The 144179-nt window shown below is 40.1% G+C and overlaps 2 protein-coding genes across 3 annotated transcripts; both read left to right on the top strand.

The window, feature by feature from the left end:
* The first annotated feature begins 19917 nt into the window (after positions 1-19917).
* On the top strand, positions 19918-90108 carry Mrps6 (mitochondrial ribosomal protein S6). The gene is made up of 7 exons (XM_063225273.1): positions 19918-19953; positions 23233-23493; positions 23588-23712; positions 23856-24045; positions 73719-73784; positions 73968-74107; positions 89521-90108. The coding sequence occupies exons 1-7, from the start codon at positions 19918-19920 to the stop codon at positions 89708-89710; spliced, it is 1008 nt and encodes a 335-aa protein (XP_063081343.1). The 3' UTR covers positions 89711-90108.
* On the top strand, positions 23469-55199 carry Slc5a3 (solute carrier family 5 member 3). Of its 2 annotated transcripts, none has more exons than XM_063224446.1 (2): positions 23469-23583; positions 43869-55199. In XM_063224446.1, exon 2 carries the CDS (start codon positions 44197-44199, stop codon positions 46351-46353), a length of 2157 nt encoding a protein of 718 aa, XP_063080516.1. In that variant the 5' UTR covers positions 23469-23583; positions 43869-44196; the 3' UTR covers positions 46354-55199. The 2 variants fall into 2 exon arrangements, with proteins under 2 accessions (XP_063080516.1, XP_063080515.1); XM_063224445.1 differs by lacking the exon at positions 23469-23583 and adding an exon at positions 23878-24045.
* Positions 90109-144179: the final 54071 nt, after the last annotated feature.

The following is a 144179-nucleotide window of genomic DNA, read 5'->3' on the forward strand; positions in this document are numbered from 1 at the left end:
CTAAGAACTGGGAGCTAAATAAACCTTTTTCCCTTTAACTTTGAGTGTTGAGTATTTTGTCTGAGCAATGAGAAAAAAAGTAACTAATACACCTGGTGAAACTAAATTTGTGTAAAATTCAACTCTTTCAGTAACTAGTCTGACAGTCATTTTTGTAATGTCTAACACTGCCTGAGTATAACCAAGTAACCACATGTGACTTGCATATCATCTCATTACACTTAGAGTAATTTATAGGAAGCCATCCAAATCTCATTATGTGGCCCACAGTAGAAAGTTCTGTTTCAGCAAAGCTATATTAGGTGGAAGGCAGGGCCAGTGCACCTAAAGCACTAAGTTTTTTTTTATGTGTCCAATTTATTTTACTTATAAGTGAGGTCTCAAGGTGTATCTGTTTACCCAGAAATGTCTCAAGTTTATCCTTCTTTATGACTGAGTAGTACTCCATTATATATATATATATATATATATTTTTTTTTTTATTTAAGAGGAAAAAGAGAAAAACACAAAACAAAACAAAGCAGTGTAAGGTTACACATAATACAGAACTACAAAAAAAATAACAGTAAGAAATCACCTGTTAATAGATTACATATTATCATCTTGGAAATAGTTGCTCAAATCACAGTATCAAAGAATACAAAGTAGACATTCAAACAGAGAGACTGTAAACAGCTGTGTTCAATGATCCAAAAACATTAATATAGTCAGCTATTTAACACCCCTAAACACACTTGCTGTTATATCCGTTAGAGCTCTTTTTTTTTTCCTTCCTTTCTTTTTTACAACAAAATTTACACATTTTGGATTTTATTACTCCTTAGTTCTTATTACTTTTTGGGGGGGAGAGAATAAAGTCAAATATGGCAAAACAAATCTGTCAGTCAAAACCAAGGATAGACATAGAACATGATGTAGAACAGAGTACAAGGTTATTAACAATGGTTATCAACGTTGTCTCTTGTTTCCTTAAAAAGATTTGTCTATCTCATTAGATATTATAAAGTTGGACAAAACAGTAGAGAACAAGACCAATAAAATTTAGGCATTGTAAACATTACAGGACTTCCAAAGGAGACAAACCAGAATGGGCATCTTAGTGAATCTTATTGCCTTCAAAGTAGTTGCCTATACCCTCAGACTTGATACTATCGCACAGAATGGAACAGAGTCTAATCAGTCAAAACAAGATCAAAGCACTAAGTTTTGAGTCATAGAATGTAAGTATAAGTGACATAGGTAATTTCTGGGCCAATTCCCTAAAAGAAATAATCCAAGAACTTCCTGCTCTTGGGATATGAACTTGGTGCTAAGGGTATTAACAACCATGCTAGACCCCAAGACAAAATCCATATATTGTAAATACAGAGTGACAAAACAGGCTTGCACTACTTACATTCAGACCTTTTCATGAAAAATAAACTATCTTGTTTATGATACTGTCATTCTGATTTTTGTTTCACTTTCTAAACCAGTAGCTAATGTTGTCTTTCTATGAAAACAAAAAAAGAAATGAATAGTCTGATAAAAGGCATTGCAGTCAAAAGCAAGATGCTAAATTGGTGGGACTAGTTTGATCAGAGTGCTTACTAAGTCATGGAGGTCTGGATGTCCAGCAGACATCCACTGGCACTTGGAAAAAGTGCCAGTCTGATGAAGATATCCAGCCCATGTGAGATGAGCTGTGCCCAAAGGAATATGGGAACATACAACCAAAGGAGAGAGGCTCAGTACAGGCCAGAAAGTTGTCTTCAGAAAGGAAAATCTCATGTGGAAGAGGGAATGGACTTGCTTTCTGAGGTGCTAAAGGCCTAAACTAAAGGCCAATAAGTTACTGAAACAGGGAACCAAAGCACTAAGACCCAAAGAGCTGTGCCAACCAAAGTTCTTGGCTCAGGCATTAGCAACAGATTCTGTCTTGAGAAAAAATGAAATTTTTGGGAATGATATTTGGGGAATGGCAGAATTAACTAGAGACCAGAGGACTGGCAAGGAATCAAGAGAACTCTGCATCTGGCTACTGAGAAGTATAGCTGCAACAAACCCCACCCCCTACCATGTGCTGGTATATTCCAGTCTCTTATTTGCCCAGGTAATAGTTCCTGTTCCAGTTTTTGGTTGCTTCTGTCTGTTAGAAAAGGATGGTCACTGTAATGCATAGCTGGTCTCTATGATGCATATTGTAAGAACCAATCCTCCATTGACAAGCCATTCTATATCTTTACTTCATGCTTGCTTACCCCATATTGTCCTTGACCACCAGAGCTCAGGACCTGATATTCTGGGAATGACCCTGATCAGCACCCATCAATATAAATAAATCTGCTTCCACATCTTGGGTGACATTTAGGTGTTTCTGCTTGCAATTGCATCTGCTGAGTCAGCCAGGAAGACTGACTGTGCTGACCCTTTGGTTACCAGGAGTGGCCCTCACAGATGGAGCAAGGACCTGTCCAGGTCCCAATGGGAAGGTGCGCCTTTGAGATTTCTGAAGTCCCCTTGGAGAGCTGGAGGAGGATTCCTGGCTCCCTACTTGTGTGGTTCACATTAGACCCCAGAGGGAGAAGGATGCAGTCTGTCTGTCTGTTTGCCTGCCTACCTGTCTGATTCTGGTAAGACCCCTGGGGACACCCCTGTTAGTCTGCCTGTTAGTCCTCCTCAGCTTGAATAAAAGGGGGAGTCTTATCAATTGCTATTAATCAGGAACATCCTCAAGGGACAGGGATTAGAATATTTAGCCACTGAATGCCTGCTGAATGAATGTGTGAATGAGTGGAATGGACAGTGTAAGCAACAGGCTGCTCTGTTTGTGCATCAAGAAAGGGAAGCACTGGTCAAGGTGGCTGATTGGGCCCTCACCTATGGTTCAGTGGCAGTAGTCATAAGGCATAATGGAGACCTTGCACCTTCCTTAGCTAAGTTGCACCTAAGTCCCCACAAGGGACTTGGTTGGGTGGGCATCCGAATGATTTCTATCTGAGGGATACCTACTTTGTCTGTTGTACTATCATTCAAGGGTACAGAACACACACATAGGAAGTCAGAGATGGAAATTTGTCAAAACCCAGTTTCTGACTGCAGGAAAAGGGGATTTTACAGAACTAAAAATAAAACCAAACTGCTCCCTGAAGAAGAAGAAGAAGAAGAAGAAGAAGAAGAAGAAGAAGAAGAAAAAGAAGAAGAAGAAGAGGAGGGCCAGTCTTCCTCAGAATTCTGCCTTGGCACCTTCTTTAGCCACTGCAGTTGCTGCCAACACCTATAGCTTCAGTTCTCATTCCCAACTCATAAACTTTCAGCCAACTGAACTGGTTCCAGCAAGCCACTGCCTGTATTCAGCCACAGAGGCCCTAACCTGGAGATGTTCCTGTCCTGGTCAGATGGCATCATCTAACATCCACCCGAAATGACTGTCAACAATCCCTTCTAAGTTTTATATTTTGACTGAGAAAAGTTTGACTGTCAGCCCTGATGAATGAGTTTCCAAAGTTCACCTCTTTTAGAAACAACCCAGTCAAGTGCTTCTTGAAGACATCAAAGAGGGGGGCAAAAGGCCAAACAATATGTCAAAAGTTATTACTGTTACCAAAACATGGAATAAGCACTATGGACACTAAAAAATAAATGTCCGTTGAGATTAAAAGAAAAAAAATTTCAAAAGTTTTAAACTGGATCAGATTACAACTGTTTCATTGGTCTGACAGGCTCAGACTGGGCCAGGCTCCCTTCTTCAGCTGGGCCACTGGGAGCCCATAGCACCATCATGAGGGCAACTAGGATTCTTGTCTCTCACGCCTACCAGGCACAACCTTGCAACCTGGGAGGACATCTCCTGTGTAAGCCAGTGCCCATACCACTTCCAAGAAGAAACTCCTCTTCAAGTTAGAAGCGACTGTCTCATTTACACCAAGTCAGTCAACCTCCCTCTCATTTAACCCTGAGCTTTCAATTTTGACCATTCTCCAAGAGGAATATTGCACTTGCATCAGCTTAAGACAGACAAGCACAATCCTGAAATTCTGAAAACTCTCTTCCCACTTCCTGCCCTTGCCATCAACCATGCCACTTCGCTGTGACCCCTGTTGCTGTCAGATGTCATGGGAAGCAAAAAGGCATCAAACCAATAGACTGTTAGTCATCTTGGGCAAGAGCTCCTTCAATAATGGAGCTGTTACCTTGCATTCTGTGGTTCCTGACTCATACAACCTTTTTGGACTGTTAATTGTCATAAGGGTTTGGGACTTCTTCCACTGTTTTCAGGGAGGCCCTAGCAAGAGATTTGGCTCCAGTACAACTATTTTTCTATCCTTTCCAACTCTATCATTATCTCCCTACAAAGAAAAAAGTGAGACTTCAAAACTGTAAAATGTCTAACTGCTAAAATACACCTCCCTTGCCTGTAAAGGCAGTTCAATATCTCTGAGCTGCCAATGCCACTGTGATTGCCCTCCATACATACCCTCCTCTACCACTACAGCCTACTGGTACATCTTCCTGGACTTAAAGAATGCTCTCTTCTGCTTTCAGTTCACTCCTGTCATTTAGTCCCTCTTTTTAAAGACCAAGGTTCTGGACTCAAAGGTTAATTGACCTGTTCTCAACTTCCCAGAGGTTCAAAAACTTGTTTAATCTCTTTGGAGAAGATCACCGGACTTCTGATTAATGACACTCAGTCTGCCTGCTGAAAAGGCACAATATCCGCTACAATATCGACAGAAACTAGTTATAAGAAGAAATCCTGCAAATTTCTCGGGGCTGCTGGCTTCTATAGAATCTGTATCCTTGGGTTCACAAAAACAGTGGTGCTCACTCAGACTGTCAGATCCTGGAAGCTTCCAGTGACCTTCTTGTGCAAATACTTGCATCCAGTCACTAAGGGCTGCCTTTGCTGTCATGCTCTAACAGCCATTGTCCTTCTTATCAAGAAAGTTGACAAGTTTACCTCCAGCCAGACCTAACTGTCCAGGTGCCACATGCTGTAGTAGACCTCCTGAATAACTGTGAGCCATTCAGTCCCGCCACATATCTGCCCGCCAGGCTGGGCCCACCAGACCATGACTGAAAAATAAATTTCCTGACAGATGCTGAATATACCCTATTTATGGATAGAAGTATTTCCTACTAGAAATAGAGTCCAATAGGCTAGATATGCTGTGGTCACCCTGGACAAAAATATTTTGGCCAAAGCTCTCCTGCTATTGCTTCCTGCTGCTGTTTAGAAACCTGCCACCAATGATGCAAAATAATCTGGTCCAAAGGCCTAAGATCCCTTGAAGGATCCAACTGACCCAAACATCAACCATGGCCATAAGATCTGCACCTATTACATGTTTTGTAAGCTCAAGCCACTGTGCTGGCACCCATACTCCTGAGCCCAACTCAGGCTTCAGTATCTGTATCACTGACCCCAAACTCCCATTCCCTACTCATCTGACAAGACAGTAAGAGTCTGTAGGGTCCCACTATAAAAAATCATCCCTTGGTATGGCTTACCTTTGATCACTGGCAGCAACAATGGACCTGCGTCTGTAGCAGAAATAACTCAAAATCAGGTTAAATAAAAAAACTACACACAGCACACAGGCCACAAAGCCCTAGAAAAGTTAAAAAAAGAAAACAGCTTATAACCAGTTAAAAGACCAACTACATTTGTAGATATTCTTGTACACACATATAGCCCAGGTATATATTAACTACCTCGACAAGTGTCAGAAATTCAGCCTTAGATCTGCTGGAAAATTTACCTAGACAGCTCCTCTGAGGCTCACTCTGAAGACACAATGCAGTCAAAGCCCAGCTCTGGTCACTCTGGACACTGACCAGTCCAAGCACAGACTGAAGTATTAATTTGAATTTTAACTATTTGATTTCTAACTATTCATATTAATACTGAAGCCTGAAGATATCATTCACAGGATTGCTCTGTACCCATTCCCCTGGATTTTTGTGTCTTTTCAGGCTACTCACCCCATTCCTTTCTTCCCCACCCTCTACTAGCTGTGTTTTTTATCTTAGACTCTGATGAAGTTTGCCCAAGAGAATAGAACAATCTATCAAACATTTGATCAAGATTTGAAGAGCATCCAAGACACATTGGACGCTCTCCTGTATCAGACTGACTCCCTCATTCCTTTGCCAGAGTAACGTTGCAAACACACAGGCCTAAAACAATTTAGGAAAAAAAACTCTTGTAATAGAGCAATCTTGGGGAGCTTGGCTAGGGTCCATCCCTAGCCAAGGATTCAGGATCACTGAATACCCTAATGCTACTGCTATTAGTTGGGCTTTGTTTCAGAAGAGCACATGTAACATGCTCAGCACAGATTTTCCAGGAAAATCAAAAGAAGAGGAAAATGTTACAGAGAATGCACTCCTCTCTTGTCAGTATACTTCAGTTTCTTAGCCACCCAGGTAATAGTTCCTGCTCCAGTTCTGGTTGCTTCTGTATCATAGAATCGACTGGTCACTGTGATGCATAGTTGGTCACTGTGATACACATGGTATAAACCAATCCCCAGTCCACAAGCCACTCTGCCTCCATACTTCCTGCTTGCTTATCCTATATAAGCCCTAGACCATCTGAGATTAGGGATTTATGTTCTGGGAATGACCCCGATCAGTGCCCGTTGACATAAATCAACCCACCTTCAAATCCTGGGTATTGCTTTGGTGTTACTGCTTGCTGTTGCACAGCTACCGTGATGGAATATGAAGAATTTAGCTAACATGATGAATGATTTCTAACCATTCATATTAATACTGTGTTCACTCAGGATTTAAGAAATCATAGACAGAGTCTGACTGGTTGCTCCTGGGTTGTCTTTTCCAGTGTGTTAGGGAAAAATCTAGTCCAGTTGATTCTGGCATGAGAGTTCAGCACCACCTTCAAGGGGAAGCAAGCCATTTCAGCAAATACCTTAGGCAAGTTCCAGTGATGCTTTCAAAGTCCATGAATCTGCAACCAGCATCTCAAGAATGGAAAAGTCATCTATTCAGGAAGTTATCTTCTTTCCACATTCTTCACATAAGTTCGTATAATCTTTGCTGAATGATTCCAGTGATGAAAGTTTCACTGTCTCCTGAGTACCTTATGTTAAAAAGAAATCAAGGCTGGGGAGTTTAGACCCTCCCCTGCCACTCAAGACCCTCCAACTTTGATCTCACTGTTGTAGTCTTGTGACTGTCCTGTAGAAATTTCCTCATATCAAATCTATTCACTCAGTGTCACCATCATCTGACCCACCAAATTATCCGGTGCTTAACTTCCTTTCTCCTACCTACCCAAATGTTTGAATTCTTCACCTTTTAGCTCAAGTAGTGCTGTCATCGTTAACTGTTGTGCCAATCTGAATAAGAAATGCTCCACTGATTGACTTAGAATAGCTCCACGTGTGGCTGAATGAGGGACTTCCGGAAGAGGGAAGGCCCACCCTGGGTGTAGCCGGCACCAACCAATGGGCTTGTAGCCTGAATAGAATAAAAAGGGAAAGAAGGAAGGATGACTTCTGCTTCTTTGGACGAATTTCAGTTTTTGCTGTTGCCTTTGGTCATGTTCCTCAGGCTTCCATTATGGGTTCTTCTGTCTTTTAGTGCAGACTCTTCAGCCTTTCAGCAACAGCTTTCAGCTTCCCAATAAAGAGTGCAACGGGACTGTGCAGTGAGCTCCAGGCCTTCAACCCTTCAGTGGATCCTGTGATTCTCCAGTATGCAGATGGCCCTGTTGCCTTCTTCCACACCCAACTCTGTGGATGGCCGGGATCAGACCACCTTGTAAATCGTACACATAAATCTGTTACTCTAGTGAACTTTAGCTGATGCATCGACATTGCACGTGAAATATTCCCAAACCTCCCAACCCAAAATAATCTCTCTTTAGAAAATTTTGCTTATGTTCTCATCAGGCAATTAATCACTCACTTTTTGTGTACTTTCAGTTTTTAGAATTGGTGCTTAAGTCTTGTTAGGCAATTTAACTTTAAACATATTTATGTCTTCTTTTGCTACCCAGGCTGTAATTTCTTGAGGACATGGACTATTTCTGATACGTATTTTGCCTCATCTATAGGACGACAAAATTCACTCCATGTGGTCTTTCTTTTTGCTGTGGCTGAATTGAATTGAGTTTCAGATGTGAGTTATAATCTCTACCTCTATTCAAAATTTGAGGAAGAGAAAATAGGAGCTAATGAGGATAAAAATTGCAATTCTCTAAAATTACTTTCTTTGGAGAATAATACTTCTCAGTGAATAATTTCTATTTTTATACTTTTGCAGTACATATGATAAGCAGTAAATATAATAAGCAGTACGTATTTAAAGTATGCACTTTGATGTTTCAACATATGCCCACGTCTATGAAACTACTGCCCTAATAAAAATAATAAATATATCCATCATGTCCCAAAATTTGCTTCATGCCTCTATGAAATCTGTTTCAGTCTCACACTAAGTGACTCATTTTATGTCATTACAAGTTTGTGTTTTCCAGAAGTTGTTCTAGTTTTTAGGGTACTGGGGATTGAACCTAGGGTCTATACACTGAGGTGTACCCCCAGCTCCCTATTACTTTTTATTTTAGATAGCATCTTGCTAAGTCTCTAAGTACTCAAGCTTGACTGGAACTTGGCGATCCTCCTACCTCAGCCTGCAATTTTATATAAGTGAAATTACTCACTACGTACTCTTTTTTTGCCTGGTTTCTTTCACTTAGCATAACTGAGTGTCATGTGTGGTGTTGCATATACCAATAGTTCATTCTTTTGTTTTTTACTGCTGAGTAGCATTGCATACATGAGTTTGTTTATCTATTTCCTGTTGATGGTATTTGAATTCGTTTCTAGTTTCTTTTTTCTTTTTTATTAGTGTCTATTAATTTTATAAAATATTGGGTTTCAATTTGTATATTTTGATCAGTTCATCTTCTCATTACTGTTCTTTATACCACTTTCTCCTGCCCCTACTTCATACTTCCTTATGTTTAATAATATTTCTTCTATTTTGTATTTGTGTGGCTTTTTTTTTTGGTTCCACACTGCATTAATTAGGATCTCCTAGAGGAACAGAATCAATAGAAAATATAGGAGCTGGGGATTTAGCTCAGCAGCATAAGCCTCTGCCTTGTAAGTAGGCAGTCGTGAGTTTGATCTCCGGTACCAATAAAAAGGAAAGACAAAAGAAAAGAAAATATATGTGTGTATGTATGTATATGCAAAGGAGTTTTTTAGTGGGCTGACAGGATCAGAGGAGGGAGCGTTTGTGTTGGATGAGGAAACTGGGGACCTGTGGCCAATGTCCAATGGCAATGGCAGCAAAGGCCAGGAATTCTCTGGAAGTCTGGTGCCTATCAGGGTAGGGCTACTTCCATCTTCCACTTTTCATTCTTTACCAGGATCCAAGCCTATTGGATGGTGCCATCCATATCCAGGGAGTGCTTCCCCCTGCAGTTTGTTGGCCTAAATCTAAATCATCAGCAGACACACACAGAGTTGTGCTTTACTAATCCACTAGGCATTTATTATTCCATTTAACACATCATGATTAACAATTGTACACATGGGGAAATGATGAGACATTTGTCTTTCGGAGTCTTGCTTGTTTTACTTAGCAAGATGAGCTGCTAAGTACATGATTTTGTTTTTTGTGGCATATATACATATATCTCACATATTTTTTATTCATTCATATGATGGGCATCTAGGCTGGTTTCATATCTTGACTACTGTGAATTGCACTGCAATAAACAGGGATATGCTGTTATCTCTATAATATGTTGACTTTAATTCCTTTGGGTATATACTGAGGAATAGTTTACCTGGATCAGCTGGTACTTCTATTTTTAGTTTTTTGAGGAACCATTGTACTGATTTCTACAATGGCTGCACTAATTTATATTCCCACAAGCAGTGTGGAAGAGGTCCTTTCCCCTACATCCTCATCAGCATTTATTTTTTATATAACCATTCTTTTTTAAAATTTTTATTTAAAGAAAGACTAAACAAAACAGAAAATAGGTAGAAATAGTACATACGTTCAGAGAAAAAAATAAACAGTAAGAAATCACTAGTTGATGTTGTAGTTTTACAAATAGTTGCTCAAGGTACAAAAATGGAACATGTAAAGGGGGAATTCAAACAGAGAGACTGCAAAAAGTTCTGTTCAACTATCCAACAAAAACCTAGTAACATGGTTGTCAATCCTATACATGCAGTAATCCATATCTTCATTTATGTTTAGAGTAAACAAACTAACGCAGGTTAAAATCATTCTGAACAAAGAATAATAGTATTGCTGGATTTCATATCATGACACTCTGTGATCAGCACTGGGTACTGTAGTGTCTTCTTTTTAAAATTGAATTTAAAGAAAGACTAAACAAAACAGAAAATGGATAGAAATAATACATAATTTCAAAGAAAAAAAACAGTAAGAAATCACTAGTTGATGATTACAGATTGTCCTCTTACAAATAGTTATTCAACATACTAAAGTAGAGCATATAAAGTGGGGATTCAAACAGTGAGACTGCAACCAGTTCTGTTCAACTATCCAACAAAAGCTTAGAAACATGGTTATCAATCCTATACACTTAAACATACATGCAGCTATCCATATATTCAATTATGTTGAGACTGAACAAATCTAAGCAGGCTAATATCACTCTGAACAAAGAATAATACTATTGCTGGGTGTCACATTATGATATTCCAGGATCAGCACTGGGTACGATAGTGTCTCTTTTCCTTCAAAGTATTTGTTTGTTTCATCATGTGACATAAGATCAGTTCTCATAAACTGTTTATAGGTTCTACACATGCATGAGTCTTAACATGTATTTCTATCCTTTCTATATCAAAGGGAGAAACAAAACAAAGCAAGACAAAACAAAATATATTCCTATAAACACATGAAACAAAAAAGACATATAAGACCGTTGTACAAGGAGTTCTACCAAAGTTCCTGTGTTGTCTCTTTTTATCTTCAATAGAATTTGCTATATCATCAGACATAGTATAATTGAATGTATCAGTACATAGCAATATTAATAAAACACAACTTTGTATATAGTATAAAAACAGATGGTAATCAAACCAGAATGTGTACCATAGTGAGTCTTGTCATCTTCAGTGTAGTTGCCTATACTCTGAGACTTGATACTATCAATTATATCAGTTTTGAATAAAATCTGTCGATAACAAACCAGATTTAACTAAGATCAGTCATGATAAAATAGTATAAGACATACAGGGCTCCAGAGTAAGTTAACAGGAAATTAAAGATGATTACTGGGCTATATCCTGATGTTTTTGGGATAGCTGTCTGTGCCCTCAAATCTAACACAAGTAGACAAACTGGGACAGAATAAAATCTATCTAGGCAGAATGGTGCAAGTAATGTGGGTTTTAAATCCTGATACACTATTAACAATATATTCTGCCATCTTTTTAAAGACTCTCCCTCCCCTTTCACTTCCCCAGGGTACACTATGCATTTTTGGGTCTCACTAAGACCATTGGTTTTAATTGGTGGTGGGGGGAAGCAACCTGCTATTTACCTAAGTGGTTCTGAACCTTCTCTCTCCTGGACTTGATCTCTAATTGTATTCCTTTACCCATTAAAGCCTGTCTTTCCAACCTATCCACAAATACTGGTCTAGTTGCCCCTATTACTCTCTGGTTCTCTGTCACATAGAGCACTGTTTTCTCATATTTGATTTTCAGTCCATGTACTCTTTTTCATGTTAATTTCATTTCCTAAAAATAGCATCTCTGTGGACCCTGCCTCCTGATCTACTCCACCTGTGCTTCTTTTTTTTAAATTTAGTGTATCAAGGTCATCTGTATTAGAGATTATAACCAACCTTCTCTGTCTCATTTTTTTTATGCTTTTTTTTTTGCCATCAGTTGTCTGCTTGTCTTCTTCATTCTGTTTTCTGCTCCATTCATTGAGGCCTCTCTGCCACTGTTCCTGGAATACTAGTACTTTTCTCTCTCTAGAATGCCCTGCAGTATTCTCTGTATAGCTGGATTGGTGGTCATGAATTTCCCAACTTTTTCTTTGTATTGGAAGCATCACGTATCTCCATTAATTTCTAGAGACAGTTTAGCAGGGTATATCAATCTGGGATGGAGGTCACGTTTCTTTCAGGGCTTGAAATATTTCATTCCAGGCTCTTCTTGACTTGGTGGTTTGTGTTGAGAAGTCTGTTGCTATTCTGATGGGCCTACCTTTATAGGTGATCTGTCTCTTGTCTCAGCTTTTAATATTCTGTTCTTATATTGAATTTCTGGGATCTTGATTATTATACTCCTGGGTGTGGCTCTCTTTTGGTTGTAGGTGGCTGCAGTTCTGTATGCCTCATACATCAGGATATCATTTCCTTTTCCCATGTTTGGGAAGTTTTCCTTAATTATTTCTGTGAATAGCCTTCATAGTTACTTTGTTTGTACCCCAGCTTCTTCATTCACATTCTTTATTCTCAAGTTATAGTTCTCTTGTCATCTTCTAGCCTTTGTATTGTTACTGCTTGTTTCCTTGTTATTTTAAACAAGTTTTTCCTTTCATAATCCCACATTGCAAACTTGTCTTCCAGTTTGGATAATCTATCCCTAGTTTACCTTTTCAAGCAGTTTTGCCATCTTTCCATAGAGTTTTTAATTTCCTGGTAATCTCTTTGAATCTGCTTCATATATTCTATATTTTCTTTATATTCTTCATCAAATAGTTCTCTCCTTTGTTTGAGTTCCTCCATTCTTCTGTCTGTGTCTTCTTGAGGGGTGCTTAGTATCTCCTTTATTACTCTTCTTTTTAAAAAAAAGTTTTTATATTACTCTTCTTATATCTTGCTTTACTTGGCTAAATATTTCCCTTTTGAACTCATCTATGAGGTCCCAAAGATATTTCTTTATGTCCACTGGTGCCATGTCTGATATTGCATGTTTGCTGTCCTCATTCTCCTTTGTATTTACCTGTCCTGGGTCAGTGTTCTCCGGGTTGGGACCTGGGAATTTTTGTTGTTGCCTTCTTTTCTTATCTTTTTTGCTTCTTCCAGGAGGCCCCAGTTTATTTCTTTGTTGGTTACAATTCTTCTGATGCACGCTGGCTAGGTGGCCCTTTCCACTGCAGTGTACTAGTGAGTTGCAAACAGAGGCGCTGTATGCTGGAATCTCTCTCTTCTGGATCAGTCAACCTGTTGAGGCCTTCACTGCATTAGTGTGTGCTGCTGCCATAGGGAATTGATTTCGGATACCCTATTGGGTTGCAGCCAGGTTGCATGACCCAGGCCAAGCTCATTCCACCAATCCCATTTGGGAAGGGAACAACTGACTGAAGTCACTGCTGCTCCTTGTTCCTGCCAGTCCTGCCCAGTCCCAGAATGTTGTTGTTGGAGTCCCCTTCTCTGTGGAATTGTTTTATTCCTGTCACTTACCACAGGTTGATGCAGGTTCCCTGTTAGCTCTGCTCTCCTCGCCGACCCTTGACCTCTGTGTGACTGCGTTTCCAGTGAGTGGAAGTGGGGCAGGATTTCTGATGGCTCAGTAAGTCGCCACCGTGCGAGTTTGGGTGCTGCAGCGGAAGCATTGAATCTTTAGCTGTTCCAATAGTAGCACTGGGACTGTATGTTTGATTGGTTCTTCTCACCTTAGTTTCTTCTTGAGATGAGAGAATTCCTCTCCCTCTGTTTGGGATTCCCCATGCTGTATGATGTTGAATTCTTAGTTGACTATCTCAGGGAGACTCTGTAGCCTGCTGTTATCTATCTGCCATCTTTGCTCCTCACTATGTTAGTAGTTAGTAGTTAGTCCTTTGCCTTGTAAAACTTAATTTAATATAGTCCCTTTTGTTGATTCATGCTATTATCTCCTGAGCTATTAGAATTCTGTTCAGGACATTTCTGCCTGTGCCTATGGCTTCAACTGCTTCTTGTATTTAATTTTAGTAGTTTTAAACTTTTAGGTGTCTTTGATTTTTATGTCTTTGATCCATTTTGAATTGATTTTTGTACAGAGTAAAGGATAAGGATCAAGTTTCAATCTTCTAAAAGTGAATATCCAGTTATCCCAGCACCCTTGTTACAGAGGCTGGCTTTCATTCAATGTATACTTTTGGCTCCTTTGTCAAGAATGAGATGACCATACTTGTGTGAATTTATTTCTGTGTTCTTTACTGTATTCAGTTGGCCTATTTTCTTTTTCTTTTTTTTTTTTTTTCAGTTGGTCTATTTTCATACCACTACCATGCTGCTTTTGTTACTATGGCTTTGTAGTATAATTTAAAATTGAGTATTGTGATGTGTGTAGCCTTTCTCTTTTCACCTAGAATTGCTTTGGCTACCCTGGGTCTCTTGTGTTTCCATATAAATTTTAGACTTGTTTCTTCTAGTGCTATGAACAATGTCATTGGTAATTTAATGGGCATTGTATTAAATGTGTAGATTAGTTTTGATAAAATGGTCACTCCAACAATATTAATTTTGTGATCCATAAACATGAGAAGTGTTTTCATCTTTCAGTGTATTTAATTTCTTTCTTTACTGTTCTTTAATTTTCACTATAGAGAACTTTCACCTTTTGAGTAGGTTGATCCTTAGGTATTTATTTGTCACAATTACTTTCCTCATTGCTGAGACACCAATACCTAACACTCATAATTTAAAGGAAGGAAGGTTTGCTTTGGCTCACATTTCAGTCTATAGTTGGCTGGCTCCAATGCAGGAGGGCAGAGGTACACGGTAGAGGAAAGCTAAAGACAGTGCTCACAGCACAGCAGAGAGGAAGCCAAGAGTGACGTGAGGAGCTGGGGATTTAAACCTTTCCAGGCCATGATTCCAGTGGCCCACCTCTTCTGACCAGACCTGCAACCTGCAACCTGACAGTGGGCTATAAATCTTCAAAATCCAATTCTCTTTGAAAAGCCCTACCTGTAAGTGTATGAAGCTCTTGAGGAGACATTTAGTTATAAATCATAATAGTATTTTATTTTTTTGGAAGCTGTTAATGGGATTGTTTTCCTGATTTCATTATTGGTTAATTCATTATTGGTTTATAGAAAAGCTATGCATTTTTTAAAGTTGATTTTGTATACTATGTTTCCAGTTTTTGACTACTACAAATAAAGTTTCTATGAACATTGCATGGGCACATGCTTCATTTTATGTAAATTTGTAAGTGTGGAATGGTCAGACCATATGGTATACATAGATATGTCATTTATGAAATTGATACAATGACTACATCATTTAACACTCTCAACAGCAGTGAATGTGAATGTTCCAGTTGCTACATCTGTCTAAAACTTGTTCTTTTGACCTGTTGAGTCTTTTTAGTGTCAACCACGCTAAAATGCCTGTAGTGGTATCTCATTATAGTTTTAATTTTCTTTTCTTTTTGTTTGTTTTTTGAGACAGGGTCTTGCTATGTAGTCCAGGCTAGCCTTGAACTCACTGTGCAGCTTAGCCTGCTCTCAAACTGATGGATGGGAGATCCTCCTGCCCCAGCCTCCTGAGTGCTGTGATTATAAGAGTACACTACCACGCCTGGCTTTTTTTTTTTTGCATTTTCTTAAAACCAGTGATGTTAAGCACCTTTTCAAGTGATTGTCTGCCATCCATAGCTGACTTACTTGTGACATGTCTGTTCAGATTTTTTGCCCATTTTCTGCTTTCCTATTGTTAAGCTGTGTGTTACCCTATTACAGGGTAATCTTGTGTATAATAGAAAAAAGCCTGATTCATTATGTTCAGTCACTGACTGGGAGCACCCTGAGGGATATGTGGCCTCAACTTTAATAAGTTATTTTGTGTCTAGAGGAACAGCAACTGTGGACCTGGGCAGCATCTTTTCACATCTACTGTGTGCATGCAACAAGGTATGATCAGTGCAGTGATGGAGGAGGTACAGATGCTAATGGAAAACAGATGAGCCAGTCTTGGGTAGACCTCTAAGGCATCGTGGGTGAAACCTAAGAATTAGAAAAGTCATATACATTGTTAGTGAAAGTACAAAACAGTGCCGCTACCTTGGGAAATCATTTGGAATTACATGGAAAATCCAACGTTTTGCATTCCATGGATGATAGCATTCCATTCCTGTGTTCAGGCCTTAGAGACCTTCATGCACACACATCTAGACAGAAGTCTACATGTACAAGGATGGTCCAAGTGGTATTTGTAATAACTGACTCCCAAATAAACAACCCATATCCATCAACAGTAGAAATGATAGTAGCATAGTTGTATGATAGAATGGTATCAGAAACAAAAATAAGCTGTACTTAATATCTAGATGAATCTCATAATTTGAAAGGAGAAAGCAAGACAGACATCACTTAAAAAACAAGCAGGAATTGCATCTATATAAGATAAGACTATATAAAGAAAAGCAAAGACAAGAAAAGGGAGGGGAGAGATTGTGTTTCTACAAAAGCATGGAAAGGAAGTCTGGGTTGTCTGCTAAATAATTATGTTTCACACATATCTCTATGTGTTTCATGCAGTATCTGTTTGTATGATATAGCTTATAATAAAAAAGGAGAACATAGGAGTAGGCTAGGAGAAGGGCAGGGCATGTGCTCCTTGCAAGGGGCAAAGGCCAGAGAGGGATAGTGCACCTGAAGCCCTGGGATGTACAAACACTGTGCAATGATGTGGTCAGAAGCAGCCAAAGAATGGAGATGGGAAGGGGCCTCTACAGAAGTAAAGGCCTTTGGAGAAGGGGCATAGGGAGTCCATGAGTTACTTAAGCTGGGGAGACCTTGAACTGGGATTGGATTATCAGGAGATCCTTTGTTCACAGCATGGGAAATATGCCTCACAGTAACTAGGTAAGTAGCAGTGAAGCAGGAACCAGAAGGAAGTGTTCTTGATCTTAGGGTGTTTCTACTTCCTTGGCACTTTCCCAGACCGAATCCAAAGAGAGCTGTGCACCCACAGCTGGAATCAAATTTACAGACCATCCCCAAAGCCAGAGGCTGGGTTTCCTTACCTTCAGATGCATGGCCCTGCTCTGTTGCCAGATAGTGCACTGGCCTTGCATTTAGGGACATGTCACTTCTAAATCATTGATTATTAGCAACAACAGGAGATTGTCTTGTCTGGTTGCTCTCCAGTATCAACCAAGCTAATATGTGGTTGAAGAGAAATATCGTCCCCGATTCTAGAAGCCTAGAGCAAAGAAGAAAGGGGTGGGGGAGATTGGAGCATTTGCAAGTGACTATTACAGAAAGTTAACCCATGGTAGGACTCATTTCATAGTAGCATTATATGTAATGATGTTTATGTCTAAAGTGACTTTTCCTGTTTGCAGTAATATTGTAGAGGAGCATCTGGTTAACATGGTTATTTAAAGTTTCCTTGGTGATGTGAACTTTATTCAAGTTGGAAACTAAATTCCCAAGATAGTCCCTGCGTATTCTCCTAAGATTTCCATAAACTTAGCCTGAAACTTCGAGATGATTTATTGTGTGAGGTATCATCTGATAGCTTCCAATTATCTTGTAATTTTAATTGCTCCTAAGGGACTTTTTTCAGACAGCATAGATATCTGTTATTATTGTCACTATGAGGTTTATCTTTTAAAAAATGTAAGCAACTTGGAAAGAATATATGCTATATAATATTAAAATATCACATACTGACCTAATACATTTAAATTGTACAATGTATATAAACCTTCCTCAGAGTGTCTTTCGAAGGGTTTATTTTACAGGAGATGATTTCTCCACTGTAAATGATCATCTATTTCCTGGATTTGTTCTTTATGGAATTCTGCCTCTTCCAAAATATTCTTATGATCTGTTGTCTTGTTCCTTAATAAAAGAATAGTCCAAAGTAGTTCAGACCAAGGACACTATTTTGTTTTGTCAAGGCAAAGTTGACCCTGAGCCACTGTGTACTGCAAAATTATGTATGTAATTTGACTCTTAAAGGATTTGCTCCTTATAATATCTATTCTAGCCTGACTGTGAGGTCATTCTCTCCTATTGGACAACAAGGCCAGGTCCAATCATCCTGAGCAACAGGAGACTGGATGAATCTAAACCAAGGGGCTGGACTTTGAGAGGATTCTTGTACATTGATCTCCTCACAAGGAAGTGTTGACTGGTGGTCATGACACCCATCCGCCAACATTCCCAACATTCGTAGGTGGCATTTGAGATCCGCACCCACTGCAGGCTGTGGGACTAACCCTTTCCTTGTCTTGGTTAAAGCCTCAAGGAGGCAATATTTAGAGCAATAAAAGACATCATTTCTGTGCATCGAAAATTATAGTCTTGCTATGAAGATTTATGAAGATAACCATCTGGGCAATTAATGAATTGTAATGTGAGCCTTTGGTTTACTTAAGAGCTAAGGAAATATCAGAAGGAGTTTTAGGGCCAGAACCGAGGAAAGTTGGTGCGGAATGTTTCTTGAAAAAGAACTCAAGACTGCAGTTGCCACTTGCCAGGAAGCTAGCTGCCCCTCCGTCCCTCAAACTTCCAATCAGTTGCCAACACAGATTCTGTCTATTGATCTGCCTTCCTTCAGCCTCACCACCACTCACCAGTCTTTGGCCTGCCTGCACCGCACGCTCTGAACTGCCATCTGCGTCCCGCGTGCCCCTCTAAGAGCCTTTCATCCATGTGCCCTTCTGCCTTCTCTTCTCCAGCCCTAAAACTCCTCGGTAAGAGGCAGCTAGCTAGGCCTGCACACACCTCTGTCCCTCACCCCTGTCGCCTCTTGGTTTATTTTCCCGGGTCCTCCCGAGGGCCTTTGTGTAGCTGGTGGCCCAGGAAGCTCCGCCCCCTGGAGACCCTGGCCAAAGCTGTTTCATCTGCCTGTAACCCTCTCCCTAGTGGCCTTTGTTCCTTTTACAAAATCCAAACCGCTTCGGCTGCGTTCTTCTGGGCTTTTTACACTGATCCAGGAAAAACATAAAGCTGCTTCTTACCTCCAACATTATTGACATTTAACATCAAGAACCCTTGTGGGTTCAGCTACAGGCTGTTGGGGGACACTTTACAACACTTTTAGAAGAAAAACTAACTCAGCAAGAGGGAATGCAGGAAGTATTTTGTCTTTTAAAGTCAGAGATTAAAAAATACCTCTCTTTTTCTCTCTCTCTCTCTCATATATATATATATATATATATATATACACATATATATATACGTATATATATACACATATATATACATATATACATATGTATATATATATGTATGTATATATACATATATATATATGTATATATATATATACATATATATATATATATAATCTCTTCCCTGAAAATGATAGTGGCTAAGAATAGCTTGCAAAATATATAACTTTTTCTTTTCTTTTCTTTTCTTTTTAACACAGGGGAGGATGAGACAGAGTGAAAGAAAAGAAAAATTACTTTTTGGAAACCTTTGCCTGCCATTTTTTTCTTCCTCACCTCTCGACCAAACTTACTTGATCAAGATTTCAAAAAACAATTTGGATATTGCTGGATTAAAAGAGAGAAGATGTTCAAAGAGCTCCTCAAATGTCTGCCCTAAGATGAAATGTGGCACAAATTATTTCATTCTGCAGAGGAACGCATAAGAACACACATGCAAGTTGAATTAGATAGCTAAAACTAGGTAATATCTAGAGGCTTACTGAGTAGAAAAAAAGAAGCAAAGGCAAGCGGATATGGCCCAAAGGGTGGGCAAAGGGGTAAAAGGGGTGTGTGGGGTCTGGGAATAACTATGGGCTCATGAGTAAACAGTTAAAGTAAGTTTGCAATGTTGTGACTTCAGGTGGGCCATGCACTAAAAAACACAGGTCCACACTGAGCAGCCAGACAGGGGCTTTATACACACAGATCCTGGGAGATTCAGCCCTGGTCTAAGTGAGGGCAAGTCCAGTGGTCCAAGTGAGGGGAAGTGAGATGTGTGGTGGTGTGCACTTTGTCGCAAATGGAGACTCCTTTTCATCAGGGAGATGACTGGCAGGTGAGAGGGATGATTAGCAGCTTAAAATACGATTTGGCTCTACTTCGGGATCATTTTCTCCATTAACTGAAAACATTCTTTTTCCCACTTTCTGAGGTGTGTATTTAGAGACACCAGGCTACAAAAGCTGAATGATGTGAGTTTATCTTACTTCGTCCCAGTGATATTTAGAACTGAGCTTTTAGGATGCAGGAAGATCATGCCTCTTGGGAATTAATTCATTAGGAACAGTAAACCTAGCATCTTAGTAAAGAACACTGAGAAAAAGAACCTAGTAAAAAAAGGTAAAGGGGTACGTCTGTGTGTGTGTCTGTGTGTGTGTGTGTGTGTGGGTGTGTGTGTGTGGGTGTGTATTGCCAGTACAGGTATATATGACCTGGGATGAATTATTGACTTTGTTTTCTTATCAGATTTCTTATCAACAGGCAGAGAGAGCATTCATTTTATTCACTTTTCACTGCCCACTGTTAAGGTAGACTGGTCCGGGCAGGAAAGTTCTTTAGGCCTAAAAGAAAATGCATTTGAATGACAGGAACTCAGACTATGTGTCAGTTCTCCCTTAAATCCTTGCTGTTGGGCTATTTTCTTGCTTTGGAAAACAGTTACAGTAGGGAGAGGAGCCAGTGAAGGGGACCAACAAGGGAAGAAAAACTCCAAAGTGCAGGGTCCTGGACAGCAAAGAAAAGACCCTCAAGACAACCAGGCGGTGGGACCCGCCTGGTAACAGTTCAGGGGTGATGGCACAGAGCAGCACAGACCACATGGGTTGGAGGAGAGCCAGTGGGGTTAGACACTGCTGGAGAAAGTGGTTAAAAAAGACAAATTAAGAGTGTAACAGGGTTAGGAGATTTATATATGATTGAAAGGGGAGGTTAGGGTTAGAGGGGATCACGGATAGGGATTCTAGAAGTGGGAGACTGTAGTCACCTGTCACATGTGTGACACTGGAAAGTAAGGGGTCAATAATAGTCTGTAGATGACGGGTGGTGGCTTGGTTTGCTTTGGCCAGGAAACACTGAGAGATATGGTATGGGGTTTGGCAAGTAAACAGTGAGATGGGTGGTATGCAGATCTGAGTTCTCTATGATTTGGGGCAAGTTATGAAGTCTCATGTTCCTTGTGTGTAAAATGAGAGGAATGATAGTATCCATCTTTGTGGTGAGAAGTGAATGTTAATACATGCAATACACCTGCAAAGGGTCCTGGCTTATAGTGCATATTCAAAATGTTAGATCTGGTCATAAAAAACAACAGCTACATTCAAGAATTAACGATGGTGTGCTCAAGGTCAAGTCTCATTATTCAGAAATAGGAACTAAGGAGGTACAGTGCTTAAACCCACCTGGGGCATATTCTAAAGTTTTTTTGTTTTAATACACAAGGATTCCAACTTCTTTTATTGTTTTTGCCTATCCCCTCACCCTGAAGAACTTGTTTAAAAATTAATCAAAACTTCTGATTAATCAAATCTTGAACACCCATCTTAGTAAATGTTTTGGCGATCCTAACAAGCAGTCACTTTAAAAACTGATACTGCAATGCTTTATAATTCTATATGCTGCTATATAAAGTTAAAATTATTTTGGTTAAGTTTGTAGTTTCAATTGGAAGACATTACATTTGCAGCAGCATGTTTCATGATTTGTAAGGAAAAAATCTTGTAATGAAGCACCAGCGTTTATGCTAAAAAAAAAAAAAAAGCCACCAGCAACAATTTATTAAAAAAAGATTGAAGGGAAAAAAAAGTCAGGGTAGCTGTCTACTTTTTTCTTTTAAGAAATGGAATGAGTCTGTGGGTGGCCAGTAGCTTGGGAGGGGTTGGGGTGCTGACTCCCCAGTGAGGTTTATGCAATCAGGCTATTTCCCTTATGCTGCTTGTTAAGTTAGAGGGAGGGGTAGAGGAAGAAGCCAGATAGATCTTCACTCATCCCTGGGTATTAGGAAAAATTGTGGAGCTTCCAAGAGGAAGTGCTCCAAGTTGAAGTCTGGAGCTTTAGTCTTTGGCCTGGCATACAAGTGCTGAGTTCTCATTTTCTTATTCCCAAAGTGGGCCATGTAATTGACGATAGGAAGGACAGTTGAAATGGGGACCATCCTAGGAAAATCTGTGGCTCACTTCTTTATAGTAGGCTACTTTTAACAAAGGTGAAGGTAGTTGACACTAATTAATTTGGATTTGCTACCTGCACGAGTTGCTGCGAAGTCTAAAAACAGAAAATGTTAAAATCCAGATAATCACAGAAAAGCTTATTTTCTAATGACGCTCCCCATCTTTTGTGGAATATAGAGAAAGAAGATTTAAAATTAAGGTAGGGCCTCTGGGTAAGGTGACAAAAGTATTCTCTATTTGTGGTTTACTCGGAATACATGGTTAATCCGCTGAGTTACACCAGTACCTCTGTCTAGGTCACAGTGGTGGCGAATCTATGGCACGTGTGTTACTGCATTTTTAAGACAAAAGTCATTAATGTGTAATTTTTTTTTTTAAACCAAAACCTCAGTATTCAGGTCAAAGTGAAGAGTGGCATTATGCAGTAAGTGGGTTTTGAGTTGCAGTTTGGCACTTGGTCTCCAAAAGCTTCGCCATCACTGGTCTGGGAACTCAAAAGTGTAGTGTCCACCTAAGTACAGGCACAACCTTCGGACAGTCTGGGTGAGTTTTGCTATGTGTGTGACCTTGGACTAGTTATCTGTGTGTCTGTGTTTCCGAATACCTAAAATGGGGTTAATAGTCCTTGCTTCCCAGGGCTATTATGAGAATTTAGAGATACACAGAACAGCCTTAGGCCCATGCCTGGCACAGAGAAGTGCTCAATACGTTTTACCAATTATCATTAAAGCACTTCAAGATTGACAAGTATTTTGCTTACAGACCCCTTTAATGGAACAAGGAAGGGGCAGAGATGGCAGTTCTAGGGCACTCAATCTTGCAAAGGGGAGGAGGTGATGAAAATGGCATTTAGCACAACCGATGGCTCCAGGCAGAGGTGAACCTTGCCTGCTCCTCCCAGGGTTTGAGGACTGCAGATAGTGCCCAGCCTCCCGACCCCTGTGTCTACTCCGGGGCGTGCTCTCAATCTGAGACCGTAGCTAAATTCAGCCTATCCTTCAATGGGCCGAGGAAACATCTGAGGAATACTGGAGAGTCAAAGTATTGGCCTTCCCGCCGCAACAACACGTGGGGCAGGCCAGGAGCGCACAACAAACGCACGCGTCGCCCCCACTAGGTCTGCACCAGGCGCGTTCTCCGCGGTTTTTGTGCCTGCCCGCTTTCCGCAGAAGCTGCTCGCCCAAGGTCACGCAGCGGCCCCGAGACGGGGCTGGACTGCAACCGCGCGCTGCAGGGGGTCCGCGGGCCAGTGCCGCCAGACCATGATCTCCACTAGTCCACCGGCTGCGGAAGGAGAGTGGCGGGCCCCCGACTCCCTCCAAGCGGCATGCCTCGGAAGCCCCGCAGGCGGCCTGGAGAGTGCAGTCCAGAGCCAAGACCCGCTCTCCCGGGGGAGATCCCCTCAGAAGCGTGGCGGGCCAGGGGCGCGCGCAAGGACGAGACCCGCAGCCTGGCGCACGCGCACAAGCTCCCCCGCCCAGGAGCCGAAGGAATGGAAAGTTCCACTCGGTTCCAGAGCAGTAGGTAGAGGGCGCGGCGAGGGGGCGGGGCCTCGGGGACGGGGCGGGCCGAGGGCGCGCTGGGGGAGGCCTCTGTGAGCCTCTAGGGGTTGGGTCCGCATCGTCGCCGCTAACAGCACGAGGGTCCCGGTGAGGTGGGCGCGGAGAGCCGCGGTGCGGTGGGTGGGGGCCGCAAGGGCCCCGCGGGATCCGCGGGAGGGGGCGTGGCGCGCCAGGGAGGCGGGCCGCGCCGTGTGCGCAGCTGCCGAGCCTTAAAGCCCGGGCTCTCACAGCCGGAGTGTGCTTTCGCCGCCCCGGAGCCTTTCGGCCCAGTTGTCGGCCCGCACGTCCCCGCCCGGTGCCCTCCCGGTCCCCGCCCCTCCGCGTCCCGGGACTACGCTCGCTCCGTGTGGAGCTCCGCGCGCCGAGCGTTCGGAAATGCCCCGCTACGAGCTGGCTTTGATTCTGAAAGCCATGCAGCGGGTGAGTGACCTTCCCTCAGAGCCCGTCTTCCTGCGCGGGTGTCCCCGCCGCCGCTAGGCCGCCGTTCCCCGCGCGCCCGGGCACGGCTCGGAGGGGCCCAGGGCCGCGGGTAGGTGGGTGGGCGGGCGGGTGGAGGGGCGCGCGTGGGCCGGCCCGCTCGGCCTGGCCGCGTGCGCGCGGGAGGCGGGGGTGTGCCTGCGCGTGTGCGCGACCGCGGAGGGTGTGCCTCGCGGGCGGGCGGGGGGCGGGGCGGCCACCGGCACCAGCCCCGGCCCGCGGAGTCCAGTGGAAGGCCCGCGGGAGGACACGCGCGAGCGCCCGGCCTCGGCCCCGGCCCGCCCCGCCCGTCGTGAAGCTGCTCGTCGTCGGTCCCGCCGCCCGCTCCGTCCCGCCTGCCTGCCGCATCGCCCGCCTGCCGGCCGTCCCTGAACCTCCGCGCTCAATAAAACCTTCATCCAAAGCGTGTTTGTGCCCGTTATCCACCCCACTCGCCTGTAACCGCTCTCACGTTAAAAAAAAAAAAAAATCTTTGACTTCTCTTTTTCTGACTTTAGCGAAAATCCTGCTCCCGGTGCCCTTAGCCCGGTTTCATTCATCCAAGTTGTGGCCTTGCTTGCTCCTTGCGAAGACTTTTCTCCCCCAGCTTTTGATTGATCTTGAGGTAGGGGCTTTCACATTTGGAGGGATGGTAAGCGAACCTGCAGCCCGTTCACTTCAGGTGATGGCGCGGCGGAGGACAGGGGTCGGCGGCTGGAGGCAGCTCTTCATCCTCTGTTCTGGTCAGGCACTCCTCAAGTCGTCGCCGAAATCCCCATTCTTCCGAGAATTCGGTAACGTAGAGTGTGGTTTATGCTTCTCTCCCTCCAAGCCTACCGCTACAATAAAATGGTAATCGTCGTCCCTGATCTGAACTTTGGAAACGTCGCTTTTTTTTTTCCCTACAGCGCTAGGGATGTTTCACATTTTATGTTTGAATCAGGTTTTGGTTTATTTTCTAAGAGTAACGTAAGTTTGTTTGAACTTAAGCCTGGGACCATGGTTCTAAGCTTTTACGGAAAAACGAGCAGTCTTGGAGCAGGAGGAGATTGTGGGCTTTCGACAGGCTCAGCTGGGAAGAGACACCAGGAGTATTTGATCAGGTCCGGAGAAGGCTGGTCAAGCATGCCTTTGTGTCCCCAAGCTTGCTCTCCCGGCGTTTGAGAGAATATTGTATTGTTTACCCTCTTGATGGCTCTCTTTCTTGGCCTCCCTCCCCCTACTATGTAGGATTTAGTGCTTAAAAAGGATGGGAACAATGGGGGAGGAAAGCAAGTTAGAATAGAAACATTTTTAATTAAGTGTAGCTTGCTGGAGCCTTCCCTTTAACTGCTTTTTAGGTAATGTTACGGAACCAGGGAAATGTCAGAAATTGCTGAAATTCCTGTTGTTTACCTTCCTTGTCTTAGGAAGGTAGCAGGCGATCACTGAAGAGGCAGTGTGTAGACATACTTGTTCATTCCATAAACCTTTGAAATGAAGACTGCTCTGATTGACAAGGCTGCAAGTATATTGATTAAATGTACTTGTTTTACCGTGCTGCTGGTGTTATTGTTTGTATGCTGTAACACCCCACAATTCAATCTTCAAGGAGCATGCAATTTTATTCTCTTTCAGATAAGCTAAGTTTCCTTTGGGTACAATGATGAATACCTTCCTTGAAATTCTTGCCTTAGGACAGAGGGCAAAAAAAAAAAAAAAAAAAACTATAGATAATCAAAAACTACCAGAAGGCAGGAGGAGGAGGCACCTGTGGCAGTAGATTAAAAAAAAAAAAAAGTGTTGAAATTGTTTTGGGATCCTTGACCCAAATAGACTTGTCATGTTTTTTGTTCAAAAACTTATCTCTGAATTGGTTGGAGATGTGAAACAAGCACAGAGATGTACAGTTGATCAATTTGATTGCTTTTTATTTACGAAGATTGTATTTTAACTAGGATGAATACTGGGGGGTATGAATGAAAGTTAACACTAGGTTTGTTTAGCTCACACTATCACTACACTAGCTTGACCACCTTCATTTAGCAGGGTCTGAGGAAACCTATTTCCAACCTGAGGCAGTTGTTGCTATGGCTGCAGGAAGGCTATTGTAATCTTTAATTCTAAATTGCATACCTTTCATTTTTAGATTTTGGAAATTTTGCTTAACATTGTGGCCCTTTGATAGCGTTCACTGTTCCTCCAATCATGTATGTGTCTTGGAATTGAGGAAATGGGTAATTTTATAACAGGTATAAAGAGACAGTAGCCCAGCATTTTCTTAGACTCCCAGAGCTGTTCTGTTTCTTGCCTGCCAGAAGAGCATTCCTACTCTTTGGGGGTGGGGGGCTATGTTTATTCTCCCCAAGTATCCCCATTATTTTTATTTTGATTGATCTCTGCTTGTGCTCTTTAATATTGAGCTTAATGAATTTTTACATAAAGAGAAAGATACATGTTAAGACAACATCTCCACTATAGCAAAATCACTTGTGGGAGTTCTCATGGAAAGATACCAAGGTGTAGTAGATAGCCAAAGTACTTTCTAATGTAAATTTTAGTCACTCAAGTTCAATGTCATCCTTTTCTCATTGAGAACTGGTTATGAATCTCTGCTTTTATTCAACTTGCTAATTTGTGCATTTGTGATATAGATACTAGACTACCCCAAAACAACTTTTATTTGCAGGTATCATTTAGATGGAGTGTTTTTTGTGTGTGTATAAAAAAGTTGTAATTTCTATATTCTTCCGACTCTGACTTTAACATAAATAGTAGGTAAAAGTGTACATTCCAAAAATGACACAGTGAAGTAATGGATATTGTGAAACCAGGGCTTTGAAGGTGACAAGTCATTTGAAAAAATGTTTGCGTAGATCATATTTATAGATGAGTTTGCAGAATAAAGATTTTTGAAATCCTATTGCCCCCACATCAAATAGCATCAGAAGAGTTTTATTCACTACTGGAAAACAAAGTATTCCAAGACTGTAATGTGGAAAGACATAGCTGCAAAGACCAAGACTTCATATTACCAGTCTCATCTCAGTAAGAGGAAGACCTTTTCTAACAACTGAAAAAGAAAAGGATTGCCTGTGAGTTGGTGAGTGCTCTCCACCTGGCCCGCTGCCTTGGGAACTTTGAGGTGGCTAGGAGAGAAGGTGGGTGAGCTCTCTCATACTGATTGCTGAGCTGCTTCCTGCGAGTCTGGGAAAATGGCTGATATTCTCTGATTTCACTTTGTAATTAGATTTTCAAGATTGATATTTAATTTCACTTAGGTAAAAGCTGATTTCCAGTACCTAGCAATAACTTCACACCATGGAAGAACCTAGAAAACCTGGAATGAATATAGGAAGAATTTTGAGGAGAAAATACATACAGCACATAAATATTCTTTGATTACATAGTATAGGATAATTATCATGCCTTACTGTGTTTGCTTATGAGATGATCACAGTTGATGTAAAAGCCTGAGAAAATATTTTTTTCTGAGATCATCACTCAAGAATTTTAAAATGAGAATGGTTAAATAATAACTAACTTAATGCTACATGGATGCAATAAAGTAGCATTTATATATCCTCTTCTGTGTTTTTATAATAGAAAACTAGTTACTTGGGAAATTGTAAGTTCTTGTTAAAACAGTTTCTATGTTTAGTATGTACTTTAATTTCATTGAAAAGCAGATTAAATAGTACAGTTTAATATAACCAGTTGAAGTTGTTTGTAAAGAGTTTTATGATGCAGTTTAACTTATTACCTAGTTTTATTTTGATACAGAAAAGTATAGTGATAATTGAGTTTTCAAAATGTAGAAATCAGTATGTTTTTTGGTTGGGAGGTGAAGTGTTTCTCTTCACTGAAGCTTTTTTGGTTAGGAAACCTGGCCATACATAGTTTGTTTATTCTAGATGCAATTTAGGGTATTCTGCAAGTACTGCCTACAAAATGTTTGTTTTTAGATACCTTTTGGAGGTATATGGGTGTCAGCTGACCAAGTCAGTGTTTTCTGTCTCAGGCCCTCCCTGAACACCTTAGCTCCTCCTCTCTTTTGTAGTGTTGTCTTTGTGCTTTGTCTGTGTGAAACAAGACCATGTAAAATAGTTACCCAGCTTTTGTGGGCAATGTTACACTTTCATTTGGTATTAAAGTTTTCTTGGGTTACAGCTTATGGCCGCAGCAAGTGATTGAAGAAGGAGGCCTGTTCCTGCCCCTGAGCTACAGCTAAGGTACAAGGAGTGGCTTGGGGGTAAGGAGTCCTTCCTCACCACATATGGTTTGTATGTATGGAGACTGCTTGTCAGATGTTGACATTCTGCCTTAATATTTTTTTATTTGTTGTTCAATATTGAGTTGATAGGTTTTTGAAATCTTAAGAGTGTGTCCAGTATTAACTATATACATAGTTTATTGAATTGTCTCTTTGATCATAAAATTACCTTAAAATTTTCAAAAAGCAGTGAGCTCAATTTTTAAACAACTTAAAATCTAGTCCCATTGTTATGTTTGAAGTACAGGCATAACTCATCTAATACAAAATGAGAATATAGAAGTTTGGCTTCACATCAGGAAGGAAGGAAGGGTAGAGAAGGAATGATACATTGTGCTGTGATTACTCATGTATAATAATTGTTGCAATCCATCATATTTTTCACTGATTTACTATTGTTACAATTCATTTCTGATATTCTCATAAGTTTATCTGTTTGAGATAACAAGGATCTCCTTTTAATACTTTTAAGAAGCAGTACTCTTAGACCAACAGGTATTATCAACACATGTAGGTATCTCTTAAGGGAATCAGACTTAAGCAGTTGAATAAGAGTATGGTAAGTACTCTTTCTAGTCTGCTTCTTACCTTCTTACCTTAATTGTTAAGTCTCTGGCTTGGTAAACCTCACTCACATGCCAGACCGGACCACTTGTATTTCTGTGGCCTGTGAGCCAAGAAAGGATTTTACAGATAAATAATTGGAAAAAATCAAAACTATATTTCATGGCTTTATGAAAATTATATAAAATTTTCATATGAAAATTATATAAAATTGAAATAGCGTAATCCATGTATGACATATTGGGCACAGCCCTGTTCATTTGTGTTTATTATCTGACCTTTTACAGGAGAAATTTGCTGGTCTCTGATTGAGAGTATTTAGCATTTCTCTTTGGTTTTCATGGTGCTGTTTTCTAACTTTTCTTCTTTGTTCCCTTTTGTTCTCTGTATATTGCACTTGACCATCTCCTGGATGATTTGCTATTTTTCTAATAAGCTGACCACTGGCTTTTCCCACTGTCTTCTGTGCTAGTGGTAGCCTGCTAGATGGTTCAAAACATAGTAATCTACTCCAAAACTTTCCTCTGTTAGTGCTTTGCTTAGTTCTGTTTAATGCATCTTTTGTATCAGGTGGGACTGGATAAATACACTTCTTTTTATTCTTGTAGCCTCAATTCCATAGTTTCATACCTGTTTTAGTTAAGGTACCCATCTGTCTCAGGTTCTTGCATTTTCTAGGCTGGTCTTTTCTAATGTACTGCTAAAGGGAGGGCAGTGAAAACCCATAAATACACTTACTTCCATATTCTCAAGATACTTTTTTTTGGACTAGAAGTTGAACTCAGAATCAACCTTATGCTTGCCAGGCGTTAAAATACTTGATTTTTTTTTTTTTGGTACTGGGGATCGAACTCACAACCTTGCACTTGCCAGAAATACTTCAAAATAATTAAACCGAGATGTGTTTTTAAGAAGCAAATAATAGTGTCGTGTAGCAAGGGCTTTCAGATTTCCCTACTTAAGTAACTTGTTATTGCCAAATTACTTCACACTTCTTTCTCAAAGCCATTCAGAATGAGGCCTCTGGTAGGACTTCAGCCTTTTTTTTTGCTTCTGGGAATGAAACCCATAGCCTTGCACATGTTAGATAAGTGCTCTGGAGTTGACCTACGACAGCCTCCCTTCTCCGTCAGCCTTTTTCAATTTTACTTTGAGGCAGAATGGCCTTGAAGTTGGCAGTCCTCCTGCCTCAACCTCCTGAGTAGTGGGCATTACAGGAGAAACAAGTTACAGTTGTGTGCCTCCATACCTGGCTCAATCGATTTTTTTTTAAAATCTCATTATTTATATCTTCTCCATTACATATGCTGAGTACACAAAGCTGCTGCAGCACCTGGATATGTCATTTGCCTTTACTTTGTTGATTTCTTGCGTCAGCTCCATGAAAACCTGCCTCAAGTTCATTTTAACTTACTTAGACTTAAAATAAGATACTTCACTTCGAGTATAGGGTCTGATGTTTACTTTGATTACATAGTGGGTTTTTTTGGGCTCACATAGTTTTTACTTTGTATTAACAGTTAATTTGTTACTTAGCTTCTTTGCTAGATTAACATTCTAGAGGGCTAAAACTCTTCTGTGCTTTGTGTATGTGGTAGATGCTCACTTGGCTGTCTTAAGGTTACTACGCAACCCTGTGACAGTTCTTTGTTACAGTTTAGTGTGTTGATCTCTTGTGTTGGTAGGTTGCTTTTAAGTCAGTGCACTTTCTGTGGAGTAGATGAGTTGTATGTTTCCCAGAAGTGTTGATTTGCAAGACTGTTGTATGGTAGATTGTTTTTTGTTTTGTCTTGTTTTTGGTGATAATGCTGTTTTTATAACTTGAATATCATGTGACTTGATGAAATCAGTGCAAAGATATATTTTCCCTGAAAACTGAATTATATTCTTTGAAAAGAACTGATAAAAGATGAGTTGGTAAAATAATGGCTGTAAAATTTGATATTGGCTGAAATAACTAAAAGTTTATGAGGAAGAGTAACAGTACAGGATTCTTTATGTAGACTGTCATACGGGGGTCTTTTATATAAAGCTTTCCACTTTTCACAAAGCTCAAAGTAGAAATTGTGGATAGTGATTTTGTAGATGACTTTGATCAAGCAGAAGAGCTTCTGTCTGCAGGAAACTCCAGATCATCAATACCCCTCTCTAAGGACTTTGGCCCCTATGTTAAGGTTGGCAAATGAATGTTCATGAGTATGTTAAAACTGAGTAAAATGTTTAAGGTTTGTATGTATGGTTTTTTTGTTTGAATATGATTATTTTGGTGATGAAGACTGCGGTTCAGTGTGTGCTGTTTTTTTTTTTCCCCCCAAATGAATAGGACAATATAAGATCACAAGTGAAGATGCTGGTTGTATTACGGTGGAACAATCAGAACTGGCATTGGAAGACCAGAAAGAGCTAGAGGGAGATGAATCTGATTTTGAGTCCTAGCATCTATCTATCAACATCTAACCATTTTGGTCCTCAGTTTCTCATCTGTTAAATGAGGGACCAAAATGGACTTAAAACTCTTACTGTAGTTACATCAAGACCCACCTCTTTAATCACTCACTGGCTTATTGGTTGATAGACTAACAGCACCAGTAAATTACCAGCATGTGCAGGTTTTTTGGCAGCTAGGGATAGAACCCAGAACCTTACACTGAGCCACACTGTGAGTCTAGTATTTATTTAATTTAAATTTAATTTTATTTTATGACAGTGTCTTAGTAAGTCACTCAGTTGCTCATGCTGACTTGAATTTGTGATCCTCCTGTATCAGCTTCTCAGAGTGCTGAGATTACAGGTTTGTACTACCATGTCTGGCTTCAATTCTTGAAAGTAGTAACAATCTCTAGTTTTGGATTGTTGGAGTATGTTTGTCCATTTAGACTAAAGTATACATACAGACTTGGGTTGCACATGACTGAAGTATGAGACAACAGTTTTAAGCCATCAGAAATTAGATACTCATAATCCACTGCAAATGTCTTACTTTAAGCATGTATTGTTATGTTTGATTTATATACTTATTAAGGATTTTGGAATCTGAAATTCTGGTTAGAGGCAGAAATAGTGGCTTATTATTCATGATCCCTTGAAAAAAAATTTAGCTTTCTAGAAGGGGATTGTGTTTTTTTTTTTTTTTTTTTTTTAAACGAGGCTTCCTGTTTGTATACAGTACAAACAAAGTTATATCAATGTTTCTATTTTTTGTTTTTTCTCCTTCCCTGCACTAACCAAATTACAAATTTAAAACCCAGATTCAGGTTGTTCTCTTAATATTCCTTTTGGTCTAGTTCTTCAGTTGACTTATTTTGTTCTCTTTTCCACTACAACTGTTTTTACTATGATTGCAGCGCCCTAGTTAAGGGAATCCTACCCACTTTGGGAATACCTCAGCAGAGATGGGTATAGATAAGAGGTTAAAAATAAAATTGCAAGTGAAAACATAAACTCAGCTGACACTTAGCCACTTGTGCACTAGAATCAAGAGTTCCTGGATTCGTTTTTATTTAGGCTTCAGCTTTTAAAATGTTCTCCTTGACTTCTACCCTGGCTAGAAACGCTTTGATTTTGTGAGGGGAAGAAATGTAATGTAGCCGTTAACGGCTGGATTGCGGTGGATGAGATCCAGTTGGAAAACTTTTATTGTGGTGAAGAAAAATGCAGTGCTGCACTTGCTTGTGTTGGAATGGTGCGGGATCGGCTACTGCCCCCACCCCCACTGTCTGTCCTGTTTTTAGTGTGTGTTCAGATGCGCTGTTTGTGAATCACGAGTATAAACCATCCATCTATCCAGTACTGGTTTTGATTCAGTTTATGTTGGTGAGTGAAAAACTATATTTGAGGACAGGCTGTCTGTCAGGTATATGTAATTTTGCTTGCTTTTTTAAGTCATGTGGCCCTTTTTAAATGAATGCTCTGGTCATAGATTTTGATTGTCATTCTTTTGTTGGTGTGCACCTTTGCCTTGGTTTTGTCAGCAATCAAGAGAAAGCATTTATGTGGAGTATGAGGTATGATCAGAAAACATAGTAAATGTTAAAGTTTTAAAAATTATTACAATAAAAGGTGTATTAACATTTTAATTCTTAGACTACTCCCTCACTTCAGACATTTACCCATTGTTCTTGGTGCTTTCTGAGGCAAGTCTGGAAGTCCTCTTTCCTGAATGTTTTTAGTTACACTGTTGTGGCTGCCTTCACATCCTGAATCTATTCAAACATTTTATCTTTTGTGGTTGTTTTGACTTTGGGCAGAACCAGAAGTCATGGTACTGGGTCTCCTGAGTAAGGCAGATGAGGATGTCATGTTTTACAGGCCTGCCTTTCCATTAGATGCCACTATGCAGCAGCCTTCATTGTATGTTGGATCACACCTTAAAGATATGAGAGAGGACTTGTGGAACTGCATCAGAAAGTGGCAAGAAGGACTGGATGTATTTGAAGTGGGCGGGGGGCGGGGTATTTTGACGGTTGTTAATGGCCGTCTGTCTTTTATTGTAATACATTTTTGAATTTAACATTGACTGTATAATTTTTTTTTTTTATCGGTACCAGGGATTGAACTCGCTACTGCACACTTGCAAGGCAGGCGCTTATGCCGCTGTGCTAAATCCCTAGCCCCTGACTGTATAATTTTATTACCCCTTGTATATGATTTTGACACCTTGAGATTCCAGGTTTCCTTCACAGAAAGCCCTTGCCAGCAGACCATTGGCATCACAGGAATTCCATTCTCATGTGTGGACTAAGTAAGTTTTTGCAAATTCAATCTGTGTATAAGGGAAAGTGAAAAAAAAAATTTGCCAAGTTTTCATTTCTTGATTTATTTTCTGATTAGAATAGAGTCATTAGACACTACTTGTAGTTTTCAGAATGTCCTGTCTGAAACACAAGAGGAAAATTTAGTTAGATTCATAGTCTGCAACATGATGCCCTGGTGTACGTTCACTTTCTAACATTCAGTTCATGGTATATTTTCTACCAGTCCTTCCACATTCTGTTCAAGTGTTGTCTCATTTGTCTCCCCTGCTCCCTCTAACTTCTTTTCAAATCTATTTTATTTCAAAGAGAAAAAGTAAAGTTTCAGAACATAACAATTGAGACAGAAATGGGACCTACATTTCACACTGCCATCCCCAAATCCCCTTTTACTTTTTGAAAAACCTTAACGTTCTCCAGGTCTTGGGGACATGAGGTTTTAAAAATTTCCAACCAAAATTAACTTCCTGAGGAGGTATCCACTTTCAAGATCTGTTTATGATTTGCTTCCTGGTAGTGTTAGAATCACGTTTAGTAAGAAGATTCTTGTGTTTACATATTCTGTCTCAGTCAAGTTGAAAATGAGGAAAAACTACCTATTCTAGGAACAGTTTTTCTAGGAACATAAAGTTGGATGCAAGTAGGATGCAAATAAACACATGAGAACCATGAAGTTGATCTTTTGGATGTTTTGCCTTTAATAATCCTTAGAATTGTTAGTTTTTGAGGAAAGATGAGTGATAATAATAACCACGATTGATTATTTGAGCGGGGTCTTTATGTACGTATGTAAATATGTATGTAACATAGTATTTTTTCCCCTCTGTTTTGAATCTCAGCCTCTTAAAGAGTAAGGATGTATGATTGACTTTTTTTGGTACAGGGAATTGAATTCACAACCTCACATTTGTCAGACAGATGCTGTGCTGCTGAGCTATATCCCTGGCCCCATATGATTGACATTTTATGAATGAACTAATTAAAAAGGTGTGTAAATGACTAAGCTAGGTTTCTGAGACAGTATTGAGTTGGTCCTACCTTCAATAACTTCATTTATAAAAAATTTTATATTATGTGTATTGCACAGTTGAAGTCCCTTTAAACTGAAAAACAGTTCACGTCTGTTTTGAGTATCTACCAGCCAGAGGCACTACAATGTGTTTGGGGAATACAGTGGTAACTGGAGTGGTCCTGGTGTATCCATTCTGGTAACAGACCAGCAGATGCTCTGAAGAAAACCAGAGTGGTTTAAAGGGACAGAAAGTGACAAGTTCCATTTTGGTTATGGTGTTGAGGCAAGGCAGAAAACGGAGTGATTACTGGGACAGAAGAATGGAGATAGGTGGAGACCTTGGAGTACTGCAGTGGCTGGAGGAAGTATTCTCAGTCCAGAGAACTGTTTTAAGGTCCTTTGAAAGCTTTACTCAGAAGAATTAGCAGGATATACAAATTATTTGGTGGTTAATTTTTTTTCCAGTGAGACTTTTTATCTGGTCTAAATGTTGCCTTAAGGCACATTCCCCTCCCCCATTTTATAGATGTGAGAAGTGAGACTTAAGCATATATAAAAATGAGTAGATAACAAGTGTCCATGTTGGACCCAGCTTCAGTAGTTAATCTGCGTTTTACCAGTTTCACTGCACTTCCCTCCCCCTTTTTTGCTGGAGTACATTTTACATTTTCTTCACTTTGTTTAAAATTTCCAAGTATTACTTGAACAGATCATGTAATGCTTGCATATTTTTTGCCTAAGTTACTAATTGTTAGAAGTTACCATTTTGTTGTATGGGGCCTTTTTTGGGGTACCATTTTAGTTACAGGCATCTTGATAAGCCTTTGGAAGAAAGACCTTTTTCAAACCTTTACTGAGTTGACATTGATATAAAAGTATTACAAAATACTCCATTCATTTGAAACTTCATTTTGTTTTGTTTTCTAAGATACAACATTCAAATGACCATGCATTTATTTGTTTACACTCAACAGTTGTAAAACCTTTTCCATTAAAGAATGGTACTTTGAAGAAGTCCTCATGTCCTGCAGAATCCCTTATTTAGGATTTGTCTATACAGTAATTGCTTTCTGATGATTAAAGGAGATTGAATAGTTGGCAAAAGCATTCATAGGGAAATTGGTTTGTTGGGAATGTTGGGCAGTCATTGGGTTTGATGGTGTCCACCACATACCGCCCCACTGTAACCATGCCTTTTGTAATAAGTGATGTGTACAACAACAAAGTTTAAATTGAGTATTTTCTTCCCCCAAGAATCATCCTCTGGATTTAGTATCTATAGTATTCTATATTGGTTATTGCTGGGAATACTTTAAAGCAAACTTTTCACTTAAAAAAGTTTAGTATCTAAAAGACAACCACACAAAGCACCTTTATGATACCTACTCACAATTTCTTAGCATCTGTTATCCATGTTCAGATTCCTTTAATTGTCTCTGCACAGTTGTGTGTGAATCAGAATCCAGATAAGATCCACGGGTTATATTTACTGAAGTTTCACATCTCTTACTTTGTAATTGCTTCCCCCACCTGCATTTATTTAATCGCTTCCTGATGTCTTACATGGTGTCCTAGTGCAGATTTTTCTGTAAACTGATGTTAGAAATTTGGTTAAGTTTGGGTTTTGTTTTGCAAGGGTACTTTAAATAGTTCTAGAGATAGCATCACATTAAGAGGCACATGTGACTGTCTTGTGGAGATAACATCTGTTGTAATCATTGCAAGTGATTTACTGCATTTCTTCTATATCAAATTTTTTTTCTTGTTTATTTCTAGTGTCTGGGTTGTGTGTACCTTTCGGAAAAATTTTTAAGGGACGAGACATTTTTCATAGCGATCCACTAAAGTGTCCTCGATTTCCTCTTCTGTAAATTGGGAAATATGCCGGGTTTGACTTTTTGGTGAGGATTGGTGGAGCTTGCACATGTAGTATAAAAATAGTACATGGCACATGGAGTTTGGTAAACACTAGTTTTAACTTTTTGAACCTGGGGATATGTAACTCAGTGATGGAGCAGTTGCCTGACATGTGTGAGGCCCTGGGTTCAATCTCCAACACTCCTCCCTAAAAATAGTACAACGAGTAGCTCAGCTTTGCTTTGTTGGAGCATTGAGCTGAAGTGTAACGGAGAGAAGAGAGAAATTCTTCATGAGTGGCCATCAGCAGGAAGTTTGGTCCTTTTCTGCTTGTTGATTTCAGTTGAAGTGCTGCCTGCACACTGACCTGCCCTTTTGAGGAAACGACCACCAGACAGGAAGCATCCAGAGAGAAAGCAACAGGAAAACCTGGAACCTCTACCATCATTGATCATAAAACACTTGATGGTCAGTGGTTGTTCATGATAGCAGAAATTTAGTAATCTTGATTGAAATGTAGATATGAATATTTGATTAGTGTATTCAGCAAACATTTGAGGGTCTACAATGTGCGAGAGGTGGTATTTAGACAAACCATATCCATGAACAGTGTAAAACAGGATTTCTGTTATGGAGTTTTTACATTTTGGTAATGACACAAACACCAATAAATTGTTTAGTATGTTAGAAAGTGTTAGGAATTGAAATGGTCAGGGAGGTTAGTTTTGAGGAAAGACCTAGCAGGAGCAGAAATCTGGTGAATTATATCATGCTTAGAGAACAGTCAGATCCAGAGGCTTGTTTGAGGCTTTGTGTTGAAAGAGGCATTAATTTCCTGTAATGGTCAAGGGCAGAGGCACGAGACAGCATAAGAGACCAGGACAGTTACCTGGATGAGATGAGATGGAGATGCAGTTTGGTTTGGGCCAGGGTGTTAGTGGTTGGTAGACCCAGCAGGTTTTGCTAATGGGTTGTATGCCTGTGGATTGAGAAAGACGGTGAGCCAGCAGGCAAGCATAATCTGATGATGATGGCCTGAGCAGTAGTAAAGATGGCATTACTTTTCTGTGAGTGATTTGAGGAAGAGAGAGAAGATCAGGTTCTAGGGGACTGAGCCAAATTGTACTCTCAAAAAAAGGACAGTCACCAGTGCCTCATTAAGTGAGAACAGTGGTTCATAATGTTAATAATTCTTGCATTTGTAGATCATACAGCTGATTCCCTTCAACCTGATCTCATAAAGATGTGGAAATTAGAAGGTAAGAATTAGTTTGCATAGATTCATATGGCTTGTGGTAACTAGGCTAAATGTAAAGATGTAGTTTTTTTTTTATACTGTCTGATGAAAGGATTAATACTGATAGAGAAAATAAAGTCAACTTTGATAAGCTCTGGTTTTATAGTTGACTTGTCAAAGAATCGTTAATTAGTTTACTTAACTAGGAAGCCAGTGTCTGGAACTTAACTTTTTAATCTGTTTTCTTCATATGTTTGTATTCATTTGCATGTGATTACTTGTTAATACTTCAACTAGATTTTATCATAAGTGCTGTTGGCAGTCTGTTAACATTTGTTGTATTCCACTATGGGTGTTTTCTCAGCAAATACATTTTTAAACATGAATGATGTTAAGTGATCTTTTATCAGTATTGCTATTCGAATTGGTAAAGTTCTTTTAAGGAAGTATTGTATTGTGATTATGGGCACAAGCTATGTAGACACGTGTGTGAATGCAAGTCCTGATTTATATAGAAATGTAGCACACTTCTTAGGGTACTGTGTACTGCCTCTTTGGTTTCTATTTTCTTATCTGTAAAATGGTGATAATAATTATTCTTAACTCATGATTATTGTGAGGATTAAAGTAATCAATTCCAAATTATTGTTAGTAAGAACTTATTTCATAAGATCAGGTTTATTTCTTTTAATCTCACTTATCTTTGATAAATTGTCTTTTACAGGAGATAGGGCTGAAGCTCTTGAATTCTTCCCACTGAGTTTTACAGGTGTTTAGTCCTTGATTATATGATATATATTGTATCATTGGCACTGTTCTAATATTTTATATTTTCATTTTTCTCAAAAAGGTTGTTGAGGATTTTGCTCTGTGTACATGATACAGTTTCATCCACATAAATGTTAAAATTAGTGTTAGTTATACACTTGTTCCCCCAAAATCCAAAGGTCCTCTTTCTCAAAGACTTAAAAAAAAATACTTGGATCCATTGTGAATCAACTTTTTATTTTTTATTTATTTTTGTCTTTTTGTTTTTATCGGTACCAGGGATCGAACTCATGACTGCACACTTGCAAGGTAGGCGCTTATGCCACTGAGCTAAATCCCCAGCCCCTGGGAACCAACTCTTACATTGATAGATTAAAATAAATATTTTTGGGACAGATGTAGCTATGGATAAATTGATAAATCTGGTGGTTTTTGAACCATTTCAAGATGAGTAAGATGTTATTTAAAGAAGCGATTTATTTGTATGAGATACTGCTCACACATACTGATCAAAGTAGCTATTTTGATTTGTAAATGGTTGTGCCTCCCCTTCTCATTATGGTACACGAGGGGCTAAAAATCCTCAGAATACGATTGGAACACTATTTGGGTCCAGTCAGGATTTTTATATTTAATGTACTTAACAAAAACCTAAGTAGCCAGCCAGGCATGATGGTACACACCTGTAATCCCAGCATTCTGGCAGAGGTAGGAGGAATGCAAGTTCAGCCCTAGCCCAGCAGACTTAGGGGCCTGAGCAGGACTTTCGTCTCCTAAAAAAAGATGTGGGTAGGGTAGGGATGTGTACTAGTGTGAAGGCCCTGGGTTCTGTACTTTGTGTTGCAAAAACAATGATAGAATTTTTTTTTTTTTTTTAGAGACTTTAAGCTCAAATTGTTAGGGGTATTATATTGTACAGTTACCAATAAAGGTTGTCTTCAACTCCACTTGTGATTTAAAATTGATTGGTGTTCATGTCACCAGTTGTGTTAGGAAAAATTGTTTTTGCTTTTACTTGTCACTAATAAGCCTTACCTATTGTGTTTCACATCTTTGAGGAGGCAGCATTGAGAACAGCTCAGTACCAAGTGCCATTTACTATTCCATTCTTGAAATTTCCTTTGCTGGACCTTGATTCAAAATGGCAAAAATGAAAATAAATATATTTTACTCATGTGAAGTTAAATAGGCACTGGGAGCTGATGAGGTAATTTGGAACCTCATTAAAACATTTGTGAGAGAATGGCAGTTTTAATAGTTTATTTTTAATCTATTCTTTTATTGGCATAGTTGACAATTTGAAAGCACTGGTAACACACATCACTAGTTCATTCCGTAAATGGAGACATTTACTGAAGCATTGCCCTGTTGTACTGGACATTACTGCCCACTTTCTATAGCTTATTCTTCATCATGCCATTAGGTGCTAAACATGGTTGTATTTTACATATGAGATAGTTGAGGTTCACAGAGATAGGTTATTTGTCTAAGGTCCTACAGTTATGAGTGGCGGAGCTTGTTTGGGACTGAAGTCTTCAAAGCTGAGTGCTTTCCGCTGTACTGTTGCACCTGCTTGTGACTGGTGGTAGTCTGTACTCATCACCTTTACAGTCATGAAATCTGTGATATTGAGAAAGCAAGCCTCTGGTGTGCTCATGTTTTCTCTTTTTGATGTTACCAGAGCCGATTATAATGTAGGCACTCAGGTTTTTGGAAGTCTCTGTGTTATGTGGCCCTTAAGTTACTAACTTACTCTGTGAATACCATTTGGTTTATATACTTGCAGCAGCAGGACTTATCAGACCCATCTTCCACAGTACTGTTGAGATTGCCCCTTGAATTTGTGTTTATAAACTCCCCCCAGAGCTAAAAGTTGTTTAGGGGCACCATTATTGTAACACTCTTTGTTATTAGGTCACATATGTCATTGTACTTTTTAGGATGTGGAGCTCTGATTGAGTTTAGGGTTTATTTTTATCTGTTCCCTGTTTGACTTTTCTGATAAGTGATTTTTCTTTTTAGATAGAGTGACCATATCTGAATTTTACAGATGATACCAGAATAATTTCCTGACTGGGTTGAGGTTACCCTGGATTGGTGGTGGCTAACCTATGACATGCATACCACAGTGGGCTGCTGTTTTCATTGAAAGCTCTAAAAGGTTTATCATCATTGCCCTAGATAATAGTGAGGAATTTGGTCCTTATAACTAATGCTGTTTAGGTAAGCATATTGTATATCACCTGAAGTTTAGTAGATAATTTAAATTTGATATATTTTCCTGTTGGTCAAATAGATTTTTATGGTCTCAGTTCTTCAGTTGTAATTTAATTCATAAACATACATGACAGGGTCAATTGCATTCTAATAACTGTTAATAAAATACTACTTTCTAATATATACAGTCCTCTTATGGAGAATTCTGCTGTTTCAAAACCCCTTTGTGTTTGAAGTTTAACTAAATCTACCCATTAGCACAAGGGCACCATATCTTCATACATTCTGCAAATATGTGTTACTTTTACTATCAAGGTAACTTTCAAAATGCACTACCAAGGAACCAACTCACAGACTTTTTCATTACTTACCTATTTGGTTACTAGTCCCATTTTTTCATCTAAGGCCTTTATCTGAATTGTAAGCCATAAAAAAGACATAATATAGATAAAAAGGCATAAGAATAAAATGCATTAAAAAGCTTCACATTAGCTGAAGAAAAGATTTTTCTGTATTTTCCCTAGGAATAAAGGAACTCAAGACAGTATTCATTGTACTTTTTTTTGTTTTGTTTTTTAAGAAATGTTTACTCCTTTAAAAAGGAAAAATTGTGCTAAGCTTTCATTTCCAATTGTGCTAAGCTTTCATTTCAGCCTGAAAGGCTGAAATTTAAGGACTTCACAATCTTTATTCATGACCAAGGTGTGACATTTACCTTTGTTGTATTCATACTATTTTATATCTTTCTGCAAACTAAATTGACCTCTTTTTAGTTTTGTTTTTCCTTTTCCAGAAAGTTGCTGATTTCTGCGTGTATTTTGTTTACATTTGGAAAGTCTAATGCTCCCTTCCCCCCCAAAGGGATACACAATGAAAACCATATACATAGACTGGTATGGAGTCCAGTGAGAGGACTCAGCAGTGGGTTTTGAAGGATCTGAAGAGGAGTAGAGTTGAAATCAGCCTTGAGCTAGGGTTTAGCTACCTCCCTTGTGGACAGAATGTATTCTAGGGATCAGGCGCTTTGCATAGGAACTTCAAAGTCTGAGCGGTTTTCTGGGGGCAGAACCTAGATTAGATACCAGCTTTGGACAGATCATATTTGGCAATGCTAAACAATACTACTATGCTTCTGCTTTCTGGTGATGGAGAAAGGAAATACTTATTTTGATTTTTGAACACTTTGAAAAAAATACACAAACGAAACCTCCACCCTCCCTCTAAAAACAAAGACTAGATGTTTTTTTTCTCCTTTTAGGAGTGCATGGTCAGCCACTCCCATTGAGATGAGTAATACCTGAAAGGTCTTCTGACCTGAGCTGGGGTCAAGTTGAGCAGATGACATGGGTATGACTTGAACATTGGAGAGCCAGGAGATAACTTTTGAAAGCACTTTGTTATCTATCTGTAACACTAAAATATTTAAAGGTATGCTTTTAAATAACACACGTTTATTACTCATGTGAGATCTTGTTAAAATACTGACTGGTTATTTGTGAGTCATTTCAGAGCATTTCTTTAAAACTTTAAAAGCTTTTGGGTGTGGGAAAGGCATTGATATGACCAGTTTCAGGATTTGACAAATGTAATGTGATACAAATTCTTAATTTTTTGCCTTTGGCAATTTTATTGATGTCAGCCATTGACTCTTAACTTTGAGAAAATAGGATTTTAATCACTTCATAGCATAATTATTGTAGTGCTTTGTGTTTAGAAAAGGGATAAAAATGGGATTGACATTTTTATCTAGACAGCTTTATGAATTAGGTCTAGTAACCTAATTTGATCGAGCATCGTGTTGAGGCATTATGTTTAGCTTATGGTCAGTGAGAATTGTATTTATATATATATATTTTGGCACTACAATCTATTTTGAACAGTTTTGAGAAAGGTGGCTTTAGTGTCACCTGTGGGATTTAACATTTATTGTTCATTTAAAAAAAAAACCACCTACATTTACCAGAAAACAACAGGTTTCTCAGGGATATAAAGACACTAAAATTGTTTCAAATTATTTAGAATAACATGTAGAGGCATTAGGTTGGATAATATTTGTCTTACTGATCTACCTGTTAGCTGCAATTATAATTAACTTTGAGGAATTAGGTCTTGTTTCTTCATCAGGAGGAAAACCATTAAATTGGTGAAAATGGTTTTAGGTAAATTTAAATGTCTGTTTTGCATAATGATTATCTTAATCCAGGACTGAAAAATACCATAGACTTACTGAAGATGATTTTTCTAGTGGTGGACAAATGTCTGGGTTATTCAGATTTGGAAGATAAAATAATCTAGATAACTACTTCTTTCTCACCTTACTTTTTCTGTCATTTGAATTAAAAGGAAAAAATGCTCAACAACGTTATACCTGAGTCAGTGCTTTTCTCAGAGGTTCTCTTGGAAGTAACGCCTGAAGGAAAGGAAATTACCTTTTTTAAAGTTTGTTTTTTTTTTTCAACCCCTCAGTAACAGAAGTCTTAGGATGATTTTATAAGTTGTATGTTTCTAGTTTTTTTGTGTGAAAAATCTTGTTTCCATTAGGCGTCTTGTAAGTTTTAGGTCACTGTGTAACAATTGTACATTTACAGTAGGAATTTAGGGCAGGTTTCTAGCAAATAGATTTGGGACAGTATTTGTTTTTCTGTGTACCTATGATCTGGGGATAGACGCTAACACCTAGAGAATGTCTGCTGTTTGTTCCCTCCAGGACCCTCATGGCTGTAAAGTTAACCCAAATAATCTGTAGGATTCTTAGTACTTGAAGGGTTTTTTTGGTGCCATTATGAATACGCCTATTTCCTTTAGCAACTTTTAAGATCTCCATGCCTGTTCCAAACTGAAACCGCCACAGTAAGACAAGACAGGATGCTCATGGTGGACAGTGGCTGAAGAAAGTTACACCACTGAATTCTGAAGTTGATGAGTTTTTAGTTCAAAATGATATGCTTCCTGATTTTTTAAGTATCAGCTGCAAGAGTATAGATTAGTCTTTGCTCTGGAACTAAAGTGTATTTTAAAATTTTTTTTAATGTCTGTTGCGCCGCTGTTTGTTTGACTGAAAGTTTCCTCATCACTTGGTGAGACCCTCCTCTAATTCAATCTTTGTCTTTTGTCTTTGCTGCCTTGCAGGGTTGGTACAGTAGGCTTCACTAGACTTAGCTGCAACTCAGAATTTCTCCTCCAGCACCTGAGTAAATGCTGATGGTCTTGTGGAGAGTGGATTAAGAGTACGAGCTAAGCTCAAACCCAATTAAGAAGCGGAGGAAAATTTAACTGTCTCCTTCAAAGTTTATCACCACCATCAAGACAGCAAACCAAAGGACAAAGACTTTGACCTGCTGTGTTGCTCTGTGTAGTCCAGTTCACGTATGGTTTACAAAACTTGACTGGGGTGACTAATAAGTAAGAAAAGTTGGACACTTCTGTCATTTGGACATTTTATTCAGAAGTTACCAGAATGAGGGCTGTATTGGAGACAGCAGACATTGCCATAGTGGCCCTGTATTTTATCCTGGTCATGTGCATTGGTTTTTTTGCCATGTGGAAATCTAATAGAAGCACCGTGAGTGGATACTTTTTGGCGGGGCGCTCTATGACCTGGGTAGCAATTGGTGCCTCTCTGTTTGTGAGCAATATTGGGAGTGAGCACTTCATTGGGCTGGCAGGATCTGGAGCTGCAAGTGGATTTGCAGTGGGCGCCTGGGAGTTCAATGCCTTACTGCTTTTGCAACTTCTGGGATGGGTGTTCATCCCAATTTACATCCGATCGGGGGTGTACACCATGCCTGAATATTTGTCCAAGCGATTTGGTGGCCATAGGATTCAGGTCTATTTTGCAGCCTTGTCTCTGATTCTTTATATCTTCACCAAACTCTCAGTGGATTTGTATTCGGGTGCCCTCTTTATCCAGGAGTCTTTGGGTTGGAACCTTTATGTGTCTGTCATCCTGCTCATTGGCATGACTGCTTTACTGACTGTCACCGGAGGCCTTGTTGCAGTGATCTACACAGACACTCTGCAGGCCCTGCTTATGATTATTGGGGCACTCACACTTATGATTATTAGCATGATGGAAATTGGCGGGTTTGAGGAAGTTAAGAGAAGGTACATGTTGGCCTCGCCCAATGTCTCTTCCATCTTGTTGACGTACAACCTTTCCAACACAAATTCTTGTAATGTCCACCCTAAGGAGGAAGCCCTAAAAATGTTACGGGATCCAACAGATGAAGATGTTCCATGGCCTGGATTCATTCTCGGGCAGACGCCGGCCTCAGTATGGTATTGGTGTGCTGACCAAGTCATCGTCCAGAGGGTCCTAGCAGCCAAAAACATTGCTCATGCCAAAGGCTCTACTCTCATGGCTGGCTTCTTGAAGCTTCTGCCAATGTTTATCATAGTTGTCCCAGGAATGATTTCCAGGATACTGTTTGTTGATGATATAGCTTGTATCAACCCAGAACACTGCATGAAAGTGTGTGGAAGCAGAGCTGGGTGCTCCAATATTGCTTACCCGCGCCTGGTGATGAAGCTGGTTCCTGTGGGGCTTCGGGGATTGATGATGGCAGTGATGATTGCGGCTCTGATGAGTGACTTGGACTCTATCTTTAACAGCGCCAGTACCATATTCACCCTCGATGTGTACAAACTCATCCGAAAGAGTGCAAGTTCCCGGGAACTAATGATTGTTGGGAGGATATTTGTGGCTTTTATGGTAGTGATCAGCATAGCATGGGTGCCAATCATCGTGGAGATGCAAGGAGGCCAGATGTACCTTTATATTCAGGAGGTGGCAGATTACCTGACACCTCCAGTGGCAGCCCTGTTCCTTCTGGCAATTTTCTGGAAGCGCTGCAATGAACAAGGGGCTTTCTATGGTGGAATGGCTGGCTTTGTTCTTGGAGCAGTCCGTTTGATTCTGGCCTTTACCTACCGTGCCCCAGAGTGTGACCAACCTGATAACAGGCCGGCCTTTATCAAAGATGTCCATTATATGTATGTGGCCACAGCTTTGTTCTGGGTGACAGGACTCATTACTGTAATCGTTAGCCTCTGCACACCGCCTCCTACAAAGGAACAGATTCGTACCACCACCTTTTGGTCGAAGAAGAATGTGGTGACGAAAGAGAGTTGCTCTCAGAAAGATGAATTATATAAAATGCAAGAGAAGAGCATTCTCAGGTGCAGTGAGAACAGAGAGGCGGTTAACCATGTCATTCCCAATGGGAAATCTGAAGACAGCTTAAAGGGCTTGCAGCCTGAAGATATTAATCTGTTGGTGACCTGCAGAGAAGAAGGCAACCCGGTGGCTTCCTTGGGTCATTCAGAGGCAGAGACACCAGTAGATGCTTATTCCAATGGGCAAGCAGCTCTAATGGGTGAGAAAGAAAGAAAGAAAGAAAGAGACACTGGCAGCCAGTACTGGAAATTCATAGACTGGTTTTGTGGCTTTAAAAGTAAGAGCCTCAGCAAGAGGAGTCTCAGAGACCTGATGGAGGAAGAGGCTGTTTGTTTACAAATGTTAGAAGAAACTCCAAAAGTTAAAATAATACTAAATATTGGACTTTTTGCTGTGTGTTCACTTGGAATTTTCATGTTTGTTTATTTCTCCTTATGAACTTAAGGATATGGTGAGATACTTAACTTAAAAAAGTACTGGTCTTTGGAAAAAATTATGTAACTGTTGCATCTCTCAGGCATTGTTTACGCAGTAGGTTTTTAGCCAAATTTTACTTAGCAGAAAATCATCTATTTGCAAGACTTTTATTTTCCCAGAGATGGATAAAAGTAAATCTTCAACTTAAATGAAGCAAAACAGACTGAACAGTGCAACAATGTGGTTTAAATTTTTCCATACCAAAGTAAGAAGAGACCAATTATTCTCATAGATCACTTAGAGCAGAATATATGTTAAGGTATCACAAATAAGGTATATTGTCTGCACTGCCAAGTTTTGGTAGGCCTCATGCTGAGGTAAAAGATTTGCTTATTTCTAAGTTTTTTCTGTCTCTGTAATTTCTATTACCATTAAAGAAAAACGAAGTCTGAGATATTGTACAATCAGTTATGTACTGAAAATCTAATATGCTTGTACTCATTTCAGGATGAACTGGTTGCAAGGTTAATTTTGTTAGCATGAATCTGGATTCTGATTGCCAAAAAGAAAGGTGGAATACTTGCCTGTAGGTATTTTTGTACCATCCATATGTGTAATGTTGGAAGGATAAATTTTTTCCTAGTGTGTAGTCACTACCCCCTCATTCATTGAAGCTCAAGGGAACTGTACTCAAAATGACCAAGTCAGCCTATAATGTCATAATTTTATTATAAAATTACTATGGGGGGAAGTGAAATGTTGCTGATGATCCCCATACTTTCTGACTGACCAAATTAAGAATTTTTTTAAAAATGTAGTTTTAGCAATTACTAGGTCCATAGCAGTGTTTGGTTAACCAGTGCTGAACAGAAGAATAATCATACTCTACCAGTTTTCTGGCTTTTTTTTTTCCCCCTCATAATTTGGTGACATTCTTTATTAGCTTTCCCAAATGGATTTAGTTGGAAGATATATTCAAACATCTTAAAGAAAATTTGACAGTGCTTTTGTGTGCTAGGTTACCCTGCTTGATTAGATAATGATATATTAAGATTGAGGTTTTAGAGGAGAATTGTAGTTGTAGAATCATACTGCATTCTCGATTACATTGTTCTTGACCCCCCCCCCCCATTTGTACACAGCCTCTACATCTTTGTTATATAGTATCTTAAGGCGTGAGGGTGTTTCAGTGCAAACTGGCCATCAGTAACAGAAATCTCAGAGTGCATGCTTGCCACTGGTAGTCATTTTTGTATAATGGGTAGCATGTTTAAGAGGTGCCATGAACAAAACTTGGGTTTAGTAGTGTGCTTTGGAGGGTATTACAGGACTTGGGAAATTTTATCTTGACACAGCTTGGTCCCAGTTGCAGCATCATGGGTGGGAATCTTCACAAGCTGCTGCTTTTTAGTGAGCACAGGATACAAAAAATGCTAGAGAGAATCCTCTACAGATGATGTAATTCTGTGTCAACACTAGTGTGTCCTCCATGAAAGATGAAGAAAGCTAATTGTGTATCTACTTTCTTTAAACTGATACATTTTAAATTGCATGATTTTTATTAAGCTTGTTTTAGGGCAAATTACTTTTATAGATAGAAACTTTTGTAGATTCTGATTTGAAACTCAGCCCTGGTGACTTCAGATTTTTTCATAGTTTGTAAACCTATTTATGGTAGATTTAATTAGTCCAAAGTTGATTTTAGAAATTATCAGGTAGAGAATAAGGTCTTCCCATCTTCAGGAGGCTTTGTCATGGACTGAGTAGGTAGATGAAAAGTAATTCATGTGTGAATAGCATGTATTTCTGAAGAGCTTTAGAGTGCCTTGTAAGGTTTTATTTTCTCCCCAATTTCATGAGGTTTACGATCTAGGGGGTAAAAGATAGGGACCACCTTTTTGTGTAGAAGTTGAGGCTGTAACTGGGAAGAACAGATGCTTGTTCACCAAATCTAAACTCAGTGTTTGTCCAGATATGTCTGACAAACCATTTGTTTTGTCATGGCTTTGTGCTGTTTTCCCAAAGGAAATATTCTTCCTTCAAGACAACTTATAAGTAATAGAATCTAAGGTTTTCAAAATTGGCATTAAGTTGTAGGAATTAACGTTTGCTTTGTCTCTAAACATAGTGCTGTGTAACTCAGCAGTCTTCCGTTGGGCACTCTTCCTTGTTTTTACAGCATAAGTAAATAGGAAGTATTTATGGATGTTTATCTCTTTATTTAATGTTGTGTCTTAATAGGTTAGATTATTAGTGTCCCCCTTCTCTCCGCCATTGTCTTAGTAAGATATATAAAATGTATCCATCTTGTGTCTCGGTGTATATATAAAAAGTAGGTCAAGTTTAGAGTACTGATGTCTGTAAATAAGGAATGACTGTTAGTATTTCCAATATAATTGTTTATTCTTGCCAGTATAAACATTACTTTATTTAGACTGAATTCCCTGAAGCTTGCCGTACTTATGACTTCCCATTAATAGATAATGTGCTTCAATAGGTATGTGAATTGCTGATGGCAGCTTCATTTCAGGAGACTCATTTCAGTGTATATTTCATTAGAATGATTGTGCCTGGAATGGTATATGGACTGTCTTTAAGCTAGAAAAATGTTCATACTTTATAGGTGACATTGATCTCTATAGACACTAACGTATATTTTTATATTTGTTCAAGCTAAGTTTTAGAATTGACCAAGAGTGATAATTAACTAACCTAGTGGCTAGCAGTCATAATGAGATGAGGTGAGGGTACTAATCTTTAAAGGTGGAGAAAAATCTTCACCTGTGAATGTTTCCCAACTCCTAGATTTTTGTTTCTCAAAGGCAGTCTTTCTTGCCTTTGGATCTGATGAGAAAGGCTAAGTACACTGGTTTGCAGCATGGTTCTTGACTCTTTTGTGGGACCTCCTAGCTCCTGTTCATTGCAAAAGAGTACCCAGCTGAGCCAAACTTCCTTCTTTAGCTGTTCTTGCCTGGGGAGGTTATCATTTTTGTCTTTAGAGAGCATCACACAATGGAAGTAGTTTGTTTTTTGGCCCAAGGCAATAGATTCAAATCTCTAGGGCTTCCTTTTCTCTTGACTCAAATGATGAGTTGTCTTTTTGCATGCAGTGGAGGGTCCTGTAGCCTTAGCTCTTAGGGACTCCATCTCAAAAAATAACCAGAGATTTATCATTCTATGAAGCTTGCCATTGTAAGAATTAGTGGGGGGGGGGGTTATTGCCCAGTTCTCTTACCTAAAGTCTTGTCTTTGTTTCTACGTTAGCAATCCATGACTTTTTATTCCTGTATTCAAGTGTACAGCTTTCCCCTTCTTTGAAAACCATCTTGAGGAGCCTGTGGGTTCTCATTCTTTTTCACCAAGAAAGTGACCTGTTTCAGGGTGGCGAACCTATGGCATGTGAGTTATAGCAGGCTTCTCTGTATCATTGGAAGCTCTAAAAGCCACCATCACTGCTCTATGTTATTGGTCATTAAAAGGTTAGGTCCTTCAATGTTCTTATCTGGCAGTATTAGGTTTACTTGATTCCTTCATGCTTTATTCCCTCTATCTGAGGCATGACAGGAAAGGACCCACATGGGTAACTAGCAGTGACACCTCACCATTCCCTGGGTTTGAGTTAAGAAGGTATTATGAGAGCATTCTTGTTAAATTATGTAATTGCAGAGCCTTGCCAGGATAAAACTTTCCTAAGAAATAAGTAAAATGTTTAGATGCTGATTAGAACTTAGGTGATGCCGATGAGAACAAGTTGGTAGAGGACAAACGTTAGCTTAGTTCTAGAGATGTAAAAGCATATTCATTTGATTCTGGAACCCAAAGCATCTTGGCTATCAGCTAGTTTTAACATGTTTTCGTTGACTTGTACCACTGTCATGGCTCAGTGCTGCCCAACAGGGAGTTTTACAGCTCCATATGGCCCTGTCCAGCCCATTGGGAATGTGTCGAACCACTCCCCATGTAAATAAGGGTATCAGGGAGTAAGATCTAGCTCGATAACTTAATTTTATGTATTATAAGGTACAAATTTATTAACTTTAAAGGTTAAAATGACTTATGTGTGATACTTAAAATTTAGTAGGAAAAACACTTGGGTTTTAGTATCCTTAAAATTTCTTATAAGCTAGGTACTAAGGTGCTTAAAACTATTGTTGATATTAGCCCCAGCAGACTTTATAAATGGGACATATTGCTGTATATGTGTGTGTCCTAACATTCAAATGCTGGTCTTTGTGTCTCCTCTCACGTTGTTTTATTCTTACTCTTTCAGTACTACCAAATTCTTTTTTTATTATTATTATGATTTTTCTCCTTTTCTTTTAAAGGGGAAAACATTGAAAAATCAAGAAGCAATCAAAAACAATAAAAGAAAACGATGAAAACAACAACAACAAATATCAGCATTACTATCAAATTCTTAGTTTTCCTTTTTTTTTTTTTGGTTGGCTTATTTCATTTTCAGGCATATTGTCTTAATATTTTAAACTGCTGCTTTGCTCCCAAATTAAGGACTTAGATCAGAATAGCAAGTCATTGAATAATAGTTATGTTTAAATATACTAAATTTCTGTTGACTAAAAATGTTAATTTTTGAGGGTAATTTCCTCAGATTTGTGTTGGTTAATAATAGAAACAAATAGTTAATCAGCTTTTTATTCTCAAAACATCATTTTCAAAAATTAGAAAGTGATAGTGAAAATTTGAGTCCCTTTGAAATGAAGGTGGGATCAGACTGCAGAGAGGCAGTAGTTTATTTGATTGCCCAAACTGTCTTGTTCTTTTAGCAAATAAAGGTCAAAAATTGAAACTTGTCAGTTGGTAGGTACTGGTAGTAAGTAAGACTGGATAAATCTTTATTTAGATTACTGGGTTTGTTGGTTTAACTTGGGTTACAGACCCTTCTCATTAGGGTTGTGTCTGTGTTTGGAATAGTGTAGCTGCTCAGCTACTTGGATTCCTAGTAGAGAATGAGCCAGGTCTAAGTCCCACACCATTATTTAGTCACTTGGTCATAAGAATATTTTTATTTAAACTTCTCCCCTACCAGTGTTGGGACTAAACTATTGAGCACCTTTAAAGAAATGTTGTGAAATTGATGTAATTTGTATTTTTGTTTCAACTCTTTAAGAAGGTTGGGGTGTGTACCCTATTTGTTGATAACCAACAATGTAACCATTAGTCTTTTTACTTAGAATTGAACAGAAAGGATTTGGTATATTTGTGTCATGCACTTTACTTTTCAGGGGATTATCATAAATCATTTGTGGCTGTCGACTTAATCTAGTAACCTTACCGTGTGTAACAACACTTGAATTTGGTTACTTACAGCATTGAAGAGAAGGAGCTGAAGAGCAAACAAGGTTTGGGATTCTTCTGAAAGGGCAGTGGTTTTGTAGTCCTCAGAAAGGGAGAAAAGCACTTTGCTGTTGCCTGTGACAGATAACACCCCCACCCCCCAATCAGGATAGTTACAGTCAGTGCATGTTACCAGTAAGGGGAATGCATATTACAGTGCACGTATTACGGTGATTTTCACAACAGCTCAAATTGAGTAGATATTCATAACTTAATGATACTTCGGTGAAATCACTCTGTTCCCTAGTGCTGCTAGATAAAGGAGTGTTTATTGACTGTTTTTAGAAAAAGTAGGTAGGTTTTCAGTTTATCATTGTAGCCTGGACCAGCATTGGGTAACCCTATGGCTGTTTATTATCATTGAAAGGTTTGCCATCATGGCCCTGCACTTTTAGAATCAATGTTCATAAAGAACTTACTTTTTTTCTTCTGGTAACAGAAAATGAAATTAGGCTTACTGTTTTTGAAATCTTAAATCAACAAAGGTCAATAGATACAGTATTTCATTGTATAACTAGCTTTTGAAATTTAGGTGTTTGGATTAGTGCCTTCTGGGTGTCAGTATTGACCAACAGCTTGTACCTTTCCTTTTTTTTTTTTTCTTTTTTTTAAGTACAAAATTTTTTATTGAAGTTCTTAAATTTTGTTACAACTAATGAACATTTAAGAGGAACCCTATGTATTTACATACTTTACATGCAGCCTTTAGATTCAGGAAACAGTCACTTGATAAATATCTTTTATCTTTGTTTTTATATTCATAATTAAAATGTTCAAGTCATATATTTCTATTTTATCATTTTCCCTTGTAGGTTTGATACTATAACAGTTCATATTCTGTGACAGAGAAAAAGCTTAATGGTCCATAGAAAGCACAAAATCATTTTGAAGTGTGTGTCTCAACACATAGAAAGCACAAAACTGATAGTATTCTTAGTAGTTGACAAGTGCCAGTCATATCCCCCTCCCTCGTATTTGTTTCGTTGTTATGAGGACCACAGTATTAAAAACTAGAAAATGAATTATCTCAGTTATAGATGGGCCCTAAGTGAAAAAGAATTCAAGGTAATAATCTAAGTTTGTTCTGCTTTGTTGGAGGTAGAATACAAATGTCAAGAATACTTTCTTTGTACTTGGGCATTACTAGCAAAGATGGAGTCTTTGGGCCAATTTCCACAAACTGAAAGTAAATAAGGACAGACTTAAGGTTTTGGTGAGAACTCATAATAACTTTTTGCTCTAAGCTATATAGAGCCATTGGAGTTTCGAATTTTTTTAAAATCTTGCCTTGTGAAAATAATACCTCTCATCAACAGTACTCTAAAACATGTGAAGACGTTCACGTTTTTATAGGGCTTGTATGTGAGAGGGAAAAGTGATCTTTATTTTCATTATATGCTTTGAGTTTTCACTTTTTAATGTGGTTTTTTGTTCCATTTTAGTAGAGAATTTGATCCAAGTGTTCTGAATGTCAAACTAATCTTGAGACACATGCAAAAAGAATTACTTTGCTTTTCACAATGGCACTAAATGAAAGATTGTTTACCTGTTCCGTCATTCTCAAGACCAGATTAGAGGAAAGCTGTGAATGTGCTTGCAAAAGATGAAAATGCATTTCTTCTACCCAGCAGCTCCCTTATTGTGCCTCTCACTTCATTTACCTCCAAATGATCCATGCTTACCAAGAGTGAATAAACAACTCTATTTTGAACTTTGTCCAAATGTCAAATACAGCTCTTAGGAGAAAAGTGACTACCTTGTTCCTATTCTTCTGTATTTTGTATATTTATGTTCTTAGGGGTGGGCTTGGTCAAATCTCGTATGTCTAGAATGAAGATTATAGCTGGTGTAGACTAATGTGACATGTTTTAGATAGGTTAGTTTGAACATTTTGAGGGAAATTCCTTTTTCCAGCACAAAGCTAGCCAAGTGTTTTTATCTGTAACATTATTTTAGAATGTAAAATCTTAGGCTTAGGGGTTAGGGGAGAGGAATACCAGACATGTAGGAAACTAGAGAAGTTTGAAGAGCATCCTTGGCTTAGCAGTATGTGAAAACGCAAAGCAGTTATAATCTGTTAGTCCTATATATGTATTCTGTACCTTTAAGTTTGAATTAGTTTATAAAAACTATGAAAGAATGCTTTTGAAAATTCCTTTGGCAGAAGATTCTTGGATTTATAATTCCATGGAAAACTGCTTTAATTAACCTAGGTGAAAAGTAGTCCTAGCAGTGTAAATATGTATAGTTAGAATTTTCTAATTTCACTGTGAGATCTCAGACTTTGAGTGGCAAACAGATCAGCAAGTCTTTTGCTCATGGACTTTTCTGTGGGGTTGTTAAAATGCAAAAGCTTTATTTTTTTTAATAATGACATACTACATTAGTGTCAGATAATGGTATAGAATCTGTAACCCTGCTTTCCCCAGCCATTACTGCTTCAGTTTATAGATTGCCAGTAGAGCTCAGCAATAGATCAGGGATTTACCATTCATTCTTTGCTTGGATGTCCCATGTTCTATGTCCACACCTGTATTGGCAATCACAGTATGAACTGTGTTGGGCTTCTCAGTGCTTTTTTTTCTTTTTTGATAAGATGGATATCAAAAATAGTTGCTGTGCAAAAGTTAGTAGTCTTCTTCAAGAAGAAAAACAATTCCTTTTCTAATAATACCCTGTGAAATTGCTTCATTCATTCCTTTGTTTTTAAGCCAAATGTCAGCAGAGTACTGCTGCTTTTATCTAGTAATTTTGATATGTAAGTATTCATGCATTTTTAAAAATGTCTACATTGTAGAATATTTTTCCCAGTGTCCTGTCTATTATGCTTTCAGATATTTTGTAAAAGTCCAGTCAGTACACTGGGAGTCGTATTGTGTTCATGTATCATTTTAGCCACTCTGTAATTGTAGACCAAATGTGATTATAATGAAGTTGATGAATATTAATTTTGTTAATGAATTTTTTATTGTAAACTGATTTCTAATTTACCCTTCATTGTTCACAGCTTTTTGTTTTAAAGTTTGACTAATTGGGTCCATTTCATTGTGCAGTGTTTTAGTTGCCAGCAGAAAGTAGAATTTGGTATAAACCAGGTAATTTCCACTTTGAAAGGAAAACAATAAAATTGTAGATTTAAAATTATTAACCATTTACAATAATTCTAACTTCTGTATACAATCTGATTTTTAAAATTGTAGACATGTATAATCCTTGATTTAATGTATTTTAAAAGTGTTACTGTTGTTTAAAAAAAAAGAAAGAGGTAAATCTGCTAACGAGCTGTCAGTTTTTGTTACTGACCTTGTAAAATACACTGTTCTTTATGTACTGTGTGTTACTTTGCCAGCTGCTGCATTAGCCTTCAGAAGTATTTGGAAATTTAAGATGAACTACATTTCTTGCAAAGTACATTCCTTTCTGTGGTATTTTGTCTTGTAACTCAAGTATGGTAATTATTTTATGGAAATGTTAGCACTTCTGTACCAACTTTGAATAAAATGAAAAACTGACATTTTTGTGACTGAATATTTTCAGCGTGAACACGTCTGTCCCCTAAAATGTACAGTGCTCAGTATTCAAGCATTGTACCTCAGTTTCCCACTGCTTACTCATTACATTCAACTGCAGTTTTGACAATAATACAACATGTGTTGGTACATCCTTAAAAACATCACATTAGAGATAGTGATGTGTTACCCTGTTACCATTAGCATTTACTTTGATACTTGGTAGAATTGTGTCTGTCCAGTTTCTTGACTGTCGTTTATCCCTTCTAAGAAGCAGTTTGTGAGGAGATAAGATTAGAGGCTTGTAAACCACTTATTCTGGATTATACTTGAGCTTCCTAGAGTTAGTGTTCACTGGTAATTCCTACCTAATTAATTATTACTGTGATAGTACAAAATGGCTATTGACTTTTGGCCATATTGAATTTTTTTTTTTTTTTTGCCTTTTCAGAATGAATTTATTTTATTGAGTGGGTAATCCATTACTTTTTTTTTAATGTTTCCAAATTTTGCTAATGATGGGGATCGCTTTCTGCACAGTTTCTGTGTTCTCTATTTCCATCAGTGTTTTGAATATTTCTTATTTTCTGTCCCAGCAGTTGTCTTGTCTCAACCCATGTCAGGTCAGGCATTTAACAGGGAATGGGCATATACATACTCACTGCTACTGGAATGTCATAACTTTTTGGCTTTTGATATACAGATACCCATCTACTGATGATTCTAATTCTAACCCAGTACCAGAGGTTTTATTTAGGTTTCTCTCATTCTTTTTATATTTCTCTTCTCCAGCTGTGAGGACAATAACAGGTTTTCTTCCCAATTCTGTAACTCTTAACATTAAGAAAATAATTCTTTTGGTGTGTCTAAAAGTCTTTGGCTGGATATAGAAATCTGGGTGGGAAAACACTTTGAGAATACAAGGGTTGGAATCTAGAAAAATAATGGAAATTGAAAGCAAAACATAAAATCATATTTTTTTTTTAGTTTCATAGTCCTTGTGTTTTGAAAATTATATACCTTGCAGATTTTTCTTTTGTACTGGCCCTTAATGAACTCTCTGAATGTGTCACCTCTTTTGTGGGATAATGGTTCCTTTTTTTGCCTTTGTTTGAAACCACGTTTGCTTAGTTTTTAGACCACCTGAATTACTACACTTTGTTTTATTGGTCTTTTTAATTTTTGTCTTTAATTTTTGTCCCTTTCTGGATGTTTTTCTAAGCTTAGCTTCCCACCTTTCTTTTAAAAAGTAATTTTAAAGCAAATTCTACTGTTTTTAATTTTAAGAGTTCGTTTGTTCAACAAATCAATTCTTGAAGCCTTTTATCTTCTCAGGTGCTGTATCTTATTTCTGAAGAGACAAGAGTTTTTTACTTTAGATTGATTATCCCATGACAGCCTTTTTTTTCTTCCTATTTTGGCCTTTCATGTTAACAGCTTTTTTCAGATGTATGTCGATCCTGATTTTCTGCTTATACTTAATAAGGTGACCTAAAAATGCTCTGAATGTGTGTGTGTGTAAAGCTTGTTAGATCCTGCCGTATCTTTAGAATAGTACGGATTCTGCAAGGAAAGCTTGGGACCAATTTTGTCATCAAGGTGAATCTTCTGCTGATGAATTATTTTGATTTTATGAGTCTTATTAAATAGTACTTAACAAGGAAAGGTCTCAGAAATGAAGTATTAACTTTTAGTATCTTGGGGGTGTTTGTAAGTATCAAAACTTTTCACCATACACTGGTTTTTGCTGTACAAAGTCTAGAACGTCAGAAATAAATTACCATATGAACTACAGTGAAAATGCCAGTAGCACTCTACAGATTGTAAAAAAGCTTTGCTTCAGTTATATCTAAAGCAGTGCGCACACAGGATAGCAAGCACATTCCATACACACACATCTCATACTGACAACTCGTGTCTTGCTTTTAGGGGACATACTTGACTCGGTGTTCTCGGTTTTTTTTTTTTTTGTCTTTTTCCTTTTTATCGGTACCAGGGATCGAACTCATGACTGCCTGCTTGCAAGGCAGGCGCTTATGACACTGAGCTAAATCCCCAGCCCTGGTGTTCTCGTTTTGTCAGGAGATTCTTACAGTGTGTAGTTAGCAGGAACATAAAATTCAAAAAACCATTAAATTATGTGTTATGTGTCTAGACATCAGCATTTTCACATCAACTGTATACTTACATGAAATCTAGAACAACTTTTCTTTTTTCTTATAGCGGTGATTGAACTCACTACCTCATGCTTGCTAGGTCTGAGCTAAATCCCCAGACTTACATGAAATCTAAAAGATAATATCAGAAATAAATTTCTGTGTGAACTATAGTGTAAATGCAAAAACAAATCTACCACAGAAATAAGCTTGCTTCAACTGTCACACCCAAGGCAGTCTTCACATATGACAACTGCATGTTCCCATGCACATATCTCACTTACACTTACAATACGTGTTTTTGTGTTCCGTACTTTCTTGTTGGCATCTTTTTTGTTTTCCTGTTACAGTAGTAGATCTTCCTGGCTGTTCACCTGTCAGCTCACCAGTGTATGAGACAACTTTTTTTTTGCATAGTTGCCTGGGTAGGAGCATTTCGTTTTTCCTTTGCTGTAAATGCTCTCTCATGAGCTCCAGTTCCAATCCTCCAAGAAAATTTTTCCATGATATTTTGCATTTGTTGTTTTCATTGTAAACTATCAAACTATGCCACATTCAGGATTGAGTGAAACAATCATTGGCCAGTGCTTTGTATTTCAAGTGACATCATAGTTGCTGCATAAGTCATCAACAAACTCTCATTTGTTGGAAGTTCCATCTGAGGCTTCTGTTTGTCAAGATTTCTCTATCAGTACTTCCATCAAAGTGAATGTTGGCATCAGCAGTGTAAGTTTGGCTTTCTTTGCCATACATGAGGCCTATGTTCTATCTTCCTGAAGTCCAAAGATTGTAGTATACAGTTCTTTTTTTTTTGAAATTGCAGCATTTCATTTGGAAATTTTATTTTATTCTATTTTTTTTTTTTTTTTTTTTTTTTGGTATGATAATTGAACTCATGGCTTTGTGTTTGCCAGGCAGGCACTTAGGCCACTCAGCTAAATCCCTGGCCCATCATTTGGAATTTCTGCTTTGTTCCTGTGTACAGGTTCTGTGCTGGTCAACTCGTGCTCTGTACAATTGTAAATGGAAACAGTTTACCTGTGTCACATTCTGATTAGTTTGGGAGATGGGGGCACCAAGTCTATTCACAACATCGAGTTTATTACTGTTTAAGTAAGGACCTGATGGCTGAGTTCCAGGGTTAATGTATAAATTGAAAGAATAGTAAGTCTTTGCATCTATAGGGACATAAATTTTTATGTCATATTTTGACCCATCACTTTTCCATAAGTCTTTTACATTTCTGTGATCACTATGAGAAATCTGTGAGAAGTACAGCAGACCTACGCATGCTTTCATTTCAGCTAGTGAGGTGTCAAATAAGTTGGGGGACATAGAAGAGCACTGTTTCACAGTATCTTGTGGCATTTGATCTGTTAAAATTTCCAACATTGAATGGCACTGCTGGCATTCTGTCCAATAGTTTCACCCCTTTGCAGTATTTTCAGACTGAGTTGTAGTATTGAGTCATTCCATTTGGTTGTGTGGTCATTTTGATTAGTCAAATATGTATACATATTGCTGTTTTATTCATCATCTGAATCAAGGAGGTCTGAATTCACCTTGTCTATATCAGTTGATTCTTGTTCCATTTCACTGTCACAGGAACCTTTACTCACATGGCCAATGTCAAAGTCTTCTTCATCATCATCATAAACTCACATCACTATTTTGTTACACATGTATTTTATCAAAATGGGTCATCTACCTCATCCATGCATGAATATAGTCTGATAATTCACTTTGACCTCCAAAACTTGCAAATCTAATTTTTCAAGTGCTGTTGTACTGAATTGGGCTACTTTTAAAAGTAAAATTTAAAAAATTTTTTGACAAAGCCTAGAGTGGGTCTATTGGACCCTTTTTGATGCTTGAGTAAACATACGTAAAACCAGTTTGATGGAACGTGAAGGTGACTCCAGATTCTGCTTTGACTCTTACACACATGCACATTCCTTGCCATTCATTATTATACCAAGTAACTAAGTCACAGATTGCTTTTCTCTTTCCCTCAAGGAATGGTATGAAGATGCACAGTTGGTTACTATAATGCTAAAGTTAATGTTTGTAATAGAAAAGTAAGGTGTGGGTCTGCTGGATCCCAGGCTTTTATAGAAATGTAAAAAGTCTCATAATGACATTTGGAGAACCACATGAGGAAAGAGCTTAGAGGTCTCAGCATTCACTATACCTTTTTTTTTTCTTAATCTCTTTTTAGTGTGAAATCCCCTCTTAGTGCTTTGCCTGTAGTCTCCAGAGACCTTCCTCCTATAGTACCCACTTTACAAAATAAATGTCCAGATATACTTCTAAGGATCAGATTTTTATTTTGGATTTTTATTTTTATTGTGGAAAATTTTAACACGATTTATTAAACACATGTACAGTGTAGTGCCTATAGGTAGAGGTTGGGTTCTATAATTGTTATTGAACTTTCCATCAGCTCTGTATTTTATTAGTGTCACACTTAATTCCCACTTTGAGAGGTTCCCAGAATCATTACTCAGATATTTATGGGATTCTTAATGCATATTTATGTTTAATTGTGAACTTCTCCCCCATTGTTTTTTCCTACCTACTTTGTTTCTTCCAGCTTTTTATTGTTTTTGTCCCTTCTATTCTTACAGTCCTGTGTCTTATGTAGATCAAAACACCACATTGTACACTTAAATTGAACAGGTTTTGTCTGTAAAACTGAAAAATATCTCTCAACAGTGGCTCAATAGGTTTCTGAGGGGAGCATAATTAGGTACTGGAGTGTAGTCTTCCAACTTTTCTGGAGTCTTAGTATCTACTCTTCAGTTAGTCTTTGAGGTTGAAATTCCAGAGCCATCTCTTGCCCTCCTCTGAAGGCATATATTGACTGTCAAAAGCAAAGTTTTTAAAATACTGCTTGTAAGTGCAAAACTAAAGATTGTTCACATTTCAGAGGTTGTTAGAAGCTATGCAGGTGATTCTTTTGTACAATGAATGAATCTTATTTCTCTCTGCTACTAAGCTTGAATCCAAAGTACTGTACTGTTGAGCTACATTTCCTAGATTTTTTCATTTTTAAACAGGACCACACTATATCCTGCTCTTACTCCAGACTGACCTTGACTTGGATCCTCCTACTTCAGTCTCCCAAATAGCTGGGATTTCAGGGATGTACCATCGTGTCTGGTACGTTTATGGATTTTTATTTTGGGAAATTAATTTGTTGATTTGTTAATATTGAACTCAAGGTCAGCAGCACTAAACTCATCCCTGGATGAAGCTTGTCTAATATATTTTCACCCTAAGACACATCACATCCTTGTATTTAGGGTCACTAGACAGCAGTTCAGCCCAACAGCTAGAGACCATTTTCCATAGTAAATTAAACAGAAAACACACAAATGCAAAAACTATTGGAACTAAATGAGCCACCCACAATGATTCTTGTTTATGTTGTGACTCTTGCTTTTCTCCAATATTTGGAGAGTCAACCACAAAATTTATTATATAGACAAACCAGTGAAATATAGATTTATAGGTTTCCCAAATAATGACCAACTGCATTTATGAAGCAGGCACATATATGAACACTATCCATGGGGGGAGGGGGGAATGAATATATATATATATATTCATTCAACACCCCTAGACCTTAGTATGCTATTTTTGCATTAAAAAGTTGTGGTTTTAAGAGGCTTCCTTGGTGACCCCGTATCTCTTACTCTCAAATTCTGCCTCTGAACTGTTGAATTTTCCTAAATTTATTTGAAATAAAGGTAATCATACTGAGGCTTAATGTTCGCCTTTCTTTGGAATATTGTCTTAGATTGTTTTGTGTTGCTATAACAAAATAATTGAGATGGCAGTAGTTTTGCTTTTTTTTTTTTTTTGTCTTTTTCATTTTTATCAGTACCAGAGTAGAGGTTTGTTTGGTTTTTGATTCCAGAGGCTGGCAAGCTCGAGAGCATTGCACCAGCATCTGTCTCCCACCTGGGGAGGGTCTTGTTGCTGCATCATAACATAGTGGAAGATAGCACAAGATAGTAAGAGAGCCAGAGAAAGCTTGCTTTGCTAACCAAGCCCCTGCTATGGGCAATCCATTAATCCATGTCCTCATGACATATCTATCTCCTAGAGGTCTCACCAAAGCGCCATTGACATGAATTTGGGGGGCTAAATTTCCATCACATGGAATTGGGTAATATGTAGCATAGGACATGGAATTTCAGGCCACCCTTCGTCTTTCAGTTTTTCTTAACCTGTCTTTTGGTTTTTCTTAGACCACTTTGAGGTAGTTGAAGGCCCTTTACATGTGCAGCCTCCAAGTTGGATTCAGTGCTGCAGGGTTATGTTAACCTACAGAAAGAGAAACTTGAGCAACAAAATGAGGACTGCCATTTCCTTGGCTTTGCTCTCCAGGTTTGATTTGAAATTTCATTTTCATAGCTAATGGCAGACTCCCTATAGAATACTATTGGTCCTATATAGAGTTTGCTGCTTCTGCTTCCAGAAGTTTTTGTAGCTTCTCAGATTTTGGGTTTCCTTACTGTGACATTACCTATACACTCCAGGAGCTGAGTGAACATCCACTGAGGTCTTTTAGAAGTACCTTTGTTTCTATTTGCCTTTCACTTTGTATCTAGTTCCTTTGCATTGCATCAGTTTTTGACTAATAGTTTATTGTGCACTTGCTTTTTTTAAAAAATGGTACTGTTTTCCTCTTTATTTCTTACACTTCATGACTCCATTTATTATTTCTTCCTTTCTAGTTGAATTAAATACAGCTAGCTCCTTTCATTTCCCGATGCTTTTGATTTATGGATTCATTAAACCTTTATGGACACATACTATGTGTCAGGTTCTTTGCATCTCCATTGTCTTGTGCAGATGACTAAGATGCATCCATGAAGACATTTAGGGGAAGGAACAGATTCTTAAATAACTATACTTGCAAGGTATGTGTGGAATGAGAATGGTGCTCATGGGGTTAGAGGGGAAAGGCACACTTCTAGGAAGTGGCTGAATGTCCCGCCCTGCAGGTAAGTCCACAGAGACGCTAGAGGGGGAGTGAGGATGAAAAGGAACAAGAACAAGAAGTGGAGACAAGACGAAGTCTGTCCGATCAAGTCTCATTTATTCAAGGAAGGAGTATCAAATCTATAGGGTATTGGGGAGGAGGGATTTGGGTTCTGAGATGTCAGAAGGTAACTTAGCAACAGTGGCAAGACTGAGGGTCATAGGTTAAATCAAATTTTCAAGTTTTCGGAGTCAGTGGACTCATAAGCATAATCCCTGAGTAATAGGCCAGGCCAAACAAGCTAGGCAAGGTGCTGCTTAATTACCAAACTTAACTCCTAGAGGGAATGAAGGTGGTGCAGCCTGCAGATATAAGGTGGCAGCCAATTACAGGGCTTCCCATAGCTGAATTCTGCTGAATGTTTTTATTCCTGTAATTCCTTTGTACTTTTACACCCTTTTCTCCTTTTCAGAGTGTAACAGTCTGATAAATGCTTTCCCCTCACAACTTGAATTTACCACTGCAGTGGCCTGGTTGGTAGATGCCCTTGATCTTTTTTCTAGCAAGGTATACAAATCTGACTCTTGCCAAAGCCCATGTTTTCTAATTCTAACAATATATATATTTTTGAAAGCTGCTCAACCCAGTCATCTGAGATTTTTGCTAAACCTTGGACAGGCATTTAGAAGATACACACAACCTAAATAAAATTTTCTTGTAAACTTTTTGTCTCTACTGTGGTTGTGTCTTACCTCCCCTTGGCATTCTTAGCATGCTAGCGCTGTCCCCTTCTACTTTGTAAAGAGAGTGAAATATAAGGCAAAGCCAGGGAACTGAATTTGTATATGGAGAGCAGTCTGCAAAGCAGGTAGCTCAGTAATGTCAACCTGATTTCTGTTCTTGCTGACCATTTCATAAGCTTAGACATTTCATTTACTTGCTACCATAGTAACCAAGCCTCCTGCCAATCATGTCTTTTCCACCTTTTATTCATCTGTAAGTGGTTCTGGAAGGTGCGGAGAGGTTAGAAATGGGCCTGGTGGAAAGATTACATGCTTTGGAATGTCCTTAGAATATCAAGTATGGGACTCTTTTAATCTTAGCATTGTTTTCCAGTTGAATGAGTGTGTACCATTAGTTCACCTACTGAAATTGCCTCTCTCCATGTCTCGGACAGTGAGAACTCCATTTTTCCTGTGAGAAAAAAATGAGCTTTTGCATTCTTTAAGGTCAGAGCATAGCTTAACATCCTTTATAAAGTGAAATTTGGCCAGAACTACTCATGTTGAGAGTGATGAGAAGCTAGCTAGCTAGCTTCCTACTATTGTAAAGGTCTCACCTTTGCACCTAGGGAGCTTTAGAAAATGTGCCCAGGAGTTTTGACTCTCCAGGCCAGTTGAGTTGAAATATCTGAGGGTGAGATGATTCACTCTCATATGATACACAGAGCTCCCAGTTGACTCCAAGGTGTACGGAGGAAAGCTACAGTGACTTACTAAATCATGAAGTGAATGATAGATTCTGTCACTCATATACCACCAGTGATTCAAGCAAATTATGGCCCCATCTTGAATATCTTAAATGATGTTTGAGTAATATTCTTTGACTTGAGATTCCAGAACAAGATGCTTATGGAATAAAACTGTATTACAGATGAACTGCATGGATTTAATGTTAATCTTAGATCATAAGGACCTGGCAACCAGTAAATTCATGCAGGGTTGGATCTCATGTAATTCAGCCAGTACAACTTAATGACTTCTGGGTTTTGATGCTAGCTCTGGGTATTGGTGGCTCAGTGTAGGCTGGCTGCTAGGGTGCCTTGTATGGGTGAGTCTAGTTGATGTAAAGGTATTCATGTTGTGTTTAGCTGAATTTACTGGTTCTTCAGCTGCCTTTTACATTGGCAAATTCTTCAAATTGTTACCTCACTGAGAAGGAAAATCATGATTCTGCTTTACTCTTTTTTCCTCTACTTCATTTTTCTGCGGTTTTTTTTTTTTTTTTTCATCACATGTCCCAAAGAAAGCTTTCATATGGGATTTCCTAGGTCTCTAGATCTTCTTGTTGGCTTCATGACTGTAGAAGGGGCAAGTGCTTCTTATTTACCTCTTCATCTTGGCTTTATTGGCCACTGTGGTGTCAAGTCCTGAATTGGCCCATATGTCTTTGGTCTGTTGTGACTCTAGAGCCAGTGAACTTTGAGGTTTGACTTCTAGATTCTAGTTTTTCTGATTCCCCAAACAAAAGACAGTTGGAAACCAAGGATGCTGTCCCATTGAACTACGTCCCAATTCCATTTTTATGTTTTATTTTGAGACAGTCTTTTGCTAAGTTAGTCAGGCTGGCCTCAGTGTGCCATCTGAGAACCCGCAGAAGGCTGTCCGTCTGTACGCCTCTGTTATATAATTGAAAACCTGTGTGGAGGCTGATTATGATGGCACATGCCTGTGATACTAGCATTGTGGGAGCCCAAGGCAGGAGGATTACAACTCTGATTCTAACCTGAGCAGCCTTCAACTTAGCAAGACCCTGCGTCACAAATTAAAAAAGGGTTAGGGGATATAACTCCAGTACCACCAGCAAAAACAACCCCCTGCAAAACTAAAACACCTTAATGTAAGTATGAACTTAGTGACATCTAAGTATTCAAGTGTAGGTCTAGGACTTTCACACAGAATTTAGAAATTCTTTTAAAGACACATCTTTAAAAAAGGAAAGTAAATTTTTCCCTAGAGAAGTTCGATTCTACAATAGCCATTACAGAAAACAATACAGAGGTTCCCCAAAGGAAGGAAGTAGATGTATTAAGGTAATATCTTCACTCCTATGTTTATTGTAGCACTACTCACAATAGCCAAGATAAGGAATTAGTCCAGGTGCCCGTCAGTGAATATAATATCAAAAGTGAGGTAAATAAATACTGCATTTATCCATAAAGACAAGGCAGTAAGAATGAGCCTAGAGGACACTGGATTTAGTGAAATAAGCTGTGCACAAAAAGCAATATACTGCATGTTCTCACATGTGGAAACTAAGTAAGTTTAATTTTTAGAGATAGAAAGTAAAATAATGGTTACCAGAGGCTGGAGTGGTAGGGAGAATAGAGAAGTTGGTAATAGGATACAAAAATACTGTTAGGAGGGTTAAGTTCTAATGTTGTGTAAGTACAGTATGGTGATTCTAGTTAGCAGTAATGTACATTTCCAAATATAATGGATTTTGAGAATGTTTCTAACATGACAAATGCAGATGACAGATAATACTAATTATCCCATGTGACCATTAAACCTTGTATATGTGTATTGAAATACATTGTATCTCAAAATGTACAATTATGTCAGTTAAAATTTTTTAAAAGTTTACTTCTAAGACACCTTTTTATTACTTAAAGAAAATCAATAGTAAAGTGAAACTTTCCTTCAATAGCTGTGGATAACTAGTAATGTTTTGTATCTGTATTTTCCGTCTTCTATGTGTACATACTGTGTTTATAAAACTGTGGATGCATTCTACCTGCTGATTTTCTTTGCTGTTTAAATGTTTTTATGCTAGTATGTAAGGATCAATATCCTGTTTTTTAATGGCTACACAAAAGCATTTTCCTTGTTCACTAGTAGAAGTAATTTATTAAGGTAGTCTTTCATTATGGGACAGTTAGTTTTATTCAGTATCGGACAATTATATTTATTTACTATATCAGTAATCTTATGGGATATTTTTATAGAGAAAATGTTTTATATGGCTATGAGAGCTTGTTTAGAGTAAATTCATAGAAGTGAATCAGATTGAGAGCAAAAACATTTTAAATTCCTCAGTATTGCCAAATCATCCTTCAGAAACTTTATATCCTTAGATGAGTTTTTGAAGAATCTGAAATCTTAGGCATAATCCTTCCATGGGTAGGAAAATGTTCCAAATAACAGTGCCTGCACTGGTTCTGCCCCTGAATGTCAGGGTGGTCTTCTGCCCTCCTGTCTTTCTTTTAGTTGAGATCTGTTCTTTGAGCACCCTGGCTGCCTGCCCTCTTCCCCTCTTGGTAAGAGGATGTAGCTGAACGCTGCTTTGTTTAAGCGGCCAGTCAGTAGGAGTTCTTGTAGCACTATTGCTGTTTGATTTTCATAGGTTTTGACATTTTCTGTCCTGGCCCTACCTTCCCTGAGGCCTTTAAGTTTGAAAAGGAAGAGGGCAAAGTGTCTAAAGATGTTGTATGTCATTAAATGAGTGTTCTGGTTGTTTTGATTTCCTAGTGGATGAGGGGAGGGAGTGTATGTTACACTTTCTGGATACTCCGAGGTCTGCTGACTCAAAACTGTCTACTATAGTCTGATTAATCAGATAATTTTGTTGACAGTTTCTCTTCTGGGATATAGATACATTTAATTAGATTTAGTATTGGTCATTGACCAGTGGTGGTGTTTATGATATTGTCATGAATTCTTAGTTTAAGTAAACTTGCTGAGAGGGGATTTTAGTTTAAGGCAAGAAGAGATCCTCTTCTTTTGTTCACCTCTTATCTCTCTTTATTGTAGAAACTTCCACTAATTAGAGTCTCTAGAACTGTGGTTTTATATGATCTGAGGACACTTTGGCTTCTTATGGACTCTTGGAGAAGATGGTGGTTAAAGTAGTCCAGTTGATCCTGGGATTTGTGAAAGCTTGGCAAAGCTCTTAGACAAACCACATGGCCCATAAATAATAGACAGTAGTCTATTTTATCTTTTAGTGCCATATAATATACATAAGATCTATTTTTAAAAATAAAAATTTATCAAGACCTAAGCACTCAAGTACTTAAGGACCATTCATGATATCATTTCATTTAAGAGAAAAGTAGAATTGCAGCCGTACTATTTAACTACAAGGTGCCATATTGAAGCGTAACTGCACAAAGTCAGCATAATGCATACTGTGCTGCTGTGACTTAGAGGTGTTTCTGGCCACTTCTCGTGATGATTTTGTGTTGCTACTGTTGTGAGCTGAAGTTCACAAAAATCTCTCTGAAAGGCTGTATGATGTTTCTGAAACCCTGTGTGAGCAGTTCGCCTCCCATGTACTGGGTGTCACAATGAAAAGCAATCTTTTCTAGTTCTCATGTATTTTTCACTGCATTTGGTGGACATAGCATACAAAATATATGTAAGTTGATTTTATTAGTAAAACTTCTGTTTTCTGGGCTTTAACAGTAAATTTGTTATTATTTTTGGAGGGGAATGTCAAGGATTGAACTCAAGACCTCATACTTGCCAGGCCCCTGCCCCGGTAAAACTGCTACTCATCATCAGAAGTTCTGCTCAGATTTTAAGACTTCAGGTGGGATGGTTAACACCACTAACCCTGGGTGTTTTGAGGGCCATCTGTAGTAGCTGAAATAGCCAGCAAGTAGCATAAATCCAGGTGGCAGCAGCAGCTTTCAGTAGTATGCACTGCGCATATTCTTCACTGCCATGCAATTGCAGAATTCAGTAAAACCAGTTTCACCTCAGATTGTCTTGCAAAGTTGAGTGGTACAAGGGTGCAGTGCAATTTAGTTTTGGCAGGGGCTTTAGTAGTGGCGAAGTTGAACCTTCCATCCACTGCAAGTAGTGTGTTTCATTTTTCAGGGGGTTGAACCCAGGGCTTTCACACGGAGCTACCTCCCATCCCCTTCCCCTCACCTTTTTTCTAGAAACAGTGTGAGGCATCAGCCTCACTAAGATGCTTGGCGTGGGCTTGAATTCACAGTCCTCCTAGGTCAGCCTACCGGAATGCTGGAATTACGTGGGCACCAGCGTGCCTGGATCTACTGTGAGTATTGATGGTGATGGCCATCTATTATTTATGTGTGTAGAGCCAGTACTTCACATAGCAGCCTCTTTCATTTTCATACAGCTGTTATTTTTCAGAAATATGTTCCTGACAAGTTAAGCCTGTTTCTCTGTAATTTTTACCCTTTGATTCCAGCGTACCCTTGAGGTCCAGTACAAATAAAACAAATTTATCTTTTGCATGATAGTCCTGTAAACATTCAAACTCAGCTGTCATATTTGTCATCTTTTGTAGGCTAAACATCAGTCATTTTAGTAATTAATAAAAAGGATAGAAATGGGGTTTTTCCTTCCTAGGATTAATTACATTTTAAAAAATCAGTTCAATTGAGGGGTAGTGGTTTTTTTTTTTTTTTAACTTTTATTGGTTATACAGATGAATGGGTTTCATTTTGGCAGATTCTTACATGCACTTTGCATACTTTACACACCCTGCCTCCCTAGTTTCACATTTTGGGGAGGGGGCTCATTGTTTATAGTTTGCTCACATCTGTACCCCCTATTTATCTATTCTTATATTCTCTCTCCCTCCCTCTTATCTTAGTAGTCTCTTTTCTACTTCTTGGAACCATTTTTAGGCTACACAAGGGAAAACAGGCAGTTTACAGTATGTTTTTTAAGTGACTTATTTCACTCAACATGGTGGCCTTCAGATCTATCCATGGTACAGGTGACACAATTTTGCTCTTCTTTGTAGCTGAATAGTACTCCATTGTGTAAATATAGCACATTTTCTTTTTCCATTCATCTCTTGATGGCCGTCCAGGCTGGCTGCACATGTTGGCTATTGTGAGTCGCGCTGCAGTAAACATAGATATGTAGGTACGCCACCTCCATACTGATTTCCATAATGACTATATTAATTTATCTTCCCACCACTAGTGCAGAAGGGTTTTTTCCTCTCTCTCTCCCATCCTTACCAGCATTTATTGTTTTTTTGTATTCTTGATGATACCATTGTGATGCAGTAGAGGGTTAGGGGATCTCAATGTACTGTATTGTACTTTGATTTGAATTTTGGAGAGAGGCAGTAGTTATAGTGTTCATCTTTTTTTTTTTTTTACAGTGTTTATCTTAAAAAAACAATGCAACTTTCAGCTTCTGTATTTCTATTTATATTCGAACTCTGTATTTTTGGAATGCATGAAATGTTGAATATTGTCACATAATGTTTCATTTAATGATGGACAGCATATAAGATACCATACGATTATATGGTCTGGTGGTGCCCTTGCTGTTTTAGTTTGTGTAAATGATATTCTTGTCACAATGAAATTGCCTAATGATTCATTGCTCAGAAAGTATGCTGCCACCAGTATTAAGTTACGTGTGTTTGCATTTGCTTTCCTTTGTACTAGATAAATTCTGGCCTTTTTTTTTTTTGGTGGTGGTGGTGGTGGTCTTTCAGTACTAGGAATTAAACCAAGAGCCTCAGATAAGCTGGATAAGTGCTTTAGTGTTAAGTTACATCCCCACTCCTTTTATTTTATTTTAGATAGAGTCTCCCTCAGCCTCCCCAGTAGCTGAGATTTTATACATGTACCATCATGCCTGGCTTGGAATTTTTTGAGATACAATATCTGTGGTACAGCCTTTAGTACTATATATAGCAAGTAAGAAAACACCGATGTCAATGTATTGTTGTACATTAACTGTAGCTTCACACCGTATTAGAGACAGCAGGAAATCTAGGGTTCCTTGGGAAAAGACAGGAGTAAGGAAACAAGAGAAAGAGATGGTCTTGGGGAAAGGTATGATTTATAGATTAATTCATTTGACTATTTTTTAGCATAACTTCCATGATACAGACTGTGTTACACTCTGGAAATAGAGTTGTGAACGAAGTAAAAGTCCTTACAACTTTATATTCTGGTCAGTGAAAGAATATTTAGTGATTGCCACAAGTGCTGTTAGAAGTAAAACGAGAATGATTTCAGAATCGGCTCAGGTGGGAGGGCCATTTTAAAAGATGAGGATTCAGAATGGGGGCATAAAAAGAGTGAAACTTTTATCCAATTGTGTGCCCTCAGGAGATGTTGAGAATTGCACTAGAAATGTTCATATGAGGCTTGTAGAATATGAAAGTTGAGAACCACTAATTTAGCAGGAAAAACTAAGGTATGACTGCAAAGTCAGTTTTAGCTGTTCCCCCAAGGCTGAATACCTCATCAGTGAATAAGCTGGGCCTGGAATCCTATTTTTCTAGCTCGAGTTCAGATGCCTTCATTTTTCTTTTCTACAGTGTTTTTCACATGAGCATGTTCAACACCCCACCTTGCCTTGCCAAAATTGTTTCATTGACAGTGTTGTAGGTTAGAGATGACATTAAGCAGCTTGGGAGTTGCTTTCAGATGAGTAAGAGATGCCCATAAGAGGCACCCACAACTTCTTAGAATAGATGGAATTAAATGGTCCTGAGAACTTGTAAATGAGATTTATGTAGCAAGATCATTTACTTTCTGTAAACCATATGCTTATATAAATTGAACATAATGCTAGTTAAGCAGAAATTCCCTCAACCATCAACAACCTAAAATTTTATTTTAATACACTTGTAGGTTTCATCAAATAAGGAAGTTGTCAGCTTGGTCTGATTAGATTAGGAGCATGTGGATGGAGTGGTGAGTTGTAGAATCAGTTTTGAGACCTGTGGTAAGTTGAGGCTAATGGTGTTTATTAGGTGGCGCCCACCCTGTGTGTCTCCTGATGACTCATCAGTTGGAGAATTCACATTTGTATCTATGTCAGTGTCCAGGCTCATGTTTTTATTTTTGTTTCATTTTCTGGTGAGTGGTTTGAGGCCTACAAGCTTCCTTAGCCTATCACAATGTAGAGCAGAGGTTGGCCAGATGGTAAATAATTGAGACTTTGAGGCCACATAGTCTCTGTTGTTATAGAGCTGCCTTTAAGCACAAAAGCAGTCGTAAACACTGTGCACATGCATGTGTTGGCTGTGTTTCAATAAAACTTTATTTGCAAAAACAGGTTGAACTGCAGCTGGCCCATGGGTCCTGGTTTGCTGATCCTACTTTTGTGAAGTAAGGTATATGGGACATACTGAGCAAGCCGAATAAACTCCTGCAGTAGTCCTTCAGTCCCTAAAATTTGGGTGATTTGAAACTACAGTGAAATGAGTATTTGACCTTTATTTATCAATGACAACAAAATATGTTCTGATATTTCCATAAGTTACATTCTTTTGAGGCAGCCTATATCCTTTTTTGAACAAATGTAAGAAAATCTCTTATTTCACAAGCTCTTACTTCAGAATATGGTTCTCTGTTTTGCATTATAAACATTTCAGTAGGAATTTAAAACAAAAGATATTGAGATATATTCTTTTTTAATCAAGCAAAACTGAAATTAAAATGAATTTTGGTAACAGAAGACTAGTCAAAGTTGTTCATTTTTTAGGCACCTCTTCTTCATTAAGAAATCAGTTCATCTAGTGTATTCATAGTTAGTTGGTGGAATGGCAATTTAAGAACTAGCATCTTTACTGCAATGAAATATCCAGTTGTTTATAATGAGGCTTCTATAGAAGTAAGGAAATGCTTTGTGAATTAATGAAAAGCCAGAAGAATTTCACTGTTCATGGAAGTAGAACATATTTACTCAGTGCTCTCATAAGGAGAAGTTGCCATAACCTTCTTACCTAGCTAATATTAGTGGGAAGTGACTTCCACTGTGATTTTTGTTTTCTGGAAAATTCTTTGTTTTATGATAACATTGGTGTTTCCATCAGGATTTTTTAAACCAGTGGTGGGCTGCAATATGAAATTAAAGTAAAAAATTTTCTAATCTTTAAGCTAATGTCTTGTGCACTCTTACTGTCTTCATAGTATTTGTCAGAGAAAATTTATATAGTTGGTTTCCAGTGGTTGCCAGAATACATGTGTGCTTGTCCTGCACTTTTTATTTGACTCAAAATCTTGCATCTTGATTGTGTCCCTTTCCTTTTGTATGTGTTGCTTTTATGTCTTTTTTGCCTCTGTCCTCTCCTGGTTGTGCTGTGGCAGGTCTCCTTTTCCTTGTAGCAGTCTTTGTCCACTTACTAGCTGCTTTGTCTTGGCATCTCTTCAGGCCCAATTTCAGTTCTGTAAACTTTTTTTTAAGTAAGGTCAAATAGGTAGCAATAAAACACTAGACTAGTGCCAGACCTATAGCAGTCAGACATACACGGTTAACCTCTTGACTTGGTTTGTTCCTCTGCAGCTCCTGATTTGCTTGTGTATTTTCTTCCCTGTTCTCCGACATTTCACTCAGACTTGCTTGCCTTTTGAGTTCTGGTACTCTTTGTCATGGCCCTTGTACTTCTACCTTGGGAAACTCTGCCATCTGCCTTCTGGCCCCATCTTACTAAGCTCCTTTGCAGTCACCACCCTGCAGCTCTTTATTTCCATCCTCAGCCCCATGTTTTGGAGTCTGCTTTGCTTTACTTTCTTGCAACAAAATGGACTTCTGATTTTTCTTGTCCTACTTGACTGTGTGCTTTAAATTTGCTTGTCTGACTTTCGAGTCCTCTTGTCAGCCTCTACTTGTCTGTGCTCTGTAAAGTTTTGTTGGTTGGTTTCCTCCCCTGCCTCTATCGTACAATGAGCGCACCTCCTGGGGTCTCCAGTAGCATTTGTGTGGATGACTCTGGAACGTGTGTCTAACCTCCCACCCGTGTTCCAGCCTGGGGAGCCAGGATGTCTCAGATTCAGCATGTCTAAACCCCAGTTCTTCTCATTGTCCCTTGACAGCTCCTCCAGATTTTCTTCAGCTGCTAATGACAGGGCTATTATTCAACCACCAGATTTGGGTGCCCCTTTTCTCCCTTCCCACCCTCATTCTTCACATTGCACTAGTTGGACTTCTCAGATTTATCTTTGTATTGTTTTTCCAACATTTTTTGTTATGAGTATGCATGGAGATATATTTGGGAAAGAAATTCACTGAAATGTTATAGTCTTTTTGTCTCTGGGTAATAAGATTTTTATGTTGTCTGAATTCTGGTTTTTATAACGGACCTTTATTATATTCTTGTCCATGGCCTGCTGACTTCCTTCTCAGCCCTCCTTGAGCTCTGCCTCTGGGACACTTAACTCTTTCCTTAGTCCACTCACACTTTGCTGCCCGTGCTGTTTTATTTGTTTCCTGATTCATTGGTTCATTGTATCTGTAGGCGTCACAGGGCTGCTGTCAGGTAAGCTTTCCTTAATGTCGCTCTTACCCAGCAGAGTGTGTTTCTTCCATAAACCTCTAGTTCCTCCGCCTTTTAAGGTCTTGACATGTGTATTTGTGTTAAGCCCTTTAATAGATTGTAAGCTCAATGAAGGCAGAAATTGGGTTTTGTTCTTCCCTTTCAGTTAGAGTCTTCCAGTTTTTCCTTGGGAATAACTCCTTTTGACTTTTGCCATTGGCTGTGGTTTTGGTGGAATGGTAAACTCAGGTGGCCTGCCAACAGGATGCTCTCCTGGATTTGAACTTTGAATCATGAGCTACAAGAACTGACAGTGATTGCCACTGGTGGCGCCCTGCTGAGGTGCTCTGAAGAAGCCACTCATTAGCTTTTGCCTCGCAGATCGCTGGAGCTGCTCTGACTCCTGAACTCTTCGAAGCCCAATTCTCAAGATTTTCCTTCACACCTGTGAGATACCTTGTATCCTTACTATAAAAGCATCTCTTTAAGTCAAAACTTTTTCTGTTGCTCTTACCCAGAGAGTCCTACCAGTAGAGCTGTTAGGATTGGAACTAACTGGACTTAATCATTCTGGTTCTCACACTGACTCTCATGTTTTGTTTTGTTTTTTTTAAACAAAAACAAAAATAGCCAAAGACTGCTGCTGCTTTGAAACGTACGCTAGAAGCCCTGATGGACAAAGGAGCCATAGTACGAAACTTGGAAAACCTGGGTGAGCGAGCACTTCCTTACAAGATCACCGCTCACAGTCAGCAGCACTGGAGAGGAGGGTAAGTCTGTTCATAAGCATGTGAAAAGTGTCGCTGACTGGCTCAGTTAAGAATACCGATTAATATCAGGAATTACCATAATGTCACCATAGACCCCTGTGTGCCAGGTGTCCTCAGGTACGTACTAGAACTGTAGCTGTGTTGTACAAGTAGGGTGTAGTTATCCTGCCCTTTTGTAGACAGTAATTAGAACAGAAACACTTTGTGCTAACAAGGCTCTTGATGAGAGAATGAACTCATGATTGTAGGAAGCTTTTCTGGTGAGTTTGACCATATTTCCTCCTTTGGCTTTGCTTTGCCTTTAAAACAGCTCAGTGAGCAGTATGTTTTCTGCATTTTCAGTTCTTTCTTTGTAAATGCATCAGTTGCAGATAAAGTATATTTTTTAATTGGCTTTACTATTTCAACTAATAATCACATTTTTCTGTGCTGGCATCTCCCCCCCCCCCCCGCCAGGTTACAGCAACTTCCTCAAACATGGGAAGGGTATAATTTGCTACTAATAACTGTCTTTGTGGAAATTCTCTGAGAACAATTCAGAGATTTTGTTGGAAACTTCTTTGAGCCATTAGGGCATCAGATTTATATTCACAATTTCTGATGTGAAGGAAAGATCATTTTACCTTGGTGGATTTCCTTGAAGTGGGTGTTAGGGAAAATGGAAGTCAGTAGTTGGCACAGTGGGAGAAGTTCAGGGATGGAAGATGCTGCTCTTCCCCCCGGTACTCTGCAGCTCTGCATGCCCTTGAGCAAGTACTACTTGGTGTTTTTCCGCTTCTTTGGGCACTGCACTCAGATAGTCCATTGTCCCATCCATTTGTTATAAAAGCAAATGATAATCTCCACAGATGTGTTCTGTGGCACTAACATTGCCTTAGCCTGTGCATCTCCTGGTCTTGTGCAGTTGGGATGAGATGAGACCTGCATGGAGTCACGCCTCACATGGAGGCTTTCGTAGTGCATTTAAACCGTCTCCTGAGGGGTGGCACATATTACAGATTGATTGCTGTATTACAGATTTCCTTTGATTGCTGTACCTTGTTTTGTGCTGGTGTTTAGCTTCTTGAGAGTGCTTTGGAAAAAGAATGCACCTGAGTAGCAGGAAATGCACAGGGGCTGGGCCTTTTCTGCAATCATAATCATAATGATAATGAAGGAGGGAGACTGGGGCAGAGTTGTACTTGTAACCCACCTACCTGCCTACCTGCTTTCTTCTCTCCTGCCCACCTCTCTCTCACTCTCCCTTCCACTGTTTCTTCTCCTTCCTAACTTTTATATTAACAAAAGGATGTGGATTTAATAGTGGACTATGGATCTTTTTGCCTTTTTGTTTAACAAGAGACCATATGCTAAATACGGTGATAATAAGAATCCCAAATATTCAGGAGGCTGAGATAGGCAGTAGGATCCCTTGAGTCCAAGAATTTTAGGCCAGGCTGGGCAACACCAAAAGATCCCATCTCCCAAAGAAAGGAACATACAAAATCTGGCCAGGAAGTACTAGCAGGTTGTTGGGTGAAAGGCCTTGGACAAGGAGAGCAGTTTCTTTTTGTGTGCTTACAGGGTGAGAGCCAGGCAAGCTCTGTAGTGCCAAACATCCTAGTCCACTGGTGGCGAATCTGTGGCATGCATACTGCAGTGGCTGTTTGTATCGTTGAAGGCTCTAGGAGGTTCACTGTCACTGTCCTGGTTCTTTGACTACATTTCTAACAAGTGCCTGATGCTTCTGTGCAGGGCCAGTGCATGTTGGGGTTAGGGGTAACAGGGTGTGGCTTTTCTTTATAGATGGAATAAATTCAGGTCCTGGAAGAACCCACCGGTAATTGGATTCTGTATGAGGTGCATGTGTCTCGTCAAGGACTGTCACAGTCACTAAATTCATTGGCATTTAAGAATATATTTCTGGTTATTTTATTTTAGACTCCTCAGCAAAGTAGGGGCAACACTTGTACAGTGAATTACGGAAAAGGGATGCCCAGCCAAAGTAGGAGAGGTGCAGGTTTTAAGTTTTTTTCCTGAGATACATCAACATCTGGTGTTTGTTTAAGGTACAGAGTACATTTCAATGAGTAGTCTCTGAAACACTAATTTTTCAGATATGGCCCAACAAAACCACAACAAAAACCAGGGATGTATGTGGACAGTTAGATGTGGAAAGCCTTGCATGACTGAGTCCCTTCTAGAAGTTCACATATAAATGGTAAGGAGCACTTCAGTAAGATCTCTTTATTTGACCATGTCACCTTCTGTTTTAGGAGCACCTATGAATATTCTCCATGGTAGTTTTTGTAGATGAACATAGGAGGGCTAGTGTATTTGGAGTTACGTGAATAAAGATTTGGAATTGAGTGGTGTGTCCAGGTGTCTGCAGTAAGGAACTTAAGCTTAGTGGATGTTTTCTTGGTTCAGCTCATACCCCTGTAATCATTAACCTCAGCCATATTTATATCAGGTTTTTTCTTCATTTGACAGATTCTTCATGTGCATTGCATATAACCAAGAAGGTGTTGCAGGCCTTTATCAAGTGGATTCATGTGTGCCAGGACTTCTACGTGTTAGCAAGGCTCAGTTTTTAAAAATGATTAAAAGGAATCAGAATAGGATTATTGAATATGCACTACCACTCAGAATTTCATCTTATTTTCTGCAGCCCTGGAAGCCATAATATATCTGTTAACTTTGATGATCTTGATGCTAGTGTGAGAGTCCCTTTCGTTGCTGCCTAATGGAGTGAGCCAGAATGCCCTCCAGAGTCCACATTTCATGGTGGTGCTGTGTGTATTGTGTGTTTATGCTTTTACATTTAGAGTATGGTATATCCTAGTGCCACGCCCCATGCGACTCCTGAAGTTCTTGGGGTTAAGGACTGCAAGAGGATGAGAAAATATGGAGAGAAAAAGCTGGGGTCTGGTGGACCCCTTATCTTCTGGATGGGAGGAAAGGTACTGGCTCCTCCCTGCAGGGGTGTTTATTTATACCTTTTAGCAACTTAATGGCACATGACACCCTGTTGTCATAGCAACCCATTGTTCAGATTGTCTTGGGGCTAGGTGTTCTCTGGGCTGAAGCAACTTCTTCAGTGGCTTGACCAAGGCAGTCTTTGTTCTTGGAATGGTCATGCTCCAGACTTGCATGTGTGGTCAATTTCCAGCTTCAGTGGGTCCCAACATCCTAGTGGTATCTATAAGCTTCAGGAGGGTTTTTGTGATTTGTTATAGCTCCTGATGTCAAGGAGTTTCCATTCTTTTTCTTTTTTTTTTTTTTGTATGGGGGATCGAACTCACAACAGCATGTTTACAAGGCAGGTGCTTATGCCGCTGAGCTAAATCCCCAGCCCCAGAGTTTCCATTCTAATGTGTCTGCATAGTGTTATTAGCAAAGGAAGTACACATGAAGGTGCCTGAATGGCAGTAGTGTTAGCTTTCACAGTGCTGGTTCACAGCATCCAACACCCGCAATTTAAAGGAGGAGAGATTTAATTTGGCTCACAGTTTGAGGGATTCAGTACATGGATGGCTAACTCCAAGGCAGAAACATTGCGATAGAAGTCCATAATGTGACTGGAAGGCAGATCAGGGTGACAGAGCTAGAAAGGAAGAGGCCAGGGACCAAAGACCCAAAGATCACATCTTCATTCTCACTCAGAAGTGTCCTCTATTAATCATCTGTGTGATCCCAAAGCCAGTTGAGTGTATGCTGCACTCAGACTGCCATGCCAGTCTAGGCTGACAACCATATGTCTGTGCCACAGTTAATTCTCAGCGTATAGGGTAATTGCTATCCTCATTCTCCTACGCATGTCTCCTCTCTCAATAGCAGTCTCCTACTGTATACAGGCCAGGTAGGCTGAAGGGGAAAGGACAGATAGAGAAGTGCTTGGGTAGGAGAGATCTGCTGCTTTAAGATTAGTAAGGAAGTCTTCCCAGAGGAAGAGGGAATAATTTGAAAATGGTCCCTTGTATTATGCCATTTTATGCCAACAATAAAAATATAGTCATTATACTCCAAGTATTAATTTGGTCAGTTCCCACTTTAGAAATAGGTTACATTCCTGAAATGTATCTATAAGTCTTGTGTAAACTGTGAATTTGCATGTAGCTGGGGTCCATTTTCAACTTTTTTTTTTTTTTTAAATGCTGTTCTATGTTCCCCTTGGCAGCAGAATGGAGCCTGGGTCTGGTGATCCTTTTCAGGAATAAGGACAATATCTTACATACATGTAGCTTTTATTTACACTATTTTTCCCCCCAAAGTCAGTCACATAAGTCAGTTGCCAGTGAGGTGATGTGAATTTAGGAACAAGGTGGCTTCGACCAGATGCCCCTGCTGCTTGGTTAGTGTCAGGTCAGGGTGGTTAGTGATTTGGATCTTCTGGACCAGCTTCCTAGACAGATGCTTCTGGTCTCACTCATCACCTATTGCTATGAAAGCAGTGTGTTAGAAGGCCTAGAACCATTCCTACCTCTGGATTCGCTTTGGTCTAGTCTCTCAGTGTCACATGCTCTCTTTGATTCTCTTGTCTCTTCTGTGGGAAAGGAAAGGTAACGTAGAAAAGTCTTACTACTGTACCCTGTCTCACTCTGTAAAAGGGGAGGATGTCACATACGTAGGTTGGAGCAGAGGGAGTAGATGCTGCTTTAGACTTTTTCAAGAAGAGTCAGGCATCGCAGTAACAGCCCCTTTGCTAGAACACTGCAGTGTCTTGTGGCAGGGCTGCAGATGATTTGAGGCTCTCTTTCCACTAGATGGGGCTGGGCAGACCGATTGCTATTGCAGGAAAGGGAACTATAGAAGAAATGGGTCTACATTTCATGTTGGGCCTTGTGCATGTTACAAGAGGAAGCCTCAGGTGACTTTTGGCTCTGCCAAATTTGATTTTACTCCCTGAGACTGAGTTGACCTCCATGTGTTTGAATAAGAATTCTGTCTTTAGTATTGAAAGAGGATTTCACCTTTTTTGCTCCTTCTTTCCATTTTTATCTGCTTTAAATTCTGGGTAGGTGCTTGTGGCAAAGTTCTGCTGGCCTATATACTAGATACTTTTCTATTTACAGATAAGCAGAATGATAAAAATAACTGACTGTATAGTGAATCAGTGGAATTTTACCAACTCCCTCCGCAAATGTATCTGCATCTTACTCCAAAAGCTTTGGCACTCTCTGTAGAGGAGATTGATTCTCCTCTGTAGTTTTCCCATTAGCTAACATTTCCATGTTCTTGTGCTTTCCTGCCAGCATTAAGTCAAGGCTAGCATCCTGACCTCATTCTTGTATGTAGGTGCTCTGCCACCTGTTTTAAGGCAGGGCTGATGTGTCTTTGAAGGTTTCTTTTAAGTGACAGTGCCCAAAATTGTAAGGACTCTGCAGCAGGTTTATTGGTTTCTATAGTATATGAGACCCAGCAGATTAAAAAAAAAGAAACGGGGCTTTTCCATGAAGAGGGTGCTCAGTTTTAAACAGAGGGTGCCCCACTTTTTCGCTGGATAATTTACTGCTTTTGTAAAGCCCGAATCCAGAAAGAATTAACCTAAACAGTCTAGGAACCGGCATCAACAAATCTGTTTCCTACTTTCAAAAAGGCTCCAAGATGCTTTGGGGCCGCAGAGCTCTCCTGCCTCTTCCCCTCCCCCACCCACTGGGAACACTTCGGTGGAAATTTCCACTTGTCTGCCTGGGGAAGGGGAGGGTGTCTGAGAGAGACAAGCGGCAAAGACTATAACTCCATTTCAGGCAAGCTCTTTCTGTGGAAAACATGGAAATACACCGTTAAGACAAATGTAAAATTTTTTTAAAAAGTACAACCTTTACTTTTAAGAGCACTAAAAACACCCAATATTTTCTCTTAACACCTTCGTGGGGAATGGGACTAGGGCTCAGCAGCCCCAGGTGTCTGCATAGCCTTGTGTCAGAAAGTGACCCAGTAATCTCAGATTTTAGAACTGATCCTTTGGGGAGGAGGATACAGGACATTGAGCAGCTGGTTTCCTTGCTGCTATGGCTGGAAGGTTCTTGGTAGCATTGTGTTCTAAGGTTGGGCACAGTATTTTGGAAAGCCATTTCTTTGGGTATTTTCAGAACTCTGAAGTTCCAGTCATTGTAGTGGAAAGTATACTAGTGTGAGAATGTCTCAAGAAATTCATGAAGATCATGTGGGCCTGCTATGTGCAGAAGTAGTTAACCCTTCTTTGGCCTTTGCACATTATCATCTAATGAGAAATGCCTGAGTCTACTGAACCTGTTTTGGCCCCTCTTTCATGTCATCTGGTATCAGTCATCTCTTTACTTCCACTTCTGCAGAATTGGTTTAGATGAAGAGATTCTCTACCTAAAACCATGTGTGGGAAGCCTTGTTTAAATGTAAGCACTGCTGGTCCTCCTGCTTTGGATGAAGGTAGTGCTTAGGCTGTCTACCTGATATACAGAGCCATTTCTCTTGTGCCATGTGGCACCTAAGTGAAGGTGCTGCAGGTGTATAATTAGATGTGAGATTATTGAGCTGTATTTCAAAAATAATCTGCCCACTTACTGGTCTAATCAACTAGAAAAACTAGAAAGTTAACTGTTTGGAGTACATTATTACCACTTACTGAAATGTCAGCTTGGGGACATGTCTAGTCAGTAGCAGTGAGTCACAATTCTAAGCTGTTTTACCAGAGTAGGGAATTTGGTGAGGATGAAGATGGAGATAAGAGAACTCCATGTGTGTTAGGGTTTAGATCTTGTGTTTTGACTCTTACCTGGATGGTGATATCAAGAAGCAAACTCCTACACTTCATTGTGCCTCTTGCTTTTTTTGTTCCTCCCCCTTGCAGAGCAGGAGGGAAGGAAGGTGGGGCACAAGGCTCTCAGATTCCTCTGGAGACACTGCGCCTCTTTTCTGAAGGCCTCCTTCCCTGGAACTCAGCTTCTGAATTCCAGAAGTGGCAGTCCTCATCAGGATGTAGGCAGTGGCTGTGAAGGGAACTACAAGATCATTTTTTTCAGTATAACACTCCTCCCCATTAAAAACATCTTTTGGTACTGAGAAAATTGAACCCAATTCTTCTTACTGGGCTACACCCCTAGCCCTTTTAAATTTTTTGAGAGAGTCTCTCTTAAGTTGCCCAGTTTGGGCTTGAGCTTGGGTTCCTTCTGCCTCAGTCTCCTAGAATGCTAGGTTTACAGGCCTGTGCCATCACAGCTGGCTTCTAATTCCCAGTTTTCTAGGTCTCTTAAGGAACCTAGGCTGTTGTGTGAAAGGGATTCCCTAAGTTCTCAAAAGCTGGGCCGACTCAGAATTGCAAGCAAGTTGCGGGACTTTTGACTGTCGCGTCTGTAAAAAGTCTCACTTTGACTCCTCAGGTCGTGTGTGGTTAGCTTCACCCAGCAGCCCACATTTGAGTGTCCATGACTGTGACAGCATTGCCATGGTCTCTGACAGGAGCCATAGTTTTTGCAGAACTCTGGGTTTTTGCTAGCACGGCAAGCTTTGCTGCTTTTATCCTCAGCTGGACTTCATGTTCTAGTAGAAGAGGCCCTGTACAGCTGATTGTTTTGACTTCTTTCTGAGGTCTACCTGTGAGAGATAGTGACTGGTTAAATTTGTCCAAATGAATAGATATAAAAAGCAGTTAGGAATTGCTCAGAGTCCTTTTTGTGTGAAGATCATGATGAACTGTTAACCATTATGTGTGCTGGGCCCACTAAAGCAGAGATTGAGTTTATCTTGGTCTTTTGCTTAGTTCTCTCAGGGTGGGGAAGGGCATCATGATTCCCTGTGAGAAGGAGATAATGAGTTTTAAGAGTGGTGACTAGTATTCATTTCTCTGCCACTTCCCCCCTTGTGTATTTGTGGTGTTTCCTTTTTGGGGAAATTTCCATAGTGTGATAAGGAGCCATGGGAGTGCAAGTAGCTTTGCCTACATCAGCCCCAGGCACAGATCAGCAGAATGATAAGCATGAAATGACCCATCACAAGCCATGCTTTCGCCACAACCCATTTGCATTTTGGCCCAGCATTCTTGTTTGGGTTTGGTTTATAAAGGAGTGTCATTACTGGTGGAGGGGAATTCAGGTAAAACTGCGAAGGCTTTTGGTAATAGTGAGGAGCCTCCAGAAGTCTATGTCCAAATTTGGGTTTTCAAGACCTTTAATTTGGGTTTTCAAGACCTTTTTCTAGGTCTTTGCTTCATCCTTGAGAAGGCTTCAGAGTGCTGGTGCTAAGTGGCAAGAGATGTAGCAGACAGGAAATTGTGGAGTCCTGAGCTGTCTCTTACAATTACGTTCCTTGTACATAATCAACCTTAATTCTTTCTCTGTCACCCTTCCCTCCCTCTGAGCTTGTCTGTTATGCTGTGATTTGGGGCCGATCTTACTTATCTGAGCCTTACTTTCTTCAAAGTTGGACTGCCCTGTTCTTAGGGTCCTTTTCAACTCTTATGGCCTGTGATTCTGTAACCCATTTGGCCTCAAAGCGGTCGGTTGCTTCTTGTGTTGGGAATCCAAAGACCTTCTGTGTTTGAATCCTGTGTATGGCCTCTTAGCTCAGTAAGTTTTGGCTAGTGATGGAATCTTTCTGAGTCTCTTTTCTTAGCAACATTAGATTGTAAGAAGACTAGGAGGGAACGCGTGTGTAGGAAACCACACACTAGAAGACTCAGACATACTCGTTGCTGGGAGGAGACTGCTGGACCAAACCAGTACTCAGTTCCACCTCCTTCTCTTCTTCTTAGTGGGTTTTCCCTGTCCTTCATCCTTTGCCTCAGAAGCTGTTTAAAGCATGTAAAAGCAGTTTGAAAATTATAGAGTGCTATGTAAGACAGTTCAAGTTTCAAAGTACGAGCTTTCTCATAAATTTGGCCTCTAGCTTACATCCTCAGGTATTCTTGTTGCTCTATCACCATATGGCACTCAGAAGCTCTGAGTGTGTTCCTTAGGGTTATTTGCTGAGTGCTGGTGTATGGAGAACAATATCTAAGAAGACTGAGGATTGATTGGTGGAGGGTTGAGTGGGTTGTTGGCAACTGTAAACATACTTTCTCTTAGAGTAAGTTTAAGCTCCTAGGAGCCCACAAACATGTGTCTCACACCTGAAAGGAAAGTGGAAAAAATCAGTGCCTACTCTTAATTATACTGAAAGTAAAATCAAGGCAACTCCAGACATGGTGTTTGACTAACTTGAGTGTGTGGAAGGGCAGATTTTACTCAAGGGAGCAGGAGGCACATGGGGGCTGCTGGCGAGGGCCAGGCATGCCTGCATCCTGAGTGGAGATGCTCTATTACTTCCCTTTACATTCTCTGCCTCCTACCTTAAGCTTTCAGCACAGGGTTCTAAGTAGAATAAAGCAAGAGAGACAGAAGGTGAAGAAGCAGCTCAGAGAAAATGCATGAAGGGGATGTTACCAAACAGAGAGTGAGGTCATGTCTGTGGGAATTTGGAAGGACATTTTGATGAATACTGAATGAAAGAACACTTGGTTAAATGGGAAGAAATGCCAGGGTTGTGTGGGGTGAGAACTCCCAACCTGCCAGCAGAGGACTGAAATGAAATGACCACGCTAGAGGGCAGGGGAACTGGACAGATGCTGTGGGTTGCCGTGGAGGGAGTGATTTGAAGATATTCTTACTTAGTGTTTAAGAGTCTTGATCAAGGCAAGTGAACAATAATTTAACAAATGATGACTTCATAAATTGGGTGATTGCAACCTCTTAGGCTATATGGAATAGAAAAAAGCAAGTAGAATTGAACCCTGGAAAGTTTGGCCCCATTACTATGCAATTTTCGGAGTAAGCCTAAGGGGTGGTCAGAAGTCACTTAAGCTAACAAAACATCTGAGGAATTTACATAATTTTCAAGAAAGCTAGGAAATTTAATAAGCTATAATCATGCCTCTTTGTCTCCCATAATTAGGTCATTCAAGTCCTGTCCATTCAGCTTCTGAATTATTTTTAAGTCAAGAGTGAGATAATTGACATACACTGAAGAGTCTATAAAATACACTGTTTACTAAGGTTTGAGCTGTGTGTACATGTGTGAAACACTACAGTCAAGACAATATTTGTCAGCCAAGTCTCTTATCCTTCCATGCCTTTTCATTATAGATTCTTTCCACTTAGATTTGTTTATATTTTTTAGAATCTTAAATAGAGTCAGATTATATATATAGTAAACCCCCAAAATTTGTGGGGATTTTGTTGCTAGAGCACCCACAAATTGCGAAAAACCAAGAATTTTAGATACAGTTAGAAAAATGCCCATAAGTGCCCATTTTTATAGTCTAACACTTAAATATGCTGTGTGTCCTGCAGTTAAGCAATTTAATAAAGCCTTAGAAGGTGCAAGATGTTTTGGCAGCATTTTAGGAATCTTACGATTTTAAGAAGAGTGAAACCGAGAACATGAGTACAGCAACCTTATGCAGGAGTGCTGGCGGGAGGTGGGTTACAGGGCAGCAGCCAGTCAGCAGCAAAGAGAACTGAATAATGCTTTTGGATTGGCTACTTGCAGTCCCCCTGCTTCCCCTCCCAAAAAAACAATTACAGGCTGTATTTGATGTTTCCATGAAATTTTGGGGTTTTTCCTGAACAATGATTAGTCGGTTAGGTTTTAAGGAAAAATCTGCAAAAGACTTAACCTCAGCTTTGTGGGGTTATGGTATACTCATTTTCCACTAGTTTCTTCCTTCATCATAATTCAGTTTGAGATTCTTTAGTAGTTTATGCCTTTTATTTTCTGAGTAACATGCACCTGTATGTTTATGAGTGTATTTTGAAGGATCTATGTCCTTTCCACTTTGGGGTTGTTACAGGCAGAGGACAAGCTGGTGTGTGGACCACTGCTGTAATTTCTGGTGGGTACTCAGTAGCAGAATAGCTTGGTCATAATGGCATGTTTGTGTTCAGTTTCATAACAGGTCAAAATGTTTATTTTCAGATTGGTCATGGCATTTGCATTCCCATTAGCGGTGTATAAGAGTTTCAGTTTCTCTACATCCTCACCAGCACTTGGTATGGATGCTCTTTTTCAGTTTAGCCATTCAAGCAGGTGTCTCTTTATGGTTAATTTGTATTTCACTAATGATTAGTGGTCTGAGCATCTTTTTGGGTGCTTTTTGCCATTATTAATCTTGAGTGAAATGTCTGTTCATGTGTTATCTCCATTGTTTAAAAAGTTTTGTTTTAAATTATTTGGAGAATTCCTTATATTCTGTGTACTAATGTTTTATCACACATCATTGGCAAATCTTTTGTGGCTTGTCCTTATTCAAAGAGCTGTTTTTAATTTTGATGAAATGTGATTTATCTAAATTTTCTATTATGGGTTGTGCTTTAATGTTGTGTCTGAAGATGCCAAGATCACAAAGGCTTTCCTTTGTTTTCTTCTAGAAGTTTTATCACTAATTTTATAATTAGTGTTACATTTTGGGTTAATTTTCTTCAATGATACGCATATGGAGCATAGTTCACTTTTTTCATAAGAATATTGAATTGGCCCAGCACCATTTGTTGAAAAGACTGTCAGTTCTCTACTAAATCAATTGAATTATCACATACTGTCTTGATTAATATTGCTTTAAGTCTTGAAATTAGATGTAGTTAGTTCTTTACCTTTATTCTCTATCCAAGTTTTGGCTATTGTACATCATTTTGTTTCCATCTGAATTTGAGAATCAGTTTACCTGGATTTTGATTCTTTTGAATCTGTAGATCAGTTTAGGGAGCATTCACAAATAAATCTAAGAATTTCTACCCATTGCCAGTCTTAACAATTGGGGAGATCTCTACAGAGTAACAACATAATTGAAAATAAAAGAATTTTAGGGGCTGGGGATTTAGCTCAGTGGCATAAGCGCCTGCCTTGCAAGCGCGTGGTCATGAGTTTGATCGCTGGTACCGATAAAAAAAAAAAAAAAAGAATTTTGTAGTGGCAACATGGGTGCTATAGAGGTTGAGGCAGAGGGCAGTTTTTCAAAATAAAATCTGAAAGATTAACAAAGTAGAATATAAACTTTATTGGTTTTGGAAACTGGAGGTAGACATTGGTATTAGCTCATTGGTAAAACCCATTGATAAAGGTAAAAGAAGAATCACATGGAACTTCAGAAATGCCTTGAAATAATATTTATCTTAGGTAGGCATGAATGCTGCCCCTTCATTAATTCCAGGCTCCAATATTCTCTTTTTCTTGTAAGAATTGATTTCAGGACCTGGGACTTAGCTCAGTGGAATACGTGCCTGCCTGGCAAGCTTGCAAGGTCATGAGTTGATCTCCGGTACCGCAAAAAAAAAGAATTGATTTCATCTTGGTATCATCAACTTTCACAACATGAGAAAGGTGTATCTCCATTAGTGTAGGTTTTGTTTATTTCTTGAGTAACATTCTGTCATGTATTCCTAAATATTTCGCATTTAATTCCAAGATTTGATTTTTTTGTTGCTGATAATATAAAATACAACTGACTTTTGTATACTGATTTTATATCTTAACAACTTTGCTAAACTCACTTACTTTGATATATTTTTCATACAGTTTCGGTTTTCCCAGTAAGCAGGTCATCTGTAAGTAAACAATTTTACTTTTTTCATGCCCATCTGGATGCCTTTCATTTTTCTTGTTTTATTGTACTGGCAAACACCTCCAGTTTAATGTTGAGTAAAAGTGACCACAGTGGACATCTTTCTTTGTTCTTAGCCTTTCGGGAAAACTGATTCTGTCATTTGGTGAAATAGTACTCATTGGATTTTCAAAGATATCTTTGTAAGTTTGAGGATCATCCTTTTCTATCTCCAGTTTTCTGAGAATTTTATCAGGAATGCCTGGGATTTTGTGTGCTTTTGTTTTGCATTCTTGAAATGACCGTGTGTGTGTGTGTGTGTGTGTGTGTGTGTGTGTGTTGAATTTGTTGGGATAACCCCTCCTTGGTTGTGAAATATTGTCTTTTTTATGCATTAGTTAATTTGCTAGTATTTTGATCATGAATAATATTAGCCTGTTCTTTTTCTATGATGTATTTTGTTTTGATATTGTGTAATCATCATAAAGAGGACAAAACTTCTTTATAAAAAGAATAAAAATCCTCAAAACAAGTTGAAGTATGTTTTCTTATTTTTGGGGTGAATTTATGACAAAATTTTTTTTCTTAATGTTTGCGATAATTGACCAACAAAACTGTCTGGCATCTGTAGTTTTTTGGTGGAAATGTTTTCAACTACAAATTCAGTTTCTTGTTATCGATGCATAGCTGTTCTTGTTATCTATTTTTTTGTGAGCTTTGTATTTTTCAGGAATTTATCAAGTTTATTATAAAAGTTACTTATTTCTTAGTATCTTTTTAATATTTGTAAAGTCTATAATCACTTTACCTCTCTCATTCCCAGTATTGATAGTTTGTGTGTTATGTCTTTATTGATCAGTTTCAGTAGAAATAACATTCATTTTACTGATCTCAGTGAACTGAGTTTCATGGGTGTTCTCTGGATTTTGTTTGTTTTCTGTCTTAGAGATTTCAGCTTTCATCTATTGTTCCGTCTTCCTTACCTCCTTTTTACTAGATTTAACGCCCCCCCCCCAAGTTTCTTAGGTAGAAGACCTCATTGATTTGATTCCTTTCTTGTTATAGCTGTTTAGTGCTATAAATTTGTTGCTGTGTACTGTTTCAGTGACATCTATAGTTTCAGTTTCATTTTCTCTAAGGTACTTCATAATTTCTGTTTTGAATTGTTCTTTAAGCCATTGGTCCATTTTTTCCTTTAGTTTCCAGTATATGGGGGATTTTCGTAGAATCTTTCTGTACAACTTGAAACCCTTTAGATGTATTGAGACATGTTTTATGACTGAGACTATGATTGACCTTGCTACACATTCTGTACATACTTGGGAAGAATCTATGTTTTGCTAGGTGAAGGATTCTCTCAATATCAGTTCTGGATGGTTGATACTACCCTCCACATTTCTTTGTCCTTGCTGATTTCTTGGGTACTAATTCTCTCTGTTTCTAAGAGAGAAATATCAGAAACCTCAGGTTGTAACTGTGGATCTGTGTTTTCTTATTTGGTTCTGTGTGATCTCTCCTTTATGGTGGGGTTCTCAAATCTGGTAGATTTATATCTGGAATTGTATCTTGGTGAGCTCATCATTATGCATTCTCTTTTTTTAATTGCTCATAATTTTCTCTGCTCTAAAAGCTGATTCACCCACTTGAGCTGCTGTTTGGTAAGTCTACTTATTACGCCAGCACCACTGTTGAAAGGGTTACTCTGGACATATTGTATGTCAGTCTCTGTTTAGAGTCCTTCATGTTGCAATTATGTTTTAGTGGAGCGAGACATGAACAAGTACCTGCTACACCACTGGTAATAAGTCCTCTGAGAAAGGAATAATGTATTGAGTAAGAGAGATGGAGTAGTGAGGCTTGGTGGGTAAGGCAGAAAGGATGTTCATTTAGGAGAAATGGCCATAGAACATTTCTGAGGAGGTGACATGTGGATGGAGATTTGACGGAAGTGGTGAACTGAGTGGAACTTGGGCAAAGAACAGCACTGGCCAAAAAAACAGTGCGGGCTAAGACCTCAGAAAGGAGTAGGCTTGGGTGTTTCAAGAGATCTGACTGGAATGAAGTCAGTGATGCTAAAAACATTACCAGCTTAGAACGTTGAAGAATTCTAGAATACTGGGCTGACAGTCCCTAACCAGACTGTAGTCCAAATCAAATAGTGCAAAGAGGCTCAGACTTCCAGAACTGAGAGGCAGATGGGTGTGCAGGGAAGGAGGGTGAACATTTTCTTGTAGTATCATCTCATGGCCTGCTGCTGAAGCTGTGGATCTCTGAAGACCACTGGGCTGTCTGGGATGCCTGTTGGTGACAGTGTGGTCTGAGTAAATGAAAGTGTGTTCTTTTTCATAGCTGAAGTTCAAATCGTTTCCTTTATATTCCTTGTCAATTCTTAAACCTACAGAGTAGTCTTAGACAAGTCTCAGCACTTTCTTAATCTTTTTCTTTGTTTGCGAAGGATAGCTGATGGTGTCTGTGGGGTGTGCTAAGTCACCTACAGAATCCTTTGGAAAATTAGAAAGCTGTCTGGTACATATTTTCAAAGGAGAGACCAATTAATGGTTTAAAATTCAGTCCTGGTGATGGGTTGAAAATCCCATCCTTTAAACCCATAGTTTTACCAGATCTTCTAGTATTTCACACTGTAAGTGCTAATAATGCTTTTTTGTTGCCATACAATTTGTTTAGGTGCATGTTTGCACATTGGAAAGGAGGTTGAGTGGCTTGCTGTGTTCCTCAGCTGGTCAGCTGAAAGTCTATTTGACAAAGGTGTGTTTGTGAGTAGTGATGTGTATCTGCCGAGACCAAATGAAACCACCTACCAGCGTAGTAGTATTGTTGTATTTCAGGATACAGAACTTCTCAAATTTTTATTTTTTTGCAGGTATTTCTTGGTGGATTTTCATGCACCAACAACAACTGTGGAGAGTATAATGGAGCACTTGTCTCGGGACATTGATGTGATTAGACCAAATATCGTAAAACACCCTCTGACCCAGGAAGTAAAAGAGTGTGAAGGCATTGTCCCAGTCCCACTTGAAGAAAAATTATATGCCCCAAAGAAGAGGAAGTAAGAAGAACCACAGGTTTTAACCTTTTGTTGACTTCTCTCACACCAGAGGATCCTGGATGATGAATTTACCAATAATACCTTTTGTCAAGAACTTTGTTAGGAGTACCATTTGTGTTTTCAAGGGTGCCTTGCTTTGGGTCCCTTTTTGGCAAGAAGGGGGAAAACTGCTGACCGAGAACCCTCTATAAATCTGTGGTGCTGCATGTGATTCCTGATTTTGTTTCCATTAGTGTAATTTCTTTGTTAGTGTGGTCAGCAATACCATTCTGAAGAGCAAAACATAAAACTGCCTTGGATTGCAAGGCAATCAGAGTGTGAGTTAACCATGCAAAAATAACAACCCCTGTATTATAGGGATGACTTTCAGTCAAAGAAATAAACATGATTTTATAAACTCCACCAGTTGTATTGTGTCTTTGCTTGTTGTAGTACATTTCCTGAGACCTCACAGCTCTGGTCTTGTGGGGGCGCTGAAGTTAAGGGGCTGGGAGAAAAAGAGGGGAAGATGAATTCGTTCTGGACCATAGGTCAGTCTGCACAGTAGTGGCTTTTCTCCTGTGTGTTACTGTGGTCATCGTGGTAGGTGCTGCCTGTTTGTGGAAGGACATGTATGTTCTAGGGCCTTTGGGCCTGGCACTACTTCGTATCATTTCTTTGTATTTGGCACCTGCTTCCACTGCTCCTCAGCCCTGACAGCCTGCTTGAGGAAGAAGCCCCCTGGCAATAGGATGAGGGCAATGGGGGAGGATGAGAGCTTTGTCAGGAACACTCACTCAGATCTCATCCTAGGTCTCCACGGGGCTGGCGAATTGGGAGACTTGAGCAGTATTTCCACCTTCCTCCCCCTGTCCCTCCTGCACAGAGGTCTGCCCACACCACAGATCTCTGGACAAAATGTTGAGGTGATCTGCAGGTAGCAAGAATCCCTTGTTATGTGGCTCCATATGGTCAGATCCTCTTAAGGCAGGAAGGGCTGTGGTAAAACAGAGGTGGGCAAGAGATGCCAGTAGAGTGAGGCAGCAGCTCCTGCTCCGTGGCTTCTTCCTTCTCTAAAGCTACTTTTCTGGAGATCATCAACTTTGTCACTGCTTATTCTTGAGAGCCCAGACAGCATCCAGCTTCAACATCCTCCAGAGGCAGGATAAAAAAAAACTTTGCAGAGCAGTAGTAGAATAAAGAGTCATTAATAAAGAACATCAGACTAGAAATAAAAGAGATGCAGTAGAAATAATTTGGGCAAATACCCTACTCCTTGTTTTATTAAGAATTTACTGATTCCGCAGGCTCCTGGCTCAGGCTCACATAAGAACACAAGCGCTCTGCCAGGTGGATGTTTTCTGTTATTAACTATGCCATATGCCATGCTGTATGCATACTGTCTACTAACCTTAGTTAGATCTTTCATCCTCTGGAGGGAAGACTGTTACGCCTATTTTGAGGGTAAAGAAACTGACCGTGGTCTCACAGATAACAAGTGGCAGCTGGGACCTTGAACTGGGAACCCAGAAGCTATCTGGTCTTTCATGTCTTTGATACTGAGATTGTGTTCACCTTTCATGTTAAACAAGGCGGCTGGGGTGAATTGCTACCAGTCGGTAGTAGTGTCTGCCCTCATGGCTTTAGTGTGGCACTGGCACTTTCTTTTCCTGCATGTCTCAGCCCTGAGAAGATAATTGTTGCCTTTTGGCATCCCAGGTCTCACAGGCTTTTAGAAGCAGCTAGTGTTAGGAAGGAGGCAGGCTAAGGGCAGCTGTAGAGTGTGTCACTTCCCTTCCGTGGAAGTGCTAGAGCGAAGCCATAGTTCCTCTTCCTGAGCAGATTCACAGCTGTACCCTCAGCAAGTTACTGCAGCCTCTGGCAGTCGGTGCCTGTTGTCTGAGCAGAACACATGCCGGTGCTTTACATGTTGCACGTTCACTTTCAGAACCTCGCCAGGAGTGGTCGGGGAGGCTGTTGAATTGGTCCTTTAGTGAATGATGGTGAGCAACATGCCAAAGGATGTTTGTGACCCTTGGAACTGGCAGCTGGAAATGCAGACAAAGCCTGTGGTGCTGAAAGGGAAAATGCTTCCAAGGGTGTGTGCAGAAGAGGGTGTGAGGATATGGGCAGAAACAGCCCTAAGATTCTTGAGCGGAAGAGGAGGATGGAAAGGAAAAAGGGGGTCATGACAAGGCACTTACGGGCCAGATCTGGAGGCTGGAGATGCTGAATAAACATGAAGAGGTGGGGCTGGGGATTTAGCTCAGCGGCATAAGCACCTGCCTTGCAAGCAGGCAGTTCTGAGTTCGATCCCTGGTACCAATAAAAAGGAAAAAGACAAAAAAAAAAAAAAAAACAAAAAAAAAACAAAAAAACTATGACGAGGTAAGTGACCAGTGAAGTGGAATGAGCTCAAGAGGGTAGGACCTAGGGTGAGCACTCCCTTTGAACTCATATCCCACACATTCATCTTTAGATTTGACTTAGACCACTTTGGACAGGACTGATCTTCCTTAGTGTTTCTCTTGCTCTAACCAGTGTTGTTGCCTTGATCCAGCTATACTTCCATAATGCTTGCATTTATAAGAGGAATGTAGAGGAAGTTGGCAGTATTTGACATGGTGGTCAGGGTTGTAACATCAATGTTATTCCTCTTTCCTCCCAGTATATTGGTCAGCTTTGTGCTGCTGTGGTCTAAATACCTGAAAAACAGACTTAAAGGGGGAAGTGTTTATCTTATCTCACAGTTTTAGAGGGTTCAGTCCAGTCAGCTGACTCCAAGGCAGAAACCTGGCAGGAAGGTATGATGGAGGAAAGCTGCTTACCTCATGGCAGCTAGTGAAGCAGAAAGGATTGGAAAGAGCTGGAGGACGGGGCCACTCACTTTATGACTCACATAATCCCTTAGGCATCTCTCATGCCTATCATGTTAACAATCAGGATTAGACTCGCAGGTTTCCTGAAGGATGTTACTTTGCTGGCTAGCTCTCTTCCTTCTTGGAGGAGAGGACAATGCCTTATCCTCCCGGTGGGGAGTTCTCTGAAGAGACCAAGACTCCATGATAGTGACCCCTCCAGAGTCAGTGGCCCAGAGGTAGTGGCCACAGTGCAACCTAGAGTGTGAAGCAGATTCGATGGGATGGACAGCATGGTGCAGGCTGGGGGCCCATGAGGCCATTCTGTAAGTGCACCTCAGCAGGAAGCTGCTCACCATGACATCTGCAAGCCTGGACACACTTCTTAAGCTCTGAATCATGTGGTGTCTACCAAGAAGAACCATGAGACCTAAGTGGACCTTTCAGATTTTTGCTCCAAGATAGACTTATTTTGCTAGAGATGAGATACTTGTTTAAAAGATTATGGACCATGAACACTTCTCTGTTTCTGGATCCAGCTGAGTATAAAAGAGCAGGTGTCAGGGCAGTGTGCCCAGCCAGAGTCCAGGGTGGATGTTTCTTCAGCCTCCTCACCTCTCTGAGGGAGACCTTCTATCCACTGTGTGGCTAAGTCACCTGAGGCTCAGAAAATAACTCATTCAAAGCCACAAAAGGAGTAGGAATTCAGAACCCCCGTTATTAATTATGGGCTGCTTGTAAAACCTTTCTGTTAGACCTTTGTGGGAGTGGACACGCTGGTCTTGTAGCTCAGGCCCTGCTCTGGTGACCACCTCCCCCTTCTGTGCCACACCCAGGGCCCAGGCTTCCTCACTGTAGAAGGGAAACAAGGGGCTGGGGGTGGGATGGCTTGGGGTTACCTTTCAGGTATGAAAGGGAACCCTTAAGAACAAGGGAAAATGCGTTTCCTGGAGGCTGGACCTTTTTGCACGTTTCTCTCTGCACCTGCATTTCCAACAGAGCTCTTTCCTTGCCACGTTGCTCCAACGGTGTCTATAGTGCACACACAGGAAGGCACCCTGGGCGGTGTCCCTGAACTCCTAAACTCTAGGCACACACCTATGGATGGAGAGCTGGGAATACTCGGCTATCTAAAAGGCAAGCCATGGTAACAATGAGATGCAGACCAAGTGCTATAGAAACGGGAAGGGGTATTCATTAGTACTTGGCATGGAGGTGGAGCTGGGAAATTGTCCAGCAGAGCTGATGTTTCAACTGGCACAGGAGCAACTAGTGTGGAATTGTGGGTGGGAGGGGCAGAGGTGGCAACACCATAGGGCGCAGGCTGATAAGAGTGTGATGCTGGAAAGGAGCTTGGGGTATCAAAGCCACCAGTAATCACCGGAAGTAAGAGAGGGAAGTCAGGCAGGGTGTAGCCCGCCAGCTGCCAGAGGATATGTTTTGGGTGCCGAGGGTTTCTGGAAGGATCATTTCCAGAAGTTTACAGTGGTTAAGATGTACACTGACTTGCCTCCTAATTGAGTATACATATTATAAAGGGAGTCTATAGATTCACCATGGAGAAATAAAAGCGAGGTGAGATGAGATTTTCAGGGGTCCACAGGTAGGGTTTACTAAAGCAGAGGTGCTTGCTCAGTGACCCCCAAGTGTACTGGTGGTGTTTCGAAATGTGCGTCAGAGCATTTGAGAAATATGTCATTTTATCTTTGTATGGCCTGGGCTATTTCCATTTGCATTAGACTAAGAAGAGATCTTACTGAAGCTGTAATGGCCTTGCAATGCCTCCTGCTAATCCTTGCCCTGTCTTCCTGTTTTTGTAAAGAGGCAAGTATGTTGATGGAAAGTTTTGTGGGATTCTTGAAAAAAATTCAGTAGTGGAGTAAGCATGACTTTGGGTCAGAGACTTGCTCCAAGGACCTGGATTTGCCACTTATTAGCTACACAACCATGGGCAGTATTTTCCCTTGGCTTTAGTGTCATTGTATAGAATATGTGGTCAGTGAACTGAGTGGTCTCAAGCCCTTTCAAGTCTCTATCTGGCAGGTTTCCAGAGGGATAACCCTCTGGTAGGGTTGCACAGGGAGGTGAGAAAGGGTTAAAAGAATTTTCAGAGGCTTGTTCTCTGCCTGGTTCTCTTCATCTTGCTGTGGTTTTCATAACCAATGCCAGCAAGTCCACTGGGACTGCCCATTGCCCTAACTAAACAGAATAGGTACTGTGCATAATCACAAGAACACAGCAAAGGGTCCCAGGGGTCACCACAGTCACTTGCTGATCTCAAATTGCTGGTGTACTTTGTTGTTTAGAAATGAAACTTGAATGGACGTGAACTTTGAGCCAAATATTGGTAAGAGCTATACAGTAGTCTACAGGAGGAAAACGTAACACCAAGTGATAGTGAAGTCTGATCTTTGGAGGGCTCCACCACAAGTCCCCAAGTCAACCTCTAAATAAATTTATTGTAACAACAGCCATATCCAGTTATAGACACTCCCAGCTTTCTCGTATCCTAGGAGACTAGGAAAAGTCAGACTCCATGAAATCAAACCTCATCTCCAAACCACTCAAGTTCCTTAGACTGCTAAAAGAGGCCAAATTGGTGTCTGGGTATTACTGCCTCTGAATCTTGTCACAGGAGCACCAGCATCATCACGTTTCCTGGAGATTTTCCCTGTGACAGTTCCACTGGTAGAGGAAAAGTATGCACTGTTCAGAAGATAATGCCAGAAGTAAGGGCTATGCAGATTGAACTCCTAGGTTCCGCATAAGTGGGTGACCCCATTGTCCCTGTAAGGTAAACACCGAATTAGAGATAGGACATGGTTGTAGCCCCTTTTGTCCAAATGAATCCCAAAACGGAAGCATCTCTTTTTCAGAAAACCAGGTATTTCTCTTTCACAGAAGTGTCAGGGTTTGTTAACTGGTACAGACTTCTTTGATTTCTTGCTCATAACTCTACATATATTAATAACGATGTAAATATTTGTGGCATTTTTGTGGTCACAGACATCTGTAGAATGGTAAAAATTGGGATAAGCAGTGCTCTGCCCTTTGGTTTTAGCACTTACACTGTAAAAAGTGTTACATTTGTTTAGTGGCATTTTTTGATACGCGCTTTTGCATTTGCATTTCACTGTTTAAAACAGTGTTGTGTGGAAAGGCTGTGTAGTGTTCCTAAGCTCAAAAATACTGATGTGTTTTGCCGAGAAAATAAGTGATACATAATGACTTTGAGTTCAAAGGTACTTGGAAATAATATATCTTAAAAGGAAACCCATTCAAAATAGAGTCATGTAAAGATTGGTGGACATAAGCACTGACCAGAGGCTGACCTAACCCTGTATTTCCCCTGGGAGCAATGAATTCTTTAATTTAATGTTCACAATAACTTTATAGAATGTAAGTAGTACAAACAACAAGAATCAACTGTATTTGACCTTGGGATTAGTGTTTTGTTTTCTAATGAAAACCTCTATAACATCTTTCTATAATTCTCCAATTTTTATATATAATAAAGGAAGTGTTTTAAATCCCACCATTGTTCTTATTTTTCTGTTTGCATTTGTCTTCCATCATCCTCTCCTCTGTTTTCAAGTATAATTATTTTCATGCTTTACACCAGGGAGCTGTGTTGTCTCTGTGAGCCAGTGACCTTCTCTCTGCAAGAAGCCTTAGAAAGTTCCTTGGCAGAAAGCTTTGGTGGTGTGAACAAAAATCTAGAACAGTAATAGCCTGAACCCAGTGTTCCTGCTGCCTTCTAGCTTTAGAAGGAGCCATTTTGATAGTGGTTAGTAAAGGCCATGGAAGAGGATAATGAGATGAGTAGGACAGTATCTTAGTTGCTTTTTCTTGTTGTTGAGGCAAAATACTCAATATGCAAAGGGTAGGAAAGGTTTATTTGGCTCCCAGTTTGTAGATGTTTCAGTCCATAATCAGCTGATTCCAAGGTGAGGTGGCATGAAAGAGTGCCATCACAGAGGAGAAACAGTTCATGGCAGGAAGAAGGCAGCAAAAGCAGCAAGCAGCATGACAGCAGTAGCCCTGATGTTATTCAGGCCACCCACCCATTAGGGAAGGCAGCATGCATACCCAGGGTGGGATACCTTAATCCTAGAACCACTCCATGAATTAATTCCAGCATCACATTTTTGATCCCCAAATCATACACCCAGATCCAGCCAGCTCCGAAGAGCCCCAACAATGACCACATGGGGTTTTGGGGAAACATCTAGATATAAGCCATAACAGTTATCTATTCTGCTTGTGAGTATATGAAAGCTCAGGGCTTTTCAAATACTCTGTAGGTAAAATTAATTCTAATTACCTTTAAAACAACTGCCAAAGATTGGTTTTTTTTTTTTTTTGTCTTTTTCATTTTTATCGGTACCGGGGATCAAACTCATGACCACCTGCTTGCAAGGCAGGTGCTTATGCCGCTGAGCTAAACCTCCAGCCCCCCCCAAAGATTGTTGATACAGCAAAATCATAAGGAATTTTAAGGTGCTGGTTTTATAAATTAGCGTAATTTATAAAGTATATAAATACTTATTCTTCTTCTATAAATCTCTTACCAGAACTAAATACAGTAGTATAATCAGTAAACTTTCAAGGAAATTAGTTGGGTCACTACTGCTTTATTCCTCTAAGTCATAATGATGTGGTTTGGGGTTAAACCTGTTCTAGTGATGCCGTAGCACAGGCTATCCTCACAGTTTGTGCTGTGCTGTGTTTCCTAAAGACACTGGAAACTAGACATTTTTTTTGAAAGTTCAAGCAGCCACCAAAGTACTGAAGATAATATAACCAAATGGAGGTGACTGGCATTCCAGTTGATGAGAGACTGTATTTTTGCTGTATGTACCACAGATGCTTTAGGAAAATAATGTGTTAGCTATAGATTTCAGCTAATCCTTTCACCCTTGATTATCCTATTCCTACCCAAGAGATAACCATTATTCATTTTATATTTTTGTAGCTATAATTCGTAATATTGTTAAGTGGATTTCAGTTACCTAAATGGATCATGGTAGGTTGCTGTTAGCAGCAGGCCTTGTTTTTGTTCAGTACCATTCATTTTGCTCATGGGGATATTTGTCATCCTAGGTCACTGGTTTTATGTCACAGTTGGTCTACTTGACTATTAATGAGCATTTAAATTTGACAGTGTTTCCAGAAGTGCAGCTTACTGGTAGATACTGCCTGAAACCTGTGCTCAAGTTTTCAGTAGAAAGTGGATTGGTGACACACTTGATATTTTTGTTTTCATCCTTAGGAGTTATTGACAAAAGTCATCATATCGATATATATACCTTTTGGCAAGGTTTGAGAGCTCCTATATTTAGGAGCTCTCCCAATATGTGATGTTATGTTTTAAAAAAAATTCTACCAGTATAGTAAGTGTCAAGAAATGTCTCCTTAAAACTTAGTTTTCTTTATTATTACACATGGAACTTGTTTTGATAATAACAGTCCTCCTGTTTTTTCCTCTGTTAATTGCTTGTCTATATGCTTTGCTGATTTCCTTCCTGGATTGCCTGTCATTTCTCTAACCTAAGAAAACAGAAAGACAGTGTTCACCATCTATACAAGTACAGTTCAGAAGAGTTCAATACCACTAGCCTGTTTCCCCTGCCACTGAGAGGAATGAACATTAGGAAAGTTTCTGGAAGTGTCTCAAATTCGTTGTTGCCTAACCCAATGCCTGGCTCCACCACCTGCCTTGAGAACCTCGGGACTAGTATGACAGTGCCCTTTGTTCTTGTTGATGAAGGTCACCATGAGAATCCCAAGACATCAGGTTATCGACACCCCCAGCAACCCAGTCACCACTCAGCTTGACTCCTGTCATCAGCCAAATTCCTGGTTAAGTCAACCTTCTCTATACATTTCTTTCCTCTTGTTGCTCCAAATGAAACTAGGATCTCAAGGCCCCAGACTTCCCTGTAACCTTCCCAGTAGTAGCTATTTCCTTTCCCATGACGCTTTGCCCAGTAAACCTTGAGGTAGGCCAGGATCTAACTGTTGCCCCTCTGGCTAGTGTATGACATCTAGGCTCGAGCTTCATGCTATCCAGCTAACCCAGTGGTGGTGAACTTGTGGCACGCATGCTGCAGCCAGCTGTTAAGGTTAGCATTGAAAGCTCTAAAAGGTTCATTATCCCTGGACTAATCCATTGGGTGAGGATGATCATCTAAGGACCCCAGGCCACATTTTATTCCTTATAGACTACAGCTCTAGATCTATTGTTACTCTTTCCAATCTAAGCTCATGACTCTGAGTGATACCAACATTCATCACTGGATCCTTTCCAATACCTTGGTCTCTCGGTTCCCTGAGCTCCCTGCTTGCACCTTGCCATTCATCTACCCAGTCATCTGCCCCTAGAGAATACCTTAGACCTTGTCATTACCAACAGCTCTGTTATCTACATCTAATCTCAAGCATCGCTTCTATCCAGTTCACTTCTGTTTGTACGTTAGTGCCAATAATCCATCCTCACAATCTTACTGAGACCTACAAATCTTGCAACCTTTTCCTTGGATCTCTTCTCATATCATCCCTTCCTGCCCATCTTAGAGTCTGGGTCAGCTCTCTTCATCCTCTCTTGGTGTCAACTCTCCCTGCAGCCCATGTGTGTGCACTTGCATGTGACTTGGACAAAAAACATCTTTGCTGACTGGTCTCTTGACCACCGACCACATGTGAGTGGGTCTTTGGTGCCCCCGATCTAGTGACTACCTGCTTTCCCAAGTAGATTTTCCTCCTTTCTCCTCTCCTCAATTGTCCAGTACATTTTAGCACTAATTTCACCCTCAGCTGATGACCTTACTCCCTATTTTATTGAAAACATGAGGGCGATAATAAGAAAAATTCCACACAGCCTCAAAACACATCTATTGTCCTTCTGTGACTGCACCCTCCATTTCCCCGTGTGTTACTCATGATGTTACTGTGAGCTCGTGTGTCCCTGTGCTCAAGGCTGGTCCTCTCCTATCTGCTGCTGCCTTGCTACGACAAATGTCCTCCTGCACTCCTGCATCAGCGAACTCCCCATTTTCTGATGCTGTAATTCTTCCTGGAAAGAAATTCCTCAAAAATATTTTGTGTCATTTCCTTCCTTTCCAAAATCTCTTCAATGAATTAAAAAGAAGAAAAGAAAAAAAAAAAAAAAGGATGCCCAAGCTTTGCAATGACACATTTTCCTTACTCTCCCATGAGCACACTCATTTCAGACATTTCCTTAACCCTGATCATTTGTGTCAAGATCTCTAATTTCCACCCCTCCAGCTCCTTCTCAATCCTGCTTTCATTCTCCTGTCAACAGCAGTAACACAGTTGCCTGTTCCTTTCCCCTTGAAGTACCTCTTTGGCTGTGCGTTGGTCAGGCAGACCTGCTTGTTCTGATTGTAAGCTCTTCCATTTCCTCCTTTGCTGGTTCCTCTTCATTTCTTTCTTTTTTTTTTTTCTTTTAATTTTATTTAAGGAGAAAAAGAAAAAAAAAGAAAAAGGGTACAAGTAATACAAAATTTAAAAAATAAACAGAAATCACTAGTTAATAGATTACATATTCTCATCTTAGAAATAGTTGTTCAATTTAAAAAATTAAAGCATATAAAGTGGACTTTCAAACAGTGAGACTGCAAACAGTTTTGTTCAATGATCCAACAAAACTCAGTAATATGGTTATCTATCTTATACACTTAAACATATATGCATTTATAACCTTTAGAGCACTTTCTTTTCTTTTGTACAATGACAATTACACACTTTGGGTTTTATTACTCCCGCAGTTCTTATTACTTTTTTTGAAGAGTAAAACCAAATGTGACATAATCAAACAGAGTCAGTCAAATCAAAAGGATAGACATAATAGATAATGTAAAACCATAATACAAGGTGATCAACAGTAGTTACTGTTGTACTAAGATGCTAAAAATTAAAATAATTGATCAAAAGATAATTAACAAAAATAGTTACTTAAAAAGATAGTTATTAGTAATATTGTCATTCTGTACTGAGCTCATTACCCTAGTAACCAAGCACCAACCACATAGTTATAAATTAACTGACCACGATGTTCTGCTGTTCTCTAATGTGTCATCCCCCCCACCTTAGTGACCTGTGTGCAATGTCAACTTTTGTTCCCCTTGTAAGAGACAAATGATGCTGTGTCAACCATTGTTCCCTTTATGAGAGAAAAATGTTCCTGGAATTGGCAGACCAAGGGCTATGAATTGGCTAACCACCCACTGTGAAATGCCTCTTACCTCAAGCAAAGGGGAACAAAGGCCCACCTTATTTCTGTTTCTCATCACTATGTACTTAATGATCAATGAGCTAATCATAAATGAACTATAAAAATCAGTCAAAACTCTAACTCAGTTGCACAGCTTTGCAAATTCCATCTGCACTGTGTCGCTGGGCCAGCTAAAATAAAAGCACTTCTTTTAAAAAGATGTCTTGCCCCATTTGTCATCTTGGGGGCTTGCCCCCTTTTTCATCATGGGGCCTTGTTTTTTTGAGTGGAGTACAACAGTTACCATACTGCCTCTTGCTATCTTAAGAAGAATTGCCTATATCATCAGTTATAATAAAATTGAACAAAACAGTAAAGAATAAAACCAAAACATTGGAGACATTACAGGACTTTAAAAGAAGATAATAGTCAACCAGAATGGGCATCAGAATGAATCTTACTGTCTTCATAGTTGTTACCTATACTTTTGAACTTGGTACTACCAAGCTAAGCAGAATAGGGGAAAATCAGTCAAAACAAGATGGTGAGGGCAATACAGGGTCCTCTTCATTTCTTCCTCTTTGTGCTGCAGAAGTCTAGGCCAGGCTGTCTGATCTCAATCACCCGGGCGATTTCACCCAGCCTCTTGTTTAAATGATTGTCATGTATATACTAAGAATTTCCAATTTCTGTCCTCAGCCTGGATTGCTTCCTAGGCTTCCCATAGCATCTCTGACAGCCTACATGCATTTTCCCTTGAAAATCAAACACATTTTAACTTCTGTCCACAATCTGAGTTCCTGCCTCTCTCTCAAGCCTGCTCTTCCAAGTCTTCCCACTTCCACTGGCTTAAGCCACAGATTTTTGAATCATCCTGGAACTCTTCTTTTTCTCTCCCATCTCACATCTGATCTTCTGGAAGAAACTCATTGTCTCCACCTTCAAAACATATGTGGCATTCAACAACTTATTACTTCCACTGCTACCACCAGCACCCAACCACTGTCTCTTTGTCCTAGGTCATAACTAGATCCTATTGTTTTAGTTTGGTAGGTCTATTGTAATAAAGGGCTACAGTGCACCTTTGAGGCTTGCCGTTGTAGTGGTCTCCTGTTGACTGAGAAGCTGTCTTTCCACGCAAAGAAGTCAGCATTGGTAGATCCATTTTATTTTGCCTCATAAACCTTTCTAGACCACTCTAAGGAATGGTTCTGAGACTAGGAGCTGCTTTTGAAACTTGGTTGGTATTGATGGTGACAGCCAAATGCTGTAAAAGATGAGGGTGCCCAGAGCAAGAGAATAGTGTTGGACCCTGGGTGTCCACTCATGTTCTGTGGTATTTGAATAAAATAAAATAAAATAATTTGCAGAGACCCTAAAGATGTAATTTGATGCCTTTCTTTAAAAAAAATGAGAAAAGACTCCAATATTGTATACCACATATGAGTTATCTCAGAAGACAGGGGTCATGGGTATGTTTTACTTTCTTTCTTTGTGAACTAGAGTTTCTAATTTTGAAAACAACGATCATGTGCTTAAAACACATCAGAAAACATTTCAATAACAATTCAGAAAAATCAAGCAAGCAAAGTAACATGGTAATAACTTAAACATGGTCTTTGGAGCAAACCTTCCTTTGCTGCAAACATGTGAGCTAAGCCAACCTTTTATTTAGAGAAAACTAATACAATTTGGAAGATACTGCACCTGGTTTATGAAGTCAGTGTCCCCGGGGCCTCATTATTGCTCTTCTGGTCTTACAAGAGACCCAAGAGGTTCTCAGCAAAGCACTACTAATAAAATTAAAATGTTAAGAGTTCTATTATTTAGCTCAACAGAAATTATGGCTTACAATTTGTCTTTAATCCTGTAAAGAGTATTAGATGAAGACATTTATCAGTTGTTGACGATTTTCACAGAGGGCAGAGCTAGAAGAAATAGCCCTAAATTGATCAAGAGCTTGGAGAAGAGATCTTTGACCAGGAAGTTGGTGAGACCCAGCATGGGTGGACTGTGGCTGCGTTAATCTTAGGAGGATTAAATATTAAAAATGCCATCTGTTGTAGGAGGTCTAGGGGAGATCTTCTGAGTAGGCTGGTCCGAAGCTTTCTTGAAGTTCCTATCCTGTGACGGCTTGATGAAGGTATAAATTCAGCTGATCCATTCCTGAACAACCTGTCCTGGAACTTGAAGTCTCTGTGTTCTGGCCAAGACTGGCTTCCAGAGAGCTAGTGGCCATCTGTGTGGTGGGAGGGCTGCCAGCATAGGACTCCTTTTGTTGAGTCATGCTGTGTAAAATCCTGCCAGGTGACAATCTTGTTTTTTTTTTTTCTTTTGGGTGGGGGGAGTCATCAAGAGTGGGTGTCAGTGATGCACGTTTGTGATTCTCTTTTCACTACTCATTTTGTAACTTTAAGCATAAAGTTGAAGATTTTGAGATAATGGATATAGAATTTTCTCTCTTGAGGCATTGTTCAGAAATTTTAACTAAAACTTAAAAGTCTTGTAATCCAAAAATGAGCCCCAGAGTCCCCAACTCGAGTCCAAAAAGAGGGCAAAACATGTTTTTTTAAAAAAGCAGCGCCGATTTATTTTATACTGGGCCCAGTGACACAGTGCAGTTGGAGTTTGCAAAAGCTGTGTGTCTCCTTCAAAACTTTCCAGACTTTTTGTAGAAAACACAGTTTACAAAGTGTGGGGTTATGGGCGTGGACCAGGAAATCTGCTAAGAAATGAGGAAGACCTTTGTTTCCCTTAGCAGAGGACAGAAAAGTCTAGCAGGAATTAACAATCTTTTGTCAATTTATTTTAGCACAACATCTGTTATTTGTAGAGGTCAGCAATGGTTAACATACCAATTAGGTCAGGTTCCCAGGGATTTACAATTCTTTACAGAGGGGAGCACTGATTAACATATCAATTAGGTCATCCAGAAAAAAGTGTATAGAGAACAGTAGATGGCATTACAGGTACTTTGGTAATATAACTTAGGCATAACAAAGCTCTTTTTGCTAGTGTACAGCAAAAAGGCAGAGAGGCATGTCCTTCAATGTTAGAGTGGAACATTGTTTAACAGACTTATCCAATGATGATAAAGATAGTAATTCTTAAGGAAGATATGCCTTACTTTGACTTTACCGTTTACTATTTGATAAGCCCAGATGCAGTACTTGTACATGTTAACTTCTTGATTTCCGTCCCTTAGTAAAAAGAACCATAACAGATATTGTCTCATTTCCACATATAGTATGTAGTTTCGTATGTAACTTGTCAGTTGTTCCACCATTCTGTTTTGTGCTTAAATGTTGGTAAGATTCTACAAATGCTCTTGGAGCCTTCTTAATTATCCTACTGGTTTAGTGACTTAAATATTCATTTCATTTTATATTTGCATAAGGATCATGTGTTTAGCGTGTGAAATGATACTGTAACAGGAGAGTAAACACAAGGTCATAAGTCGAAGAGCAGCCATGGATTCTCAGCTGAAGTCTTGAGTACAGTTCACAATCATTGCCTGAGGGAAGAGGAGGATTCAAGGCTCTGCTCACCTGTGACTAAGCAGCCCCTGGCTGTGCGAGAGAGAATTGGGTTTTTAACTGCCAGCCGAGAGTGAGATCTGTAGAAGAGGGTGTAGATGGAGCCAGGGCCATTGAAATAGCAGGATAGGATCCCCCTGCAGCGTGAGGAGTACAGTCAAGGCCTTCACACTGAGCTACATCTCCAGCCCTCCAAACAAAGTCTTGCATTTTGAGGCAGGATCTTGCTCAGTTGCCTAGGTTGACCTTGATCCTGCTGCATTGGACTTCCAAGGGTTGAGATTACAGGTGTGCATCACCATAACCGACTAAGAGAGGACTTCCGAGTGCCATTCTAATTAGGATTCTGAAAAAAAAAAAAAAAAAAAAAAAAAAAAAACCTGACAGATGCCAAGGTCAAAGTGCAGAAGGAAATTTCAGAGGCAGGAAAACTCGGGGAAATGAGGTTGGGGCATGGCTCTAGGGAAGCTGGGCTGAAGTTCCCTGAAACAGAGGACATTGGCAGTGGGGGCAGGCTGTAGGTGCCACCTGTGGGGGTGCCTAATACTTTCCCAGGGGAAAGCCAGAGGAGCACCTGCTCATGATAGTGGTGGGGAAGAGGACAGTTTGGAGGAGAGTGAGACTTCGACCATGCACTGATGAGAGTAGACTTATGGAACTCAGCATGACAGGGTGCTACAACCGCTGGTGAGGACCAATGAGAGAACTGGTGACCCCAGGGGCTAAGGTTTTGGAGGACGTCCTACAGTTTCCAAGATGAGATGCATGAGTGAAGTCATCTGGGAGATGCCCAGTCTCCACCCCGGTTACTTCGGTGACACAACCAAAGGATCAGAGTGTCTGAAGGAAACTGAGGTCCATCTGCTGCCTGAAGGCACAGAGCTTGGCTTAACCTCAGACACCAACTTGTGTGGAGCAGACATCCCATTCTAGAACTAAACAGCCTGCTGTGTCTCACAAGGGCCCATAGCTGTGAAAAACTAAAGAGGAATGGCCCCACTTCTCAAGCTACAGCCACATGGTCGGAATCTCAGGGACCTGCTGGGCTCCATGGTGCTGCTGGCTGGCTATCAGCAGACTATGAAATTCCATGCCTCTCTTCCTGCTGGGCTGCCACGTGCACATGCTGACTATTGCAGGTCCCCACTGCAGAGGGCTTGGGGGCCCTACGCAAGGTGTGAGCTTCTCAGAGGCACCCCAATGGAAACAGTGCCTGTGTCTCTGAACTCAGGTGTGGTTGCTGCTCTACTCCACGTGCCCCTTGGCCACAGCTAAAAATTCCAATTTCATCTCTGCTGTGGTTTTGAGCCTGTTTGCTTTTGATTATGGTTCAGTTTTGAAAAGGAAGAGACACACACTCCAGCTCTCTCTTTTCTTTGTCAGATGGGGTAATAAACCTTATTTGCAATGGAATTGTTTCCTTCCATGGTGGCACATTTGATTTGATTATTCTACCTCATTTCATTTTGCATTGCAGAAGGGAGGAAACACATCAAAGAATATCCACCTCACCCCATCTTCGTTGTAGCTGACTGTGGGAAAAATGTAGTCACTCTGGACCATGACCATTTTTGCTTATGACCAACAGAATTGCCCTTAATGTTCAAAAGAACTCTTCATGTGAACCCTGTCAATTCAACATAAGTGGAAGACTCAAAATATAGTGTCAAAGGTATCCACTTGTAGCACAGTAATTTGGGAGCTGAGATAGGAGGATCACTTGAGCCCAGGGCTTCCAGGTCAACCTGAACAACATAGACCCCTTATCAAAAAGAAAAGAAATGAAAAGATTTGAAGTATGGCCAACCTCAGCATGACACTGTAAGTCCAGTTTTCTATCATTGACAGCTTTGTCCAAAGCTGCAGAATCCTGCTGTATAGCATGATCATTTGGGCTGGAAAGTTTCTACCACAATTTTATTTTGCTTTAGTGCTTATCTATTGGAACCAGTTGAAAGCATAGCCTAATGTTTGGCGTTTTGTTAGAGCCTTTGGTCACAGCCACTATGGCTCCCTAGGTTACTTCACAGGACCTTTGCATTGTTATGCTTGGAATAGGTCATGGAAGACTTCTCCTCTTGGAATCAAGGAGCCTCCTAAATTGCTCAAGTAAGTTTGAAAAAGATTCAGTTACATTTCTCAAAGCTTCGTCATGTGTTCTAAATTCGTAGTTTGAATCTTTGTTTCTGATATTTTTCTCATGGTTTTTACAGTGTTGGGCTTAGGAAGTACAGTCATGTATTTCAGAGTGGTGGGGTAAATTCTGTGGAAGAGGTCATTTCTGATGCATCATAAATGCATTTGCACAGACTAACGAGGCTACGGTGTTACTAGCGATACGATCCATGAGACCATCATTAGATAAGACACGCTGTTGTTGATGGAAATCTTGTTATGTGTGGCTAAAATGGAACTTCTTTTCTACTTTCATTTCTAGGAGAGAAAAGGGAATGCCAGGGGAAGGCACAGTCTTGCTTGAAGTTACCACAACTTAGGGGAAGAGTTTTTTTTCCCCCATCAATCATATTGCTTTTGTTTCTATTTGTGAAGATAAAAGGGAAGCTGAATTTTACCAATTTATACTGCTCTTCAGGAAAGAGGAGGGCATGCTGAGTTTCCTGCTTTTCTGTAGCTGACTTGTTCTCCAGGTTGCTTAAAAAACCTCCTACCAATGTGGAGAAATTGGAGCCCTCATACACTGCTGGGGGAAATGTAAAATGATACAGCTGCTTTGGAAAACAGTCTGGCAGTTCCTCAAAAAAGTCAAACAGAATTAGCATATAACCAAGAAATTCCACTTCTAGGTGTATGAACCCGGGAGAATTGAAAAACACATCCATACAAAGTTCCACATGAACATTCATTCAGCATTATTCACCATAGTCCAGCAGTGGAGACCCCCCAAGTGTCCATCCAGTGGTGAGTAGGGGAAATTATGTAATCTACCCATACAGCTGAGTGTCCCTGTGGTAAAGAGGAGGGCAGTACTGACACACACCTCAACAGGGGCAAACCTTGAAAGCGTATGTCAAGAAATGGAGTCCAGTCCCCAAAGACCCCTGTCAGGGTTCCATTTATTAGACAATGTGCCAAAGATGTGAATCCATAGACAGAACGTAGACCAGTGGGGGAGTGAGAGCTTGTGAGGGTGGGCTTCCTTGACAGTGTGATGAAACTGTTCTAAAATTGCTGATGGTGATGGCTGCCCACCTCTGTGACATACTGAAAGCCACTGAATTATATAATCTGAACGGGTGGATTCTGTGGCTTGGGAAGTATTTCCCCTTAGAGATTTTATTTTAAAAGGGAAAGATTCTAAAACCCCTGATCCCCGCACAATAGATGACAGAAGATGTGGGAGCAGTCTCAGCTCCTCACAGGGGACTTCTGAACTCAGTTTTCCCAGGGAACACAGAGTGTGCTGGGGTTGAGCCATGTCAGCCTCTGCTTACCTAGGCAACTTGGAGGAGGAGAAGACACAGACATGTTAGGTGTCCAGCAACGATGTGTCCCGGACTGCGCCACCCCGGCTGTCTAGAGGGTTACAGACCCAGGCAAGTTGGGTGGGCTACTGCATTTTTGCTTCCTAGCGTAGCCATAGAAGTAACAACCACCAGAGGCATCTCCTCACTCAGGCAGATGATTTTAAGTAACCAGGCTTTTTATTAAGCTTTTGTCCACATATTGCACATTTTGTTAGGGAATTTAGCAAGATGTTTAAGTCAAAACTGAAAAATAAGATGTTGAGCCATTATTTTAAAACTTTAAGGGGCTGGGGATTTAGCTCAGCGGCACAAGCACCTGCCTTGCAAGCAGGCGGTCATGAGTTCAATCCCCAGTACCGATAAAAAGAGAAAAAACAAACAAACAAAAACTTTAGGTCAAGGATCCTATGTATCCCTAAACATGTAATAGTAACAACATTACTCATTTCTTTATATTAGTTATTTTCCTATATATCACGTGGTAATCTTCAAAAATAGTTGTTATCATCGCCCTTTCAGCTGAGGATATTGGGTTTTGAAAAAGGCACAGTACTGCTTGAAAATTCGGCCCCAAAGCCTGCCTCATTTCCCTATACTACAGTCTGCCCACCTACATCATCCGAAATGTGTGACACCTGGCTCATTTTCAGACAGGTAACATCTCCCACAGGATGCACTTGACCTCAGGCTGGCTGAGCAGAATGGAGGGATGTTGAGAAGAGGCCTCGGGGGTGCCAAGGTGGCATCTTCAGACGTGTAACATCAGAAAATGAGAAATCACTCTATGTTCTGATCACACTTTGTGTTTGTCTGCGTTTGACTTTGCTGATCCTTGGTCTGCTCTTGAGCTCTAACATCTACTCACTGCTTTGTGATGCCCATTCATCTCTGGCCTCTCCGGTTATGAGATTGGCTATGTTACAAATTTTTGTCATATTTTGTTCTCGTTCCCTCTACTGGGAGTTTGGGAATTTCACCAGATGCTGTCCAGTAGTGATTCTCTCATTTGCTCTTCAGATTTTGTTAATCTTACATAGTATTTAAATTTTGGTCTCCACATTGGCCTTTATTTAAAGAGTATCTCAAATTTGAATCTTCTTGTTTTTTTCCCTCTTTTTGGGGGGTGGGAAATCACTAATATTTAGTAGTCAATATTCTCCTACTATCCAGGATTCTTGAACATGTTCTCCCTGGCTGTTTCGTTCATGATTTTCATTTCACCCAGGAGGCGTTTTCAGTCTGACCCATGCTGAGGTGAATGCAGCTGCTAGAGGAAAGAGCATTGCTGACAGTTTGGATTAAGTTTATCCTTCTTGGTTTTCTCCAGAATCGCTTCTCTTTCCCCTTAGCACTCTGTTTACAGACCCCCAGGCTTGCCACCTGTTCTGGTTATTATAGGTATTTGTTCCTGGGTTGGCTGTCCACAATCCACCTTTGTCCCTGATTTAGTTTGTTCGTGCCATCATAACAAGTTACCGAGGTCTGGGTGGTTTAAACAACAGAAATGTACACATTTCTCACTGTCCTGGGGGGCTGGAAGTCTGAGATCAAGGTGACAGAAGACTTGGTTTCTCTGCTTGGCTTGCAGATAGCCACCTCTTGCTGTGTCCGCCTATGGCCATTCCACCTTGGTCACATCCCTGGGATCTCTTTCTGTGTCCAAGTCTTCTCCTTCTTATCAAGACCCCAGTGAGATTGGATTAGAACCCATTTTAACTTAATCACCTCTATAAATGTCTCCAAATCCTGTCATGTTCTGAAATACTAGGGATTAGACCTTCAAAGTATAAATTTTACAGGGATGTAATTTTATTTATAGCACACCCCTAGGGCTTAGTGAAGACTTCATTGATAGTAGTTGCTTAATAAATATGGGGTGCTTGGATCATTCTCTCCCATTTTGTTCTCTGTGCCAATTTTGATTTTCAAGAAAACTATGTTGCCTGGCACGGCACCATTTTTTTAAAAGATAAATTAAAAGAACTCTCTTTACTTCTCATTTTTCCCCTTAGCCAGTCATATATTTTTATAAACAGCTCTATCGTAGTGTGAATATATGATCTTTTCTCTCCCCAGAATATCCTTCTGTTGTGCAATGAGGTAACAGATTCTATGCCTGAAGTCAAATTCAACCCATAGACTCTGTGGCCAAGACCCTGGATTTTTCATAGCAGCCCTATGCTTGTCTCTGGGTTCTAAATCATATTATTACATGCTGGACTTACCTTGGGAATTTGGCTCCGTTTTTATTTCTCAATGTGTTTTCTGCATATCATCATGTTTATTTCTGTGCTCTGCCTCAAGCTCTGACTAATTTGTATTTTTCCAAAGGCATAGAGAGATGCACTATTCCAATTACGTCAATTATTTGTTCTTGTTGTTTTAGTTTATAATAATGAAAAGATGGAACTAAAATTTTTCCCTTTGGCTGTCTTATCCTTTTGCATTCTTCATTTCTGTATTTGTCTTTCAGTCTCCTCTCTGGATTTTTGATCTCTGAAATAGCTGTTTTACATAGCTATCCAGTGGTGTATGTATCCGCAGCAGAGTTTGTTGCCAAGCATGTGAAATGAATGGATTCCTTATTCAGATGTTAAGTGCCTGCAGAGCAGTCTATGTATAGAACTGAGACGGATCTGCAGTAGCGTTCCACGATAGATTCTCATCAAGATGATGGCTTCCAGTGGATTGAGAATTTCATTGAAATTGATAGCTTGCCAGTGCTATCTAATAAAACAATGTGATTCTCTTTTCTGCGTAGTCTCAAGAGGCTATCAAAGCTCATGGCCATCCTGACCATTCTGAAACACTTGCTATATAACCGCGCTTTCCTGGCTTGGCGCGCCTTTCCTTCTGCCAAAACACTCTTCCTCTCCTGCTCACTGGGAAGCTTTCCTGGGCCCAAACTAGCTTGGTTGTTCGCCAAGGGCTTCCAGAGATCCTAGCTGCTCCTGAGCAGGAACAATACTGATTTGCAACTGACTGTTGATAATGTCTGTCCCTCTCTGGCTAAGGATCTTTGCTGTGCCAGGGACTTCTTTGGCCATTGATGAGGCCTGAAGATCTTAAGTGAAAATCATGTTTTAAATGCATAAGTGAAACACACTGGCTTTTCTGGTTCAGGGCAAAATGGAGAAAGTACATTCTACTCTCTCTCCCAGTGAACACAGCCAAGAGTCTTGTACAGAATGCATGGAATAGAAGCCACTTAAAGACTGAAAAGTCACTGTTAGCAGATTGGTAAAAAAGAATCTCAGGTCCTGCTAACCTGGTATTGTAATGAGTTTCCATTTTTCTCAGACAGATTTGCCTGGCCTAGATTCAATACAGCCTGAAACACAGACTTGTACACTGGTGCAAACAGAGAGCCCTGGGAGACATTTCATTCATTTACTCATTCATTTTCCCCTCCCTCATTCTCTTGTTCCCTAGCCCTCAGGCAACACTCTGATGGAGCTTAAGACTGGAGGTAGGGAGAATCTTCCCTGTGATCAGGGGAACTGCAGGACAGGGTAGGAAAACCCCTAGTTCTTTTTCTCTTTCTTCCCACTGCTTTTCATAGGATACAGACACAGTTGTGGGAAGTACACAGCAGGCCAGAATAAGTAAAGTCCCTACTTTGTGGCCATAGGACCAAAATGTCAAATTCCTTGGGAACTAGAAATTACCAGAGGGAAGGGAGAGTTAGGAAAAGCAACCATATAAAGCTGTTTATCAAGTTCTGGGCTCAACCCTGAGATGTGAAAAAAATAGACCTGACCTCAATTTTGAGGTCAAAAGATATTAATTTTGATAACTGAACTACAAAACAAACCACGTCTCAACTCCCAGATGGACATGGGACACTATATAGGTACAAAAGGACAGACCTGAAATCTTGAAGAAACAGAACTGATATTGGAACCACAACCCTAGAAGACTGATTGGAATTTGTGACCCAAACTCAAGCAGGCAACAAAGCAACATTCTCTACAGAATTTAATGAGATCTAGAGTCCTATAATCATCAAAATGTCCCAGGTACAGTAAAAATTTCTCAGCACATATGAAAAACTGAGAAAATTTCAGTGTGTGTAGGAAAAATGTCAATGCCAAGATGACACAGAATTCAAAGTATCTATTACAAAAGTATTATAATGTAAACATTCTTGAAATGTATGAAAGAATAAAATATCTTAGAAAAGGTGAGAGACATAGCTCAGTCATAAGATGCTTGCCTACCATGTACAAGACTTTTGAGTTCCATCCCCAGCACTACTACCACTGAAGGCAAAACAAAAAGAAGCCTTAGGAAAGAAATAAAAGATATAAATAAGAACCAGGAGGAAATTTTAGAAATAAAAAACTAATATAACAAACAAAAATCTCACTGGTGAGGCTCAATAGCAGAATTGAGATGACAAAGAGTCAATGAATGTCAATATAGATCAACTACAAAATCTAATTACAAAATCTAAGCAATACCAAAAAGATTGAAAAACAAAGAGCAGAGTTTCATGAACCTATGTGGAAATACCTAAACAACAGTCTTGTCATAGGAGTCCTAGAAAGAGAGGAGAAAGAATATGGTGTGTAAGAAAATCTCAAGAAAGAATGCTAAATGTGTCCCAAATTTGGAGGAAAATATAAACCTACCGATTTTAGAAAATTCCAAACAAAATCCATGCCAGACACACTGATATCAAACCACTGAAAACTAAAGGAAAAAAAAGATTTAAAGTAACTAGAGAAAACACACAACTTCTAAGAGAATGTGATTTATATTGCTACAGATTTTTCCAGAAGGAAATGAAATATTTTCAAACTGCCAAAAAAAAAAAAAAAAAAAAAAAAAAAAAAAAAAAAAAAAACAAACAAACAAAAAAACCTGTCAACTCACAATTCTATATCTAGTAAAAATATCTTTCAGGAATAAAGAGATGAAGCCATTTTTAGATGAAAGGAATTCTAAGAGATTTCATTGTCGTTAGCCTGCACTATATAGAAAGTGGGAATATCAGAAAGATATAAAGGAAGTCAACAAAAATGGTAAATACCTGGGTTAAATACACTAGACTGTTCTCTTGAGTCCTTTAGAATATGATTGATGACTGGAAGCAAAATATTTAACATTGCATAGATGTTGCTGTAACAAAACAACTATAACATAAAGGAACTTTACATCCTGAAAACATACCACTTGAGAAGTTAAAAGTGATTCTCCACAGACTGTGAAAAGTTAAGTATGTGTATTTTAATCTCTAAAATAAACACCTTAAAATTACATAAAGAGAGATTTAGCAAAAAGGTAAGAAATAAAATAGAAAGCTAAAAACTGTTCTAAATTAAAAGAAGAGAAAAAAAGGGAAAACATGAAAACTGAAAATAGAGAAATACAAAACAAATAATAAAATGATAGAAATAAAACAAATAATAAAATGATAGAAATAAAACAATAATTACATTAAATGTAAATGGGCTAAATACACCAATTAAAAGGTATATATCCCTATGCACCAGTGATATATTTATCACTAATAAATATTTCATTAATTAGAAGAAAGCTAATGTGAATATATATTAATATTAGACAAAGTAGAGTTCAGAGAGGGATTGAAATGCATAATATATAATGATTTTCATTAAGAAGATATAAGAGCCTGTCAGGTGTTTCACACCTGTAATCTCAGCTCCCAGGAACTGAGGCAGGAGGATTGCTGTGAGTGTAAGGCCAGCCTGGACTACATAGCAAGAATCTTCCTCAAAAACAAGCAAGCAAGCAAACAAACAAACAAGCAAACAAGGAAGACACAGCAATTCAAAATGTGTATGCACCGAACAACAGAGCTAAAAAATATACGATGTAAAACCTAACAGAACTAAGAAATAGGCAAATATACAATTACAGGTACAGAGTTTATTATTCTCATATTAATCAATAGAGCTCAGTAGACATAAAATCAGCAAGGATGTTTAGAAAACCAAATAATATTATAAACAATTGGTTCTAATGAAGATTTATAGAACTGAAGAGCAGCAGAATACACATTGTTCTTAACTTCACATGGAATTTTCCCCATGATATATCATATTGTTGGTCATAAGACAGATTTTTAACAAACTTATAATGATTTTAAATCATATAAAATATATTCTCTGACCCTAATTGCAATTAGATTAGAAATCAGTAAGATAAGAAAATTTCCATACTGTCGAAAATTAAACAACACATTTAAAAATAATCCATGGGTCAAAGTACAAGTCTCATGGAAATTAAAGAATTTTGAACTGAATAAATATGAAATATATCAAAATTTGCAGGATGCAGGTAACATTATTTACAAGGAAGTGTATGTAATTATAATTCTCATCTTGGAAAGAAAAAAAAAAATACCATAGTAACAATCTAAGCTATTAGCTTAAGAACTTAGAAAAATAAGAACAAAATAAAACCAAAATAAGTAAATAAAGGTAGTATTAAAAATAAAAACATAACAAAATTGAAAATAATTTCAAAAATAAAAATAAATTAAACCAAAACTTGGTCTTTGAGAAATTTAATCAAACTGATAAACCTCTAACATGGCTGGCAGAGAGAGAGACAACAAATCACCAATACCAGGAATGAAAAGGGGTTATTGCTACAGATTCTGCTTATACATTTCACAATTTAAATTAAATGGAAAATTTCTGCAAAAAACACCCCACAAATGATCAAAACTCATCCAAAATAGCGTACAAATCACTCAAGTAGCCCTATTTCTATTTTAAAAACTGAATTTGTAGTTTAAAACCCTCTATAAAAACAATTTTCAAGCCCGGGTTCTAGCACTCAGGATACCACCAAATATTTAAAAAAGAGATACAATGTACTCTATATGATGTTTTCCAGGAAGTAGAAGAACAGGGTTACTCTTCAAATTATTTTATAAGACCATTACTACTCTGATACCAAAACCAGAGAAAAATGGTGCAATCCATGTACAGGGTAATATGTCTCATGAACACACTGAAAAAATCCTCAGCAAAATATTAGCAAATATTCAGCAGTACATAAACATACCAAGTGGTGTCCAATGTCATTGGCCATTAGAGAAGTACAAATTAAAACCCTGGTAAGATACAGCCACATCCCTATCAGAATGATAAAAATAAAAATGCTGACTATGTCAAGTGTTCACAATGATGGAAAGCAATTGAAACTCTGATACACTGCCAATGGGAATGCAGAATTTCACAGCCACTCTGCAAAACCTCTTGGCAGTTTCTTATAAAGCTAAACACACACTTAACATATGACCCTGCAATCTTAAGTGAACTGGAAACTTAGATTCACACAAAAATCTGTGCATGAATGTTTATAGCAGCTCTGTTCACAATCACCAAGAGCTGGAAACACACCAAATATCCTTCAGTGAATGAATGTGGTAAATATACTGTGGTACATTCCGACAATGGAATACTACTCAATTAGCAACAGAAAAGAAGGAACCATTGACATGCAACAACTTGGTGAATCTCAAAGCTACTGTGCCCAGTGAAAGAAGCCAACAGCAAAAGCTCTCCACATTGCATAATTCCATTTATATGAAATTCTCAAAAAGATAAAGCAAGTGACAAGGATTAAATCAATGATTTCCAGAAGTACGAGGTTAGTGAAGACACTTGTAATTTTTTTCACATCTGAATTCATGGACCCTTGAGTTCCACTTATTAAACCCTTGAAGGGGGAATGGGTGTATGGCCGCAGGTTGGAAACTGTATAGGAATTGTATGTGTTTTGTTCAGTTTTCTATGCCCCACACCTAGTAGAGCAGACTGGTATGGTACAAAGTAGGTAATTAGTTATTTGGTGGAGAAAAAGAATAAAAGAATGAACAAACTAGGAGAGACTTAAGCATATAACTACTGATCATTGAGAGACTACAAGAAAGATGTGTAAATTTTGTTTAACTGAAAAGGTGATCATTGTAGTTATGAGTGGGATTCTCTCAAATGATTTTTTTAAAAAAATATCTTATTAGTACATATTTCCAGTACTTGTGGTTTATAGTCATCTTGTGGAATGGTCATAGGTACATGCTACAGTATATTTCTTTATTTTTAATCCCCTCTCTTTCCTTTTCCTCTTATTCTCTCATCCTTTAGTCAATATATGAAAAATGTTCACTATCTTTGATCATTGAAGAGATGCAAATTAAAATAACCCTAAGATTTCATATTAGTCCAGAAAAAGGCCATCATTAAGAAATTAAACAATAGCAAAGTGGCTGTGGTAATAAAGAAATCCTCCTTCATTGTTGGTGGGAATACGAACTAGTACAACCATTATGGAAATCAGTGTGGAGATTTCTCAAAGAACTGAAATCAGAAATCCCATGGCAATTCTAGTGAGCCCTCTGCTAAGGTAGCGATCCAAAGAGTTTAAGACAGCACACTACACACATGTATCATTGATGTACATGTCTATCAATGTTTATAGCAGTATCGTTTATAATAGCTAATCTCTGCAAGCAGTCTGTACACCTATCAGCAGATGACTGTAAAAGTAAATATGGTGTCTGGATACAATGCTACGTGGGAATAAAGAATGACACTGGAGACATTTGTGGGCAAATGGATGTGTCTGGAAAATATAATGTTGGGTGAAATAAACCAGACACATAGACTTAAATACCATAATGGCATCTCTCATTTGAGTGAGGCAAAATACAGGGAAGAGAATAATAGAAGATGGATAGATGGGGACAAGAGGACAGGTCTCTTGTACTAGGGAAGAGGACCAGGGGAACAAGCATCAGGAATGAGGAGGAGGGAGAGGAGAAACAAAAGAACAAAATGATGCCATGTACAGGAATCTCATAGCCTCCATTCATGTAAACATCCACTACAACATGAACTCAGGTTAGTATCAGCAGGAATCAAATGACGCTTTGCTGTGCTTTTCTGCTCCAAGCTGTGTCTCATGTTATGGTACTGCAGTGTTTCTGGGCGATTTCTCCGGTTTTTGTTCTCTGTGAAGGTGTCACAGGGAAGTAACTCCCAACTGTTGGATGCGCTGAGTTTGTGTCTCATCACGCTGAAAAATGAATTTCACAAGGGCATCGAAGGATAGAACAATTTTATTAAGAGAAAGCTCTCAAGAGGAGGGAAGGATCCCCAAAGTGGGTTGCTGTTGAGGCTGTTTGTCTTGGGGACAAAGTAAAATCCCAGTGAAATCACATCCCAGGTTACCCTGGGTCAAACTACAGTCAACCTATAGGGATCCAAGGGCAGTCGCTTATCTGATAGTGATCTAATAGAAAAACAACATTCCTAGTAAGAGGACACAGCATAGAGAGGAACACAGGCATATCCAGGAGGGGCAGGAGTGAGGATCAGGGTGTTCTGGTCCTCTGATTTCCTGTCTGTTGCGTTGTTTCTCCAGGTTTATTCTGTTGTTTCAGCTTATTGGCCCAGATGGTGCTGGTTACAGCACTGCTTTGGACTGGTTATCTCGGGGAGGCTGCAGGCCTAGCCATCACGTGGGCATCTTGGAGCTTCGTTTCTATTAACTCAGCCCTCCACCACTGGCCTGGTTTGCCTCATTGCGGTCCTGACTCTGTCTTGGCCTGGCCCCACTCTAACTGCCTATCAAGCTCTACTTAATTTAACTATCTGCAGTCAAGAGAACGCAATTAAATATGTATGTCATCTTTTCTGCAGACTTCAACAGCTGTTGTCACCAGAGGTGGCAGATAACTGCCAGCTGGGGAGATGCTAAGGTACTAACAGGGTCCCTTCCATGGGCATCTTGCAGACTGAGCAGGGAGTGTGGGAACAGGAGATGGCTGGCCAGGCTCAACAAGGTACTTTCTAGGAGAGGGCACCAAGGGGAAATTTACAGGGATCTGAAAACAAAAGCTATTGCTAGAACCAGAACACTTTTCCCATCCCCGGCTAAGAGCAGAAGTCAGTAGAGAGCTCAGTCACCAGAAGGTTCTGGAAAAGTCACACCAACTAAGCCAGTTGCTGCACTTAACTCAGCCTACCATGAACCAGCCAGCAATCCTTTTAATGGTCTCTGGGAGGATTTTTTCATAGATGTAAATAAAAGACTGGGAGCTGATTTCTAAATTTGAGTCAAGCTTAGGACACCCTCGATGGTCCAAACAACTATTGTGTTATATGAACAGTGGATTATTTTAGAGTCCTTTTCAATTTGTTGTCCCCCTTCTGGCAGTGAGGCAGATATCTCAGCCACAGTGACAGACAGAGGTTGCTGGACTCCTGGGTATCTTCTGTGAGCTTTCAAATACACTTGGTTATTCCTTTGCAAGAAAGTGTGGACTCGTGATCAGTCCTTTCAGACAAACATTCTTCACTAATATCACATTTACATCTTGCTGCTTGACTTCTGCATCTCCTAGTACAAAGTAGCCTGTAGCTTCAATGCTGAATTATAGCAACACAGGACATTCTAGGCTCTCGGGTGAAACTCAAAATGTACTTATCTTGCTTGAGGTGATGACAGCAGCAAATGGCAATGAGGGAGAGGATGCAGAGACAATAATGTCATCACTACCAGTTGGCTAGTGGCTTCTGAGGGTCAGACTCTGTTGCTTAGGATGCATCGAGATTTCAGAGATGTTCAACTGGGAAAACCATGCACTTTAGAACCAGCAGAATGCAATGGTTCTCTGGGATTATGTAACTGGGATGGGAGATCTGCGCCTAGGACGTTTCTTGAACATCTTGTTTGTTAGGAAGTGTTCTAGGGCTACCACAGTACACAAGCTGGATGACTCCCCACATACATGGAGCTCACACTGGACAGAGAGAACACACAGTAAAGGAAAAGCAAAACAAAACAAACAAACAAAAAAAATGAGCATGGTATTCTATGAAATGAAGGAAATAAAACAGGAGGCAGAAGCAAGCCTCCAGGGGCAGCAGGGACAGGGTGTCCATGGATATTTGTGATAAGCCCTCTCCATCTTATTGATTTCCAACTAAATCAACGTTTGGATTTTGGTCTCTGAGAGTCACTGAAACTTTCAAGGGAATCATCTGCCCCAAGGTTTTTCCAGATCAATGGGATTCCCTGCGTAGGGGACTTTTTGTCCTAAAATAGGCAGCTCTAGGATTCCTAGCATTGCTGGTCACCTGATGGGAGTTCTGACTTAGTTTCCTTTTAATTTAATATTTATGACTACTTCCATGTCTGAAGAATTTGATACTAAAACTATGACAGTGACTTTTCTTTCACTCTTATTTTCATAAATAAGGTTAATTGACTATGTGTGACTGAAATTTGCAATTTTGTTGCATCATTCAAACACACCAAGTTAGCTCCAGTTGAAGTCCTTTGGAAACTGCAGTGGGAGGTTAGGGTGGCCCCAGTGGGTGAGAGGACCTTTCCATGCTGGATGACAGGTACAGAGGGGGTGGCAGACGAGGGTGGGTGCTGATAAAGCATAGATGAGGTGGGCATAGGAAGCTGCTTTCTTTTTATAATTTAACTTTGCTTTGGATGAACAATACCAATGAAAGTCTCTGAAGGAGAGTAATTTTCTTTGCCTTTGAAGTGAATTAAAGGCAAAAACCAATTCTGTCCTTTCATGTCAGGAATCATTTTGTTAAAAAAGCATGCCTCTCTGGTGATTTGTTTGGGGTTTTTTGTTTTTTGTTTTTGTTTTGCTTTGCAAACAAACTAGGGTCTTCATACTGGGTGACATCATCAACCCCTTTTTGATTTTTATGTTGAGATCCCTAAGTTGCTAGCATGCCGAGGCTGTTTTTTTTGTTTTTTTTTTTTTTTTTAACTAGAAAACAAGCTGGAGCCTGGGTTAGAAATGCTTCCATGCCTATCAGAAATAGGTCCCCTCCCCCTTTAAGACAATAAAATGGGTAACCTTGGCTTTCTTTTCCAACAAGGAGCCACTATGTGAAGTTACTTCCTGGTCTGTATGCAAATACGGTGGTAAGGTTGTCAGCAATATTAAAAGGGAGATGGCCCCTGACTTATGATAAAAAATTGATAGTTGCATGAAAACTATACACATTTAGAATAAATTATAATTCTTTTTTTTTTCTGTGATGTTGGAGATTGAACTCACAGATTCACACATACTAGGCAATCACTCTTACCACCAAGCCACACTCCAATCCTGCTCTGGATTTTGAATTTTGATCTTTTTCCAGGATAATCATATGTAATATTGTCCTCTCCCAAAGCTGGGCAGTGGCTGTGAGCTGCAGCTGCTTCTGAGAAATTGGTGACCCATTCCTATAGCATTCTCTGATGCAGTTGTGACATAATCAGAGGCCGCTTCTCTCCTAGTTAAACTCCTGGGTCCCTAACCTATTACTCACTAAAAGCAGGCTTTGTGTTTTCTTCTAAGATGGACAGGAACTTGAATGTGGTTTTTACTAAAGACAGTGATTCTTCCCTTGCTTCTGCATGTGCCCAATAGAACAATATTTTCACTTTGTGAACCTCTGGGTCAGCTCCTCCTCAGCTCTGGGTTAGTCATTTGAGGGGGTGTCAGCTGAAAAGTTGGCAAAACAAGCTTTACTACCCTCAAATTTACTTAGCCTGTCTCATTGCCCTTAAGAATCCCTACGCTGCAAAGAGTCCTTTGCCCTAAACTTGAGTTCACCTTGAATTCCAGCACGATTGCCCCTCAAGGTGTAAGAATTCAACTTGAGCTACAAAACCAGGATTGGGATAATGACCCACCAAGTCCCTGCCCACCACAGCATCCCATAAAACTGGTCTCCATACTTCTGTGAAGGGGCTAGTCTGATTCTCTTCACCAGAATATACCCTTCCAGCTACTGCTCAGGTCAGACCCTTTCTTTGTCTTCTCTTCCCTTCCAATTAAAGCTTCACCTGTACATTCATGCTGCCCCTCTAGTTTTCATTTTCATTATCTCTAAAGCCAGTGACCCCTCTTCACCCAGCAGCTGATTTTAGATGAGTGGTTCAAACATTCTTCAGGCTCAGTGTGTCTTCAAGCTGTACACATGAATGGTAAATACCATGTACCTGTTTTTGCTTGTTTTTATTCCTCTGTACGCCTTGTAAGTGTTCTAAGGGACGCTAGACCATGATGTATGTTAGATATGTTAAATACATTTTTAACTGACGATATTCTCAACGTACAATAAGTTTATCGGGACCTAACCTTACTGCAGTTCTACGAGCACCAGTACTTACATTCGTTTTCATAAAGCTTTGATGAACTTCACTCAGTCTCACTGATGTACAATGACTCACACTCTATAATATTTTAAAACCACTTTGTGATTCCTTCCTCCCTGACCCTTTGCATTTTATTTTCCCCTCATTATCTCAGGGGCATATAATTCCTTTTTAAAGGAATAACAGGAGTGAATGCTAGAGTCGGTCTTAGACGCAATCAAACTTTTAATATGATCACTTCTATTATTTCCTCAAAAAAGATGAAAGTGGGCATATGGAAATAAAGGTGTTAATTCCCTAACCTATCCTAAAACTTTAACTCATGCATGGCAAGAAATAGAATGCAAGTATGAGACTGTGTGTGTGTGTTGTGTGTGTGTGTGTGTGTGTGTGTGTGTGTGTGTGTGCACGTGTGTGCAAGTGCGCTGGGAGCAGGAGAAAAGAAGGCCAAAAAGTCTTTAAAATTTGGAATCAACATTTCAGTTAGATATGCTTTATGGGCTGTGCTATTTTAAAACTGAATAGTTGATGTCAAAAATAGATTTCCCTGTTTTTTTAAAAGAGCAGACAGGGGCCAGTAAGTGGCAAAAATAACCACATGCCGTTCTTGGACTCCTCACTCTCACCCCAAAGGGTTTTCTTGTATAGGAACCAATAATTCCCTGGATGGAAACACTGGATAGGCCAGTCATTATTTTGAGATTTAGTGGACTGCAGATTCTTGGCAGATCTCTGTTGTTTTTCTAAAGTAGTAGGCAAGTAGCTGGACAAACAGCAAGAAACTGACCTGTGTTGCTGGCTGGGGGTTATTTGGGACAAACGAGACAAGATGAGGCCTGGCCTGCTCACCTCTGTCTGTTCCGTGAGACGATGTTGTAGTGACTGCAGTCATAGACTGTGGTCTCTTGGAAAACAACAAGCTCTTTCCCCTTTGCCTCTGGGCTCTCTGGCCTCTACAGGAGGACCTAGGCTATGTCTGCGTGTTGCCAGCACAGCCCACCAAGGGGTTAGAAATAGCAGCATTGCTTGTGGAGCGAGAACAATCACTCGATTGTCAGACTGTTTTTTTTCATGTCTCATGCAAAGGCTGGGCTGCTCTGGAGCACAGTTGGAGGTACTGTGTTGAGGAGCGTTTGCTCGTGGCATTGCTTCCTCTGTGTTTTCTGCGCTTCTTGCCTTGGAAAATTCCATCCTTTAACACGGGGATTATATGTCACCGTTGCTAAAATCATAGAGTCCACTTAATTTGCTGCAAGCATGAGAACTAACCAGAGAGAATGGGAACAGATAGCATTCCCTTGTATAAAGAGGATTGAATAAGGTCAGTGAACCAAAGAGCTAGCAGGTCACAAGCCCTCAGGGGGTCAGGAAAATCTTCCCAGGTTTCCTGTCTTTAGGAGCAAAAATGATGCTTATTGAAATGTTTTAAAATTTCAAAAAAATTTAAAATTGTCCATGATAGACTTTTGAGCTGGGTGATATATTCCAGGACTCATTCCACTAGTTGCAATGATAGAGTTTTTAGAAAATATTTAAATACCTTACTCTTACGGAACCTGCCAGAGCCCAAGTGGTACCTCCTATGCATGTGCTGTAGGAGGGTCCCTCTGCTGTACAGGCTCAGAGTTGACCTCTGTCAGATAAATGTGAGTTGAGACCCAAAGTTTCCAAACATTGGATGTACAATTTCAAGTGGCCCTTATTCTTAGCCATTTGATTGTTAGTCTGTATCCTGACAGATCACTTACTGAAGACTAGAAGGACCAGCCACACAATGTTAGAGGTCACCTCGATAGATCAGTAAGTAGCCTCATGATAACCTTCACTTTACTAAGATGGTTTCCATCAAAATTTGTCCCTTGAAGAACTCTCTGACCATCAGGAACCCAGTGTTACAGAAAAAAACTGACAATTATGTCTAATTTTATTTTCATTTATAGAGAACAAAGGGCTGTATGGAACTGAATACAAATAGCTGCTGTTTGATATTTTAAGCACAAAATACAAACATTTCAGACATGAGGTCAGGAAAGCAATTTTTTGGTGCCCCAATTCCTAGTTAATTTCTACCTGCATTGTAATCAGAACACAAAAGACTTGACACAAAATAACTCTTATTGATTTCCTCCTGTCTGGTGGCCTTGATATGGTCATGAAATGTGCAGTATAGTTACTGTTTCTTAGGTTTTGTGAGCACAAAAAACGTAGAAGTTTCTAGAAATGGGCTGTGTAGGTCTGTTGTAAGGTTTATGAGTTTTAGACACACTCCAGAAACCTGATGTTAATCCATACACTTGATTAAATTTTTAGGTATGAGTGGATGTGGTGACACACCTGCAATCCCAGGACGGCAGAGACTGAGGCAGGGGGATCGCTGTGAGTTCAAGGTCAGCCTGGGCTACAAAGTGAGTCCAAGGCCAGCCTGAACTCATAGTGAAACCCTGCCTCAAAAATTGCTTTTTTAAAAAAGATGTTATATCTTCAAAGTTATTACTACCATGAAAATTTGTAATATACATCAATAAAGTATAAATATAGTTTCATCCCATTTTCCTTTTTCATAGTTAAGCACACTGGACGTTTTCTGTGTGCAACTTTCACCTTCTGGTTTATCTTTTTTTTGTTGTTTTTTTTTCGGTACCAGGGATTGAACTCACGACTGCCTGCTTGCAAGGCAGGCGCTTATGCCACCGAGCTAAATCCACGCTTATGCTGCTGAGCTAAATCCCCAGCCCCCTTCTGGTTTATCTTTAATGCCACTCATTTCTGGAGCAAATAGCTTTGTGTAGGAGTCACAAACGTGATTCCCCTTCTCCTGTAAGCTTCTCTGAGACAATCTTCTGGTGCTCGTTTACTTCCAACCTGCAAAAATGAGAGCATGAGTTGAAGAAACCCCCTGGGAAGCAACCCTTGACCAAGAAGGAACGAGAGGCAGAGTCACTATGCCCTTTGCCTTTCCTCCTCCTGCTGGAAATTCTCACAGCCTTGCGGCAGCTGTGAGATGGGGCTCTGCCTGGTGTCTCCTCTTCGATCCCTGCTTCTCTCTTTCTGCTCCAGTCTGCTGTCTCCTGGGATCAATTTTCAGTCACCTCCTTTTGCAAAGCTATTGTTGCTGCCTTCCACGGGGAAGTTCCAGCTAAGACACTAACGTGATACATGTGAATCAAGTCATTGGTTTGGATGGTATTTTTTGTGAGTGGGATTCGAAAAGAAAATTGGAAACTGAAAGGTGACCATGGACATTACAGTATTTACAGTTAAAATTGTCAGGCCCCATGCAGCCCTAAGGGGTTTAGAGTGTCTGAGATGCCCACAAAATCAGTAGAGAAGGACCCCTAAGCCTTGCTGAGCCTGAGCCTGGTGAACATCTTTGGACTCAACAAGAAACAGAAAGCTAGACCCAACAAAACGTGTTCACAGACATTCAGCAATGCCCATATCCTGTGATCGCCTGTACTGTTTCTAGATCTAATTCTAAATATAAGCTGCAAGTGATGCTCAGGAATTGTGAATCTTCTTGTAGGGCCTGGTCTCTGTCTTCAGGAAAAGCTGAGGGTGAGGGTGAGGTGTGGCTTTCTTCCGCGACGATCCATGCCAGGGCTGGTAGGTTTTGGGTCCACCAGGATACATGGCTGAATTCTCAGGATGCTGGACATCTAGGCACCTTTCAGACCTCTCTGAAATGTAGGGTTTAGGTTAGTGATTCTCTTCTAGATGAGAGCGTCTTTTTCTCATGAAAACTTTTCCACGAGGGGAGGAAGTTAGAAATACCAAGTTGTAGGCCCTGACCCAGATCTTCAGCCAATCTTGGACAGGTCTTCTGGAACATTCTGAGCTGGTCCAGGTCTGAGAACCACAGCCTCCAGCCTTTCCCTTCTCTCCCTGGCTTGAAGACTTCAGGCCTTTGCTGTGGATTCAGTTCTCATCCACAGGGTGGGCCCTGGACACAACAGACTCCTTGATTAGCTGGGGATGAGGAGGAAAGGGGGCTGGAGCAGGGCAGGGAGCCACCTGGTTTATGGATGGATCATGTTCTGGACTTTGGAAGTCAGCTTGTTGGAAGGTGAGTTGTTTTCCTAGGAATGGTAGGTTGGTTCCCACGCCAGCACACAATCCTGAATTTAGCTGAAATACCACTGTGTCACAGTGAAAAAGAGCAGGTCCCAGTACTTGGGGAGTATTTGTAACGAATCAAAGCAGAGTAAAACAATGAATGCAAAATAGACACCGTATTTTATTCAGACTAATTGTGTGGTCAAAGGAAGTGTTGATTTGGGGATGGATGGAGAGACATATGGCATATGAGGATTTGTTGGGATTCTGAATGAATTTGTGGTCTTTAGAATGTCGTGGTTCTGATTTTTTTTTTAAGTGAAAGAAAGAATTTCTTTTTTTTTTCTTTCGTTTCTTTCTTTCTTTCTTTTTTAATCGTTTTCTTGTGTAGTTCAGGCTGGCCTTGAACTCACAGTGATCCTTTTGCCTCAGTTTCCCTAGTGCTGGGATCACAGGTGTGCACCACGTCACCAGGCTAAACAAACTTATTTTCAGTGTGGTTCTGTACCATTATCATTCTTTTGTTTGAAGGCAAATTTACCCCTAGAAGGGACATAAGAATTTCTGAGGCAAGTTGGCAAGAGTTGAAAAGGAGAGGAGAAAGAGTAGGGGAATTAAGGAGAATGTGGGTGTGTCTACTAACACAGCACTGATGAGATAGGAAGAATTTGAGTTATGAGCGATGCAGGGTGGGGCCAGGATTCACCGCTGGCCCTGGGGATAGAAAAAAAGCCAGCAGATAAGCGCTGGCCACAGGTCGGGGAGCTGCTCTTCTCACAGCTTCCCTCCTGTCGTACCTGCCCATCCAGAGCCCTGAGACAGTCCTAGTCCGACTCTCTTAGTCCTTCTCTCCCTAGAGGAGGTTGTTCAGCTGACAAAGCTGAACAACTGGCTAATGACCACTGACATGTTGTAACAAGTGAGCTCGCAGGAGAGGATGGCACAGGCCTTCATCCCAGCTACTCAGCTACAGGATCATGCATTCGAAGCCAGACTGGGCAACTGAGCTCTCTCACTAATCTTCAGCTTAACGTTTTTAAGAGGGGCTAGGGATTAGCTCCGTGGCAGAGACAGTGGGTGAGCTAGGATTCATCTTCTTTCACACGGACTTGAGGTTGTCATCTGCTGCCCACTAACACTGCTGATTCCTTGAGGGTGGAGAACAAACAATTTACAGTGAAAAGAGGTGATCTATTCACAGGTGAAAAAGGTCAATTTGCAGGCAAAAGTGAATTGCCCGGGCTTATTGTGTCTCAAGAGAACAGAGAAAAAAATTCATACTAGACTTGAGTCATTTTTGTGTCTTGGAGCTGCAGGGTTTATTTTTTAGTATAGTGTTACAATTCTAATTTTCCTTGTCTCCTTTCTACCTACTTTGATATCTTTTATTGTACTTCAGTACTACCAATAAAATATTCTCAGATGAAGAAATGCAAATGGCAAATAAATACATGAAAAAATGCTCATCATCATTGGTCATTAGAGAAATGCAAATTAAAACCACACTGAGATACCATCTCACTCCTGAAAGAATGGCCAGGATCAAGAAAACCAACAACAAATGCTGGAGAGGCTGTGGGGAAAAAGGAACTCTCCTGCACTGCTGGTGGGAGTGTAGACTGGTACAGCCTTTGTGGAGATCTGTCTGGAGATTTCTCAAAAAGTTGGGACTGGAAATCCCATTTATTCCAGCTATTCCACTTCTAGGCATATTCCCAGAAGAACTGAAAGCATCATACCACAGTGATATATGTGCACCTATGTTTATAGCAGTACAATTTGTAATCGCCAGATCTTGGAAACAACCCAAGTGCCCATCAACTGAGGAATGGATAAAAAAGTTGTGGTATTTCTATACAATGGAGTATTATTCAGCTATAAAGAAGGATCACATTGAGATATTTATCAATAAATGGGCGCAGCTTGAGACCATACTCATTAGTGAAATAAATCAATCTCGCATGTGTGAATACCGAATAGTTTCCCTAATGTAAATAATGATTCAAATATATAAAAATATGTGGTAATCATGATTCCCCATTAGGTGGCCTTGAAGCCTTATAAAGTTTTCACTCATTAATTAGAAAGGCTTTATTCTGGGCTTCTTGATATGAAAATATTTGAAGCTAGAGTATATGAAGTTTTATCCAAATATTTCAAGGAAAAAGACACTATGGTAACTACTATTAAGTCAGGTTATAAGGTGGTGAAGTACTAGGTTGTTGAAACAGTCATGCTGTGACCTCTATTGTTATATTGTTATGTCCTGTTTTATCTCAATCTCCCCCTTATTGTTTCAAAAAAATTATTTAGTCATTTCTTATGTTTGTCTTAATTAAAGAAAAAATTCAAAAAATTAGGATATATAAATAGTAACTCTTTTCGATTTCCTATTAACTTGTTTTGAAGTCCTGTAGTACTCCCACGATCTTGTTTTGACTGATTAGACTCTGTTCCATTCTATATGATAGTATCAAGTTTGAAGACATAGGCAACTACTTTGAAGACAATAAGATTCACTAAGATACCCATTCTGGTTTGACTATTGTCTTCTTTGGAAGTCCTGTAATGTTTACAATGCCTAAGTTTTATTGGTCTTGTTCTCTACTGTTTTGTCCAACTTTATAATATCTAATAAGATAGACAATTCTTTTTAAGGAAACAAGAGACAACGTTGATAACCATTGTTGATAAACTTGTACTCTGTTCTACACCATGTGCTATGTCTATCCTTGGTATTGACTGACAGCTTTGTTTTGCCATATTTGACTGTATTCTTCCTCCCCCCCAAAGAAAGTAATAAGCACTAAGGAGTAATAAAATCCAAGATGTGTAAATTTTGTTGTAAAAAAGAGAGGGAAAAAAAAAAAGAAAAAGAGCTCTAACGGATATAACAGCAAGTGTGTTTGGGGGTGTCAAATAGCTGACTTTATCAATGTTTTTGGAACATTGAACACAGCTGTTTGCAGTCTCCCTGTTTGAATGTCCACCTTGTGTTCTTTGATACTGTGATCTGAGGAACTATTTTCAAGAAGATAGTGTGTAATCTACTAGCAGGTGATTTCTTACTGTTATGTTTTTTTGTTTTGTTTTGTTTTGTTTTGTTTTGTTTTGTAGTTCTGTATTGCGTGTACCCTTACGCCGCTTTGGTTTGTTTTGTGTTTTTCTCTTTTTCCTCTTAAATAAAAAAAAAAAAGTACTACCAATAAAATAAAACAAAGCAAGGATGACAAAAATCAAAGATGAGCAGGATGAACCCCTCTCTTCTTTTTTAGAGATTTGAATGGAGAGGTTTCTATAGTACTTTCTGAAGCTGTCAAGGCAGTAGAAGAGTGTTAGCTTTCTGTCACTGTGACAAAATACCAGAGATAATCAATAAGGGTAAAGGCTGACTTGGGTTTATGATTTCAGATTGTTGTTTTGGGCCTGTGATAGTACAACTGTTATGGTTTCTATCCAGATGTCCCCCTAAAGCCTTATGCACTCATAGGTGAGGCTCTCTGGAGGTGGCTGGACTTAGGGTATGTGAGTGTGGAATTAGGGTATATGATTATGGATTAAGGGTGCATGAGAACTAAATTAGTCCACTGGTTGATTTAGTATGGTTCTAGTTATAGATAATGGGGAAGCCCTTCTGGTGTGTAGGTGGCACCAACCATCAGGCTGGTAGCCTAGATGAGACACGAGAGAGAGGAAGGTTTGCTGTTACCGCTTTGCTGCTTTGTTGCTTGCCCTGTGACAGAGCCAGCCAGCTGACCAGCTTTCTTCTCCCCATGCCTCCCTGCCTTGAAGTCAGCCAACAAGGGACTGAAACCTCTACAAACTGTGAGCCAAAATACATTTTCTGCTTTAAATTGGGGGTGTTGGATATTTTGTCTCAGCAACAGAAAAATAACTAAGAGAACAACACATCATGATGGGAATGTGTGTTCACCTACTGGAGGTCAAAATATCCCCTTTAAGGACACAGCCCCAGGGACTTCACTTCCTCCAGCACCCCTGCAAAATAAAAAGGTTCCATCATCTCCTCGTAGTACCACAGTCTGAGAACCAAGCCTGTCACACTTGGGCTTCTGGATGACACTTCTAAACCATGGCAGGAGAAGTCCACAGCTGGTCCTGAAGATTTCACACATTCACAGATCAAAGCCTTTTCACTAGGCTTCCTGGGGTAGTGGAAATGTTTCCTTTTTTGTCTCACGGTGCATCAATTCACTGTTCTAGTTTTGTGCCATACAAATTATCAGAGCTGACAGCTGAATGACTGGATTTGGGGAAGTGTGGTGGCCCTAATGGAATTAATTAATCCAATAATATTGCCTGGCAAATGGCTCCATTATACCCAAGAGAGCCTGCAGCTTAATTACTGATGTCATTTATCTTTCTATTTGCACCCCAACAATAAGTGACTCCTTTCTTATTAACCACTGGGTCATATTCCAAAAGGAAGAAAAGAGGCCAAATATCAGGAAGGTGGGGGGAGTGATGTCTTTGTTCTCTAGCTCATTATCCTGATAAATCATAACAGAATGCTAATTAGATGGGCAGCCTTAACTGGCTGATTTTATCCAACAGTTACCTCAGAAAGAAGCCCCATCAGGAGCACTCCCATCCCTTGGGAAGAGATGAAAAGTCTCTAATGAAAAAGGGATTAAAAAGGGGGATCCTTACCCCAGCCAGGTAGGGGGAATTGCAGTTGTCAGGACACATTTCTAGATGGAAGCGCTGGGGTTGTGTCAGGCATGTCACCTGAGTATTGCTGCCACAGCTGAGTGTCTGACATGCCCCTCCTAATGCAAGTCTTAGGTAATGGTCCTTGCTGCTTCCAGCTATCCCTGGGAGATTGGAACCTAATTAAGCAGAGGAACAGGTGTAAAGAGGACCTGACTTGATCTGGCCAAATTAATTGTGGATTTTGGACCTGAGTTGGTGACTGGAAACAGTGAATTAACTACAGTCAGAATACAGCTAATCCTTATCTCACTGCGAATGTGTATAAAACAGACTGAGTTTGCTGGCGAACACAAACAAAGAGGGATTAGCAGTGAAGGTAAAAATGCATCCTTGCACGGGAAAGGCTGGAGAAGGAGCCCAGATGCACGCAGCGGCCATATGTCCTGATTGCTTGCTTGAGACAGCCCCACTTTGCACATGTGATCACTGCCAATTTTTAATAGTGCTATCTTCATTCTCAAAAATGCCCCAGTTTGGGCAATACACTAAAATGTTATTGCTTTTCTTTTTTTTCTGTTTCTTTTTTTCCCCTATTTTCTTGGTCTATTTGAGTCAAAGTTTCACTGTGCAGTTCAAGCTGGCCTTGAACTTATTTTATAGCCCAGATTGGTCTCAAACTCACAGTAATCCTTTTGTCTCAGTCTTCTGAGCACTGGGATTATAGACATGTGCAATCACACCTGGCTGGTTATTGCATTTCAATGTCAATTTTAAATTTCTTTCTCTTTACCCGGAAGAGTGTTATTACAGGTCAAATCATGTCTTCCCAAAAGATGTTGAAGTCCTAATCCCTGGATGTGGTGAGAGTGACTTTATTTGGAATTAGGGTCTTTGCAGATAATTCAGCTATGAGGCAGCCATGAGAATCTCATATGACCAGTGTCCTTAGGAAAAGAGGATACTTGGACAAAGGCAGGAAGAATGTGATGGGAACATGAAGACAGAGATTGGGGTGAAAGTTACAAACCAAGGAACACTAAAGATCACTAGCAATTCCCAGAGGAGGGAGAGGTCTGAAACAGATTCTCCTGTTGTGGTTTGTACTTGGATGATCCCCCAGAGCCTCATGTGCTTACAGAGGAGGCTTTTTCCGAGGCAGTTGAATCTTCATAGTGCAATGCTGGGACTAAGGGTGCTGGAATTAGGGGTAATTACTGAATCAATTCATTGACTAGATTCACCCCGCCCTAATTCCAGCAGTCTGGATAAGATAAAAGGAGCAGAAAGAGGCTTGTCAGAGGCTTGACCTCCATCCTTTTTTGCTCTTGCTGTTTTTTCTGTCTTCTGCCATTGTGAACTTTTTCTCTTCTGGGATGCCCCTCTGCCATACCACACTGCCTTGAAGCCAGATGATTATGGATGGAAACTGTTATAAATTGTGAGTTAAATAAACCTTTCCTTCTTTAATGTGGGGTGTCAGGTATTTTGTCTCAGTAATGAGAGAAAAGTAACTAAGACAAGCCCTGAGGTGGAACATACCTGATGATGCTTGGACTTCAGCCTTCTAGATTCCAAAACTGTGAGATAATAAATGTCTGTTTAATGATTCCATCTAAGGGACTTTACTTCAGCATGTCTAGTGAATCTGCCCAATTGAGTGCTGGTTTTAGAGTGTTTGAATTGCAATGGCAAGCAGAAAACACTGAAGGAACACCTAGGATTTGGAGGCAGATTTATTTATACCAAGGGTACTGATCAGGGTTATTCTTAGAATATCAGTCCCTGATCTCTGGTGGTCTAGGATTTATTTGAGATGAGCAAGCAGGAAGTACAGAGGCAGAATGGCTTGTCAGCTGGGGATTGGTTTATACAATGTGCATGAGAGTGACCAGCTATGTGTCAAAATGACTGGTTTTTTTCTAGGATAGAAGCAACTGGAGCTGAAACAGGAACTATTACCTGGGCAACTAAGAATCTCGGTATATTGGCTGAACAGGACCATTTTCTATTACATTTTATCCCTATTTTAGTTTCCCTGGCAAATATGTGCTGGGCATATTACATGTGATCTTCTGAGACAAAGTCCAACTAGAAGCAGTAACATTAGGGTTGTCAGTGATCCTAGGATGGGCCCTAGCCAAGCTCCCCAAGATTGTCTTATGATAGAGTTTTTCTCTAGGTTGTTTTTAGAAAGAGACATAATTTAGATCTGTCTGTTCTGTACCATTACTCTGGCAAGGTAGTGAGGGAGTTATTTTGATCTAGGAGAGTGTTCATTATGTCTTGGACACTCATGAAATCTTGGTCAAACATTTTATTGATAGTTCTATTCTTTTGGGGCAATCATCCATAGAATTTAAGGCAAAGACGCAGCTAGAAGAAGGACGGGGAAGCAAGGACTGGCGTAAGCAGCCTGAAAAGACACAAAAATCAGGGGGAATGAATATGGAGCAATCCTGTGAATTGTAGCCTCAGAAGTTAGCTGTGCGTGGACTGGTCAGCATCCAGAGTGACCAGAGCAGGGCTTTAACTGCAATGTCTCTTAAAAGTGAGTTTCAGAGGAGCTTTACAGGTAAAATTTCCAGAAGATCTAAGGCTGGATTTCTGCAACTTGTAGAGGTAGTTAATATGTACCTGGGTTATATGTGTGTATAGAAATGTATATAGATATGGTTGGTCTTTTAACTGGTTACAAGCTGTTTCTGTATGTTTTATTTCTGTGTAACATATCTATATATCTTTAAATGAGGGAGAGCCCACTATAATAAATGAAATCTGGACCACTGACACAGACCCTGATGCCTGACCTGGCTGCAGTGCTGTGGCTTGAGCTTGCAGAACAAACTTGTAGGTCTGGCTCTGATCTTCTGGGAACACTAGGTAAAGTTCTTATGGCTGGGATTGGTGCTTCAGTCAGTTGGATCCCTGGAGGGGACTTAGGGCTCTGAATCAGATTATCTTGCATCATTGATGGGAGGTTTCCAAATAGCAGCAGGAAGAAGTTTGTTGTGCAGATCATCCCTACAGGAGAGTTTTGGCTAAAATAGTTTTGTCCAAGGTGACTGCAGCACATCTAACTTGTCAGACTGTATTCCTAGCAGAGCTACTTCCATCCATTAAAAGGGTGTATTCAGCATTTGTCAGGGGTCATCTTTCTTGATTAGAAGGAGAGTGGTTTTTAGAGCATGGAGGCAAAGCAGGGAGGCAGCACTTAGTGACTGATTCCAAGTATTTTCACAGTAGTCCACTGGGAGCTCCCAGGATCTGACAGTCTGAGTAAGCATCATTGTTTTTGTGAATGCAAGGATCCAAATTTTATAGAATCTAGCATCTCTAAGAAGTTTGTGGAGCTTCTTTCTTGTAACCAGTTTCTGCCAGATACTGTAGCTGAGCTTTTGCACCTTCCCGGAAGGCAGCTTGAGTGTCATTAATCAGACATGCAATGAAGAGGAAATAAGCTTTTGAACCTCTGGGAAGTTCAGTCCAGGTCAGTTGGCTTTTGACCCCAGAACTGGGTTCTTTGTGAAGAGAGGCTGACTGACAGGAGCCAACTGAAGGCAGAAGAAGGCATTCTTCAGGTCCAGCAGGTGTTCCAGCAGGCCGTGGGTGACGGAAGACTGATGCGATGTATATGGAGGGAAATCATGGTGGCATTGGCAGTTTGGAGATCTTTAACTGGATTTTCAGCATGAGGAGGTATTTTTTAACAGTTTGACAGTCTATACTGTTCACATGATGAAACCAAACTGGTTGTCAGAGCCCCAAAAGTAGTAGAAGAGTTTGCAACCCTTTATGATAATTGAGTTCAAGTGAGCTGGCTTTTTGTCTCAGGATTTTCTTAGTTGAAGGGGCTTATGGAAGCAACTAGCAAGCAGAGGAAGGCATCCTTTAAATGTAGAGCAATCCAAAGAGGTGTGTGGGTTGGGAACCACGAAATATAAGGTGATGGCTCAGTTGTTGATAGCACAGAGATCTTGTCCAAGGTTATTAATAGTCTATCAGGCTGATGTGTGGCTGGATGCTTGTGTTTTCTGTGACATCTGAGAGCAAAGGGAGTCACAGTGAAGTGACATTCTTGATGTGAGGTCAGGAGATGAGTCTTTAGTCTCTACCTCTGGGAAGAGAGTTTTCAGAACTTCATGATTGCTGTTATCTGTTTCAGGCCGGTGCAGGCATCATTTTCCTCTTGGAGGAACAGTCAGTGTTGAATGCCCAAGGTTAAATGAGAGTCAGACTAACTGACTTGGTGTGAAGGAGATGTCCTCCAAGGTTGTAAGTCTGTGCCTGGCAGAGGGGCAATAAGTGAATCCCAGTTGCCCCAGTGAAGGTAGCTTTTGACAAAGGGAACTTTCAAAGGCAGAGTTCTATTCCATTGTCTACCAGGAAAGTCACAGGTGTACCCCCAACTTTTGCAATGACTGTGGGTTCTTGGGGAGCCCACTTTGATAGATCTCAGTCTACAGTATCTGTTTTGGCCCAACAGCACATAACTCATTTGTCAGGGCTGACAGTCCAATTTTCCCTCAGTCAAAATGTGGAATTCAAAAGGTGTTATTGACAGTCATCTCAGATGGGTGTTAGATGATGCCATGTGACCAGGATAGGCTTCTAAGCAGAAGACTATGGAGGGAGGGCCTCTCGGGTGAATGCGGGCAATGGCTAGCAGGAACCAGTTCAATAAGCTGGAAGTAGTCGAGTCAGGAGTGAGAAATGAAACTACAAGTGTTGGCAGCAAATGTGGCAGCTAATGAGGGTACTAAGGCAGCATTCTCAGGAAGAATAGGCCTCTTTTTCTGAGATGCAGGGAGCAGTTTGTTTTCATTTTTAACTCCATGAAAGCCCCTTTTCCTGCAGTTAGAGACTGTGGATTTTGACTAATTCCCATCTCTGACTTCCTGTATGTGTGTTCTGTGCCCTTGAATGATAGCACAAGAGACAAAGGGTGGGTGCCTCTCAGATACAGAAAATTCAGATGCTTACCCAACCAAGTTCGTCATGGAGACTTAGGTATGACTTAAGTCACACCTAAGGGTATAAGGCTCCATTATGCTTTATGTCGATTACCATAGACCTACAGGTGAGAACCCAACTGGCTACCTTGACCAGTGCTTCCCAATCTTGGTGCACAAATGGAGCAGCCTATTGCTTATGCTGATCATTCCACCCACTCACACACTCATTCAGCAGCACTCAGAGGTTAAACACTCCAAGCCCCCTTCCCTTGAGGGTGTTCATAACTAATGAGGGTTGATCACACTCCCCCTTCTGCTCAAGCTGAGCAGAACGACAGACAAACTAAGTGGTTTGCTCCTGGGGGTCTTACCAGAATCAGGCAGACAGGCAGACAGACAGACAGACAGACAGACAGCATCCTCCTCCCTTGGGGTCTGATGTGAGCTGCTGTAGTGGGGAGCCAGGAATCTTCCTCCAGACCTCTGGGGAGGGGATTCGTGAAATCTTGAAAGTGTGCCTTCCCATCAGGACCTGGGGAGGTCCTTGCTCTGTCTTTGAGGGCCACAACTGGTGACCAAAGAGGTCAGCACAGTTGGTCTGCCTGACCAATGCATCGGATGAAAATGGCAAACAGAAACACTGATACAACATTCAGGATTTGGAGACAAGATTTATTTACATTGATTTGCACTGATCAGGATCATTCCCAGAATGTCAGGCCTTGATCTCTGGTGGTCTAACATTTATACGAGATAAGCAAGCAGGAAGTACAGAGGCAGAATGGTTTGTCAGTTGGGGACTGGTTTATACAATGTGCATCACAGTGATCAGCTGTTTCTAAAAGACTGAAGCAACTGGAACTGGAACAGAACTATTGTGTGGGCAACTAAGAAACCAAAGCATACTGGATGGGTGCAGGGTATTATTTGTTACAGAATAACACCCTAATTAGTCTTACTTTATGTAACTGACAGAACAGAGTCATCTTCGAGGCAAAGACTAGCTCAAGTTTAGTAGAGAAACTGGCCAACTGATTGATACTGAGTCCTCACCTCCCCAGTGAGAACACTGGAAAGAGGATGGTGGAAACAGGAAGAAGGGCTACCTCAGATTAATTAAAAGATAGAAGGAAGATTAAGGTTGGGGGTATAGCTCAAAGTTGGACTGTTTGCCTGGCCTAGTAAGGCCCAGCATACATTCCAAGGAGCAAAAGAAATATAAGGTAGCAAGAGGAGAAACAAGTGTAAGGACTCGAGGTCAAGGGGAGTCAATCCAGAAAGTTGTGGTTGTTTCCCACATTTTTTTGTGGCCTCAGTCATCAAAAGTCTAAAACACACTTACCATGCATCAGATCCCAAGTAAGGGTGGTAAAGAACAGCCTGGGATGGGGCTGGGGATTTAGCTCAGCAGCATAAGCGCCTGCCTGGCAAGCAGGTAGTCGTGGGTTCGATCCCTGGTACTGAAAAAGACCAAAAAAAAAAAAAAAAGAGAACAGCCTGGGAACTTCCAGGTAAGCACTGACGGTCCAGGGCTGGGAAATGAGAGTGGCACAGACTCCATTTGTTTGGAAAACTTAGAGCCTCCCAAAAGAAAGTGACTGCATTTGTTTGGAGAACTTACAGCGGAGGAGGAGGAGGAGGAGGAGGAAGAAGAAGAGAAGGAGTAGGGAAGGAGGAGCAAGAGGACACTTTAAGGGAAAGCCACATATGGTGTCCTAAGCAAGACAGGAGGTAGGAGAGACAATGAATGTACACTGCTGGTTTAGAAGGGAGGACCTTCTAGTTCTTGGTCTCCTTGGCCAATAGGTTTCATGTGGTTGGGTATGAAGAGGTCAGGAGTCTCATCCCAAAGTGCTAATTATTTCCAACTGTATTATGTGATCCTTATTTCCTTGAAACAGAATGTGGGTTGCAGCTTGTCTTATATCCCAGTTGCTTTTAGAGACGAGGCAGGTTTCAGAATATTCTACAGAACACCCTTGTGACACTCTCTTGCCCACTAGGAATAGGACCACACATCCAGGGTCTACTATGAATGCTACCTTGAATTTAGGATTTCAACCGTTTGGCCAGATCCTAGGGAAATAATGATATCCATAGGCCCAATCTATAGAGGGCCCATTTTGTTAAATGCTAGCTTTAGCATCCCAATCAAAAGGGGCAATGAGCAGTGTGATTTTCAAAGTGAGTGTTAAAGTCAACTCTTTTCTAATTGACTTCAATCATCTTTCTTGGTGGTCCCAAGACAAAGACATTTGGTAAGGTGGAACTGTATTTGGATTTTGTAGGGATGGCATGTATTATGTAAGCGTATAGGTCTTCATTTCCAAAATGAAACAGAATAATAAAGTTTCTCTAGGCTTCTTGTGGTTCAAACTAGTCTTGCAAAACCACCTTTGGATGAGCTTTAAGTCTCAGCAAATCAAAAACACGTGGATTTAATTTCCGTTGAAATACACTAGGGAGAGAAGGGGCAGAAGGACTTGGCCACCAACTGCTTAGGGCTTGCCAAACGCTGTGCAAGCCATTATGCTGGCCCCCAGAAGTGTCCTCTGGCCAATCCAGTCATTTAATTTCTTGCTGTACTATTTAGGTTTTCTTTAACTTTTATGTTACTCTTTGGTTCCAGGGCTCTGCTAACACCACCCACATGGACTTTGGAAGAGGGACCAACACTACAATGAGGTGTCAGGTTGGGACCAACAGGCATCTCTTCAGCCATTACTGTGCCCTGAAAGCTCAAACCAACCACGGAGAGGTTTTTTAATTTGACTTCTTAATAGGAAAATATTCAGCAATTTCTGGCAGATGATGGGAGCAGGTCCCAAATGCAGTAGGTTTCACTATCCTCCAGCACTCATGTGTAGAATATGGAACATACCCATCCCCTGGAAAGACCACAGCCACGCCAACATTAGACTCCAAGATGAATGTGGGTCTCTAGTCTCCTAGGACATGAAGGAAGAGGAGTACAGTCTCATTCTAGTGACTCTAACATCTTCTCCAGGCCCACAGACCCTGGTTTACTGATTTAAGAGTAACACTATGTGAATAAGGTCTATATAACTCTCTGGTTCATTCTGTTTTTTCTTAGGATGAATGCTTCCCTTTTTCTGATACATTTTCTGTGACTAACATCCCTTTTGTTCAAGGCAAAAGTTACATGCATTTTTTGTATACAAAACAACCAACACTTTGGTACCTGCAACATGAGACTTTTGTTATTCTTGTTTCACTGAAGAGCGATTGAGGCAGCCTCAGAGGGATCCAACAAATCACACAACTAACAAGGAAAAAGGCTGGAACTTGATCTTGGGCTGTTAGACTCCAGACATGGTGATATTTCCAGTCCTCACTGTTGCCTGTGTTGTTTGTTTGTTTTCATTGCTTTAGTTTGTGTGTGTGTGTGTGGTACTAGGGATTGAACTCAGCTCTTCACACTGAACTACATCCCCAGCCCTTTTTATTTTTTATTTTTGAGGCAGGGTCTCACCAACTCACTAATTTACCCAGGCTGAGTTTGAACTTCCAATCCTCTGGCTTGTGCCTCCTTGACTGCTAGGATTAGGGGCTCCTTGTTGCCTAGTAACCTGCTGTGATGATTAATTTTATGTGCCAGCTTGACACACAGGGCCACAGGGTACCTAGATAGCTGGTTAAACATTATCCTCACTGTTTCCTTGAGAGCACTTTTTGGATGAGATTAACACTAAAATTGAGAGACTGAGTAAAGCAGACCGCCCTCTGTAATACGGGGAAATGCCTGCATAGAACGAAAAGCCCCGACCTCCCCTGAGCAAGAGGGAATTTCTTTCCTGTGGTTGCATTTGAAATCCACTCCTTTCCTATCTTTGGACTTGAACTGAAGTATCCACTCTTCTTGGATCTCAAGCTTGCCAGCCTCTGATATGAAACTTAATCACCCGCACTCCTGGTTCTCAGGCCTTTAGCATCTCTGCCTGGTCCCTGCCTTGCTAACTTGCCCTGCTGATCTGGAGACTCAGCTACTATAATTGCAGGAACCAATTCCTTAGAAAACATCTCTTTATAAATACATATACATAGTATTTCAATGTTTTTGCTGCTTGATTAAAATTCAAGGCCCTATAATATTCACACTATTAACACTTATCTCAGCTAAGTCCTGAGTCTGTTTACTTCAAGTCCAACCCCATCTCAGGGTCCAGAAGAGATAGTGTTCTCTCCCATACCCTCTTGTCTTCCCAAAATCCACTTTGTCAGCCCGGGATCTCAGCTGAGCTGTCAGACTTTGTTTCCTGATGGTGTTTAAGTAATCTTGCTCATTGGAAGTGTATGGAAGATTGGTGAAGCAATGCTTATACATCTTCAAAGGTCATACCAAGTGGTCAGAAAAAGGTGACTGTGGTCTTCTGCTGCTGTCCATAAGAAGCAAGGGAATTTTGCTTTGGTCTTGAGCAGTTGCAAGTTCCCTGCATAATCCTTCAGTCCACCCCAAGCATAGTTGTGATGAAAATTCTATAGAAAACTGGAGCAGGAATGCTGCATTTGCCTTCAGGTAATGTTTCCTCTTGAAGTGTACAACCTGTCTTGCATACCTATTCCCGGTTCTGCAGGAACTGACAAGCTGGTAGCAGTGAAGGAGTGTTGGGACAGATGCTACAGAGACAAGGTGACAGGTGGGGCCTTGTATCTACAAGCAGGGGGCTTTGGTTTTAATGAACGAAATCCAGGGAGTTCCCATCTGGAGACATAGGATCCTGGATCATACAAATGGATGGGATTTACTCTAGCCAAGGAGACTGAAAATGTTCTCTTCCTTTTAAATTTTTATTTTATTTTGTTTTTGCTGCATGTAATGGTGTGCTCCTGTTCCTATAGTCCCAGTACTCTGGGAGTCTGAGGGAGGAAAATCCCAAGTTTGAACAATTTAGTGAAGTAGTAACTTGTCTCAAAATAAAAACTTTTTAAAAAGGCTGGAGAATATAGCTTAATGTGAAGGCCCCAGGTTCAATTCCCAGGACTGCCAAAAAGTTTTTAATGGATGCATAATAATTGTACATATTTGTGGGGTACAGTGTGACGTTTCTGTGCATGTATTCATTATATAATGATCAAGGTATTTTGCATAATCCTTATCCTTTAAATGGAAACCTTATCTGTCTTTCCAACCTCTTCATCCTGGAACAAAATCATTTTCCCACGTCTAGTTCTGTGGCTTCACACTGGGATCTGGTCACTGCGAACAGCAAAGAAGAAAAGAGCATTTTCCATTTTCAAAGTGAGCCTCAAACTCACTCCTGCCGGAAGCCGGAAGCCTGTGACTTCCCCTGCACCTCTCTAGTGAATAATAGGTAGTTTTCTGAATGTCGAAAAGCCTTGCTTTTTGTCTCTGCTGGTTGAGTAAACTTTTGCAAACAGGGCTGAACAAGAAACATTATTTTTCACGGAGCTGGTTTGTGTTGCATTATACCCACTTGCAGGCTTGTTTTCCTGGAGTGTCTCAGACATGTTGGACAATGATCTGTGAGTTGAGGAGGAAAATGGAGATTAGTGAAACGCTTTAGAGAAAGAAATCAAGCCAAGAGACCCATTCAAGAGTCACACTGACCTCAGAGACAGATATCAAGTAATGCAGCAGTTCAGGACTAATTATTTGCTGAGGGGCAAGCAGGGCTCGTGTTTCGTGTTTTGTAACCATGGTCTCTCCCTCCCCATGCCTCCCTATCAGCAGTGTCAGATGAAATTCCCTAGTGGCTGGGTGCCCTTTGATGAGTCTTGACACCACCTGGTCACATTCCATCCCATCAGAGTTATCCTTAGCAGCCAGCCAGGTGTCACTGGTCATGTGACAGAATAACACAGACCTGCCTATCAAACAGGTGACTTTCTACTTGGTTTCCCTTTTGGATCCTTCCAGCCTGTACAGAGGTCTGATTACACATTCCAAATACTTGAGCAGCCTTTAAAAATACTGATTCAAACTGAAATCACCTTAAAACACGGATTCCGAGCTGTACCCTCAGATCAATGAAGTAGAATTGCCTGGGGATGGAGGGCCTGAACACTGGTGTTCTAAAACCGCTCCCAGGTATGCTTTGCTATGTGGCAGTCCGGGTTAAAGCTGCTGAACTAGAGACATTAGAGCTGTGTCTTGGCGTTGTTCACAGGGTTTTCTGGAACTTTGTTTTCTCTTATAGGTGGGAAAGAAGAGCCACAGGGAGAGATCACCCCCCGGAGGAGGCTACTTTGTTGTGGCTCTGTTGTTAGGGAAACGGGCATTGCACAAGCTAAACCTGCCTGGGCAGGTGGATGTGTGGACAAGGGCATGCACACCCCCCCACACACAATGCACAGACACACAGACAAACACAGACATAGTCTCTCTCTCTCTAACCATCTTCCTGATGGAAAAACCCTTCCACTGGTCACCTAGTTGGACATGCAGGTTATTCAGTAATAATAGCAGCTGATGTCCTCAGACTTCAATTTGTAGTCTATTCCCTAATCTCCCCTCACCTACAGTCTGGTTTCCCATTGATGAAAAAGATACTTAGCGTGGGGCTGGGGATTTAGCTCAGCGGCATAAGCGCTTGCCTTGCAAGCAGGCAGTCATGAGTCCGATTCCTGGTACCGATAAAAAGGAAAAACACAAAAATAAATTTTAAAAAATGACTGTGAATATTAAAAAAAAAAAAAAAAAGAAAAGATACCTAGCTGGGTGCAAAGTTATACACTCAGTAAAAAGTGAGTTAAAATAATCCCAGCTACTCTGGAAACTGAGGCAGGGGTATTGCAAACTCAAGGCCAGTCTGGGAAACTCAGTGAGAACTCTTCTCAAAATAAAACACAAAAAGGACTGGGTTTGTAATTCAGTGGTAGAGACTCCCTGGGTTCATTCCCCAGCACCCCATGTCCAAAAAAATGAAAGTTAAAAAAAAGAGAGGAAAGAAAGATATTTGATTTATGTCAGTGAAACTAAAAATTGTTATTTTATGACCCTTAGGGACTTTGTAAGCCTTACAAATGCTAGGCTCTTGTATCAAACAAAAACTCCCTAATTAGTTGAGGTATTTTTAGGTATCTGTGGTTTAGTCTATGGCAAAAAGACTTATGTTTATACCTTAAATATGATTTTTGCCAATTATATTCAATAAAAAGTGAGTTAAAAATTAAAAAAAAAAGGCTTACCAAAGACACACTGTAAATGTGAGACAGGTTGAAGGTAAAAGAATGGATGAGGAAAGCCCCACATGCAGAAACTGGTGTGGTTCTCTTACAATCACAGAGCAGACTTCTGTGGATCAAACCACACTCAAACTGCAAAAGAAAAACGGATCTCGGGGCTTTAGGGATTACACTTCAGGAAACACAGACCCAGGTATTTCCAGGTTAGTGTTCTGAAGAAGGCAGGCAAAGAGAGAGCTTTATGTTGGCAAACAGTATTGTTTTAGTTAGAAAACGCTACAAATTCTTGGTGGGGAAGCATCTGTTGGAGAACTGAGGCTGTGTGGTTGATAGAGGTTTAGGAAAGAAATATAGATACTTCGTCAAGAGGTATACAAATTAAAAGCCCAGTGACCTCTTGATGGGCATGCTGAGTCCCTGACGCCATGTAATTCTCTGTTCCAGGTGTCAGAGTTCATGCTGAAAGTGGCCAAACTCACACTCAAGGCAGCGGCTTGAGAGGTGCCTCAGTGCTGCTCCTTCCTGCCTTCCCAGGCTTTATGGGAGAAGCCTTCCACCATTGCTTTCCTTTGGTTTTCACATTCTGAGGTGAAAAGTCTGAACAGTGGGGCTCCTCCCCACACCCCATCACCGCACAACCTTGACTTTAGGCAGTGTGGTGGGGCTGTTTTCCTGAGGACAGGACCCTCAGTGGGAGTAGGACACCTGGCAGAGGGTGGCCTCATCCTTTTTGTGGTAGCAGAATATGTAACACTGGGCAATTTACAAAGACTAGAGATTCATTTCTTACAGCTCTAGGGCTGGAAAATCTGACTTCAAGGCTTGCGTCTGGTTGTGGGTCTTTCTAAGTATCATCCTGTGCTCAAAGGCAGAAGGGCAGGAGTAAGAGAGAGCATAAACCCCCATTCCTGATGTAGTGAATTCGTTAACAATGTAGAAACCCAAGCAGCCAAATTGATAAATTTGGAATTTTATTAGCTGAGCTCAGCGCCACCCGTGGACCCCTGTTTCAGAGTCCAAACAAGTGGCTGCTGAACTGGAAAGTTACAGAGCTTTTAAAACAGAAAACCACAAAAAGACATCTTGTTAGAAATAATTTAGCTAGAATCTTACATTAAGCTTTGGTTAATACCTGTTTCCTACTTCTTTGTTGAGCAGGTTAATTTTTCTCTTGTGGGTGCAGCTCATTTTGATTTTCTTATGGGATTGTACTCTAGGTAATTTTTCATTCTCCTGGGTCAAATACAGGACACTAGTTAAATGCAGGGGTCAAGATGGCATCAGTTATGCCAAGCTACAAACTGGATAAGGATGCTAATCCACTCCTGAAGGGGAGCCTTCCTGACCTAACTAAAGGTTCTGCTTTTCAATGCTCTTGCAATGGGAGTTAAATTTTCAACATGTGAGAACCATAGCAGGTTGTCTGGGGCCCACCTCCCAGTGATTCATGATCCGCACTGGTCCCCACAGGTCCTCCTTATGCTGCCTGGGTTTGGATTCCTGCTCCCCATTTCTCCCCCTTCACTCATCTTCAGAGCCTTTGGTATAATCTCATCTAAGGATTTAGCTTTTACAAAAGCCAGGAAGATTTTTCAGCTGGCTTAAATTCCCCAGACAAGAAAGTGTGAAGCTCCTGCCAGCTGGAAATGAGTATGGGTGGGGAAGAAAGAAAACCAACCTCGAATCAGTGTTTTAACAATAGATGCGAGCCTCAGTCTCCTCAGGTGTCCACAGTTGGCAGCTCATTCTTGCCTTGGGCTCATCCAGTCTTTTGTCTCTTTGGACCACAGCTATAGAGATGCTACCCTCACTCTCAGCCTCAAAATTTAACCTGTGGAAGGCAGCACTTGCTTTTTTCAAGGCCTCTCAGCTCCCTGAGAACCTCATGTTGAATGAAGCAGGATGAAGGTATTGTCTATGCAGCACACAGATAGAGATTTAGCTTCTGGCCAAGTTCACACGTACAAGGGGCGATGGCTGCCTGCCCCTCCGCTGTGTGCAGTAGGGTTCTCTGTTCAAGGAAAAGGGCGGGTGCTCACCCACCCAGACTTACCCACCCAGTCCTACAATGTGGCTACAGCCTGGATCTTGGTACTCCAAGTGCCCTGTGTGGTCCAGCAGCACCACATCACCGGGGAGCTTGTGACCAAAGCAGATGCCAGAACTGTCCCATCAGTGTCTATATTTCAATAAGATCCATGTTAGTTTTTGTAATGATAAAATTAAAAAAAACTAGTCTAGGGAATAAGTATCATACTGATAATGAGTTGAAGTAAGACTCCTTTTTTCCCAATTTGTCTGCCTCAGCCTCCCAAAGTGATGGATGTATATATATATTTGGGAATAGTGAGATCTCACTACATTCAGCT

Source organism: Cavia porcellus, unplaced genomic scaffold, assembly GCF_034190915.1.
Source record: "Cavia porcellus strain 051 isolate PalLab524CR breed Dunkin Hartley unplaced genomic scaffold, mCavPor4.1 scaffold_15, whole genome shotgun sequence".
Lineage (NCBI taxonomy): Eukaryota > Metazoa > Chordata > Mammalia > Rodentia > Caviidae > Cavia > Cavia porcellus.

What these genes read in the sequence shown, in the direction of transcription:
- Mrps6 (XM_063225273.1), top strand. Translation starts at nt 19,918, where the DNA reads ATGGAGACTCCTTTTCATCAGGGAGATGACTGGCAG. An exon ending in GTGGCGGGCCAGGGGCGCGC is followed by an intron (nt 23,494 to 23,587) that starts GCAAGGACGAGA and finishes CCAGAGCAGTAG; the next exon opens with GTAGAGGGCGCGGCGAGGGG. An exon ending in CTAACAGCACGAGGGTCCCG is followed by an intron (nt 23,713 to 23,855) that starts GTGAGGTGGGCG and finishes GGGCTCTCACAG; the next exon opens with CCGGAGTGTGCTTTCGCCGC.
- Slc5a3 (XM_063224446.1), top strand. Translation starts at nt 44,197, where the DNA reads ATGAGGGCTGTATTGGAGACAGCAGACATTGCCATAGTGGCCCTGTAT.